We start from the raw sequence: 144179 nt of genomic DNA, 5'->3' as shown, positions 1-144179 counted from the left end.
AATACTTGGGTTAGGGCCTTCTGTGCTGTGAATCTGTGGTGGTGCTGCTGCCACGCTCGAGTCACAGCCAAGCATTTGTGGAAAACTGGGATTCAAAATGATTGCGTACAGTACATGTGCATATATAAATCTTTAAATAAATATATAAGCTTGTTAGTCTGATCTTTCTATATGTTTCTTTGGCTGATGAAAGGCTGACTTCACACCAACAGTGACCATTCACTTGGAAGCGAACCGAATGCCTGTGGCTGTAAAGACCTGCCCAGGGTTCAGGTTCTTAAAGCGGAAATAATTGCAGAGGTGCACGCTCCATTAAAAGCAACTATTTAATACAATAATCATTCAATTAAAAATCCCTTGTAGCAGCTGCCATAGTTGATTTGGATCAAAGGAACATGTTATTTGTGGTATGAGGCAAATTGTTTAACCAAGGGCCACATTGCGGTCTTTAATGCACCACCCTACCTGCAGACTGCATCATTTTAAAAATATGCTCATAGTGAGTGTTTTCTTTTACCCTTAGTTAGGATTTTTTTTGCCACATGAACTATGTATGTCACTGCTGATTTTCGGTGAGTCTCATCACTGTACTCCTAGACATATGCCAATATCTGCATCTGGGAGAAAGACACTGTGGAACGGAGTTTCAGGTGAAAAATATCTTGGAGGCAGAGCTGTTCCAGAGGCAGAGAGTCTCTCAATTGTTGAGATAACTGTGTTTTCATTAACATGTCCGTCTCCTGTATGTATTAGTTACGTCCCGGTTGCACACATTTATTTTCGGTTTATTTTGACATAAAACCCTTGAAATAGATTTCCATCCAGAATCAGTTTACCACTGTAAAAGCTGAGCTAAAGTAAAGAGGAGGCATAAAAAGACACCTGAGGCTGACAAAATACAACTGATTTGTTTCAGTAACAAGGTGACTTTTCTTTCTCTACCGTCCTCAGGCTGAACTTTTCAGTTTTGTGCCCAACAGCTGCAGGTGGTTACATACTAAATAGTTAGCAACCAATGAAATTAAGTGTTGTCTTTTTCCCAATTAAAATAATGATGTTTCAGCCCATTCTGACCACACGGCCCAGTTGCAAGAATAACATTTTGGCAGTTGATGTTGCTGCAAACCACTGATACATTCACATTTGTGCTTGTCATGGGCCTACGTACCATTTTGACATTCCTACAAAATGTGTCATATCATGTCACATTAAAGGCAAGGAGGCTTCCAGATCAGTGACCACAGTTTGAGACTGCATTTACAATTTATAGCTGTGTTTTTGGTGACATGGAATGGATATTGTTGATGGGAAGTCGGGACCTCTCCAGCCATGTTTGTTGTGCCAAAAGCAGGTATTTTAACCCTAACCCAATGGTTTCTGTGCCTAAACCTAACCAGATAGATAGAAAAAGATGAAGATAAAATTGAAAATTGAACCTGAAGAAATGTAACATTTAAACATAGGAACTGTCCGCATTTACTCTGGTGAAGATCGGACTGCAAACCATCTGTGCAGCTTTGGAAATGACCAGACAATGAAAGCAGAGGACTCACAAACTTCAGCTTTACATTATATCCACAGGCAGCGTTGCTTGCCAAATGCGCCCACAGAGTCCGACCTGTGCAACATTGCTTTACTGTATGTGGACACATTTCATTCTGGCAGCAAAAGTTTTTATGTAGGTTGGAAAAGAGCATTCTCAATCTGCTAAACTCTCTAACCAAATGTCCCTTTTGTTGAAGCTCTTTACTCATTTTAAAGAAAGTAGGCGTTTAAAAAGGTGTTTTTACAGCTTCACGTGAGTTGTTAATGTGGCCATAGAATTTAATTTCTGTGTGAATTTATTTTCAGACCACTTTAAAATGATACAGAAAGCTAATTTAACTCTCTCACCTATCATTAACAGAGACTTTAAATTAATGTATATTATGTACAAATACTTTAAAGTCGAATGTGTGGGATTTAGGGTAAATAGAGTAAGTGTTATAAATTGGATATAAAATTCAGAATTGCTGTGTTTTCATTAGTGTATAATGACCTGTAACTAAGAATCATTGTCTCTAGAAATGGGCTTGCATGTTTTTAGCGGCGACCAGAGGGGTGGATGCAACCCAATCAACCCTTTAATAATTTCATGCTGTGACAGCACTGCGCATATTATCTGCTTTGGTTTAGGCACAAAAAACACTTGGTTAGGGTTAGGAAAAGATCATGTTTTGGCTTAAAATTCATGATTTTGTCACCAAAATCTCAGATGGAGATGTCCCAATGGCTTGTCAAAAATAGAGATTTTGTCGCCACAAACACAGCTGGAAATTGTCTCAAGGTCTCCTTAAAAACATCCAGTGGTGTCACGCTTGAACAAACGTTGAAACGAGCCTCTGACTGCAGTCCTTGACGTGGCAGTCTTCATTCCAAGCTGTAATATATGACACATTTTATCATATCCGTGGTTTGCAGAAACGCCAACATTTTATTCTCGTGACTGGGTTGGAAGGTGAAATGAGTTGTATCTTGGATCTTTAATTTGAAAGTTGATTTGGTAGTTTTAAACTTCTGTATCAAGAGGAAAATTCTATCATACACATAATATAGCATGTGGCCACCATAGTCAAGTGCATCAAGGGCAGGGGTTGTAGATTCTGGCGACTGCTGCTGCAGGTTATCAGAGGACAAGCATCTTGTGAGGAACTACCAACTCCTCACCCCGCCTCCGATTTCCAGTTTAATTGTCAGATGTGTCCAGTAGCGTCTAGATGTCTGGCATTCTTCCAAACATGTCCATATAAATTACAGCAAAATGGACAAACAAAGAGCAAAACTATATAGTACGGTAACATATTTATGTGATGTATGTGTGGGTATTTTCTGAATAAAAGCAGTACTTTAACCCGGTTTACAGGGTAAACTGTGGCAAAGGATATGAATTATTTCAAACAGGGAGATAAATACAAACTGGATTTTACAGAAACAAAAGAACGTCACACCCATTTTAAAGTCACCAACCAAATGGCCTTTCAAACAGGAGACGTCAGATGCTATGCTGCTGGTTTGCATGCAGGCCCATTCTTCATTACAGAGAGACGGCTTTGTGTTTTTATCTTGTTGGGTGCCTTTTGAGCAAAGGAGCACATTACATCGAGTCTTTGTTTTATTGTGTTCAGCAAATTAATAAATGGGAAGCACAGTGGGAAAAATAGATATGAAAATGTGTACTTTGCATTATTGAGAAGCCCATCCACTAAAGGTTACCAGCAGCTATTGTGGTACAATCTGTGAAATGTAATTAGAGTGTGTGTGAGAGAGCAGCACAGATAAAGCTGCCTCTGCCATTATGGACTCCCTCATAACATTTTGCTTCCCTCTGAAACTTATTCTCTCTGAACTAATTTTGCATGACATATGCATTTCTGCTTCAGCTATCATGAGGCTACCTGTGAATTAAACCGGCTTTGCAATGCAGCAAATTTCCAGATTACATTTTGGGCATGTGGATATCGCATATTTGTTATGATTTATTAATTCATGTCAGACAAAACTCACAACATTACTTGCGGCTGTTATTGCTGGTGCCCTGTGCATGTTGATCTGTAAGATATGAGATGGAGAGGTGGAAACAATGGAAACAAATATGATTTCTCAAAAACATAAAATATTTTAACTTCATTTGCAATGAAGTAAATACAAACTCTAGACGGTTACTAAAAATACCACTGGATCAGGCAAACATCAGGGAACATGACAAGTATACAGAATGTTTGTTTCACTTTATAATAACCATCATCAACAAATGGTGAATTTATAGTTAATCAAATGTTAGTTAATAGTTATTTCACTGTTAACAAACAATGAAATGCTTTATAGCCCAATTATCAAGCTACTGTCTGTTGCCACTGTTGTTTATACTAGTGTTGTAAATGATTAATAGATACCGTGCCATTCATTAATTGGATGGCCATTATATTGTTAGATTGTTGTAATTGTTTTTTTAAAATGTTTAAATTGAACTTATATGTCTTTATTTGCATTTTTTGTTGTAAATGTGCTCAGATCAGTATTTTTGTTTCTAAATTTCATTAAAAATGATCATTGGACTACCGTATTGGGGATTTAGAGACGTCCATGTTTTTTGTTTTTTTTTCCTTTTTAGTGATGTAAGAGTCATTAACACACATAAAGAGATAATTACAAGAAAACATATGCTTGTGGCCAATATGTGATCATATTTACATGCATGTTATGGGAGGTCATGTGAAATCTTGATTGCATAATGAGCCAGTGAACGTATCTGCAGACACATATGGTTTCTTTGAGGCTTTGTTCGTTTCCTCATGTTTGTTTGAAACATCAAAGTATTGATTTTTTTTTTCTGTTTACATTTGTAGTATTTGAGCTTTTTTAATGTGTGAGATGAAATTATATCTCAGTATTTATATGTTTATGTTGTCCGGGGACTGTGTTTTATGGTTAGCAACTGTTCATTTTAAAGGTAAAAGCCCATGTAATTGTTTTTGATTCCTTATTTCCTCAAAAATGATCCCCAGACTCGGTTTGAAAGCTCAAACGTCAATGTATTGATATTTTGTTAAGCTACAATTTGAAGCAGCGTTCATGAAATGTTATGTCTTTTTTTTGTCTATTTGGTTCAGAGACCATATTTGTGGACAAAAACATTTTTATGGTTTGCAGATGTTTATTTTGAGAAAAATGCTTCAAATCATTATTTTTTATTCCAAATTCTCTTAAAAATGATCTTTGGGGAGATTAGTCTTGTTTTGTCATCCACACATATTGTTAAACGGTTAAACGTAAGACAACAATGCGTAATCACATTTGCATGTATGTAATGGGAGGTCATGTGAAATTTCCATCACATAATGAATGAATATCTATCCATGCTTCCTATTCTTAGATAGCCAGCTCTTCTTTTTAATGGCACCTCTCCATGAAGAGAGTGATAATAGAAGCCAACCAGGCCAAAAGTTGAGGAAAAAAGGAGAAATGATTAAGGAACCTTATTAAAAGCAACCTTGTAGATTCAGACGCGTGATGGAGAGCACATTATGAGGCCTGATCCTTTTCAAATGACACCACGGTTTCCCGAACACGCCGAAAAACCTGATTAGGGTGACAAGCACTGAGTGATACTGCAAACCTGTTAATAACATGAAAATTAGAAGGGGCTCATGCAAAAAAAGGAGATTAATTTAGCTGGAGTCCATCTTGCGCAAATTGCGAAGTTGTGAATATGTTTTCAGATAATGAGCCTTCCTGCTTGTCAGCTCACTTGTCATTTTCTGTAATTAATGTTAAGGAAGACTCCTTCCTGATGGTTCATATTACTCATGTACCAGGAAAATTTCTCCCCAGAAATAATTTACATTTATTATCATCAGTCTGTTTGTGTGGTTTATTTCACAGTGGAGTAATTTATTGCAGCACCATTTCGCTCGCCTTGATTAGTCACTCGTCAGACTGAGATGTAATTTTTTTTCTTCATATGTCTGCTCCATGGAAATTGAAAGTGTTTGTGGCTCAGCGTGGTACCTCCACAGCTCCACCTTTTACTTCTTTTCCTTTTTTATTTTCGTGAGAGTGTTTACCTTTTCAGTCTTTGGAAAGCTTGCTCTTGTTTTTAACAATATAAAAAGAATCTATGCTATTATTCTGTAAATCTGAAACAAAATATTAATACACCAGATGTAAACATTTATTGAACGCTAACAACTCAACGGATGGATTCTGAATACAGTTCTTCGTTTGAGACTGTACTTGGTGGAGAAGATATAGATGATAATGCCTCTCCAGAACTTAGTCAAATACCATGAATTTCTGCAGAATTACAGAAGTTATATCTATGATTACATCTGCAAATTATTTTTTAATTTATCTTACTGCGCTGAATGTTTATACAGCCTCAGTCATAATGAAATTACACATCTGATTTCTTTACACAGTGAAGTTTATTCCCCTGAGTCCCCACAGATAGCAAACAAACAGATTTACCCCACTGTGCTGTGGCCATAACTCAAAGAAATATTCATTTAAGACAGATATTTAAATCAGCCTTTCTTAGCTACTAAGCTTTGCTTTTCTTTGTGCCAGTAAATTTATAAGCCCACTTCTTAAATGTATTATTCATCCGAGCATGTAAATAATGCATGCCTGCTTCCACACTAAATTAACCCTTTACCTTACCAGGGATACAGGAGTCATTGTTTTGAAAGGCAATTATGTCATTTAATTAATGTTGTAATTAATACTGTAATTAGCTTAAACACCCTGCAACCGGGTGCCACTACTAAGCTGTCTTAATTAAATAGATTGAACGGTTTCATATCTTTTTGCACTGTCACGTTGCAGGGTGCAGAGAAATATCTAATCTGCACATTTCAGAACAACTTTTTTAAGACAAACAAGGAGCTCATTCACAGATAATGTGTGTAATAAAAAGGAGGGAAAGGTGATAAGCTTTCTTACTTTTGGACAATAATACCTAAACTACCATTGTAAATCCTCCTTGGTCACAATTTGGCACTCTATCACAGTGGGAGTCATTGTCTGCAAAAATTATGAAACAAAATAAATCCAATTCCCAATTCAGCTTTCAAGCTAAAGGTAAGGGAGCTGTGCAAGAAGCTTGTGTTTTATTGCTGCAGTACAGCGGCGAGAGCAGGCAGACAGCTAATCCGCTAGTAGAGAGTTTTTATCCTTGCCCAACCTGACAGTGATAGAAAGTGTTTTCCCCAAACTAGAAAAATAGTTGAGAGAGGATGAAATAGCAAAGAGGTCAGTGAATACTGAAGGATTTCCACTCCACTCGACTCCACTGGCTGCAGGTCCGGCTTTGTATTCATGGGCTGTGAGCATCCGTACAGCTCATCTATTGTGCATGTGTATGTCAGGATCATTTTTGAAGCCAGACGCCTCGGCACTACCGGGAAGCAATAAGGAGGAACTCCCTGCTTGTAAAATTAATTCCCCTTAGTGTGTCAGAGTGCGGCTGAAGATCCTGGGATGTATAAGCTGCTTTAATGCACAGGGTTTTTCTGCTTCGGTGGGGGTTGTGTTTGCATTATAGTTCCTCTCGAGCTGTAAATATTGCATAGAAAATTTGGAAAACATGAATAATTGTAAACAATTTAAGTGAATTTGCTCTGCGTATCATACGTGCATCAGTGGATTACGCTGGCTTTCTGTTTGGTTGCGAGTGATTTTATCAATGTCATTAGACCATTCATTGAACTAAGTGAGGAATCCATCAAAAGCTGACAGGAAGCTGGAGACTAATGGCTGTTAGGCTGTAATATTCTTTAATATGATTTTTATTTGCCTTAATTTCATCTTCTTTTTCACAGGTCCCAAATCGGGGGAGAACACCTGAGCATGTTTCTACAGCTCCCAGAGATGCTTTCTACAGAGAGAGAGCTTCAGCAGAGGCGTCATGCCCATTCAAGCTGGTGGGGCAGGTGCACCACCAGCTTTTTGATATCTTGATACCTTCAATATTTTATTTTATATTTTATTTTATTTTATTTTATTACCATCATTTATATATATAGTTATGATACATTTATATTAGGACTCAATTAAAAGCTAAGGTGTGTTGCTGAAGTGGTTCGAGGAGCATGTATCCCTTTTGTAAAACCTATGAAAATGAAATGTAATCAGTTTTACACATTTATGTATCTGAGAAATAAAGACATAACTGATAGTTGGCTAGTACCAGCAAAAGTTAGTAGCCTTACCTAAATCCCTTTGTTTAGGATTCTGGCTCACTGGCTGGTCGTGACTTGTGATAACTGCTCAGTCCAGGCAGAAAGGAACCAGGAAGTGACCTTTTCCAGAGATAAGGGGTCTTTTGGGGTCTTGCAGACAGAAATTAAAGGAACAGTTCACCCAAAAATGAAAATTCAGTCATTGTCTTCTCAGCCTTATGCCAGTAAGACGAAGTTCTCCTAAACAACTGAAGTAGTTGGGGACGTGTTTTAAAATGTTAGAGCGACCAAAAAAAAGAACAGAAAAATCTACATATGGCATAATCCAAGTCTCTGAAGGCCCCAAACTGATTTGAGAGGACATTATTTACAATCTTAAGATCCAGTTGAGCTTGTGCACCCACTTCAGACTGGATGCGCGCTAACAGTATTAGCTTAGCAGCTACAAGCGAAGATTTCAGCTTTAAAAAGGGTAAAAATAAAGTCTTTTATCAAATCAATTTGGGATCTCGGGGCTTCCGGAGGTTGGGATAATGTCAGATGTTGTTATGCTGCAACAATGTTTCGCTGTGATGCTACAAAACTTTCAATCGGCATGAGGTCGAGTAGAAAATGACAGATTTTCCATTTTTGGGTGAACTTTTCCTTTAAGATAGGCATGGAAAATCTACACTTGGCTTTACTACTGACATGAACATCTTTAAATGAAGAGGGAGATTGTTGAGCTATAAAAACTGATTAAAGGGAAGTTCTAAAATCTTTCAATATATGTCAATTGCATTACGTTTTTTCTGAGGAGGGACCTCCAGCCCCCACCCAGCTTTAATTTTGCTCCCCCCAACCCAGACTTCTGGTTTGCATCTTGCCCCTGAGCTTGTGTCTCCATGTGGATTCATTCTGGCAGAAAAACCTGCAGCTCTCAGTAAACTGGAGTCAGAGGCACATTGTGTGACAATTGCGTTTCACTGTGGGGAAACAAAACAAATTAGAAGGAGTGTATATTATGTCTATGGTGGGACAATTTGTGCACATGTGGAGCCTGGCACCCTGTTTTTTATCTCTTCATACTCCTCTGCATTTGGAGCCACGTTCATCATACACTCCAACAATCTAAATTAAAAATAGCTCAGCGGGTTTCAATTTTGTGCTGACACAAACCTAATTTTACACCTCCTTTCAGTAGTTTCCCCTGTTCTTACACTTCATATCCTCTGAAACAATCAGGCGCGGCCCTGAAATTGCCTGAAACATAACAAAACAAATGAAATGGAAATTAATTTTTTGCAACAGGATTATCTACCCGTGTGACTATTATCTTTCCCTGCTGTTTATCTGGAGCAAAAGGAGGAGATAATTTTACAATTAATGGCAGAGGATTCAGAACCCTACTGTAATCATTAGATGACACATCTTGAAGAAATAGCCCTTCATATTGCCTTACCCTGGGCTTCAATAATCTTGACCCTGGGTATTAATGGATGAGTTAATGGCCTGCAGAAATCCTTTAATTTATGCCAGGGTGAATTAAGAATAAGTAATGGATTCTGCTTTTCAAAATGTCCAGACAAGGCATTTCCGTTCAGCCTATCTGAGAAATCAAATTATCATATTATCTCTTTGAATGGGGCTTCTGAACCCATATTTCATGATATCTGATGGAAATAGTTTTGACATTCATTACATGACTCTTGCTTTATTGTGGCTTGCTAGTACATGCTATGACAAAAGGGGATAATGATTTTTTCGTGCCAGCGATGAAGAGAATGGACGTGAAAAAAATGGATCAGAAATGACAAATCAACTTTCGCCGTCCTAGTGTAAATACAAATGTAATTATGGAAGTGTAAATTGGTTTGACTCCGTGGAGAGGGGCCGCTCCCCTTTTCACCTTTTTTCACAATAAATTCACATGTGACATTTAAAAGAAATTCTTATTAATAGGCGCAATTCTCATGACGTGTCTTGTTAGCCAATGTTTGCGTTTAAAGATGAACACGTAAATAAACACAACATAGCTACCGCTAGCAGCCTGGCTACTGTCACAACCGTAAGAATCCCAATTTGACTAGAAAGCCTGATCTCAGTGCTATGAAAAGAAAACAGCCAGTTGTATTAATAAATAGGCAGGTTTTGTTACAGACCAATCAGGTAGAAAGAATGCAGGTCTTGCAACTCTTTAAAGAAAGAGGGAACACATATCAGCGGGGTATCAGGCTTTGACACAACACTCGTGCTCTCCATCGAGTCTGTTCACTCTTGTTTCACCTCGGTTTCTATCACTCTCCCTCTTCACCTTCTTTGCCTCCTCCATCAGCGGGCTTCGTTTTTTCTTTTGCAGTGTAGTTTCTGCAATTATTCCAGTTGTTCCACCGTTACCTGGGGATCACGACCCGGGAAAACAATGCCTCTTCCTGTGTTGGTCGCACAATGGCAGATGGACTTTCTTTGTGCGGTAATTCGTACTTCATTTTCCAGGAAAATCCAGCCTGATGGCAGAAAGAATGGTGAAAGTGGAGTTTTTAGGGAACTAATCCATATGTGGATGGTGTCATTTTGTCTCAGTACAGTATGCAAACTGTATAAACAGCTGATATTGCAACTGTTAATGTAGAAAATAAACCAATGACTCTTTACTACATACTACTCTACACTGTAAAAAAAAAAATGTATTCTTTTCAGGGGTTCCAAGTATCATCTAAACAGTTGAGGAGTAAAAGAAAAAAAACATTTAATCAACACGTCACTGACACATAATCAACAAAAACTAAACAGCTTTAGCTCTACAAAGCTACGGTAGGATTTATTGCAGCGCTGTTATCTCAGACTGCATTAGCTTGTACAGGTGGTCCTAATAAACTGAAAGCTCAGTGTACATTAATATGCTTTAACTTTTACAGACGAAGAAGCACACCACTGCACATCTCCTCCATTACAGCCCTGCCTGCTGTGCCCTGTGGATTGAAGACACTCTTGGGGCCTCCGCATGCAGACTTTGCTTACGGCCAGGCCTGCACTTTTATTGGATGATGTCATGCATGTGTCACAGCGAAGAGAAGTTTGATGCGAGCCGTAACGCTGTCAGGGAGTCGTCCTGCGATGATGAAGTCATCCATACACTCGGGTGAGACACTTATTTTTCTTTAAGGTATCACTTGGCTCCTCAGGTTGTACAACATCCTGTAAGTGAACTTGAGCCTCCTCGACCCCCAACACACACGCACCGACTCACACACACACCAAACTCACACATACTCTCCTGTCAAGCAGCAACACAACACTGGCAGTTATTTGGGGTTTGTTTGTAATCTTTTCGGGCGCTTTGTCAGGCAGGCGCAGTGATATTAGTGTGAGTGCACAAAAGCCCCCGAGTGGTGTCACGCACAATTAATGTCCCCAGGTAGCAACTCCATTAGTCTTATGAACTCAAGTCGCAGTGGGGAATGCTAATGGTGGAGGTGCCGTAGGGCATTAGGAAGGAGTGCAGCCAAAGCTACCACTTTACCCTTCGATTTGACCAGTGTGCACCTCCATCTCACTTTAGAGCCCTACAACCAACACCCCCCAACCTCGACACTTTAGCGAGACACACTGTCAAGTAGCAAGCAGCCTCTGAAGAGTCCATTGGCAATGTGTGCCACTCACTCACACAGCTGTGCGCCATTCCTTTTTAATGATCATTTATATGTCCCAGGCATCTTACCCAAATGTCTCCAATTACATAACAGCGCCATGTATTGTGTCACTCCAGTGGACCCTTTGAAAGTCCATATTTTCTATGTGACAACGCCCCTACGTGGTTAATCATTGTCAGCTTTCATAAATGTTGACTTCCATCTCAGCCGCCTCAAATCCCACACGGTCACGTGACCTTCTCCACTTCAGATCCCCAGCCTGACCTTGCTGGTGTAGAAGCATGGAGCGGTTCATTTGATCTAACAGGCCTACAGCTGAGCAAAACCCAGCGGTGAGGCCTGCCTGTCTGCCTGCTCCCCTGCTCCATGCCCGCTCTAGCATGGATGTATTTAGGAAGCCTGGTAGCTACCTTTACATCACAGCTCAATAGCATCATGTTGCCTCCGAACCTACATGTCAATTCCGTGTCACACAGTCCGCGGAGCGAAAAAAGAGGTAGAGGTGGTCTGTGATAAAGAGTGAGCTGACAGAAAGCAGAGCGATAGAGAGAGAAACGCTGGTAATTTTGGTAGAATGAACCCACATCACCGAGCAACCTCCATCCAGGCATGAAAAACACAAGCCTGCCATGACAGTGACTGCAAACGGAGAGAAGTCACTCTGAGCCTATTCACAGCCTTTATTACATTATCAATTACAGATTATAAATGTACTCCACGCGGTCTGCTTCTCTATGCCTTACTCCATCATGTTGGGCCGTCATCACTCAAACTGAGGCCCCACACGGGAAGGCCGGCGGAGCTCTCAGGTTCCTAGGCGCCCTCTCACCGTTGCTATGGAATGCAGTGGCTGGTTTATTGCTTGTGGCAGTAATTGCACTTACATTTGACGGTCTTTTGTTGAGATAAACCCCACAGCTGGCTCTCTGTTAGCCCCTGCTACAAGCCAATAGAGTCACAATGCTCTTAAACATGTGATAACTTACCAACCTAAAGCCAAATGCACATCTTTTACCTGCTTTGTGTATGGAGCAAGGTTAATAGTTTGCCAGAGCGAGTATTTCTTAGAAGTAAATGGTTTTATTCAGCAACACAAGCCCTTAATCGCTGCATTAGGGCGTCTGCTGCAGTCATTTACTGGAAGGATCAGAAAGCGTCCACAGCTGTTTGAAGTCCACATCTTTGATTTTACGGCCTTCCTATGAATGAGCCGAGCAAGTGTTCTTATTGATTTGCACATTAAATATATTAGTAATAAAACAACATCCTGCTGCAAACCAATTGTAAAATCAATAGTAATTGGAACCAAAATATTATGAGTTCTTGGTCTGCAGTCTTATTGTCTCTGTAACTGACCAGTGAAATCCTGTATGTTTGTGTGATAAATGTGATAAATATTGATAACAATGTCAAATGAATGTATGGGTGTAATTCTGAGAGCCTAAATATAAATTGAATAAACTCTGGAAAGACGGTCTGTGATGGAAAAACAGGAGGTTAACAAACCAAACCAGAACTGAACATGATGAACTTGTACAGAAACTCTTATTGATCCGCAGAAAATGAGAAAACTTGAGAGCGACATACAGTTTGGAAATCATATGAGATCACACTCATGACTCCATGCAGCACACTGTACCTGAACCTGAACGTCGTATTGATTCCCCCGGCTCGGCTCTAACTTGAGTCAGTGGTTTCTGTCAATGAGCAGACAATATCTGAACACATGGGAGACATTTTCTAAATACATTAACTCGTCACCCTGGTGAGGACATTTTGTTAATAAACACCTGGCACAACTTATCTTTAAACCAACAATAGCATTTTTTTGTCCACTTGGGGCAGCAGAGACAAGTTGTGAACACAGCATTGACATGTCGTCAATTGTTAGGTTAATAAATCATGTCAGCTTTGAGGTTGCCAGATTGTCCCTTACAGTTATCATTCATCAAGTGTTTTCCAGGCCATCTGTGAATGCAAGTCAAATATTCACTTTTAGCTCTGTTTTTGGTCTCTACCAATTTCTGAGGGAAATACCTCTTTAGCTGCTAAATGCGCATCTTTGTTCACCAGCTAGTTGCTAAGTGTGTCTGTCTGCCTTTGAGCTGTAGTGCACAGTGGCTTTTTAGCTCTTTCACAGCAAACAGGTTCCTTCTGTGGCTGAAAAATAACATTTTCAGAGCGGTGTGAGTTAACCAAAACAATAAAGTTGCACCACAGCTTAACATAAGCTGAAACTCGCTTCGTCAAACTGAGGGGAGCTGCAGATTCAACAGCTTTAAAGACATTGTTTGAAAATGTACGCTTAATTTTCTTGCTGAATGTCAAAGAAAGTTAAAGGAAAGTTTCCCCCAAAAATGAAAATTCAGTCATTATCTCACCAACATGCTGACGGAAAGTTGGGTGAAGTTTCTGGAGCTCCACGGCAAAACAGTGTTGGGGCATTCTCCAAACAACTGAAGTAGCTGGGGACAACTGAAAAAAATGGCTCCCTTTAGCTGGTAATCCAAGTATCTGGAGGCTGCAAATTCCTACATGAAATTGAAAAAACTTTATTTACACCCTAATTGTATAGCCAAGCTCATGCACCCAACTTCAGTGCGCTAATATTTTTAGCTTAGGAGCTACAATGCTGATTTCGGCTTAGAAAAGGGTGAAAATAACATATTTTAAAATCAATTCAGGATCTCAGGGCTTCCAGAGGCTTGGATTATACTGGACTAGCTGTATTGCAGATGCTGCAATGCTGTTTTGCTGTGAAGCTCCAAAAATGTTTTGTGGACATGTCACCCATCTTTATATCTACATTGGGATGAGTAGATAATGACTGAACTTTCATTTTTGGGTGAACTGTTCCTTTAATACCACGTCACACCTCTCCAGAGAAATTTGCAGCCCTGTCTGCTGACTTAAGTTGACTTAGCCAGGCATTCAATGGAAAAAGAAATAGGCCTAGTTTTGCCCATAGCACACGGTAGCTCATAGCTCACTGATCAAATGAGATATAACATGTTAATTAGTGAGATTTAGAGGTGTGGATGGGTCGGTGTTGTTACTTCATGCTAGTCTTCATGCTCAACAAGCTAACTGGCTGCTAGCATAGGCTCATCTTTAACAGAAAACCGTCAGAATGTTATCTACCTTCTCATATCATCTTGAGTATTTTGCAAAATGTTGATGTATTCCTTTAATGCTAAGATATTACTGAGATTAGCTGTACGGTGCGAACTGCAGCCTGCACTATCTGGCTTTCTTGAATCTCTGTGATGAGTCTAAATTATGCACAAATTTATGAGACAAATTGCAGCCTGTCAGGACCAATCTAAACTTACAGAGAGCCGTCACCACGAATTATCTTTTATGTTCTAATACTTTTTAACATTCCTACAAAATTAACTGTTTTAAATACTTTTTCGCGCATCAGAAACGATGCATGAAAACAAAAACAAAAAGTTTCTTCACCTGAGAGAATGTGTTAGCAGAGGTATACTTTTAATAGAACGAACTGAGACACTGCTCCTTTTATACCCCGGCTCTCCTCTGGTGTGGGATCCCGTGGAGCAGGAAAACAAAGCATGAGGTGTGTCTTATTCTCTATAGAGTGCCCTGGGGCCAAGGAGTGAGCTTGCTGCCATCCTGGAGGCTTTGAGTGCTTTATAACAGTGTACACAAAGGACTGGCTTCCCACAGCCCAGTCATTAACAAGTGGGCAGCATTGAAGGCAAAGCCGGAGAGGGGCCTTCCACTGTCCTGCCACCGCACCTGCTTCCACATTCACAGAGCCAGGCTGGCCCGGCATGAAGGATGACTTGTAGTGCGCTGAACTCCAGGGAAAGCGAGCCACCTCTCCTGTCTTGTTTGTTTGATAATTCAAGAGTTTCTGACAACAGTCTGCAGCTCAGGACCACAGAAACAGTTGAAGTCTGCGGCTTTGTCATCATTAGTGCCATCAGGAAAGCAAACCCAGGACTTTAAACAAGAGGTTTTTATATAACAATACAATTGCAATTTATTTTTTTTACAGTTTAGTACTGTTGCTTAGATACTGTGTAATTTAGCATATTTGAATCTTGTTATATATATCAACCTGCAAAGTCTGTATGCAAATTATATTTAAATTTTTGAAAGGTGAATATAGTCTATATTTTTATTTTATTGAACTGATGACATGTAGTACAGCTCTGTGTTGTGTTTTTCTGAATGACATTATTGTGTACAGTATATGATGTCTCACATTTAACAACAACAACATCAAAATAAATAAACTGTATATTCCTCCCACACAGACCTTCCTGTATGTAACAAGAATAAATTCACATTTTTCTTCAGAATGACAGATGAGAATATGAGAGGCAACATTTACGTTTGACCATTTTGGATCAAATACCAAACCTGCTATTTACTCAGCGAACAATGTCAGCGGACGCAGACACATCACAGACTGGACTGGACTAAATTTTGATGGATGTCAGTTGGGACTGCTAGACTTCAAGTGAAAGCCGATATGTGACATTTACTCACAGAGACTGCTTGCCGGCGAGTCACAGTGTTATGTAAATAGCACACCTGTCCGCTCGTTGACGTGCCTGGCTTGGAAAATCTGTCTTTTAGGGTTGAAATATTGTATAAGCATGGCATCTGTGAGAATATTCAGTCAGGGACTGTATGAAAATGACTGGGGCAGGGTGGGGGTGTTAAACCATATGTTTCACATTATTAAAAAGATGTTCTTCCCCAGCATTAATGATATTTGGATTATTAGAGAAAAACTACACCCTCTCCACAATATCTTTATTAATTAGAGATATAAAATGCAAAATTTTTCATTAATATGCCTTAAAATGAAGAGACCTTTGTTGTACTTACATTTTCCCAAATGTTTCCAAGAGTGTTCAAACTCAAAGACATCTTATTTTATGCAACGGTGAGTTTCAACTAATGGCTTCTCGGACTTCCAGGAGAGAGCCACAGAGTGAGGACGGATGTGAATGTGACTTAACGCATTGTTAATAACGTGACATTGTCCACGATTCATTGTCCATTTGTGCCTGGGTCACACCAGATACTATAGTTTTTCATCGGCAGTGGTGATATTATAACAATGAGGAGAACAACTCCCATGATCCCACACTACTTAAGTCTTTTGTTTTGTTTTGACTGATAGATCCCTAGTGGCAGAAATTACATCCTGCGTGTTTAATTTCACAATTAATAATTTAAATAATACTTGTAAGATGGTAATAGAATAATGCATTTCATTATATCCACTGATGAACACATTTGTCACACATTTTTCCAAATGAAAAACTTCAAAATAAAGGTATTACTGCAATCTGAATGGAAGAACATGCACGGTGGCTGCTGGTGGACCTGACCACCGTATTTTTTCCCTATACAAACATCCAAAGAATAAAAAAAACTAAACTAAACTAAAAAAAAAGAAGGAAGCGTCACAAACTGGTGTGGTTCATGCACGGCCCAGGACAGTAGGGTTCTGCAGCGGGTGAGGAAAACCACCCTGAACATCATTTGTCTACCGAGCATCAATGACAGTGCTGAGGTGAGGCGTCTGCACAGAACCCAAAGGATACTAAAAGACACATATCCCAGCCACAGTCTGTTCTTGCTGCTGCCATCTGCCAAAAGACACAGGAGTATCTGCTGCCGCACCACCAGACTTCAGAGGACTACCCACTAAAATCCACAATTAATAGTTTATTTTCCTTACTCGATTATAATTTATTAGCTCATTACACATTTACAACAAACATTTAATTACACAATCTTGTATTGTATAATGACAATTAAATTAATCTTGAATCTCGAAAAACAAACCCTCTCCTGCTCTCCCATAAACCAAAAGGAAATACATAAGCAAAAACTTACATCATCCTCCATCATGTCTGCCTCTCTCTTCTTCCCTAATAATTTTCCTACAGTCCCTAAGTAATGTGAATATAAAGGCGTTTGCATAAATTTGTTTTTCCACCGCTAACTGTTAATTTATATCTTGAATCATTACCTCACAGACTCTCCATCAGTTAGTCAGCCCTTATAGAACTCATGATAGCACTCGTGATTGACATATAATGACCTACAACCTCGGTAGGGTCGGTTTCATACCTGCTCTGTATTGCTGTAATAATGTCTATTAGCATTCCACCGCGGCATTAACAAAGACAAATGCTGTCATTCTTCATCAACGTCAAGTTTTGATTCCGAGGTACAATCACTCTCACTTCCTCCTGCAGGTTCGTCCTCTCTTTGAGGAATAATGAAAAATGAAAACAGCTGACAAGATGGTGATGGATCACAAGACCATCAGTTTCATGATGAGTTCCCTCACAAGCCGACCAGTCAGAGAAATTTACATTGTTAATATTGTGTAATAACCTACAGTACAGGCATGGGATGGCAGATAAAACAAGAATGGACTTTTCTAACCAGTAAAGCTGTATTGGCTTCACTCCATAAACAATGAGTTCTAGTTGCAGTAATGGCTCTTAGGTGCCCCACTTGTGTCTCTCTAATTACTTTGGTTTCATCAGGTCCTACAGAAATCTGTTGAAGAGGAAAATCCATACTCGATAACAATGAAAAATTCATATTGTTGTTTTTTTTCTCCCATCCCTCTCTGTCTCTCGTTCCCTCTCTCCTCCTCTCACTCACTCACTCCCACCCCGCTCTCTCTTATTCTGTGATATATTTAAATGTTAATAACCATTCATTCCTGACACCCTATCTACCAAGCCCCAAGTTTAACAGGAAATCTATTTAATCTGAAGAATCTCATTACACGATCATGGCAGCAGCTAAAGCCCTGACTATTGTCGATAGATGGGAGGTAGGAGGGGGGAGAGAGAAAGAAAAAGGGAGGGCTTGCGGAGAAAAGGAAGATGATGCACAGAAAAAAAATGAATTCAGGAATGGATATTTAATTTAATCATTGTGCATGAAGCAACATAAAGGAGGCATAAAGAGTCTTGCTTCTTCCTTCATTTGAGAAGATAATGATTAAATGTTTTCTATTGTGCCGTACAGCTGAAAGGTTTAATCATTCCCAGAGCCATGGAGAGGAGGCAGAGAAAGAAAAACATCACACCCTTTAGTGCATTTGACAGTATTCTAAATATGAACTTCTTTTAAGGCCATTAAAAGATTATCACTGATTTAACAAAATGCCTGTTCAGAGCATTAGCCACAGACGGCTCCCCAAACCCCTCAGAACACCATTCTCTGAGCTTCTATTATCTCATCCACCCAGCACTATTTAATTTCATTTCCATGAATATGCAATGAATTTAATTTTGAACACTATTTTCATCTGCTCCTGTAATCACAAAAAATGCCAGTGTAATTAGTTTCTAATTACTTGGTGTAATTGTTGTAGTAATCATTTTAATTACCCAAATGCAGAGACATTAGATGCTAAAAGGAAAATAATCTGCTTGTACCTCCTACTGTGTCTCTCATTCTCCAGAGTTTGATATCTAGATTTTTTGACATGGGCTGCTTCACAGTCAAAGACAGAAGCAATAGAGGACTGCTGTGTGTGGATGTTTTATAGCACATGATAGGGAAGGCATGTACTGTATAGGAGGGAACGTGAGGGAGAGAGGGAGGGAGAGACAGAGGCAGACAGACGGGACCAGACTTACATTGTAGCATCTCTGCAATCTGCTCAGTGGAAATTTGCATGCCCCGAAAAGCCATTAAGTTAAAATATACAGTTATTGTACCTTTCTGGGACCGGCGCCATACAAATGCTTATTGCATGTGCTTATAGCTCAGTCTACCAGATGGTAAATCATGAAATTTTATGAAATTATTGCACCAGTGAGGTGTTTTGAAAAGGAGCAGCTGTGAGGGAGATGGGACATTATAAACACTCACAGGTGTTCTGTCTTTCCCCACCGCCAGCCACAACATAAAAAATTAAATTATAAACAAACCAGCAAATGTTGTAATCTCCTTCAGAGATACACTACTTACAGGAGAAATTGCTTAAACTAAAGCAAAGAATTTAATTTTAATTTGCATAAAATATTTATTGTGGCTAAGAAATTTCATAGCAGGGCCCACTCATCTGCCAAGTTTGGAAATTGCCGAAATGTACATTCCACTAGCATCTCAGTGCCATGGATGAAGATCCATTAGGGAAGGCTCTAATGGGCACTTCACCCAAGCACATATGGGCAAGTACACCTAATAAGAGGGAGCTGGTCAGTGCCAAACACCACAACAAGCTTGTGTTTCTCATTAAGATTTTATTCCTTCCTTAGTATTTAATTAGCCAGTCTAGCACAGGGACCAAGGAAGATAGCTTCACATCCACTATGTTGCCACCTTCCAAGTCTCCAAGATGTAAACTGGAGGTCTCCTGCTCCCCGGCTTACAAGTAGTGCATTATATGAGGACTTGTTGCTTGGAATGGAGTCTGGTTCTTTGCAGGGACCCTGCGGCTCTGAGGCACAATGTGCAGACTTCTCTAAAATCAGCTCGTTGTTAACATGCAGATGCATCTTTTCCTTGTGTTCAAGTGGGATTTGAGGTAATGGCAGTGCTGACATACTTATCGCCGTATGACCTCAATAACCGAGAAATGATCACACCACAAAATGCACAATGTAGACAAAAAAAATAGGGATGATCTCTGAGAGTTTTTTCATCTACTAAATGATCTTATGAAGCAATCTTTATATAGTTAAAGATATGATGTGTGAAACTTCTGTATTAAAATGTCTAGAGAGGGCGAGACCTTTGTTAATGTTTTTGGTTATGTACGTAATATGTAGGTACGTTTGTAACTGAATTTGCATTAGTAACATAGTTATTTTAAGCCAAACCGGAAAACCGAAACCTAACCAAGTAGATTTCTTGCCTAAATCTGACCAAACTGTGAGTATACAACAGAGCGTGTTTACCAGCCTGTTGCTGGTAAACTGCAAAGGTCATGTTGTTTTGGGAATGGTGATATATGTCAATTTGGGAGTCACTGGCAATGAACCCATTCAGTCCTTTAAGTAAGAGGATTCGCTGAAAAATCAAACATAATAATGAATAAATGTTGCCTCGTCGATAAAAATGTCTGCCGAGTCGCCAATGGTTGCCGTTTAAAGACACAACCCCAATGATACAATGTTACTTATGTCTTTTGTTTTGTTTTGATTGAGAGACCCCTAGTGGCAGAAATTAGGATTCATACTCTGCGTTTAATGGCATCAAATTGATGACAATTTATTTAAAGGAACAAGCAAGTTTAATGCTACTGCAAGCTGCAAAGAGTGGACACGGGGAAATAGCTCTCCTGGCTTTGTCCGAAGGTGACAAAATCAGCCTGCCAACACCTCATTTTATTAATGAACACATTGTATCTTGTTTTTCACTGTAAAATAACATGTTGCTGGTTTACAGAGGATTGCGTTTCTAAACTAAGCAAAGCCAACCCGATGCTTTTGTTAGCTACATACCTAGCATAAAAATATAAGAGCAGTATCATCTTTTAGCAAAAAAGTGAACAAACTTTTATTTCTCAAAATTCCTGTTGTCAAGATTATTCTTTAAACAGAAGAGGTTAAACCTTTTCATGTAGCGGATCCAAATAATTAAATTTTTAGGTTTTTGAAAACTCTGAAAATGTCCACTTATAGTGAATGGCAATTCAAGTCTATACTCAAAAAACTCAGTGTTGCTCTTGTTTTGTGGTACTTCACCATCATTTACCCAATAATATTTTTCATGGACATGTATTTATCGTGTATGACAGGCCTGTTACATATTCAAATGTGATGCATGTGTATTCTTTCTCTGAAAAGGCTGGTGCCTGGACACAGAGCTGTGCTGCAAGGGTAGCTGGGATAGTCATGCATATTCAAATCCACTGCTGGACATGGCTGCCCTAAATAGGCGAAGAGCGTGCAGCACTCAAGGGGGGGTTGTTTTCCATGTGTTTTTTTCTTCTTCTTCTTCTTTCAAACACCTCCAGCACATACTGATCAAGGCCCTTCAAGGCATTTATTTCACATTAGCTGTAGGCCCTGCACGCCCCCGGTACCCATCAACATCACAGCTGAACAGAGCAGAGCATGAAAATCAAAGAAGCCAAGTGATTAAGGAACCCCGGCCTTGAATGGAAATGCTGCTCATCTATCTATCTATCTATCTATCTATCTATCTATCTATCTATCTATCTATCTATCTATCTATTCAAAATGTAAACGAATACTAACACAGGGTCATAAGACATCAGGCTCTCCAATGTCCGGGATAAATGCCAATAAATAGAATTGGCTCATAATCCTCAAATTAAGACTTTTTGTCAGTATCAAAAGTAAACCTGGTGATTGTTGTCTGCACAGTGCAAACAGACACTGTAAGTAGCCAAATCAGAGTTAATTTCCATATTCCAGATTATGCCAAAATATGCTACAGGCTAAAAACATGGAGGTAAAGGTAGTTTTAAGATCAATTTCAATGTTATTTCATTAGTTTTCCCTCAAAATGTTGTGTATGCAGTATGATGTTGCAATGATGTTACGTTTTCCTCATGATCTAATACTGAGACCTGGCACCTAGTGTGCTGTGACAGGAAAATAACAAAAGTGCATGCAAAGGAGCCAAGAAAGTCTTTCAGAACTTTGTTAATCACTTTCTCATTTTCTCCACAGTCACTTAAAAAAACATAATTTTCTTCTGGACCTCCTCCCATTTCACCCAGTGTTACACCAAACCTTGAAGTTAGGTCTGTTACATGCTTTGGTTTGAGACTGGGCTGTTCCATTATATACACAACCTACAGCCTTTAAAGGAAAATCAAACATCAGTCAATATGGCTTAGTGCTGTTCCAACTTACACTTTCCTAATGTGAGACTCATGTCCTATTATCGTCATTAATTCCTGGTTGTGCTGTTAACAGTTATTCAACTTTTTAAGGGTGTTTAGATACAACTTAGGCTTTATAATTGTTATTTAGTTGCTCGGTTTAAATATTATGTCATGTATTTTGTGTTTATTGTGGGCAGTTTACGTCTGGGGTATAGGCCCTGCCCATTTATGGACACATCCAAATGCATATATTTAGATAGATATTTCTGTAAAATCAGTAGATCTCCATCCATCCATCCATCCATCCATCCATCCATGTTGTTGTTTGTTTTCAGCAACATTTCCCACATCGACTTTTGTCCCATTTCATGTCTGATTAAATTGGGGAATGAAAAACAAAATAAAACAGTTTGAGACCATCATCTTGAGGAAAAAAACAGCATTTTTACGAGGTCTAACATGATGAACACTCCATACAAATCCAAACCAACTTTAGACTTACAGTTAATTTAATTGCTGCCGCATTATTTTACTCCTGAGAGGATAAACAAGCGCACAATTATTCTCTGAATAAACAAGTTGTAATGATGTATAGAATAAAAGAGTGTGCAGCTGATCCTTTAGGAAGAGAAAGGCACATTGTGGCATTTTGTTTATGAGGTTTTAAAACGGTGCAGCTTCTCACACCACCAAACAAAGCCTCTCTCCTGGAGAATCTCATTATGACTCGTAATGACAAATTCACCCTTTGCAATTATTTGCTGCCATTTCAGAGCTCTATCTTGTGGGGAGAGGATTCAGCTTGTGCATGGCTGGCTATAAACCTGGTGAGGTAGTGCACCAGGCAGGACAGTGATATACTCTCTAACAGCTGACAAATGAAATGGTGTACCTGGGACATCCGTGCTGTCCTTGTCTTGGCTGTAGAAACCACTTTCTAACTTGCACTGCAGACATTTTGAAGTGGTACACAGAGGTTCTTCAGCTCATTAAAAATATTTAGCTAGATGATTAAAAACAAAATTCTCACTAAAAATCTAAAAGGCACCCGTGGAACATAATAATAGCAAATGCAGAATATGGTAATCAAATGTGCTTGCAAATGACCTCAAACTCATCAACAAGAGCTTTTAATGAAATAACATCCTTAAATGAACACTGGGAGAGAGTGAGAAGTGAGCAATGGCTTTTCAGGGTAGTTTGAATTTTTAATTGCCTGTCGGGAGAATATTAGATAAAGCTTGATTAGAAATAAATTGAAAAGCTCTGCTGAATGCATCTACTGATAGACACACTAAAGGAGACAGGCAAGGAAGGCAGGACATCCATAGGTTGATTGATTTACTATCTATTAGTGTTTTTTTCTTTATATCTTAATAACCAGCTTTCAAATATACATACCACAATTGCAGTATATATATTTTTGTATATACATAATAATTTAGGTGATGGTCTCCTATCTACAGTACTTGTTCATGCACTCAGAGTCCAGGTCTAGTGCTGCTGTAAGCTGATGGTTTTGCTGGACATTGATGGCAGTTTCACTGCTCTGCTGCTCTCCTCCTGTACATATGTCTCTCTCATGCAGGTTCCTGACCTGTGACTTCTCTTTCTGATTTATCCTGCATGTCTGTAGTCATCATCGCTTCCTGGGCACTGGTAATACCCAATTAAACCAAAAGGTCTACAGGATGAATCAGACTGGGGGGAAAATATTTGAACTCCAGTTATGTCATTTCCACCTCTTCCTCACATGAATTCAAGGCATTTATTTAATGGCCCATATGAATACTTCAATAACGTGAAGTTTTACTTGACCTTTGATAGAAGCAGTGAGTCAAACCACTCTCACATAGTTAACGTAATCTGTATCTCATTATTATTTGGTCAAAGCATTTGATTTTGCTTCTTAATGTGTCTTTTTTACCCAAAACATATAAACAACCCATTTAATAGATAATACAATTAAAAGTTTAGTTTGTGGCAAATATTAATTTTGGAAGCTTATGAGGAAAATATTACCTCATTCAAAACACATTGAAATAACTGTTCATGATCTCTTCCCAACCCTAACCACTTGTTTACTTAGTTTTTGTACCTAATCCTAACCAGACCATGAGCACAGTGATGTCACAATATAAAGCTGAAAAATGACCTCAAAGAATCATAAAGCTGCAGATTAAAGAAATGTTAAGTTTCAACATATCCATGGTTTGCAGAAACATACATTTATATGCATTCAAGGGAATTGGGTTGAGCAACAATACGTTTGGGAGTCCAGAAATGTTTGTTCTTTAATGGGAATAAATACAAATATAATTAATTTTTCCCATGTAATATTTTAATGTCAGTCTTTTACAGCTGGATTAAAATCACTCTTGCACACTCAAATGGTAAATGAAACACCTTGAGAAAACACATTGCCATCCAGGTGATTAGGGTTAGGAAACACCTACATTATAAATCACTGCACTATCAAAAGACGGGGAAAAAATATCAAAAAAATGACACTATATGAGCAAAAGTGCCCATGTTCATGGTAACAATTTAAATCTTACCATATTATCATACATAGAGCACCTCAGCCATAGTCATATAACAAAGGTACCTAAAGGTCAAAGAATTGTGAGAAAAATCAGTTATGTAACAGTAATTTACTTGATTTATTAATTTAAAGGTGTAATTTGTTAGAAAAAAAAAAAAAAAAGACAAAGACAAAAATCCAGAATTTGAAGGTAGCTCCAAACCTGTAGGGGGCAGCATTACTGCTCACTGCTGCTCACTATACACTTTGCTGTAGCTATATGACTGTTTTGAGTTTTATTTAAATTTGTTGAGTTTGAATGAAGTGTGTTTTACGATGAGTTAGCAAGGCAAGGCAACTGTGCACCACAGTTTGGATAAAGACGTATGGTAGTATTTTTCTGTTTAGTAAGGAATAACGGGTAAAATATGTACTTTCTTGACATTTTGTGAATTTCTTGTATTTACTTATTAGACCAAGCAAACTCTCTGCTCGCATACATCTCCCAGCCGAGACTACAGGGGCTATCAGACTGTTAGTGGTAAGTTAGTGGTATTATCACAAGGACAAGCCTAGCTGGTTAGCATACTAGCTTCAGTAGAGATCAACACAGTGCATGGAGGTCTTTGACAAAATGTCAACACTGTTGTTTCTTCACACTGTTCCCACATTTTACAAATTGCTCCTTTAAAACTGTGGGAAAATGTGAATCAGAATTCCTATCAAACATAGATGAATGTCATTGGACATCTGGATCTGGAATTTCCATCTGCAGTTATAGTTAACGGTTAATGGATTAATAAGGATGTTTGGACAATAAAAATCCTCCACATTAAGTCAAATATTACTTTAAAGTCCATTTCTCCAGCTCCTCCTGGGATAATCGTTTTAATGATTATTTTCAATAAAACCGCAGCAGTGAGGGAGACCATCTATATGAAATAACTACTTCCAGATAACAGAGGCCGTCACAGTGACAGGCGGGTCAAGAGGTCGGCAGACTGCAGAGCATGTGCAGTGGGCTGTGTGAAATAAAGGACACAGGGGACAGTGAGCTCGGCTCATCTGACCAGCCTGAGAATATAGGCTGTTCTTTACTCACAGCACAGAAAACAGCATAAACAAACCTTTGAAGAAAATATCTACACATTGTTTTTTACTGAGTACAACATGGCACAGACACTGCTCTTGGTCAGGGCTTTGAAGCTTTAAGGATATGCAATACTTATTGTTCTATTACACTCGAGTTTCGTTTCAAAAATACTTGAAGCTGTGCAGCAGAAGGCAGCGGTTTCAGAGCCACCAGTCGACTGAAAGAAAGCAAGTGTTTTCATTTATTTGGATCACTCTCGGTACACTCTTTATTGCTTGTTTTCCATCTATATTGAATTCTGCCTGAATCCAGACAGCTAAAGAAAAAGCTACAAAAAATGTAAACTGCTTATTTAATCCTGAACATCACAGCAGCTGCATTACCAGAAATCACACCGAATGTGGTATGTGTGGAGAGAGAGAGAGAGAAAAAAGATCTATTGTTGAAATGTGTCTGTGTTGTTTCATATATCATTGATTAGACAAAATAAAAAAGCCATAACATTGGGTCAGGAGAACACAGGGCATGGGTGCTGACATTCTATCACAGCAGACACATATTGACTGGTGCTCTGAAAGTAGTCACTCACTCATCAGTGTGAGGCAGGCTGATTGAGTTGCCAGCAGCCACTAAATGAGGCCTCCATCCACTGTGGGTCGAAATGAACTGCAATCTTTTCAGACCTTGTTGCAGCCAAGAGACCAAGTGAGTGCGTGAGAGGGAGAGAGACAGAGAGAGAGAGAGGGAGAGGCTTAAAACCCTGGAGGATTTCAAATAAGTTTACTGAAAAAAAGAGAGAAGGAGGGAGGGAAGCCATGAAAACAAAGCAAGCTTCTGAGTCGAGATGCTGTTCTCTCCAGCATATTGTGCTCTCTTTATTTTCTCTTGAACTGCGTCATTCCCTCATCAAACCGTACAAAGACTGAAGAACAATCGGTCAGTATGAATGGGGGAATCTCAGTTTTGCATCTCTCCTCCGCATCCTTACCCTCGGTCTCAACTTGAACTCTCTTGGTAGTGCACAGACAGAAAGCATGCAGTTAATTATGGCTAATGAAAGCTTGTTTGAGCAGAAGAGGAGGGGCGTACATTAGGGGAGAGAGAGTCAAGCGGCTTGAACCAGAGGGTTCCACGCACAATTTGTTTGAACCTGGGTCCTCCTCACTCTCTGCATGCTAATTTACCTTGGGGCTGCACCGCCTGTTTTTAAATATCGTTAATTGACTTAAGAGCTCATCAACGTGCTTCGTCTTCATTAGGTTAATGAAAAGGCCCAGTGTTTATTTTTCGTAACAGATTGTGGCAATGACATAATCTAATCGGTTACTTCCACTTCCTGAAGGATTGAGTCCTTCTGATGTGAGCTGTTGGAGCCGTTCAGATGTTCGATGTTTGTGGGTGTCTGTCTCTGACAAAGCAGAGACGGGGGAGGAATTAGAATAAACACATTTAGCCCTTGGCATGAATCTATGTTGCCCTTCTCTAATCGACAGTGTGAACTAACAAGAACGTAATGGTAGTTTTGATGTGTGGGTTGTCTGAGAAGGCTGGGTGAAAAAGAGGGGACAGCCTCTGAAAATGGGAGGATTGCAGATTTGTCTCTGTAATCCTAATGGGTTGAAATAAATCAGCCATGGTGGAATGTCCATGACCCATGTCATGAACCTAAGGGGCCTTGTAAGATTCTGAGCAGAGAGAGGAAAATATTTCCTGTGCTTTTAGGGGCACGCATACACTCCAGGACTGTAGGCTGTGATTAAATGAGAATGCAACTTATGTAAATATTCATTTTGATATTGTAGACAACATATTTCAGGCTGTACTGTTTTCTCTCAAGCTTGTGCTGAATACATTTCAATGTTATTACCAAACCAGAACACTGGGACAATTCTGCAAAGGTTAATTTCCAGAATATCTGTGCATGATGTGCATGCATATACGTAACGATGTTAAAGGTCCGGTATGTAGGAGTTAATTAATTTAGGGGCAGAAATGGAATAAGATATTCATAGTTATGTTCTATTAGTGTCTAATCACTTGAAACTAACAATTTTCATCACCTTCGAATGAGCTTTTCATATCTACAGAGGGAGTGGATCCTCTTCCATGGAGACCGCCATGCCCTCACTCCAGAGAGGGCCTTTTGTGTTTTCCCCGCCCCCCGTAAAAGAGGGTGAGACGAGGGGTGTTCAGTTGGTTGCAAAACGTAACCTCACTACTAGATGCTGCTCAATCCTGCACACGAAATCAAACCCCATTCTAAATACTATTTATGGTCAACATTTTTTCAGCAATAATTATTCAACTAATTCAAAGGAAATGTTCGTATCAGCTTCACTGTTTACTGTTAAAGCTCCTAGAGCTGATTCAGTGCTGTATCCAGTAATTCGTCATGAAGAGCAAACATTTCCTGCTGCCACTACTTTGCAATAAGAACATTTATCTTCGAAACATGAGGTAGCTGTTATTGTGAAGCAGTCAGAGCAAAATGCAATGTATTTGTCACTATGACCGTAACTGTTAATCAAAAACAAACAAAGGAATACTTCATGCCAATTTTTAAGGGTCGGTTTTAAATAGTGCAGGGAGTATTGGGACAGTGACAGCTGGACAACTCCAACTCCTCAGCAAGGAAACCATCTTACTGTGACCTGCTGTACAACCTGAAAACAGATTGCCTTTGCCATTATATCTGACTGACTTTTTCACTGAAACACCACGCCCTTTGTTTGAATCATCATTCACTTTTACTTTTGCTTACTAGGACTGACATGTTAAAGCTAAACATCATTAGAGTCAGGGAAAAATTTGGTTATTGGAAACATACAACATACAACATACAACAATTTAAACACCAAGGTATGTAACTTCTGCTGCTTCGTTCCCTCAATCAGAACAATTAAAACAAAAGACATTTGATGACGTCTGTGATGGAATGTGAACTCTGATATACCACTTTAAAGTCAGACATGCTTCAGTCCTTTCTATGTTAGCCCTGAACGTTAGCATTGGTCATAAGTCATGAGTTGCAGAATCGTCCAATGTCTATATAAAAAAAAGTCTAGTTTTCAGCATACATCATCCCTGTAAATGTAATGACAAAATATTTCAAGATTTAAATGCAATGCTGTAATTCAACCTTTGACTTCCTTTCAGACTCACATTGTGTCAGCTGCCCTGAAATGTTGAACTCTGGCTGATGCAAACACACAAAGCCAGCAGCAGCACATATGAGGTGAGTAAGTCTGTCTGAGCTGCTGTAACACTTAGGCAAAGCGTGCTGATCTTCCTCCAGAGGACGGTAACATTTGAGGCCATCTCTAGTGGTGTGGCCCATAAAGAGTGACATGGTGGTAAAATAAATCACTCCCTCGACCCCGGACCCCCCGACTCCGTTCCCCCTCACTCCCACCTCCTCCTCTCCTCACTGTCTGGGCCATGTGGCCATCAGAGGGCTGCAAAAGCTCATCAGTGAGAACTCGAGAATCCTCCTAGGAGCTGTTCCGGGGTCAGCTCGGCCTCTACACGCCATAAACAGCTTTCAGTCAGGTTCATCACTAACTGTTTCCCCCCGCACTTTTGCTCACTGTCCATCCTTGCACTCCCTTTCCGTAGCACCCAACAGCAGACGTTTCCAATAAATCATTTGACCCCTCCTCTTGCCTCTTGTCTGGGAGCCCCTGTCTGTCCCCGACTTGGCCCGAGATGATGCGTTCTGCTGAAGTCACTTAAATAAAAAGATCGCAGTGGGAGACATAATGTGTTAAAGTAATAAGATGGTCTCGGGCAGGTCACGGCCCCTTTCCCTGCTCCAGTGCTCCTGTGGAGGCTCTTTGAGTTAATGGGCTGTGGTCAGTGCACTGGTGAGCCATAAAGGCTGCCCTCCGAAACTACAGCCCTATTCAGAACAGGGGATCCTCCAAAAGCCACTAACTGGCCCATCTAGATAACAGCACACCCAGCACTATTTCCACAGTGCATCTGACACTCCCAAGACCTGTAAATCTCCTGTATTTATCATCTCCTCTTGTACCTCTCCCCCCTGACTGCCATCCTTACACAACTGTCCTTCAGCGTCAGCTGTTAGCAGGATTTCACTGTTTGTCTGCTGAAATACGGGGACATGAGTTTCTTTCCCAGCGCTTGCCCAACTCGTCTAAATGCGCTTGTTCTGATTTGACCTGGATCCAAGCCATGCATAATACCCCTCTCCATTTAAATCTTACAAGAATGAATAAAGTAACAGTGTGTACTAATTAATTAAAATGGAAGTATTAAGATTGGAAAGCTATAACAAATTATCCCATTGCATTTCAGCAGCAGGTTATTTTTGTGATGGCCAGTGTGACTTCACTCGGGTGTGCAGGCTCGCCGAGTGGAGGGAGTGACCGTTAATGAATGTAGCTTAGGGGATTAATGAGAAGAAGCAGGGGACGTGTCATGGAGAAGTGTCCTGGCATCACGGCGACGACACCGCAGCCCCCATCCTCGTCTCCACTTACAGTGATTACATGTGAGCCCCTGTCATGTGCTATAAGTGGTTTTATGAAATCGTATTAAATGTCATTGTTTATGCCTCACTTTTCACTTCCTCATTGGTCTTCCACTGTTTTTTTGTTGCCTGCCCTTAGCACGCTTCATTTAAGTCTCACTTCAGGTTTCATCATCAAGGCGTTAGCGTGTTAAGTCAAATTAACCAATTTTTCCTCGTGCCAGATTTGTGGAACCTCGCATTTCTTTTGCCCACTGAATCCTTTTCCTTGTGAGTGATTAATTTGTGTGGTTCTCTATCAGTAACAACAGCAGAGGATAACTGGCTTAAGTGACTCATTTACTGAGCCAGGTGGATTTACCACAGCAAAAACTTGTACTAATAAACTTTCTGTTCATTAAAGTCTGCAGAACAATTCAGTTGTTGGCTCACTTGTGAAATCTTTAGAGCAGAGAGAAAATGAAGACTCATATTTTTAATGTGTGTTCTCAGACAGCCACGGTGGTGGGCTGATAAAGTCAAGTCAAATGCCTCAAGGACCTAAATCAAACAAACATTTATAGCTTCACTCCATTACAGATCTGACCCATGACTGTTTAATTTTACATCAGAAAGTACTTGATCAAAATACCCATTTTATATTAAATGTCTAAATACAATTTATGAAAGAAACAAAAACCCTAGTTAAGGTGCTTTAAAAAGTAACCATTTTTACGGAAGCCAGGAACCGCCACCCTTGCAATTATTTTTTTTAATGCCATTATCACAAGATCATAAGCTTTGTAAATACTTAACATTTTGAAACGTTTTCAAGATAGAAGTAGAATGTAGGAAAGCCAAGAATGGCCGTGATCGCAATAATTTTTTCAATGCCATAATCTCGAGATCACAATTTATTTCAATACAACAAGAAACCTTTGTAATCTCAAAATAACAGGAAAAAAAACTCCTGCACACTGTCCACTTCACTAGCAATTAAGTTAAATGACAACAACGTTTCGGTACTTAGACGTTCATCACGTTATCTCATAATAACAACATTTCGAACTCATGATGATCCCGAGATAATGGCATTACAAAAATAACTGAAAGCACAACCTTTTTCAGCTTCCATACAGTTTGCATCTATCTTATTAAAATGAAAAAGTCTTACATTATTTAGTATTCACCTGATGATAAAAAACATCTAATGAATGTAATCTGTCAATCCAACAAAAAATGGCTGAAAAGGGGATCAACATTAAAGCAGCTTCAATCAATATTTTATATCAACAATGGATCACATTGTCACAATAGCAAAATGGTGAGGACCCAAATGCAGATACAGAGGCAGGCAAATTGAAAACAAAAGCGAGCTTTAATGAAGCTGAAAGTCCAAATATAAAAATACGAAATCCAAAATTAACAAATGGCAAGCAACAAAGGCAGGCAGTCAAAAGCTAAACGAGTGTGAAGCTAGTAGGAACATGGGAAGCAACACAGGTAGACACGAATAGAACACAGGACCACGGGACAGGTGAGACACGAAGAGTGAAGAGAAAACACGGGCTTAAATACAAAGGCAGTGACCAACTAATGGGACACAGGTGAGGAGCAAAAAAGGGCGGGAAAACAGACAAAAGGAGGAAATAGAAAGTGAAACATGACACATGAGGATAAAAAAAAAAAACAGGAAATCAATAAATCAAAAACCCAAACTAAGACACACATGACTACTTGTGTGTAAAGTCAAGTCGGGTGATGAACCAAAAGCGAAGCATCACTGGACTGGACTGTTTCCCTCAGCTCTACGGAGCGCTGAAGTGTCTTTTAGCTAATTGGGTTTTCAGCTTAGCTTTTTTTGTTCCCTCTCACAATTCTCATAGCATCATTTTCAGCCTCAGAAGTGTTTTTCTTTTTTCAGCCAAAAGCTGTAAAGCCCGAATGTAACCCTAACCCTAACCCAACCAGAAGCAAACAACAGATAGCTAAACTAGCATTTAGCAGGTGCTAATGGAGCATTTAACAGTTAAAAAGTCAGATATTTCATCCTGGACTTGGTGAAAAGCAAAACAGAGGTAACAGGAGAGTAAATATTGAACTTAAACTTGCAAGGTGGCAACTATAAATAAATGTAGCTGCACGTTATTATTTGTTAAGTTCACTATAGGTGATAATATATCAGTTTATATACCGTTTTTTTTTTTCTGCCCCCAAGTGTCAAAAAAACAGATATTGCCGCTCTAGGGAATGCAAAATAATTTTGATGCTTTTAAAGTCAGTTGTTTTGTTGCACTTAATAGCCACACATCTGATTGATTGTGTGCAACAGCAAAAAATATATCATATCATATCATATCATATCATATCATATCATATCATATCATATGTGTTGAACTCAATCAGTTTGTATCAACAGAAGGTTAGCAGAGCCACTGAACCACACAAACCTTTTCTATATTTAGTTGTGTTTACATGTGCATCTTAAGCATTTTTTCTTGTACTATCTTCCCCCCTTTGTGTAACATATAGACACAGAGAGAAAGAGAGAGCGAGCAGCACACTAGACAGACAGACTGCCTCCCCCCACCATGGCTGTAATAACCTCCTGGTGTTGGAGCAGACTCTCTGAGAGATATCCTTGAGCCTCACCTCCATCTCTCTAACAGGTCACGCCGAGATCCAGGAGATAGTGAGCTATAGTTAAGGTCCAGATCTGCTATCTAGACTTGAGTGATGGAGGAAACCATGTGGCGACATGTTTATTGTCACCCAGATGGTCCACAATGCAGTGGCTTGGCGAGCCACATCCGTCCCTAATATAATTCATGGGGTGGCACCATTGTGGGGTGACTGATAAGGCCTTCACTTAGCCCTGCACTGGTCACTTGTCTCAAGGAGACTCCAAAGAAACTTCACTCTGTACAAATGGTGGCCAAAATATCTAATCCCTCCAAGGGTTGCACTTTAGTGCTAAAACTTGTAGCGAGGTTACAGGGCTGAGAAAGGCCATTTATAATAGGAGAATTCTCTCTTTACCATTTGGCTCCTTGGAAGAATTCTTATTTAGAGAGAAAAAGGGATTCCTTGTGAGAAAACAGATCAGGAAATGTAGAGTAGATGAGAGAGACTAGAATAACTCAGTGCAAGCCCACCCAGAGTGGGACTCAGTAGGTCGGCGGTCGTGGCTGTCCAAACAAAATTAGGCCTCTAGAGTCTTTGCCTTGGCATGTCAAAACATTTTGGCACCTTTAACTTAAAGAATTTCACTCTCCAGTAGAAAAGCTGAGAAAATGTTATTCTTACAAATTATCAAATTGCAGTGTGTTCGGTGACGTTTTGAAGCCGAAGGACACCATCAAACGCACAATTCAGCGGGGAAGGTTAAATGGAACCAAATGCAGAGAAGAGAGCGATGTGGTCACTGATGAGTAAGATCAGAGGAGATCAGCTTGGTGCTGTGGTGACTCCTCAAATCTGTTTCCCATCAAACCATTGTGGCTCAGATTCTCCAGAGAAATTTTCCCTGACAAGGTAAATGTGTATAACTGCATAAAGATATTTAGGAATCTGTTCACCATTATCACAGGGTTTCATCATTCTGTGAGAAATGTGCTATATTCACAGACCTACGCACTAAAAGTTTAACACAATTATAAACACCTTGCAATGTGGGATTTCATTCTTCTGCACTTTGAAGATGATAAAAATACAATTTAGATTGTCTTTAATTAGAAAACATTAACTGCTAATTACAGCGTGTTGCAGCTTAACACAATTCAAAACAAGAAAATTGACTCTGTGGAACTTTTAAGGCTTTTTTAAATGCATTTTTTCCACACAACTTACATCACAACGTAATTATTTAGTTATCTTGCAATCACAGGTAGTGTTAGCAGGTGGTATGTTCAAGTTCAACAATATATTTCCTCAGGCATACTGTAGATTCAAGGATTTAGGTAGAGGTATGTCTTAGGTGTACAGGAAATCTGCCTGAAGAAATGATTGTTGGCAACACATATATATTTATGTCTGTATCCATGGAGTCCTTCACAGCCGTCTCACACATTTCACCTGATGAATATTAATATTCTCCTTGTCTGTCTCTATCACCTTTTCACCCTTTCAGCATCACCTTTTGATTGTTTTTCTAACTATTGCTGCGTTAACAAAACACACAATTTCGACAACAAAACACTCTGAGCAAAAAAAACAGAAACACCTATTATGATGCAATGCAGTGCAATGCACAAGTCCTGCAATGAATACTTCCCTGCTCTAACTGTCTGTGTATTGACTCATGGTACAATCTGAGGCTTTAGTTTTACATGTTTTATTCAACCACTTCTAGTTGAAAGTGGTTCTAATCCTTTTTCTAGCTCATTTACACATACGGAGGAGGCGCTAAATTATTTATACAGAACATGACAAATATGTATCTGATATTACCATGTTGCTGTTGTTCTTAAAACATAATGGTGCTTCAAGACCACCATGATAAGCTGACCAAAATGTGACAAAGTCTGCATCGAGAGGGTTTTTTGTTGTTTCATTTTCAGTTTTTTTTGCTGTTTGGTTAGGTTCAGGCAATAATCTACTTGGCTGGGCTTAGGAAAAGATGGTTTGTGTTTAAAAAAGACCCTTCCACAGCTTTAACCACATTAGAAAGGTTAACTTCTCACATGTGTGTATTTTTCTGATCTTTTCCCCATGTCGCAAAACTTTGACTGGTCAGTTGCAATGATTGTCCTGGAGCAACATTAATTATGATGTTGTAGGAGCAACACCAACATGGAAATATCAGATCATGCATATGACTAACTTTAGCAATGTTAAACTTCACAACTCCATTCTGACTCATTGAGTTTGATTTGAAACATAAATGGTGGTGTTATTAAGATTTTACACTTCCTTGTTCTTGTTTTGCTCTAAACCCAGTCCAGTCACCGGCATGAAATGTCAGCAGTTAATATTTCTAAAGACCATTGATACATGTACGTTCCCATTTGTATGTGTCACAGGTACCAAATTGATATTTTTGTAACATGTATCATGTCACGTTCACATGTTTATTACCTGACTTTTATATTAGGAGGTGAGGCAGAGGGTTGTGGAGTTAGAGGCAAGAAGGCTCCCAAGCCATTGAAAACAGAGCACGTTTGACCAAGTGGTTTGTGCCTAAACCTAACCAGATCATAAGCACAACGTTGTTACAAGAGAAAATAGAAAATTGAGCCTATAGAAATGTAAAGGTTGCAACACAGAGAAATGTTAAAGTTTGACATGTTTGTGTTTTGCAGAAACATACGTTCATGATTTATTCTTGCTTAAGCTTTGTCTTCCTGTTCATGCCTCTGCAATGTTGTCTTTTGTTTAGATGAGGAGTGCTCATCTTTGGCTTTCCGTTTCAATTTTTGTAGTAATTGTGATTGTGCTAAATAAACAACATTGTGTAGTGATTGCAAAAGGTGTGGCTCAGAAATTGAAATGTTTATATGTTTAATTACATTTTTGGATTGTATCAGTATGTAAACAAACTAATAGGCAAAAACATTCTACAACAGGAACTGCTAGATTCAGCTGCCCGTGTAAATACAAAGGGCCAGAAGACAATAGAAATGCATTGACACAAACAAAAACTGTGTTCACGCACTAAAAATTCAAAAGGCATTCATAAGTGGACTTCCAATCCACATCAGCAGCCAGGGCCTATTTTTCAGCAAGACCAATAGTTGGAGTTCTGCCTATCGAAGCAGCATCTTTATTCGGATGGAAAATGAATCCTCAAGGAACATGGCCAGGCGCTTTATTGTGTATGCAGTGTGTGGCCAGGTTCAAATTGGCAATCAATTATCCAATTAAGACTGACAGAAATGCACATCAGGAATTCCAGCCCATCAGTCCAAGCTTCTGATTGGAACACGATTAGAGGGACTTAATTAAACCCTAGGTGCTGGGTGTTTAAACATCATTTGTGCGGCGTCGGAGGGCTTGGAAAATATAAATCTGGACTCTGGATTCTCCACACTTATCCCAGTTACAGACCGGAAAAGACAAGAAAACCTGTAAAAATGTCGCTTTGATTCCATCCTGCATGTGACCATGTTGTTTATTCGAAGAGGTGCACAGAGCATGGAATTGTAAAATTAAAATACATGCCCTTGGGAAGATCAGAAGAAAGAGATAAATATTTGTGAAAATTGCAGAGCACAATGCAATAACAATAGCGACCATGATATTGTGCCACATTAGTCTTAAAACCATTCCCACGGTTTAGCGGGTTCTGAATAATTCAAGGACATACCATACCATGGAGAGCCGTATAAGTGTGATGTGGAGAATGAAATGCAGCTTGCTTCTGAGGTTCTTAGGGGTATTTTCTTACTTGGCCAACCTCTCCTTCTCCTGTGTGGTTGTTTAGTGCCTGTATTGATTTCTGAGCTGTTTCTTCCTCCCATGTCAGACAGTGTGAAATGGAAGGCACTGCATTTTAATATTGGGTTGTGAATTAATCATTTTTCCTGATAGCAAAGCTCAGCTCTGTCCCTGTAGGAGAACACCTTATCACAGCAAATAGGATTCAAAGGGAGAGGAGCAGTATAATCCACAGCTAATTGGATGAAATGGCTGTGCTCTCTCCCTCCTTCCAGGGGCTAGCGTCCATGCAGCCCCCTCCACAGGGATCTCAGAGCCACCGAAGAGGTTATTACAGTTTGTCCTAAGGGAGCATTAATACCTTAGCCCTTGTTCAGACATGCAAATAATCTAATTCAAGGTCTAGCTAATTAACAACTTAGCTACAGTAAAGATAAAGAGGCTCAATAATAAGCCTGAGCTTTTTGTAGGAGGGCAATGTACCACCTACCTCAGATACACCAATGTCACAAATACAGCAGGCGGACTTAAAAATGAGCAAACAACCTTGTATTGTAATGAAAAAGAGGGCTTTAAGCGAAATGGATAACAATTAATACAACAGGCTGATGTGAAAGTGGCCACTTAAGGGACTGGATGTAAATTATTCAGGGGTATAGTCTACATTTTTGGGTGAGTGGAGGAGGGTCTTCAGTGATTGAACGCTTTCTCCCCAGAGAGCACGTCATTTGTCACCATCCTTTACCAGCATCTGCACCGTACAGCAAACGTGTGTAAATTTGTAAAATTGAGTTAAAAGCAGGACTGTAATTATAATGTATATATTGGAGGGTCCTCCCCAGTATTCACATCCCTCCCCACCAGTGTATTAATGTAGAATTGCCATGCTATGGTGGGCAACCATTACTACTTTCTAGCATTACAGTGTACTACAAATGTTAATTTTATGAATGGTTATGGTCTTGCAATGTTGTGCCAAATTCCTGTCAGAATGTAAGTTAGCCAGCATACATTCGGTGCATTAACGAACGAACGAAAAGCCCATATTTTCCACTTGCTAGCATAAAGTTAGGATCCGTTAATGCTATGTTAATGAACACTTAGAATTGTAACACCAAAAATAACACGTGCATAACAAAACAACAGCAAAAATGAACAAACAGATAAAACGTTAACGTCAGTATGCCATTTTGCACTTGGACAAAGCAAGGTATAAAATGGAAAAGTGTAATACAGTACACTACTGGACATTACTGTACAAAATAAAACATTAATTCCTGGTGTGGGTGAAAAGTTTGTGTAACAATGTTTCAGAATATGTATTTTCTACTGTGTTATTTGGTTGTTATATGTAAAATTATATACAGTATATTGCACTTTTAATTGGATTATATTATTTTATGCAATTCTTACACACTTAATTGTTAATGGCAAAGAGAATTTCCAATTAAAAGTGTTTGTAGATATTGTGTGAAGGATGTTTTTTAAGTGCCTAAAGGAAATATTAAAATTGTTGAGGAGTACATTGCTTTTTAAAAAGAGTTTAACATAATCTATAGCTGCTAAACCTGCTACTGTCCTACAGAAGTCAAACTGGAGGTGTACTTTCTTTAACAATGAGTGGTGCAATTTCATATGCACATATTATTCCTGTTGTTTATTGAATAAATGTTTAACTACACGTTATGTTTTCTGCCACTAGGGGTCTCGCAATCAAAACAATGAAAACAAAAGACGTAGATGCTACGAAGTGGTGTGGGATCATGGGAGTGTATTTATTCATCTTATATGAATCTGGCAGAAATGTTCATGGGCAAGGTAATATATGAAAGGTCTTATGTTACGTTTAGACTTGTTCGCCGACTTCCTCGTTCTCTAAATTTTCTCTCGATAAGCAACTAATTAAAATGCACCGATACCTTGAATTACGGATTGTTGTGGGTTTGACCATTGTTGAAACATTTAGGATAATGTAAGTACCCAACTCAACAAAATATATAACAAAGGTCTAGTTGTTTTCTTGATGTGCAAATGTTACATATTATATCTTTAAGTTGTGTATTCAGTTTGGCTGGTTTCACATGCTCACAATATGTAAAGTGATATGCAAGTGATGTTTTCAGTGAGTGATCTGATGGATATGTCAACATTTTTTTGACACTTAGCATGCTTAAGTCTAATAAGAGTTTCTCCTTGAGTGCTCATGCAGCATACTGTGGGCACTTATTTGAATAGCCTCAATGGGCTGTTGTCTCGTAATAAGCAGCAGAAAAATGGAACATGTTTTAAGGCATCTCTGGCTTTTCCGGGGTAAAATGTTAATCCCGCTTTAGCAAGGTTACATGGTCAAGGTTGCCAAATTACCAACAAGCACTAATCACCCCTGCCTCGGAGCAAGTCTGGCTCAGAAGCAAACACTGTGGAACATTGCTCCCAGCCCCCGTTGAAATGCCTCACCACACACACAACCACGCTCCGTGCCTTTGCTGTGTATAAAATTGTGATTTACAACATCAATTTACATCTGCCAATACCAAGTAACTTTTCCTTAAATACATGAAGTTTCTGCTCCGAAGGGTCCGTGTTCTCCCTCTGAGGTTGTTTAAGACACACTGTGAGCGTATAGCTGTGTGTCAGATTTAAACAAACATGAAGATCAGTGACCTTTAGAAATTACCATCAGGAGAGGATCAGCATCAATTAACAGTGAAACATTTCAGACTGGGAGATTTACACACATCTGTTACTTTGTTTGGATTCTTTTTCAATTGACCATGAAAAAATCCAGAAGAGTGACATTTGAAGAGACAAAAAAAAAATAATTGATGCTTCTTTCGTTTAAGAAAGAGTAACAACATACAGGATTACTGCATATGAGCGTGTGTGTGTCTGTGTGTGTCTCTTCTCCTCTGTGGGATAGCCATAAGGAACATATTATAATGACCACTTGCGTTCACCCTTTCGCAGTGTTTCTAACGACTGATGAGTTTTGTTCAATATGCTGTAAGTAACAAAAGCAAATCTAGACACACCTAACCTGCTCATTGTTACAGAACAAGCTCGTCTATATCTCTTTTCAGCAATGTCAACAATGAACTGATCTTATTAATGAGTATTGCCTGTCTAGTCTAATATCTAACAATGAAAGTAAAAATTTTTGACTTCTTTTTAAGGATTTATGTTTTCAGTGGAGACAAAAGAGCTTGTTGCTGCGTTGCTTAGTGCTACAGACAGGGGAGGGAAGTCAAAAAGTAATGATAGACGGACTAATGCATTGCTGATTTTAGTAGTTTTAGTATTTTATGGAAGATCATTTGAGAACCTGAATATCCTTCAGACACAAACAATGATCAAATGTTGTCATGAGATGATGTATTCACCGAACAGTAAACATAATCTGTGCATAATCTGCATACTATATAGTGCTTAGTGGTATGTCTCTTACTTCCTCTTATTAAAAAAGTGTTATTACAAAGGGTTAATGAAAGTATAGCATTAAATATGGTTTACCAAGTGTTAGAGTCCAATCACTCTTTTTAATAGCTTTGTAGCGGCCAGAAAATCAAGTATTCATGAAGATTGAGGAAGATGATCCAGTGAACTTCAATTTAATTGGTGCAAATTAAAACAATCCATCTTTTGCAGCTGTCTATCTATCTGCTATCACCACTTCATTGCTCGTCTTGCACCTTGATTACAATTATCTTTTAATAGCAAAACTTGTCAGCAATTTCTCTCCCTTCTGATTTACGCCCCAGCCCAACACAGCGTTGTTCCACTCATATAATTCATGTTTTAGTGTAATGCAGAGTGAGCCTCCACTGGGCAGACGCAAGATGTATTGACACCATCACCTCATATCTGCTGGGTGCTATGACATATGGCAGACTGTCTCTCTGCAGTATAGGCTGCAATCCTTCCCCCATTCATACAAAAAGAGCATGTTTGCATGCCTGGGGTTCGGTCCCCATAGACTGCGCTCAGAGTGAGGTACATCAATGGATTACAAAATAAATGCATATGCAGACACTATTTTTTGCGCCGTCCAATAATGGTTCCAGGCAATTAGAGCGAAAGATGACACTCTGACTTTTAATTTGGGACAAAGTGATCTCTCTCTCGCCTCCTTCATCCTCCCCTGCCTCTCACCTGATATGCTGAGCTCAGGCCTTTCCAAAGACACGTAGCTGTAGTCTTATTTTATCATAAAATGGGATCTTGCCATTTCCCTGCAATGACTGGAAGTTGAAATGCTCGTCTTAAGTGACTAAAGATTTCATGGATGACACGGGTGGTGGTACTTTGGGAATGGAAGGCATCAATAGCTGTTGAGCTAAGCAGAACATGTTATTTTTGCAAGATCGGAGCAAAAAAAACACTGAGAGCATTATGAAATATTGTGAGTAGGTGAGAACAAAGGCCATTTTGTATCTATATTATGCTGCTGAGTGTGTTCTTACTTTTGGAAATCAATCAAAGTATACAATTGCATTAGTTAGTAATGTCCAAGTGAGGCCTGAGCGAGTGTCAGAACAGCCTTCATTAGGAAAAAGTGATATTCTGTATAAATCTTCCTTCCAAAGTATCAACAGCAGACTCATTGTTGCAGCAATAAAATATATCCCAGTCAAGAGTTTCAGCTTTTGAAATTGCTGGACATTACAGCAAATGAGCCATGCATGGGCAATAATCATGGAGAGATGGAGAAAAAACAGAGCAAATATTCATATTTCATAACACTTCACATCAAGATATGTGATCAATGGGAGAAAAAGCGTTGCTCTCTAGTACTTTATTGTCAATAATTATTCATTTATGCCTCTACAATCCCTTATAAACTCGACAATTAAAGAAAAGGTGCTTCAGGAAGGTAACATTAAAAAGTGAGATTAAAAAATATGCCATTATTCACAATTGTCAATGCTTTTTGTTGGGAACTCTATTGTTGAATGTAAGTGTTCCCCTCTCTTAAGTAAAAAAATAAAAAAAATCTGTTGGTGCTTTAGGGAATTGTTCTGCCATTTCCACTATGCCCCAAATAAACTTGGATGTTCTCCATCCATCAGGTGACTACATGGAGAGCTGACCTGTCATAAATTCACTCTGTGGGGATGATGACAGGGCCGGAGCCAATCTTCATGAAAGAATAAAAAAAATGGCACTAGGTTCCCATCCCCCCACTCCATGAGCCCCCTTCCAACCCGAACTCACCCTTTACCCTCAGTGGTGGAGCACCCTCGCTCCCTATCTTCCTGCCTATCTCTCTCTCTCTCTCTCTCTCTCTGCACTTACCAGGCTCTCTCTCTCTCTGTCTCTCTCTCTCTCTCTCTCTCACCCCCTTTTCTCTCCATGGGTAAGCAGGTAATCATGAGCTGTCACAGAAAGGTGACCCATTAATGTGATGGATACGGTGTGAAAAACAAATGGTGTGAAACGTGTGGATTGCTGTCCTTACTGCACCTTGGCCTTTTGTTCTGTCATATCAATATCCACACAGGGCCTCATTACACCGCTGCACTACACAATGAGTGGAGCGCCAGGGTCAAGACTGCGCCACGCTCCCTTTGACTGGCTCCGACTGGGCTTTTCAGCTCAACCTCACCCCAAAGGACTCCCAGGTAAACAGGAAGAGGGCCGGCCTCTGGAGCCAGAGACAGCGCACATCATCCCAGACTAAATAAGCAACCCCCCAGCAGTCCTGTATCCATCAGGGGGTCTGCAGACAAAATTGACAGTGGTTACATGAAGAAATCATTGACTAGTTGATGCATGAGCTTGTCTTTTTTTCCTGTTTTTCAGTCTTGTTCTTGGAGAGTTGAGGTTTCTATTGTGTAGAAACGTTCACGTCTAAAAAGTTGCAGTATATTTTTACGTTATGTCTACAAGGTCAAAAATGCCTTTTTATTGAATACTTGCTGGTGCTGTCAATGATTTTCTTTGTTTTTTCTTCTGCAAACTTTCAGCTTCCCTGGCTATAGATCACATTTTTCCCAGACAATGGCAGGTCACATAGTGATAATTGAAACTCTACATTGCCAGACTGTGTGAGAACAGCGGCAAAAGAATCAATAAGTAGGATTTTTATGAATGTGTATGGACTTTTAAATTGCTTCAGGCATACTGTAAGATGGGCACTTAGATTTTCAAAGAGCCATACTGCCAGTCAAGGTCAGGAGGGGAAGCAGTGAGGAGCTACTGTATCACAGTCCAGGCCTAACCCTGCACTGTCCATTACACTTACCCACCGGCTGGTCAAGTGCTTATTAAAGACCGAGGCTAATTCCTCTGCCAGGACCTGTGATCCACAAAGTAACAGCTAATCACCAATTAAGAAATATTATGGATTACAATCAATTGATTTAATGTGCAAGATAAGGACTTAAGGGCCCGGGAGAATTGTGCCTGAAGGTTCTGCAAACCAAATCGACAGAATAAATGTTAGGAATGTGCGTTTCTGCAAAGAAAGGGTGTGATGAAACTTTACATAATTAGTACATATATGTATGTATGTATTTTTTTTCCGTTAAAAGGGTCATTTTTCCATCAACATGACAAGTTTTTCCTCACTCGAATCGAGGGTCTAAGGACGGAGGATGTCGTTCACTGTACAGACTGTAAAGCCCATTGAGGCAATGTGATTGTGATTTTGGGCTATATAAATAAAATTTGATTTGATTTGATTTGATTTGATTTGATTTGATGTATGTATACTGTGTGTTGCAACTGTTGAGGTTTAGGCATAAAAATACTTGGTTAGGGTTAGGAAAAGATTGTGTTATGGCTTAAAATACCTGGTTTTGTTGCCACAAAGACGGCTGGAATATGTCCCAAGGTTTTTGTTAAAACACCCGGTTTTTCGACACAACCATGTCTGGAAATGTCCTGAGATATCGTCAAAGATACCTGTTTTATGTTGCAAGAAACATGGCTGGAAATTGTCCCAACTTCTTGGCAGCCCAGCTGTAAAGCCACCACCATGTCTGATAGACATTGAATGTGAAGGTAATATGACATGTATTTTAGAAATGTAAATATTGTGACTCTCAAATGTTGCTTTAAATGCCAAGATTTTATTCTGCCGACAGAGCTGAGCTTCAGAGTTTCTCTGTGGGCTTAGAAATATATTTCATGCAGGTCATGTTTGACAAATTATGATCCATGCAAATACTCATATTAAAGAAAAGAAAAAAAAACATTTTTTTTAATGGCAGAAGCTGCATGCGTATGTCTTCACTTATAGAAGTAAAATACACTACAGCAGTCTGTGAGCCAGTACAAGAGATGTCGATACACTCCCTGTGTTCCCCCTGAGGTCTACAGTGGTGGTCTAGTGGACACCTCAGATGAAACGCTGGAGACTCTATTAAGGACAGTGGTTACGGGCCACAGACTAATCTAGTATGACAAACTGGAGGTGTCCTGTTATTTCCAGACCCGGTGATGAATCGAGGGCTGTAGTCCCCCATGCTGTCATGTCAGAGTGGAGCTGAAACAGATTGAGAGGGAGCTGACAGCAGATTGATGTTCCGGGCTTCTTCCCTCTCCTCTAAAACCCACAGAATCAGTCCATTAGCCCTCCTCCCATTTGCCTATCATTTTACACAGGCAGCTGCCCCCACATTCAAATCTGAGGCTCACCTAGGGGCTGAACCAAAGACATATAGCAGACCGGTTCAGCCTGTAGCTGTTTTAGTTCAGTAAATATTACTCTAATTTACATTTCTTTAAAAATAATTACAACATTCTGATATAAAATCAATTAAGCTCATCTTAGGCCTGGACTACACGTATATGGATATTTTTTTAAGTGGATATTTTTGTCCTCGTTTTAAAAAAAAACTCTGTCCACACCACAGAAATATCTCTGTCCATACGAAGAGGCAAAACTGAAAACGATCGCCTCTGAAGCCTGCAATGCCATGCCAGGCCGATAGGTGGCGATTAGCAAAATGTAAAATACCACAGAAGAAGAGTGTTATGAGCATGTGCAGTCAAACGGTCCAGAAGAAGCAGTCAAACGGCGGCAGTTAGGGTAAGAAGCTATGGCGAAGAAAACGAAAATAGAGTCTTATGTGTGGACCGACGATGAAGTGGAGTTGTTGCAACAATGTTACGTTCATGTGTAGCGCTGAGATGAGACCTAAAAGTGCACACATAGATACCCCGGTACATGTCGGCCATTGTTGTTGACAACTGTTTTGCTTCAATGCGCATGTGCGAACGGCTTGTCGCTAGGCGCTTGACGTCATCGCGTCAACACCAGCTTAGTTTAACATCGCTACATGGATCCACTCAATCGGATATTTTTTTTATTTCTCCACTCTTTTATCTGTTTAAAAATATCTCTGTTTATGTGGGTGAAATCGCCGTGTTCGTGTGGTTGAGAGGCCCAATTGGACAGAAAAATGTGCGTTTAGGAATATATTGTATATGTGTAGTCCAGGCCTTAGTTAAGAGAGAAACTTGAATTCTGAAGCTTAACAGCTGTGTTTTTCTGTAGGAAAATAGGTGTAAACATATTTTCTTCCTTGACATTATATGAGTTTTTTTTCTGTTTTATATATTAGACTAAGTAGCAAACTCATCCGTCATGTAGCCTACATCTTCCAGCTGAACCACAAGGGGACGGCTCTGACTGTCGCCTCTTGCGGTCCCATATGGCATTGTAAGACAGAGCGGGCTGAAGATAGCTGGTTAGCATGCTAACCTCAGTCGACATCTCTGGAAGCCTTCGGCCAGATTGTCAACACTGGTACATCTTCACATTCTGCTGATAATGTTAGTTCATTTTTTGACACTTTTTAAACTAGAATCCCCTTTAACAATGCCATAACATTGAAAAGCATTCCATTTAAGTTGAGTATGCAACATTTTATACACGGTTTCAGGTAACTGTATGTCCTATAGTGCCTGAGTTTGAAAACGTTAGGAGGCCATAATTCTGAATTATTTACACTGCTTATCTTCAGCCATGGGTTAACTATGGCTATCGTTAATGGAGGAATGAAGACAATGACAGTGCTCCATAGTGGGTCCTGGTGTGCCTCCTCCCCCCTCCTCACCCCCCTCTCCGTGCGATGACCGCATCCCCACCGTAATGTACCTGTGTGTGTGAAGGACATCCCGACCGGCAGGGCTATCACAGACACAATCTCACAGCACTTTAATAACTTTGAGAGCGGTCAGCACCCTGCGCTTTAATAACACTCCCTGTCAGCTCACCCCACACTGCGCAAAATTGTCTCGTTGGAATTCTTTATGGTGGAGGCCAAAGAACTCCGGTGATGGGGATGGAATATAGCCACGATCAAGCCGCTTCTACCTCTAAATGGCTTTCCAAGAGTATGTTTTTATCTTTGGCTCAAAACAAACAGGGGAGAAGACAGGCACTTGCTTTATGACGCAGCAATAAGCTTTCAAAATCAGCACTGTTGTGTTTGAAAAAAAATAAAAATTGTAGGCGTTTTTCGTGCAGCTCACCTGGAGTTCACTCACAAATGTCAGCGCTGGCATGGCACACATTGAAGAATTTTCCTGCTATCAATAGCTCTAATTGATACAGCGGGTGGGCAATTCATCGAAATTATAATTGGGATTTTACTCTGTTGATCTACATTATTTGTCCCCTAAAAATTCCTGCTGTGGTTCAGTATATACTATCCGCCTGCATAAATTGAGAAATATAAATTTATGAGGGAAATATAGACTTTTTCCAAGTGTTAGTGACCCTCCAATGATCTTGTTGTTGTTGAGTCTTTGGTATAAATTGGTATCAAGCGTGGCTGGCAATATAAGCTGTGAGTGTTTGAGTTGCAGTCACATTACATGATTTCTAGATACAGAAGTTTAACATTTTCAGTTTCCCCTCGCTGCCATTTGGAGCTGCCGACATGCAGAGTTGCCTGGCGTAGCTTCGGTGTCCTTATCATTATGCAAATATTTGATTATCTGTTAAGGAAGATCACAGCGAGAAGCTTCACAAATGCAGCATGTTTATCTCCAGTATACATATTAAAGGAAAATTCAAGCTGAGCATGTGAAGTGTAAATCACTCTGTGCTGCACACAGTATGCAGCGGCTGTGTTTCAGAGCTAATGATGGGCTCGGGCTGTGTTTTTGTGATGCGTCTGAGATTATAGCTCTCTCCTGCAGCAGTGATGCTGCGTTCCTGGTCATCACTGCCTAGTACTACTGATTAACATAATCAGCCAACATTAGTTATTCATGTGATGTGCAGAAGCGCTCGGGGGTCAAATCTTTGCCCTGTCTAATAACCTATGTTAAATATTAAAGAAGTACATGGGCTGCCTGATTTACATGCCTCTCATCCTGCCTTTAGATGCAGAAAAAAATCACTCTAGCCCTGTGGTCCATTAGTTGGACCAAGAATAAATATATGGTGTGCTGAAAATGCATTGCTTTGAAGATCGGAGGATGTGTTGTTGTTATCTCACTAAGTACAACAACTGTATCCAATACCAGATTGTGCAAGAGCTTATGTTCATGTCAGCTGAATATGTGATCATCTTGAATACAAAGCAGCCATCATTTCCAAACAAAAATCCTCTGTACGCGAGGGTGTACAGTACAGGAGGCTTTTTCCACTTGGCTTCATCTGACTGTCTGACAAAAAGGAGCCCATTGGGCATGCATGAACTGACTTGCTGCATCTTTATGCCTCACATTTCTTGATTAAGAACAATGAGCAGAGAGGCTAGCCAAGCGTTGAGCTGCCCATGCCGGGCGAGCCGTGCGCAGGGCGGAGGGGGAGACCCTGTGGGCTGCAGAGAAGGAGGCCGGCTATGGACCCCGAGGAAGTCATTAGGAGACCAGTGACCTCACTGGTGCAGAGCACAAAAAGGCTGCCCACTGGCATGATGTCATACTTCACATGTCAGCCTTCATCACAGCAACACAGTGAAGAGTCCAAAACTGTAAAAACTACATTGTTTACCTGACAGCTTTACCTCTATTTGATATACAGCAGCGGCTTCACCTGAATCACGCTGAGCGTATCTAGGCTAACATGCAGCTATCAGGCTGAAATAATCCAATTTATTCTCATCCAGGTAATTTGTTTCTTTGAAAGCAGTTTGAGGAATGATTTTGGGTGCATGATTGGCAGTTCCCAATCAATTTGCAAGAGACTTTAAAGTGACAATCATAAAGCTGCTATGAAATCAGCCAAGTCACCAGAGTAAAGTCGCATTTTTCTGCAAACCACCGATACGTTCAAATTTATACGTCATGCATACCAATCAACATTTCTACAATAAGTTCACATTACATGTATATGAGATGACTCTCGGGAAGTGTTGGGGTTGGTGGTGAAGTTGCAACAAGGTGATATAGCTGGCAAGCCAGCGATCACGTGTCATGGTTTTGGTTTTCAGTTTAGTTGTTTCCTGTTTTATTTTGAAGGTTTTATCCTCACGTTTCACTTCCTGTCTTCGTCTTCTTCCTCATATGTTTTGCCTGTTCACCTGTGTTTCATATGTTGATTTGTCCTTGTGTATTTAAGTCAGTGTTTTCCGCACCCTTTGTTGGTTTGTCTCCGTATCTATATCAGTTAGGGCGCATCATCTCTGTTTTGGTTTTTCCTTAGTTTTTGTATTTCTCTTTTGTTATTCCTTGGATTCTTATTGGACTGCTTTTGTCACCTACCCTTGCAACCAGGCAAGCCAAAAATGAGGATTTCTAAGTGGGTTTTTTTTGTGCCTAAACGTAAGTGGACCATAAGCATATAAAGGAATACAAACATAAGGAAATGGACAGAAATCTACATTAAAAATGTAAAAACATGACAAATACACATTTTAAAATGTGACACATTCACAATTGAATGTAGTTTTAAGTGTCATATGTCCGCTTCATTAGTCTTTAAACACTTTAGTTAAGTTTCTTTTAGTATCTTAAACTACAGTTGGTTAGGTTTCATTTTATTAACAAACCCTGAATCGTCTTGGTAATGATCCAGCTAACTGTCTCTAAGCTGCACTTCTGCAGGTTTGGATTTAAGGACTTCAAAAGAACCAAAAGAAGCTTGGTAAATTGTCTACAGTCCGATCTGGATAACTCAGTTATCCACATACAAAGAACTGGGCTATACTTTTTACTATCTATAAACAGCATTACTGAAAGAAAACCCAGGTCCATTTTGTGTTTATAAACTTTAAAAAATCTATATCATTCTAGCTTCAAAATACATTTAAAGGCTATAACATACCTAGTAGTCTTTATTTCAAGAACTCAGTCATTCTCTGTGGGAGTTATAAAAGTCTCCAGCCCAACAAAATAAATACAAACACAGCTACAGCAGCAGGTGGCTCTCAGAGGTGGCACTATATTCCAATTCCAGATTGGGCCTTTAATGACAACTTACACAGTGGAAGTGAATGGATGCACAATTTATCACCCATATTCCCTCACCCTGTAGGACCAGGAGGACCAAGCGTGTAGACTAATGAACTGCAAACTCTCCTCCAGGCTTCCCTTTGTAATGATAGAACTACTCAAGGTTTTACTTTTTTCTTTCTTTCTTTTCTTTCTTCTTTTTTAATTTGGTCCTTAAGAAAATAGCAATCCTCCTTGGCCCTGCTCATTACTGCTTGGCTGTGGTGACCATTAGGAAATGAAAATAACTTTGCTCATTTTGTGGAAAGCAAAGGCCTGTAGGCTGAGGGGTCTGAGTAAAGAATTGAATTTCTAAATATAACTTCAGTGTTCACAGGCTGCTATGCTCTCACGCAAAGACATGGTGTGACGGGCTAGTTTACAAGGCCACTAAATTGCAAATAGAATCATTGTTTGGAGCACAGCGATAAATAAGAGATTTAAATCGAAACATTAAAAAAATTCATTGTGCATTTCCTCATTACCCATAGGCAGAACACAATTTACTGTGCGTGACTATGCAAGAGAGATGATGCGTTGGAAACAGGTGATACCTCAAAATGGTTTCAGTTGTCTGTGGATCTTGTGGCCACCAACAATAGGGACTGTATACACTGTAATGCATATCAATCATCAGTTCCACAGTCATTTCTGACATAACAAAAAAGGTCTGGATTCCCTGAATTAACTTGTGTTATTGTAATAATTCATGCTGTGCTCATTTAAAATGTGCCTGTTTGAAACAGACCAAGCTTCTGGGACTGCTGCTTGTAACTTACTACTACTGATTGTTGCTACGACGTACAACTACAACTTAAAGTTGACTCTACAGTAACATTACCATAGCCCCCACCTTCGTGAACAGTGCTTTTCCATCCTTAATGAAGTTACCTCACTTTCACAATTAGCTTTGTACATACTGTTAATTGTACCTTCATCCTTGTATCTAGGTCTATTGGTTTGATCATTTGTATAATTACCTGAATTTCTTAAATAACCAATAACCGCTCTCCATGTTTGCTTGTCACCCAGTGAAGCACCAACCTCGTTGTTCATTAAATTGAAAATGCTTGTTTTCATTTTATTTGTCACTCTACACTGTGCAGATCGAGACTTCCTTGGGTCCTCAGCAATACAACTACAAAGTGTGAAGTAGATTGGATGGATCAATATGTCAGACAGACAGACAGACGGACAGTCAGACATTCTTTGCTTTATAGTTAGATTAACAGCTCACATGAACCTTAATGCCCCACAATCTATCTGAAATCACTGAATAGTGGAACTCATTTTGCCAGGACTGTAGAAATAAATTGACATATTGTGAAATTTAATGTATTGTAGCATTCAGTACAAGAGTACAAATTGTAAAGAAAACCACTGACTGTATTTTTGGGACATAGCTTCTTTTTCTTTTGTTATATTTAAAGAACCCAGAGGAATTGTTCAGACAGGGCTTCTTTTATTCTAAACCTTAAAATAGTACACCTTTGGATGTTGTAGAAAACTGAAAATGGAAATATGAAACACTCTTGGGCACTTAACTATTACTTTGAAGCGGGAGGTCAATGTGAGAAATTAGCAATCTGGAGCACAGTGGGAGGAAGGGTTGAAAATAGGGAGACTCTCACTAAAATCGAGTGTGTTGGCAGGTATGGGCGACTACTTATCTGCATATGAATGCAAATACATTTAAAATGGTAAAAAAAAAAAGCTCAATTGGCATCAGACAAAAGCTGATGGGTTCCAAGATTGCATTTTGGCCAAAGTGCTCCAAATGGACTGTTTACCTGCATGCAACCAAAGCCTACTCGTGTGAGATTCATTAATACTGCTCAATAATACTAGACCAGAAAACTTCCGATACCGAATCTTGTCCTGGGCGGCAGATTTTGCATTCATATGCAGATATCTTGTAGATTACTTATGACAGTGTAGCCATGGAAGAGATCAGCAAATTGACTCTGTGATGTCAGTTACACAGCAGTGTCTATCTAAAGACAGCACACATTAGCTCTACTGGACATACCGGACAAAGTAAGGCTATGGCAATGAAACTCCTGACTGTATTCAGAGGTGCGTAGGTGTATTTCATTGCTTGTGAATTCAACTTGTAATAAAGAGAAAAGTTTTTGTCATTTCTTCTTTAAAAATGGTACACTTGCCACTGTATTAGGGAGCCAGTTAGCAGGTAGAAAGAACAAAATATACAAATTGTCCCAAAGGGAGACCTAGAGGAAGGGCATGTTCAAATAAACTTTAATTTATTGAACTGAACATTGTGACACTGCACTGAATCTGCTCTTGTCAATATATGTGTTAAAATGTGTTAAGTGCAGTGTTCAGGGAACATGGCCCACAAGCATGCAGTCTCACGGCGCTCGTACACCATCGATTCTCTCACTCCAAACACAAATGTGGTGCCAAGCCCGACGTATTTGGCAGAGACCAATGTCCAGTGGTTACTGGATGAATGGGCCACAATATTGCACTGAGTGAGCGCACTCCCACATCGAGGCTGGACTGCTGTTTAAATCAAGCGGGCGGTCACACTCGATGTGTACATCACCACTGAGGCATGGTGAGCAATGAGACGCCTGTACAAGGCCCCTGCTGGCCTATTGCAGGGCTGGACTGCTCAGGCCCCTGGGCTGCCTAATCAAATCTGAAACCATCACATTCGCTAGGCTCTCAGGCAAGGATGCATGCAAAAGGAAAAAAAAAGAATACAACCAATCATTCCCCTCCCCCACTGCTCTTAAACACCACCATTAGGAAGTCATTACAAAGGAATATGTAAGTAATGGAAGTATAGCATTACATTTCTTTGCTGGTTTCCCATCAGAAAGCAGCTCTGTGGTTAAACAGAGGTTAGACGAATTGCAGAGCACAAGCCGATCCATCCTGCGCAAAAAAGCTTGTGATGTACAGTACAGTATCAGTATCATCAACCATATGCAGCTGATAACAACAATCTCTAACTTTCCAGACCTATGAAATTGATGTGTTTATTTAGCGTGTCCATGCCGAGGCAGAGCAGTAATAGCCTTGTCTGGGGGGTGAAGATGGAATCCCGTCGCTTTACCATCGATGTAGGATAATGGTTTCCTTTGATGGAGATTTGGGCCATCTAAACATAATTAGGCAAGCGTGAACAATGATCTCCATAAAGTGCAGAGTACTAATTAAAACAGTTCAGCTTTACAGCATTTCAAACATGACAATAAAAATAACAAGAGGACCCAAATGGATTGCACACTGTGCCAATAGTTCCAAGAAAAACACTGTATCAGATATTAAAAGGGCATTGAATTCACTCTAATGAAAATGTAGCTGAGCAGAAAAAAATATAATTATAGAAGAAAAAATATATATATATATATAAATTAAATTAATGACTTCTCAGTATGTTCCTTTTATCCTTCTGTGACTCTCTAATGGCATCTGTAAAATGAAAACAAATTGTTAGATTCAATCACAAACATCAGCTCTGAGCAACAACGAGAAAAGTTCTTACATTAGTCACTGGAAACACAGAGGTTGTGGCTCAATGTATCAAGTGATATGAGTCTGTTTTTATATAATAAACTGAAACTCTTATGTTCGGATAGTTATTACTTATAAAGTATGAATGCTAATTATGTATAATATGTTATAGCATTGTGTTTTGTTCTCTGTTTTGACCTAATTTTCTCTAATAATTAACATGTTTCATAGGTGTTCAGTTAAGCACTATTACATGATAGCCTTATGATTACTAAGTGACTGCAGTGCATTAATGCGTGCTGTCTAAAAGCATTTAAAGCCCAGAAGATCAGAATAATAACAAAAAGGTTTCCAGTTGTGTGTGTGTGTGTGTGTGTGTGTGTGTGTGTGTGTGTGTGTGTGTGTGTGTGTGTGCGATTCAAGTAGCCAGTCTCTTGAGAGGTGCATTGATTCCTAAATGAATGCAAGGCTAGAGAAAAATGGATTTCTTCCTTAAGATGTGACTTTATATCTCTTCTTTAAATCCCTGCAGCGCCGTGTGCATTTGATTACACACTGAGAAGGAGGAAATCTTTGCATCTTTATAAAATATTCATTGGAGTGGATGGGTGAGGCAAGGCTCTGTATATGGTTGCTTGGTGATGGAGGAAGTTCAAGTGGATACAAAAGGAATTTGGCTTCTGTGTGTAAATCACACAAGTACGTTGGACAGTTTAACGCTAAAACTGCTAAAAAATCCGTCGTTGTTTTGAGCTCCTATTAAAGCTATGGTCCAAAGTATTTAATGAAGGGCTCTTTTTTTAGTCCTTTAATAAATGGCATGCATCTAGTAAATGAGCTGATCAAGTGATTTACTGTTGTGAGATGGCTTTTGTTACAGCATCTTTCATCCATTTTACACTGACAAAAGATTGATTTAAGATATGATCGTCATTAAATTACAGCTGGATCCTTTATTACCCACTTGGCAGTCTATGGTCTGGTTTGCCAATGTTAGCTGGGACCTTCTTTATATTCCTCAATTTTGCATATGATGATATTCCTGTAATGATCACAAACGCCCAGTTAAAACACTCTGAGCTAGTGTTCAACCTGCAAAAATAAACAAACAAATGCATTACCAAATTGGCCTCAATACAGACTGTTGATCTGATAATTGGCCGGCAAAATGAATGGTGAGTAATGAGGTTTTACAACACAAACGCTAAGGCAATTAGCTAGTGTCCTCTCAGGAGTGCATGCTGCTGGCATGGATATGCAGGCACAGTATATCTCTGATAGAATGAAGCTAAAGTAAGCACAACAGTGCTGTGCATTATGGGCTGAAGCAACGTCTTGTTATGACACCCCAACTTATCAATGAAGGAAGAATTAAGAGCTTATTTAAGATTTGTATATATATATATATATATATATATATATATATATATATATATATATATAAAATGAAGAAAGGTGTTGATATGTTGATAGCTTGTTTATACTGTACAGTATAACTACTGTCACTCCTATCACCTCCTATCACCTAGTAACACATACTGTCTGTATTTACCCTGCCTTTATGTAGTGTTGTAGAAAATCACAATAGTCATACTTGAGTAAAAGTAAAGATATCGTGTTAACATAATACATCATTAGTAACTGGTACATTTTAAAGTAATTAAACTTTAGTTTATAGTTCACTGTTTACAAGCAATGAAATTCTTCATAAACCATTTATTCAGCAATTGTTAAGGTTTATAAACAACAATTGCAACTATATAATGTTTAAACACATATTTTTATTATGCATTTACTAAGTATTGTAAACATAATTTTCAACTTTGCAATAAACAATTGTTTAATAAATGGTTTATGAAGTATTAACTCAAGTTTGATCAATTGTAACTTCATTTCATTTTTATTATGATGGTTCATAAGTGTGTTTCATCTATAGACATTATTTGGCTGGCCATTACAAAGTTGCAACAGATGTTTATAAAACTTTATAATTGCTTAAAGGTATAGTTGGTAATCCTGTTCTGAAACACTATTTGTTATACTGGGTGAAATGGTCTTTCCACCCTGAGAGTAGTCCATACATAATGTGTTTAGAAAAAGGACTGAAATAAATCAGACCTCTGTGGCAGCTGCAGGCCTGTAAAAACTCTGACCAATCCCTCCCTCTCGGTCCGAGTTGAAAGAACCAATCAGATGCCTTCATGTCTCGTCCTGCCTGCGCCCCCCTCTGTCCCCCCCTCCTCCCTGCGCGCACTCATCACGTGTCACCGTTGCCGGATATATTCAGCACACTGCATATGGAGTTAGCAGGAGATCCACACTCCAGGTCAGAAGGTGGCGGTAATGCACACCTAACATAAAACAACAGAAGAAGAAGAGTTAGCACAGTTAGCAAGAGACAACATGCAGCCAAAAGTAGCACTTCCAGAAGTGATGCAGAGGTTGCTGTCTTTCTGTTGGACAGGTAATTATTTGTTTTGCTTCGGGGGGATTTGTTTTTTTCATGAAATATGTAACGTTAGCCAACTTAGCTACTTTTGTAGCTTGTATTAGCCCAATGCTAACGGCTCTCCTCTACCCTGCTGACGGACTGTCTGATGCACGTTCAAGTTTGTGGGGGCGGGGCTTTGAACGGAGCACTGACGGGAGGGGGGGAAAGGGGCGGAGCTTAGACGAGGTGCCACTTTCAAATCTTGCTAGCTCTCCAACATTACCAACTATACCTTTAATGAGTGGTTTATATAGATTATATTGTTTGTTGACAGTAAAATAACTATTAACTAAAGTTTAATTAATTATAAATTTACCATTTATATATGTTGGTTAATATAAAGTGTTACTAATGTATATATAAAAAAGTACATTTTACATATATTTGCATGTATGTTCATACTGATTATCAGGTCTAAAATTCAGAATCATTGTTTTGTTTATTTTTTTGTTGCTACTTTGGCTGTGATGCTGCCTGCAATCTGCAAAGAAATTAGTAAATAAAGTCAGCAAATAAATGAAGTGGAGTAAAAAGCACAATGTTTACCTCCAAGATGTGTATGAAGTGATAGATAATGAAAACACTCAAGTGCAAGTACCTCAAAATTGTACTTAAGTACAGTACTTAGTGACATTTCATTAGTGCCTTTACATACCTTAACTAGCTAATAATGCTGATACTGTTTAATTCAGATTATAACACAGTTTTCAGTAGTTTTCAGCAATGGGGGTTTCCTTAGTTGAAACAACAGCTGGTTGCAATGTCTCCCTCAGAAGATGCAGGTACAGAGCTACTAATTATTGTGTTTTAGTCCTAATGCTTACTCTGCTTATGTGACTATAATCTCATAGTAAAATAGGCAGTGAGAGGAATTTTAAATCCAGTCATACATGGCCTTTTCAGAATGCCAGAAGATGTCACTGTTCATGCAACACTTCCACAGTTAGTCCTGGAAAGTTGAAAGCACCGTCCTGATACAGTTTGTAAAGACTGTGCATGAATAGCATCTGAATGCTGAAAAAGGTTTTTTTAGTTGATTAGTTTATTATAATATGGAACCTAATATATGTATATAGATTAATCAATTGTCTGCTTTATTGTATTTTAATAGCTTAAAGCGTTCCAGCTTAAAGGTTAAAATTCTAAATATATATGTTATGTATCAATATAAGACATTCAATACGTACTTTTATGGGTGTATTGTTGCAAGTAAACTACTATAACAATATATTAACAATATGATATAAGTGTTAGGATAATTACAGAAATCAGTTGTAATTTGATGGATAAACAAACAGCTGATGTGAAAAAACAGCTCTGAAAGTAAAGAGTAGACAGAACAGAAAAGACAGACCCAGCACACACAGATTGAGTGTAAAGGCCTGTCAAAGGACTAATACCCCTTGCTTGGTATCTTCAAAACTGACTGGATGACAAACATGTCTGTCAGCGCTGTGCCAATATAGTTTAGGGCCTCTCGTGATGGGGCACACACCCAATGACAGAAGCAGGTCATTTCCGCTCCCTGGCATCATAAATCCACCGTCTGGCCCCTGTCCGGCTGCTGATGCTGCAGAACACCACACACGGTGGACCTGTCGGAGCACCGTGAGCTACTGCGCTGTCCCCATGGCACGCGGAAATACACACACAAACACACACACTGCAAACACTCTTTGCGTGGCAGCACTTGTGGCAAGCAGACTGTCCCATCTGCTGTTCTATGGTTTCTCAGATGAGTGAAAATCTATCTATCTATCTATCTATCTATCTATCTATCTATCAAGATTGTTTCCCTTGTGAAGGAAGAAAGCAAAGCTGTCATGCTGTGGTTCACCTGTCCTTTGTGCAGAGCCTGACACCTCATATTCCTGTCTGCAGTAAAAACTGCACTTAATATACAGTAGCAGAGCAAGAATACAGTGCGAGCACGTCAGCCAGAGGATGAGGGCTACTGTGTGTAATATATTCATGTTTGCTTAAATCAGGCTCAAGGTTAAAACAACACCTATTTCTCTTGGCGTCACATCTCTTTGGCAGAACACAGAGTTTCGATGTGCCAAACATGACACCTCCACTCACTAATACAAGAGAAATAAAGGATGAATGATAAATAAGTCTGCATTTTCACAACCTTCTGCTGTGCACCTCACCCTCCTGTTCTTCTCCTCTCCCAGACAGAAATGCAAATAGGTCATTGAGCTTCATCCCCCTTATGCCCTAACATGCAATGACAGTCTTTAAATTCCTGTTTGAAGACGCCTCCCGAAGAAAGAAAAATATAGGAAACTCTCCCATTTAGCATGAAAAGGTATTAATGTTTCCCTACGTAAGGCTGGGGGATCAAAATTTGTGCTTAAGGGAAGCCATGACCGCTTTCAAGAAGCCATGACCGGGGTTGAGCGGAATGCTAAATGCCATACATCCTCAAGGTTATCTCTGAAGACAGAGCCCTTTTGGAATCTGCCTCTGCTTTATTTTCTTGAATGCATGCATCAAGTCAGCTGAACGGAAAAGATGAAGGTGACTCCTAGATCGAGTAAAATGCTCTCTCTCTCTCTCTCGCTCTCTCTCGCCGTGCACGCTGCCTGGTGGTTGTAAGGGTGTACACCTTGCTGTGTCTGCAATGAATGGTTGTAATTTGGTGGGTCCAGACCAGCCAGTTTGCTCTCTCCGTGCAGTGTGTGGTTCATGTCTGTGGACTGGGATTAGGCAGAGGTACAGTAAGCCAGGGGCTAATACAAAGCACTTAAATGTGAAAAGTGTCATTTCCATCCCCAAGTCCCTGAATATTGAAATTAGGTCATCAGTGCAGCAGAGGCCAATTTTCACCCTCATATATCATAGCTGCCCCTGCACCCAAGGTCTCATTACACCATACATGGTCAATAAGCCATTAACATGCAGCAGACAATATAATGTTCACACAAAGACAATGTATCTACTGTACAGTAGCAGTAGTGAGTCAGTGTTTGTGCCATACAATGATCCAGGGTGAAAATATACATTTAACAATCTGGAGAAAGAGAACCGAGCACCCAGGAGTTTAAGTATTTTGGATCTTTGTGATGCTAGCAGCCGTTTGGAAAGGAAGGGAGAGGCTTTTGTATGCAGAGTCCTTTTTTCCAACATCAGTTTGCCAGTGTGATATTCATTTGTTGGAAGCTGTGCTGCATAAACAAACAACGCCCAAGGCTACCACTGGCTGGTTAAACAACCACAGGCTGTTTTCTCTTTTCTCCACCATAGCACATTGCAAATTCCTTGTTGGACCACAACATGCTCTGCTACGTTTATTTAACAAATAGCCTACACGTACTGACAATTTCACCTTATAATATTTACACCTCAGAGAAGCATTATAAATGTTTTATTTACAGGGCTTTAATTAATTTAAATTAAAGGGGGAAGCGTAAAAATATGTCGATTATAATCCGAATGTTGTTTTAGTAACGACTGAACTCTTCACACTACACTTCCTCTCTAAGTTGTAATGATATAAACGTTCCTTTGTTTGTCAGCATCCTACATCTCCTCTCGCCATTACCCCGCAATAAACTGAAGGCATCAACATTCCTCTAACAAACCAAAGGCAGATTGAGGCCCCTGCCACCGCCGTAACAAATGGGGCAAATCATTGTCACAACCCATGTTTCTTTCTCCTTTAACGTGGTTACACGACTGTGCCGGGACATTTATGGACTGCCTGATCCAGTGCTGGCAGATTAAAGCAAAATCAAGCCAAACCGGTTTAAACCTATTGTGTGGCGAGTATCACAGCATATTGTACACCAAAAAACAAACATTTTATTAACAATAAAACATTGCTTTATTTTATTTTCTCGCTCTGATTCAATCTATTTTCCTCAACATTTTTTTCCAGAGTACCTTCTTCCTGCTTGTGAAAATGGGGTTTGTATTGATGAGCTGGGCCTAATATTGATTTCCCATCATTCCTGGTGTGGACATTTTCTGGTCTATTATACTACAGTCGCAGCATATTCCCCTAGCAGCCGTAAAGTGGATATATGGACAACCTGACCTTGGCAATATGGAGATAATGAAATATCCTTAATGACCCTTCCTGAAAGATTTTACAGGCTGGACTATAGACTGCCAACCCATGTACAATAATAGTTAGCGGAGGAGGATTTTAGAGGCCCAACTAAATCTAAAGCTCACTACATGTATTGGGAGGACTGTTAACTTGTCTATTTTACTAGGTTAATGTAACCATTAAGGGCACACAGTTATATGATAGCAGCTAATATCACAGACTGGTTTATATTTAAGGGCAGTGTCAGCCATTGCTCTCTGACTCCCACCATTACAAGAGAGGAGAGGAAAACACGGTCCCTCCTGCTAAATGCATGAGCTCAGTATGTGAATGTAACATGATTTGACATTAATAGCAAATATTATTAAAGTGTTGGATGCTCAACCATAATAGATGTTTAAATAATAATAATAATTTAGAAAAAGACACCTATCACACTTAATTTGAACCTCTCCTATTTATTACACTTAAACACTATGAACACTAAATTATCGATAACTCATTATATGTAGGTATAAAAAAAAAGAAATTTCACTATATTAACCTAACATAACTTGATAACAGTGCAACATATACAGTATGTAATCATAGAGTATATAATGGCGAATGTACTTTGTTAATAAGAACTACATAAACAAGTAATACTGTACACGGTTAATAACACACTACAATGAAGCTGTAAACTGATAAGGACTTTTTTATGGGTTCCTTTTGTTAATAACTCCTCAAGTATTCATAACTGGTACTGTATATAAACAGTAAATGTATAACTGATAACACAGTAGCCCATATTATACTTGTTTACAGTTCTGTTCAGTGTTGTTTTTGTTAGAAGGTTGCTTTTTAACTGGTTATACTATGTCATTTTTATACTTTAGATATTGTGCATTTGTGAAACGTCATTATTACCATTAATTTAAACATCATAGTATAATTTGACGTCCCCTTTCTGAGCCAGTAAATTGTTTACAAGTATGTTTATACCACATATATCTATACATAATATTGTTAATTGTTAATTGTGCTAAGATGATAAATGGACTTGGTTCAGTAAATGTTTCCATACATTTCTGTAAAAGATGCACCTGCTAATAACAGTCACTACTAGTTAGACAACTGGCGGCTGATCTGCGTCGCAGAGATATGTGAAATTGGCAAACTCATTCATTTCTGTTCTCATTTTCAGTCATATCTGTAACATTTAAAGATATTTCATACGGTGGTCGGCCCTATCTGACGTTTCTGCTGTACTTATTTCATGTGTGCTGCTTTGCTGGCATCTTTGAAGAACCACTTCACTGTGACATCTCCGGCTAACTGCTTGTTTTGGGTAGCTCAACCTGTCATTTTAGTCTGTGGTCCAACTGAAAAAAATTTGCTCACTTTCACTAACCTAACATTAGTAAAAGTTTTGTTATTAATGAGATATGACTGCATCAAACATACCTTTTAGATGAATTGGATTTATACACTTTGAAATCACATCATGAAAAAATACAGTTAAACTGTATATAAGCTACTTCATCTATAGGTTACTGTAAACAAACATGATGATTGGTTCTATAAAAATAGATATAAAGATATATATAAGTAGATCGATGGATATATTTATATATACTTATACTAACTATTGGCAATTTTACAATTTGTAATAAAGCATTTACTAACTGTGCACATACTGCAGGATTAAAACTGTTTCCATATGTGTTTAAGGATAAATAAATGATTACATACGATAACAATGATGTTACACATGTTATGGTGCATTAATTGAACGTTTAATCATCAGTCATAAATGCTTCCGGAGTTATAATTATAGTTAATAGTTAATGATAATAAAAAAAAAACACTCAAAATTGTCTTGATAGCTGCTCTCACTTGCATTCTAATGCCTCAAAGTGTGTCATAAAACAATTCCTTAATTGTCTATGTCGTGCTCATAAGTGCAAAGTAGAAGAGTGGGTGTTGCCGTAATTTGAATAATTTTCAAGAATTGTCTAAAACTGCAACCAAAGACAGAAGGAAGAATTGAATGTCTGAACTCTGGTAGTACTGTAGGTATTTAGGTGTCAGAGTCGGTTAGGCGTCAGCAGGTGAAAAAGGGAGATCATTATTCACATGTCATGCTGACAGTTGTTTCAGAGATTCGCAGCCGATAGCAGCTGATAATCATCCCCAGAGCGAAGCAACAATGAACTTGCCCTACCACTCCACTGTCTTCAGAACACTTCAAACATGCTCCACTTCAAACACAAAAGCAGCCATCTCCTTTGATGTCATTGTCAAAAAATGAGTTTTGTTCCATCGCATTTAAACTCCACCCCCTCCGCTGAAACCTAGACGGAGACGTGCGAGAAACAGATTTTGAACATGAAAAGAGCAGCTGTGTTGTCTGATACAGCCCTTTATCCTCAGGCTGCCATACTTCTCCCCTCGCCTCACCAGAATAGGAAATACAGTCGGAGCTCTGCATCGCCACAGTACATAACCTTTATACAGTTTTATACATGGAGCCACTCATGTTAATGTGGAGAATGTTTACAGAATATATGGCACAGAATACATATTTATGAGTAATTCACTCCCATGTCCCGCCTTGACTACTAGAATGTGTGTGTAGCTCAGAATGTCCAGTATTATATATCCAGCCGGCAGCTCTTTGTACAGCTCCTTTACTAAACGGGACCTGGTTGCAGAGGCAGCTGGCTGAGCATGTCTGCTCCTGATGAAATCTCACTACAGACACGGCTGCTTCATAATGACTATAATCACAGCAGATAAGCAACTAGTGCATGGGAAGGAGGGTGGAGATCAGAGGGTGAAAGAAATAGAAGGAGAGAAAAAGTAATTGAATCTTTTGGAGGCACATTCAGATGAAAGCCATTGGCTGTGTGGGAGATGCTTTTCAGGGAATGACATTTAGATTACAGAGGTGCCCTGTTCACCATCACGGTCAATACCTCCTTCTTCACAATAGCACTCCGAAGTCTGTGCAGCGCTGCTCTCAGAATAAAGAGGGTATTTCAGCAGTGATGTGGATTTTGGAGTTTATTGTGTGGATATTCTCAGGATTTAGGAGGGAAACACTGGCGCTGCATTAAAAAACAAGAGCTCTCGATATCATTTGTACATTAAGGTTATGTGTTTTGATTGCAGTGGCTGATCATCACCATCACTATTATCACGATGCACCAGCAGCACCAGAACTGTTACATTCAGATGTAAGGATACTCCTGCTGTGCATGGTCATTTGAAATATTCATTGAACCGCCTTATCAAAATGTAACCCACGGCAACTTTCTCCCCAGCACCCCCGCCCGCTTTTATCCCTTCTATCTCCCGTATTGACACAGACCAGCATATTCCAAATATTAGAGGGATCACATATTGCCCCGGTGACACACTTCAAATGCATCTCAGATTAATGATATATCACGGCGAGGGATCTACAAAAACCATTAGTAAGCCTGACACTTTGACATCAGATTTTAAAAAATTTCCAAGTAATCTTTTTGATTTATGAAAGTGTGTCCAGGTTCATCGGGAGTGATTCCAGATTTATCACATCCTGGTTAGAATTATTAATGATTTTCAATTTGTAAATCTGATGCTGCCATGTTCGGAGGAGCTCCGTGGAATCACCAAAGGCTGATATCGGAGTCCGAGCTTCGCTCCTGAAGCATGATTACTTTATCAAAATATTGCTACCTATGACTTACATTTCACTTATTTTCCACTCTTGCAGAGCCTTCCCCGTCGCCTTCATTTCTCTCTCCTCACGTACGAGTGCCACACACATTTTTCAAAGACGGCTTCTAAACACCACGGCAGCCACAGCTTATGTCATTGCTTGGCTAATCTTCTGAAGTTAGACATTGCACTATTAGTTCCAAGTTCCTGACACATGCACTTTTAAGGGCCTACTGTGTCAACATGTCAAATGGATGTAGGGCGCAGACAGCTGTACATTGCAATCTTTCTCAGTGTTGATGAGCAGCACAGCAAAGATCATCATCACTTTCCAAAGATAGCCAGCTATGTGTTGATGTCGACGTTTGCTTTGATGTCATGTCAATGCATCAGAACAACTACTTTACTTCTACTTACCGAGCGCGCTCACAGTGACTTGAATCCAGTCTGTGTGAGGGGTCCTTTGTGTGGCATATGCCCACGCAGACGTGAATTAGACTGGCACTTTGCAAGTAAGCACTATGACCACATAACAAGATGTATGGGTGTGACACCTTTTGCTGAAATGTGCTTTTCCATTTAAGCCATTCAGAACAAACCAGTTGACGTGGACAATAAAAGTATAAAGACCTACAGCCGGGCCTGTTATATGGGTACACACAGCATAATCGCTTTAAACACTCGATTCCATAAATAATTACAAGATGACCCTTCTGCAAACATCGCTAGTTGCTCTTTCTCTGTCTTCGTGGCTCGTCTCACTTCAGAGGGAATCAGTGGATGTGTGAAAGTGTTGATAGCCTCTTCAGTCCTCGTCCTGTTCTCAGATAGATACAGCCCTTCATCACATCCATGATTCATTGCTGATAGTGCCAACATGAATGTGTTAGTAATAGTGTCTCTTTGCTTATCCAGAAACCTCAGCTGCATTGTTTCCTCTACTGAATACCACAGACAGTCTTCAGTAATTTCAACACTTGTTCAAACTTCAAACTATGTTCAATGACGTAATAGCTAAAAGCTTAACAATTGTTCAGTGTTGTAAAATGTTATCACGTCCATAACACAAACACCAGAATAATTGTTTTTATAATTGTTTTGTACATTTCTGCAAACCACGTATATATTTAAACTTAACAATTCTTTAGGTTCAATTTTTAATTAGGTTAAACCCTGGTTGGGTTTAGGCACAAAAAACACTTGGTTATGGTTTGAAAAACATCATTTGTTGCGTTAAAATACCTTCTTTGGGCACCACAAACACTGTCGACATCTCCTAACTTCCTGTCAAAATATTATTTTTTTGTCGAACACAGCTGGAAATTGTCTTGAGGTCTCCTTAAAAACATCCAGTGGTTTCACACTTCAATATTATGAAACTTAGTCTTGAACGGTGGTGACTGGCTTGGCAGCCTTCCCGCCTCTATACTTACCACCATCCCCTCCATCGCGTGATATGGCAGGTCATAAACATGTGATGGTGATTATAATATACAATACATTAAAAAACGTTTCAGTATGGTATGTATGACAAACGTACAAATGTGAACGTATCAGTGATTTGCAGAAACATTACTGTTCACATTTTATTTTGGTGTCTGGGCCGCCACTAAACATAAGGCTACAGCCAGTTTAGCTTAGCTTAATTTAGCGAAATAAAATCTGGTTGCAGGTGAAAAACTGCTAGCCTGACTCTGTACAAAGGTAAGAACATTTGCCTATAACATTTATCAGGATATCAGAAAAGTCATCACCATGAAGTTTGCAGGGGAAACTGCAAAAACTCCAGAGAATCACTGTTCCCATGCCAAGAGTTACTGCTATAGTCAAATCCTCCTAAAACCACAGAATGTGTTACATTTTTTTTGGTAAAATAATAAATAAGTACGACGTGTTAGCTTTATTAGTATTAGCGAGCTCTGGAGGTGCAAGATGTTTTTGTCACGTTGTAACAAAGTTAGGCGAGCTGTTTTGCTGTTGGCCTGTGTTTGAAGCTAATATAACTAGCTGCTAGCTCCAGTTGAATATTTCCCACACAGATATGAGAGTGTATCAATCTTTCTATCACACAACTCTCATTGAAAAAGCATACAGGCATATTTCCCAAATTTTGAACTACTCCTTTAATGGTGTCGCCTAGCAGCTTTTCGAAGTAATGTAGCAGGAGATTATGGCCCTTTTGACCCTATTTTGACCATCCTCCACAAACCACACACAATCATCATGCTTTTAGAAGGTGATTAAACTGTAATGACTGCAAATGTGAGGAACACAAGACTGCTAACTAGGAAGCAGACAACTTGGCTTTCATTCCTCTGCTACAGTGCTACCACAGCAAACCCAGCCAGATCACGGCGGGTTGCACGTTGAAGTTGGACCAAATTCACTCCAGACCAAAAGTAACACAATATTCTCTGTATTAGTCCCAACACTGCCTGCTGGGCTGCCGGTTGTGTTTGGAAATGATAGAAAACAATGAAGAAAATCAGCCATTTAGCTGCTGCTACATTCCAGCTCTTTGTGCTCTCATTTCTGCTTTTCTGCTCGATCTAATTGGTGAAATTAAGCATGCAGGTATGCATGTGAATTTGTTGTAGAAATAAGCAAATGATTATCTATTTCCAAATAATGTAAAATAATAATTCACAAAGTGAAGTCAGATACGTGCAACACTGAATTTGTTTTATTGCTCTGGAAATCATTTTCCCTGTAATGTAATAAATGCTCTGTGAGATTTTGCACATTCAATAGACTCAGAGTGCCAACATGTGTAATGCTCTGTAAAAAATGAATCTTTTTTTTTTTTTTTTCCTTCTATTGCTTCTGTATTAAATTACCAGAATCCAAGACAAAACAGCAACCGTGAAATGTGAAGAAATTGAATAATCTAAAACTAGAAGTTCGGGAATCTCCATATAAAAAACATAATATTGTTGATAATTGTCCTCTACAGACTTTAGATTTGGTTATATGCCTAATGAGTAAGTTTCCCACTGCCGACATGTTGCTGAATGAGAACACAGTCATTGTAGGGGAAGAAACAGCCTTTATACGGAGAATAAACTGCTGAATCAAAAGAGTTCTTCTGTATGTGAAAGTTACAATGTCATCTCATAATGGATACAAAATGCAAATGGTATTCTCATCATAATGTGACTGTTTTTGGCTAGGAGTTAGATGAAAAGATTGGTACCACTCTCATGTTCCTATGTATTATGTTTTTGTTAATATAAGATACAATGTGCAGCCCGTTAGCCTAGCTTAGTACAAACAGTAGAAACAGTAGGAAACAGCTAACCTAGCTGGCTCTATCCAAAGGTAACAACCTCATTTTTTTGCACCTCTATGGCTCATTTATTAACATGTTCACATCTTGTTTATGTAAAATCTTTATAAAAACTGATGTGGTGAAGCAACAACAAGGTGTGGATTTTAAGGGGAGGTAATGTGTGAGATTGTTTCTTGGCCAAGCACATCATCCGCTGGTTGGTTCTCACTTTTCCTTAATAATAATAATAATAATAATAATAATAATAATAATGATGATGATGTAAAAAATGTTTGTCAGGTCCAAAATGATTGTTTTGTTTATGAATTCTGACAGTTGGTTATATATATATATATATATATATATATATATATATAAGCAGTATGTACGCGACATATTGTGCTGCCCTAATGTTAGCTTGCTAGCATTAGCAATAATAAGCAACACAAGATAGTGCCACAACCAGGCAACCACTTGAGGGGGCAGATGATTCAACAACATCAGTGTTGTGACATAAATGCAATGGAAAGGGGCGATGGAATGTCATATGTAGTAGTTTATGTTGTCAATAACACCTTTAATGAATGAGTTTTAGAGGTATTGGCAGGTGGACTTTGTAACCTTCGTACAGAGCCAGGCTAGTTGGTTTTAGTCTTTATGCTAAGCTAGGGTAAATTCCTTCTGGTGGGTGCCTCATATTTTTTATAATTATAACCAGCTATCAAAGCTATTATCAGAAGTAGATACCACATTTGTAAATAAAAAAGAAGTAAATCATTTATATTGTGCCTTGTGGGAAGAAACACTTTTATTTTTCTTTACTTTAACATTATCACACTGTTTTGTCAATATTTTGCACATTCCATCCTCTTCATTATAACAACTTCACAGCTCTTCATTTTAGAAAGTATAATTTTACAAATAAACTGTAAATTTCTATTTTCTATATTTGACTCTACGTTTTCTTTTGAGCGTTATGTAACACAACACCACGTACATCTGTACATCTGTACTGACTTGGCCATAAACCGTTTCTGATGCCAATCAGGACAAATCGTTTTTCTGTTTAATTGGATACTTTTGTTCTCTTTTCATCTCCAGTTGTTTGACAATTGGTGAGTCAGTGTGATACAGTGTTTATTGCTTTTTGGTAAAGAGCCCAGGGGAATATGTGTATTGCTGGGGACGTAATTAACAGACATGCAGGGGTGGAATTTCAAGTGAAATGATGGGCGACTCCCCACAATCAGACATTTACAAACATTTTTTTAATCTCTGCTACTATTTTTGGTTCCTATTCATGTTGCCCTATGTTGAGTTTTTCAGGACTCTTCTGTTGATATTCTCATATGTAAAGCATTGACTGTGTCAGTCCTGTGGTCAGAATGCACAAGGGGGATGATTTCTCAACCCTCTCATCCCATTTCCATTATGCGTGCTTCACTGGGGACATAAGGCTGTTAACCCTCAAGAGCTGCCCACAAGAAAGGCCATAATATGTGTTACTCTGTTTCACTGCGTTAAAGCTTAAGATCATCTAGACACGCTTAAGAGAATTTATATCTGCTCATTATTACTCCGGCAGAAGGAAAAGACAGAGTCTGACTCATTCGTCACACCTAAATCTGTGTATTTTCTGCCACTAAAACATTAGCCCCTGTAGTATCATTTAGCATTTTTCACCCCTTATTCAATTTGACTTGGTAAGCATCAAAATTGCATTGCATTTGAACAGGGATGTGTGGTACAAGCCAGATGCTCGGAGAAGAAACAGAGACAGGTTGATTCCTCCTGGGGGTGAAAGATGGAGACAGGAAATATGTTCTCAGCATCAGTAAAACCCTGATTTGAAATAAGACAAAACAGCATCATCTTACAGTTTGGACTGTGTAGGATTCATCTATATAGTCTTCCCCCTATGACTTCACACTTCCTGAAAAATGTATATGAATGGGGACAGTACAACAAGCACCTTCAAGGACTGCATTTCATATTTTGGCTCAGAGGCAAACAAGAGTTTTATAGGCATTCTAGGTGGGATCAGAGTGTGAAAATCTCGTCGCTCTCTCCCTGCCAGTCTGTGCAGCCCTGACAGGCTTTGACAAAGGGAGCTGCAAGCTAACAGACTTGACAACAAGTGCCTGCGACAACCATACAAATTAAGGATGACTTATGATGAAGTATTGTGGTCTGAGAGGCAAGACAGAAAGTACCAGGACTTAATTTGTGTCAGACTAGCAATGATGGTAATGAATTCCTGCGGTTGGGTTGCACTCTGTGCCAAGGTCTTGAAATTCATGCAGTGAAGATCCTGCATGTAGATTCCAGATACACAAGCCAAGCATTTATTGCATTAGATGTTTACTTTTATGTGGATCATTTCTTCGATTTTACGTCCCTGTCGATATTGTAAATAACAGACTATTTTTGGTCATCGCTCTGACCACAAGTTCATTTTTATGCTGCAAGGTTCTCAGGCAATGGAGGCTGATCATTTTATCCATACAGTAAATGACCTTTTATTGAGAATGTCAATAGGAGGATCTGGTTACCTATGTTGAGCGAGAGGGAGGAACTTAATTGCTCCCAGTGAGCACAGTCTGAGGACTTGATTAGACCTTGAACCACTTCTCATGTTTTTCATTTGTGTGGTGACGACCTTCCTCCTGACTGAAATCAGCCCGAGCTCATTCCGTGTCCACCGCTCTCTGGAGATTCATGCCCCAGTGACTCCAACTGACTGCTGACTTCATTCTGGTAACTCTGAAAAAAAAAAAATCTGTTAACTCTTTATAAAGGCATAGAGTTCATTAAATCCATTGTGAGAGAAAGTATTTTATTATTTAAAAGCAGCAGTTGGTTCCATAGAGTATAGATACAATCAAGTGCCACTCAAGGGCTTAAATCGCCTAAAATGCAAACCTAATTTGGTACAATTCACCTTTCTTTTAAATGTGTTATTTCACTTTTGAATAAAAGTTTTGACAATTCTCTGATTCTTAGCTTTGAACAGAAAACAGTTGAATTTGCATATCTTCCTAATGATATGTTAAAACAAGAGATTAAACCTTGTGATGGCAGGTAGAGCTGTCTTCTTTTTAAAGCTGCTTCTGCTATTTTCAATAGATCAAGGAACTACAGCCACAAAGAGAGAGAGAGAAAAAAAACGGAAATCACAATTATAGCGCTCAACTGACCCACCTGCCATTAGCAAGATGAATTAGCTTGGTCCATGCTAGTGACAACAGCTACAGAGGGAAAATGATCCTGGTGCCTCATAGACCTGGGCTCCCAGACACCACCAGGAAGCAGACAGGGGCCACACGGACCCCAGAGACCCAGAGAGAGCGAAGGAGAGAGAGGGGGGAAATAAACAAGATAAACACATTTACTAAGGCTGCGATTGTGTAGAAGAGTGATAGGGGTTTACTTCTTGTGCAATAAAATAAATTATGCAGCACAGTGGTGCAGACTGTAGCAGAGATCAACATAGTGGATGCACCGCCTTCCGAGGCGATTCTTAAAACACACTGAAGCTTAATGCAGAGACATGTGGAAAGTCTCAGGGGATTTGCATGAATCACAGTGCTGTGTGAATGCCACTAACTGATTTACCAATAACCTCACAGTTATTCTTTCCTGTGGTTTAATCATGATAAGCCAATGCCAGTTAGTCAAACATCTGCTGTATTGTTTTGTACCGCGGTTAACAACATGCAGCTACAGTCTGTGGCTGTAGATGAAGGTGATGACCCCTGATATATATGACTTATATTTATGTTTCAACTGTTAATAAGAATATATTTATCGTTCCAAACATTTAGTGACATGTTATATCCAAGAAGAAATCCTCTGGCAGTTTATATGTGGTTAAATATCATTTTTTTTATCATCATCATCAAGTTCAGCCCAAAATCAAAAACACTATTTTTCCTGTTACTGTAGCGCTGTTTATCCATCTAGATTGTTTTGCTGTTAGTTGCTGAGTTTTGGAGATATCATCCGCTCTGGCACTGGGCTTGTGGTGCTCAAAGCACCAATAAATAAGAAAAATAGATAAATATTACATTTGAAAAACTTATAAGTCTCTTTACGGAAATCGCAACCAGGTAACTCAAGATGATCCACAGACATAAGTAGTTTCATGTTGGCCACAGGTTAGCTAACTAAGATAACTGAGCTAGCTAAATTTACAGCTCGGCCGAGGAGAACGTCATTAATCCCGCACTGTCACGAGCATGAGCCCCGCGGCATACACTGGACTTTCACCGCAGAGACTATGGTTCGCGTTGATTTGTGATTAACAGTCAAGAGTGAATCCTTTTTTTACTAATGTTACGTACATTGACTAAATGATTTAACTGATGTTAGGAAAGTGACATACTTACGTCACTTACGTTACTTGAATTGCATTGGTTACGAGACTGACCGTAGTTATTTTAACCCTGAGTGTGAAGTTTTCCTAAACCTTACCAAGTAGTTTTGGAGCCTAAATCTAACCAAACGTCATTATATGTCATAATATGTGAATTGTTTGTTCGCAAGCTTTATTTTGAAAGTCTGACTGGACATTGTATATTATGCATTATTATCATTATAAGCTTGAAGTCACTGACCAAGCTGCTGTATTTGATGAGTTGGGAGTGACAATGTGTTGCCTGTCAGGGTTAGATACACACTCTGACCTTTAAAGTAACCTTTGACCATGTTTGAACCTTGTGCTCAACAACACAGTTAAAAACAGCTTTGAATGAACACGGCAAATTATGACTGCAATTTCATGTCTAAAATGACATGCCCCATATCTTCACCCATATTGCGTGAGGTTGCTATGAGGGCCACATGTGCACTAAAGAGTGTGTTAGAGGATTTTGCCCCAGGGTTGATTTTTGCACATCACTGGATTAAAGTGTCAAGAAGCCCCAAAAGTCCTGATCAGAAAATCTGTTGTGATGAAAACAAAAAAATGTCCTCATAAAACTGAGCTCACATTAACACGCTTCCTCTTCATGATCTCAAGTGGTCAATACTGTATCTGTATGCTCGTCAGGTTTGATGGCCGGGGGTGGTGGAATGACTGATGGCATGTAAAATATGACATCATGCCAGTGGGCAGCTTTTTTGAGCGCGCTGCACCAGTGAGGTCACTGGTCTCCTAATGACTTCCTCGGGGTTTGGAGCCGGCCTCCTTCTCTGCAGCTCTGAGTCTCCCCATCCACCCTGTACGTGGCCATCAACACTTAGCTATAACCTCTCTGCTTATTGTTCTTAACCTGCAGTTAATAAAAGGACCTATTCATTTATGGAGCAACTGAAAATAACATTTCATTTTTAGTTCACATTACATTGATTGAATTTTAGAAATGTGATATCCATGCTTTTATTATGTTAACTATGTAATGACATGCAGTGTGTTGTACAAGATTTAAAGTCCCGTTCAAGTCCCTGTGAGAGAGAACAGCTTGATGGTGTTTGCTAGCCAAAACTCTGGATGCTGGACAAATATGTCCTCGGTATAACCGCCTCACATCTGTATTTGTTCTGCTCTGAATCATAGGTGGCCCAAAGCTGTCTTGATAAATAGCTACTCCAGGCAAGTATGGTGTATGCTCTCTGACACTATAGGTCACATAACCTTGTTGTCGGGACTAAGACTAATGCAATGTGAAGTGTCAAGTTATTATACTGAAACTAGACTGTGGAGCGGAACCTGAGCCACTGTGGTGATAGCAAGTAGGTGAAACAAGGCAAGGTGAATGTAAAAAGGTCATAAAAGGAGGAGATACTGAGCAAATGAGAGGGTACGGGAGGGAAAATATTCGACACTAAGTGGGTCTTGTTGGTAGTGAAAAGGGGCACTGAGGTTCTCGGTAGTCGACGTAAATCATAATTGGCTGCTCCGAGCTGGAGCGATGCAACACAACACAATGCTGACTTGGTAGTCGCACATGATGCCGGGAAGGGAATGTGTTTGTTTATTTCAGGAGAACTAAATAATGCAGTAATAATCCTCCTCACCATGTCTCCCGAGCAAATGCCTCAGCACCTGTCAAGAATTTGCAGCATGTTGTCTATTGAGAGAGTTGCAAGAAGAAAACATGTTATTATTACAAAGCCAAGTAAACTAAAGTAATTGTCTGCAGATGGCAAAAACAAGCCACAGCTGTTAATACAGTGTGAAACATAAGATATGAAATATAAATGTAGCAGCGAGGGACTGAGAACAAACTGCATCAGACCAAAAGCTAATGACTTCCCATTACACGATGTAGCCTATAGCCACACTGCACTATATAGTGCATGGAGGAGGGAAAATGTGTTGCAAAAATGTGTTGTTTTTTCACTTAATTACCAGAATCAAAGCAGCTGGTTGGTGGGTTTCAGATTTGAGATATTTCAGGAAAATTAACATTTTTTACCGTTATGAAATGCAGCTGTGTGAAGAAGTTTATTGTGTGTTTCAAACAATGTGGTGAGCTCTGACTCATTCTAATGGAAAACAAAACAAGTCTCAGTGAAGATAACAGTAAACGCAATAGTCCAATATTTTTGCAAACAACAAGCTCAATTCCACTGTAATACCTGTTATTGTAAAACTATAGCAAGCACACTACAAAAACCCATAAACTTACCAAGTATATTGGTCTAATTTATTCTTTGTTAGTTGACTTAATTAGACTTAATTAAGACACAATCACAGAGAAAGTAGCATTTTAGTGAGATAAATGGAGCTTGTTTTCAATTTTTGATTCAGCTTGTATTCCTTTTTTTTGGTAATTTCTGAAGTGGCATTTCTTCTATTTCATTCATAATGCTGAAAAAATAGCCCTTGTGATTGCTACATTATTTTATAGAATGTGGTTTGATCATTACTGATGCATTCATATGTAAGCAGCATTTTAAAGTTGCACTGTAGTTATTCAAGATGGAGCAGTTTTAGTTTATCTTAACTTAGCTTATCTTAGCTTAGCTTAGCTTAGCTTAGCTTAGCTTAGCTTAGTTTAGTTTATCTTATCTTATCTTAGCTTAGCTTAGCTTAGCTTAGTTTATCTTATCTTAGCTTATTTTAGCTTAGTTTAGCTACTGGAAAAAGGGGGCACACTGCAAAATTTTCTGTGCAGATTTAAAATCTTAAATTAGAAATTTGGGCTGTCAGCTAGCTAGCTAGAATCTGCGTCTTCTTAAAATTTTCATTTAATGGCGGTTGGTTAACCAGTGTTTAAGTCTTAGTGGACAAATACTACATTTGAACATTCATATGTCTCATATCAACATTTTTACAGTATGTATCAAATTTAACTTAAATTAGGCCTACATGTTAATCCCTAGAAACTAGCTGATGGCATGGTTTTAGCTGGTGGGAACTAATACATTTTCTATTAGTATATTTCTTCAGCTGACCACTGTTTGAGACAACTTTCAAATCACAAAACTGGGTATTTTAATCAAAAATAATGTTTTCTTTGCCTCACCAAGTGTTTCTTGTGCCTTAACTGAACTGGACCTTCATCACAGCCTTGTCATGAAGTTGTATATTGATATATAAAGTTTCAGCATATCCAATTGTTAAGTTGTATTGAAACGACTTCTGTGCTGCAGCGTCAAACAGTGATGAGGGTAAACAATAAGGTCCATCTTGGTTATAAACCTCAAATAGATTTCTGACTGCAGAGTTCCTTCAGTAGCTCAAAACTGCTCTGAGTACTTTAAGAAAGCTTTTGATAATCTTTCCCAGCATGTTGTCATCTCACTTTGAATCACCCCACCTCCAGCATGAGAAAATGTAGCAAAGGATATTTAACAAGCCATTTCTTGTCTTAGAAAAAATAACAAACATCAGAGGCATCTCGCCTCAAACATGTTGTCACTTTAGGTGGACCTGTCACTTTATACCTTCTTTAAAGCTTGTAAATGAATTTAGTCTGTTGTCTGGTATTCTCATTCAATGACCCACTTGCCTAATCTGGGATAACAAATAGGTTCAGCTGCTTTATCTTTTTTCCAGAAGTTGACAACGGGATCATTTGTTTTTGGATGTCAGGATATTTATCCAAGAGAAAGACAGGGAGACAGAGATGAGACACATTGGGAGAGAGGAAGAAGACGAGACAAAATCCTGAGTGGTGTTTGAACGCAGGACATTGAATTTACATGTTATATTTTAGATCTTTAAGACACTCGACGAGCAACATTTCATCACAAAATGCCACCAAAGTTACTGTTTTAAATAATGAATTGATCAATCAATGGAATCAATATTTGTCCTGATATATCTGCATGCATTTTAAAGGTTCGACAATTTTCATGGTAAGAAGGTGGTAATTACAAGCAAGAAATTTGAAATGTCTTTGAAATTACCCCTTAATTACCATGATAATTACCTCAGAATTGATTGAAAATCACCGCAGTATTATTTGACATTCTGCCATTTTCCAACAGGCAGTTAACATATCTGACCATTTCTTTAATACATAAACGGGAAACTTTCAACTGGTTTCTGCTTAACCTCTGCTGATCATGCCATTTTAGTTTCGATACCCAACGTTTGCAGGTTAGTTAAATGAAGTACATTATTTAACCATTTACATTTTCACCTATTTCATCACCAGGTCATTCCAACTTTGGAAAAAGTTAAACTTCCCAAACTTGAACCTTGATTATCAAGTTTTTTCAGTTGGTGATTAGCAATTCATGGTGGCGAACTTTAAAAGAACTGACATTTAGGAGAATTGTTCCAAAGTTGATACCAAAATGTCTCCAGGAAACAAAACAGTAGAAGCCAAATTCCCCTTCGACCCACAGAGATTTGTGTGTCCCATTCTTGTGACATCACAGAATCATTTTTCATGAGCACAGGTTAAGATTGTACCCTCGACTCAGCACTAATTTTACTGTCCCCTGCCAATAAAAAATCTCCTGCCAACTCATACTCTTACATGCCAGCTGTGTCTCCTAGAAATTATGTTTATATGAAACACAGTCCCGAGCGAATGACATTAATATAATGAAGAAGTGTTGTTAATTAACGTACCTGGCAAGTCACAAAAAAATGTTCAGTGACAACATATTTCATTTGTTTACCGCCCAAATCTGCAATCTTGCAAAACACTATCCACACATGGCCTCTCAGCGTGGCTACAAGTCAAGAGGTTCACATAATAATCTTTAGTGTCATTTACAGGTCATTAGCACTCTGAAATTACCTGCTGAATGAAGTCAACCATAAATAACACAATATTTCAAAAGCTGACAAAGAAATATCTTGCCAAATAATAGGATAAGCACCTAAATACACCAACATGTGCTTCATTATTTTGATGATCAAAATTTCTTGGATTTGTTTGTTTGTTCCAAGTTTATTTCATCCATATATATGTTAAGTATTTTTGTTTAGTTGTGTTTTGTTTTTTCCCTGTTAACTTGGATCCTATGCATTATTGTACCGCTTTGTACTCTACTATGACCGAATCCTCAATTTGTCTTGTTTGTGGACCAGCAGCTTCTGTGTTCTCCACGTTAAAACTACAGTTTTTATCAAAATTGGGGCCCAGGTTTAAAAACACGGGAAGTGCCCTTTAAGCTTCCCAGTGTTTCCAGTCACAGCGTGATTGAAACATTAGCACGAGTCTGACAGGCATGTGAAGCTTCTCCTAAAAACACATCTTTTATTAATTTATTTGCAGAAATGACACATTAGCTAACATTTCCTTAAAAACAGTCAGGATTATGTATGAATGAGGTCACAAAGGACACATTTTAATCAAAAGCAGATGCAGCACCTCTATAGATCAAATGCATTAAATAGCTGTCACTATAATCAGTTTTATATTACAGTACTTGAACCTTTGGTGGCTTTATATGAAACTGTGCTCCGTACTGTAGGCTACATCTATCATCTGACTTGGTGACTTGCACCTGCTTAAGTTGTGCAATTCAGTGAATGGTGACACACTTTGCTCAGTAATGAAGACAATACTGATAGTTACACAATATAAATTTTGGATTTTTTATCGTGCAACTCACTTATATGAGTGTATGAGGGAGAGAGAGAGAGTAACACACAAAGAAACAGAGGAAGACAGATACAGGTCCTGTTTACTGCTGTTTCTATTTTTTTGACTTGGTGTCAGTATATTTGAGTAGCACAAAGGCAGCCCTTGCTTCCTGACACGCGTCTGCTAAGAGGTAAGGCAAACATCTGTCTCCTGTCACAAGCCTTCACATGCCTGCTTTTGCCCAACAAGCTATGATAAGCCACCATCAGTTCAGAGATGAGGCTACATGTGATCGTGCAGCAATCTACCAGCACCAAAACGGCTGAATGGGTTGAAATGAAATCGAAAATGAAGCTCTGAAGATGTAAGGAGAGGTAGGATCAAATGTTAATTAACTCCCACTGTTTTAAGCTCAAAGGCCACTCAGGACTCATCTCTTAATAGAAGTCGGTGCTGCTGAAGAGATCAGTGCAGGAAGTCTCTGGTCCATTATACTCCTGCTCAGTAAATCAAACTACTGTACAGTATTCTCAGGATCATGTGTGCAGCTTTATGGGCACCTTATTAGGCGAGCTCTAACAAAGCAAAATCACGGTGTCATGAAATAGTAAATTAACCAGACGAAAACTGAAATTGAGGGAGATCATAGATTTTTTTTCAGTCTGAAATATATATGTCACAGAAAAAAACATATATAAGGAATCTAAGCATATGGTGTTAGATGAGCATCACGTTATGATGATAGAATTCTCAATATCTAGCTGTTGTTCAGGTGCACTATGGGCTGACTATATATAAGATATGAAACAGGTAGATTCAACATTTTACTGAAAATATATTACACTTAATGACCATCATTATTAAATGGCACATTATAGTTAATTAAACTTTTCTTAATAGTTATTTCACTTTAACAAACAATGAAATGCTTTATAAACTATGTATTTAGCAATTGTTGTTGTGAGGTTACTGCTGCTGTTTATAATGGTTAATAAACATTGTGTAATTCATCTATAAACACTGACTGGATGGCCGATATAAAGTTACGACAGTGTTTATAAACCTTCACAATTGATTAAACTAAGGTTTTATTAATGTCACCATCATTTATAAGCAGTATATAAACACACATTAAATGGTTTAACAAACTGTATAGTTATGACTAGATTACATGTTTATTAATACATTTATCAAAAGGTATAAGTCCTCCTCCTGTTGGCACCCATACAGTAATGGAGGCTTATGTATAAACAGATAACGCATTAAAATATAGTAAAATACAGTTGTATTAACAAACAATATGTCTCAGGAGAAGATAAAATAATAAACATCCTTCTTAGCTTATTAATTAGTTTTTGTGCCTAGACTTTACCAGACCATAAGCACAGCATTAACACAATGTAAAATTAAAAATTAAAAACAATTAAAAAGCATATAGAAGTTTACTAAAGTTTATTAAGATAAGTGTAAAGTAGCTCTATATTCCAACCGTAATCACTGTTATTGAGTGTTTGGTCAGTAACTCTCCTCCCCCACACATGCAGTAAAAGATAAAAAGACATTTTCTGATATCCCTACCCAATTTATCCAATGAGGACAGAGCGCTCCATGAAGAGGCGGTCCTGTCTGCTGGTGAACACAGAGCAGGATCATCCTGTATGGGTGACAGCTAACACTACCAAATACAGCAAGCTAAGACAAATGCTTGAAAGAAAAGAAAGTGGCAAACAGAGCGGCATTGAGTGGAAGAAAGGAGTCGTGCAAGTGTGGTGATGTACAGAGGAGGGTGGGGATTACTACCTGCAAAATGTACAGGAAGTTAGCTAAAACGACGACAATGCTTAGAGGAGCTTAAAGGTTACTGCAACATGAGGTGTTTCTAAATGTTATTTAACAAATACATTGAAGGATAATAACATTATTCTGTCTTGTTGCAATGAAAAAAAAAGAAATTGGCTTTGAGTTGGCATCTGGCTCCCATCACATTAAGAGGAGCTGTCCCGCTCAACAAACATCACTATACTGCATGTGCTGCTTTGTGGGTCTGAACATGCATCTGTCTCTTAAAATCTGTCTTCTTCCCTGGCAGTTGGTGCGACTCTTGCTTGACATCTCAGATACAGTATGTGTCTTCAAGTCAGGTGCATTATGTGTTTTAATTGTGGTTTGTGGCCTGATCAGGAGCTGTTTGGTCTGGGAAACTACCTGAAATGTATCCGCTGCTGTTGATTAACTGATATCAGCTCTCATGATCACCTGCTTCATATTCACCAAACTACTATTAAGTTCAGTAGTATACTACTATTAGGTTTGCTCAGACTGTACATCTGTGCATATGCCAGTCTTTGATCAAGGATCAGAGCTACAACATATTGCATTATTGTCTTGGACTAACTTATTCTGATATCACATTCCTGAGGCTTATAGAAAGCAGCAATTATTCAAATCAAATCTAAACTAGAGAACAAAGTAGTTGCGGACACTAATGATGTTTTTAGGGCTTTGTGTGTACACTGCAGTGCATATGGAGTCACATCTAAGAATGAAAAATAGATATGTGCCAGCTTTTGAATTTCTGTTTGAACCTCCTACCAATTTAATTTAGCGGAAGTTTAATGCAATTACAGCTTTTTACATTTTAATATAAACAATCTCTCTGTTGAAATACAGTTTAACATGGGTCTGTGAACAAAGCACTATAGGCTATAAATCAAACCGTGAAAGAATTACATTTTACATTTAATCTAATATGAACTCTACCTTAATAATATAAATGATATCTTTCTCTAATTTAATTGGCACTAGCTATGTGCATATTGCTAATATAACTCTGGATTTCCATATTTAATGATGCATGCTTTTCATGGTGAATTTTACTTAGAAAATGTCGTCTTTAATGAACCTTAGAAAAATCTCTAATAGGCATAATCTCAGAAAATGTAACTTCTCTATTTAAAAGGTTCTGAGGCCAATTTTGCTGAGTGCAGTACTTAAAATCCAATAGTTGAAGTCTTGGGGAAGAAAATGTATCTATTTGTAAAGGTAGAATGAGCAAATAGATTGTAATCTAAATGGCAGCGTACAGCAGTGCTGGACTTCAAACTCTAAATGCTTTCATAATTCCTGAGAGGGAATATGTATGCATGTGCACGTTCCACTTTATTAGAAAAGAATGGCGGTATGCAGCATTATCTGGTATGTTGCACTAAATGTTAAATGTTTCAAAACCTCCCTGGAGCTGAATTCAATCATCATTAATAATCAGAACAAAAATAGTGGTATGCAAAGTAGTTTTCAGAATCCATAATATTTCTTTTTTTGATTTACCTCAAAGGCAACGCTATTTTTTTTTCATTCAAATTGGAAGGGATGCATTTGGAAGTGTGTGTGATGGGTGTGTGATATCAGGATAAAGATATGATTTCCAGAGAAAGGTGTTCAATGAAGTTCTACACTGGTTGAGTGGACAAATGTGCTCTCCCGGGAAACCGTCTGTGCTTTGCGCTTGAATTAAACTCGTGCTACGCTGTAACATCTCTTTTCTCCTTTTCCAGTCTATTGACACTCACACGTAGGAATCAAAACAGTAAGCGTGCACTTACACTTACACTTATCTGCACATCATGAGTGGAGGTATTCTTTATCAGCTGCAGTGTACAGACACACTGTGTTTGCACTGTCAAAAATCCAACAGGGTCCATGACTGAGAGACACAAACAGTGGACACAAGTGCAGGAGGAAAACAGGAATGAAGAACTCTGCTGAGAAAATGAGGATAAATGGATGTCAATCTCCATGTGGAATTGGTAACCAATGATCCATTAAGGCAGCCTTTCCACAACAGACAGACAAAATAGCCTGAATTAGAAGTGCCTGACATTTCAGTTAATTGCACTAACCATGTCAGCTCCACAGTAGCTGCAAACCAGGTTAAGTCTTCTATAACCCCCATATGAAACCAGAGCAAAGGTCTTGTACAGAGCTTATACATGCAGGGATCACTGTGTGTACATTTATTCATGTACATGGTGAAGAAACGCCGGAAATACAGTCAGAAACATACTAAAAACACCGATTTAGGCAACAAACATTATTGAAGCGATAACGCTTCAACATCATGTGTATCTTCATCAGAATCAAACAGTACATTACAATACACCTAACCTCCCCTCATAGGACCGAATACACTCACACAAACACAGGCTGGGTAAAAGGGGAGGGAGCAATCACAGAGCAAATGTAAAGATTGTGACTTTAGTTTCAGTCTGGCTCATTTAAAGCTTTTCCTGAATCAAATGATGTATCAGCGCTTGATGCTGATTCTAGTATAGGATAGGAAAACAAAATAAATTCAGGAGAGCAGGCGCCCCCACAAATTTTTCTAGGTCTTTTAGGTAAAAACCTCCCCTAATGAGGACAAAATCCAGCGCAGGCTGGAAAATAGGGCAGGTGTCAGTCACCTGCATGTAGACAGGTTTCACAATTAGAACAGTGCACTTGATAATAGTAAAATTCACAGAAAACGTAATTACTATGAGTAACAATAAAAACAACAAATATAAATAATTAACTGTTTACTATTTGAAATTGAGAACCCTGCTTACCTGCAGCTGATTGCCTCCTTTCTATTCTGTTGGATTATGTTCTTATTAGAGGAGGCTACTCAAAAGGATGTGAGATGTTCTGTTGTTGTAGAATTTGTAGTTCATTTTTGTTATTCATGGTAATTTATTCATTGTTGCATTTCTTGCAGCTGAGCACAGATACGACTGAAGTACTGGTTAGTGGTCCTGATTATATTTCTGACAGTGTCACCCCCCCACCGTGGACCACTAACAGCTAACACAAAGCAGTCACCTGGAAACCTGGGCAACTTAAATCAACACATTAACAGTCTTGCTCAAACCTGCTATTCAGAAATCAGAAATCTTGCCAAAGTCAAACCATTGCTACCCAAAAACATATGACAAACCTATCCACACCCTCATTTCCTCCCGCCTACACTATTGTAAGTCATTATTCATTTGCCTGAGCAATTCAGCAGTCGCCTGTCTGCAGTTGGTAGGCCGGCAGAAAACAGCCGCAGGATATCTCACAAACAGAGAACGCATCAGTTCGGTTCTGGCTGAATCACACTGGCTACCCATTCATCACAGAATTCATTTTTCAGTGTACAAGATTTTACCGATTACTTTTAAACCCCTAAACACTGTAAAACATTTCATACTGGTTTGACTTGAAAATGCGAGTTAACTCAACTTGACATTTATCTTTGTTTCAACTCAAAATTAAATTTAATAAAGTTGATTTAAATGTTAAAGTTGTCTCAACATTGTTTATCACGTTATGAAGTTGACTGAACTTTTAATCACTTGCTGTTTCAACTTGATACTGTGAGTAAAAATAAAGAATTAATGCCAGAAAACTTTCATTACCAAGTTGAGCGAGTCAATTTGGAGAACCATGTATACACTGTTTGACTCATTACATTGACATTATTCTGCTTCAAGACCCCTCAGACCAGATTTATTATTTAAGAGATTATTTAAGAGGGATTTGGTTGGTGTCCATGCATTGTTTGACTCTGATGAAGATGGTGTTGAAACATTAGTCCATTGAAAAAAAAACTGTACTTACCAGTATACTTACAGTAGGACAATATTTCTTAAGTTCCTCCTGACACTAGAAATTCCTACTGAGATCACTGAGCAAGCTTTCAGCTTCCTGTGAAGCGGTTTAACTGCATTGAACTTCCTCCATAAATGACTTGAAATAGTAGTGTGGATTTATATTTGATCACCACAGATTAAAAAAAATGGTTAAATAAGCACGGTAAAATTAGTTTAGAAAATCAATAGCCGCGTTAAAAGCTTTGTTTTTATCATCGATGAGGGTGAAATAAAAGTTACAGGAGGTAGCGGACATGACAAGAGCCCAGCCTCTCCTACTGAGTCAACCCACAGGAAAAGAAAGCACAACGTGGTGTCATGAAAGCAAAAGGTTTATTCATGTTTGAAATCACACAACTACCACAAGGAAGACTCTTCAGTCCAGGGCGTAGTCTGGTTAGAAAGTAACACTAAACATCTTTAATACATTAGAATCACTGCCACAAATCATTTGTCATGACTTTTTCAGTTTCAGAATCACATACAATAGAAAAAAGAGAAAAGAAGTTTGGAACCCTGTTGAACAGAGCTGAGAATGTACAGTTCTGAATACTGAAACCTCTATGCATTACAGTTTTTATAGTGATTTTTTTCTTTTCTTTTTTTGCATGATTTAGTAACAAGATGAGCAACATTCAAAATGTTTTTTTTTCTTCTCAGTATTTACAACAGTTTCACTGTTTGGTGTTAATTTATCAACAATGTTCATCGCACCCCCCGTCGTAAAAGCCACAGACAGACATCATCTTCTTCTTCACCCCTCCCTTCCCCTCCCTCCCCCCCCTCCTCCCCCCCGTCCATTTTCATGGTATTAATATTGTTATCATTTTCATTTTTTTATCTTTGTCATTTTGAGTTGCGGTATGGCAACGGCATTTTATTAAAAGATTAAAATATACATTAGATTACATAGAGAATGGAGAGTTTACAGTGTTACAAGATGTAATCAAAATAACTACATAAAAACATTAAATAAGGGCAAAAGAAAAAAAAACTATGGTGGTGAAATTGTTTAGAGGTAGTAAGTGAGCACTCTAAGCTACAGAAAAGTTGGAAATTATTGGTTTGTATGAATTCCAATGAGGTAATAAAGCTGTGTATTGATTGGTGGGATGTATAATTACTCTTAAGCTATATTATGTACAACTTTTCCTGTGTTAACGGGGGCCCTCTCCTGTGTGCCATGAAGGAATGATCTACTGTGGGGGGAATTGTTGATAAGCAGTACAAAAAAAAAATGTTTACATATGTACATACTAAACATCAAATTATAAAATATGGAATGGTGTCATGTTGAAGTCAAGCAATCAATTACACTTCTTTATGTTGCAGAGTTTGAATTTCCTTCGACTAATGTATACGGCTGTAAGGCAAAAATAAATCTTGGAAGTAACCACAAAGCTGCCATTGAGCTGTCAACAGTAGCATTGTTGAGTTGCTGGACAAGATTGCGAGCACATTACAGTCAAAGAAACAGCTGCTTTAATCTATGTATTGTATGAACTGAAAGAGAACCCAATTATCAAAATGGAGAGTGGTAATTAAATCAAAAATCAAACAAATTAAAATGTCGTAAAAAAGTGTGTCCAGTATTTTAACTTCAGGTCTGGAGAGTTGAATCATTTGCGGGCTGTTTTCTGTTTGTACATGTGTGTGCTTACCCCTACGACAAACAAAGAAGAGCGTGGTGATTTATGAGGACAGAAAGAAAACACTGTACGATCAGGAAACACTCGGCGTCACTGATGGAGGTGTGTGTGTGAAATTTCGAAAGGTACAGGGGAAAGAATCTGTTGTGAAAAGTTTTTTTTGTATATCCTCTGCCAGTTAAAAGAGTCCATGCCCAGTTTGAGGCGAAGATGCATTAATAGCGGATCAATTCGAGGTATCGGAGTGCACGCTTCCTGGTCCTTCTGTCGGAGATATTACAGAAGACGGAGTCGTTGCATCTTGCCATCCCCCATTAGCCTGGAACGCAAATGGAAAAACAAAAGGTTGAGATTACAAACACGTTCACTGCAACATGAGCCTGGCACATTTTCATCCTCAAAAACTAAAATGGAAATGAGACTCATAGTGTCTGGTGGTGTCAGCTGATGTTAAAACGTCTGACTGGAAATGATGCTGTGTGATCAGTCCAGCGGTCTTTGCATTACAGTAGCATCAGCAAAGAGTCTCTTGGAGAACAAATTTGTCTCGTGTCCCGACCAATGGGAGCAGTCCCTGAAATCAGTGTCTAAGCAGATTTCTGCAGCGGCCGACAGCTTGTCGCTACATATTCTCCTGTCAGTCAGGAAGAGGGAGGGCTCGGGCCGGCTGAGGTGGGGAGAGCTGAGTGAAAGTGACAGGGCAGGGCCTCTCCAAGAGAGCCAGTCTTAGCCAGCCTGACTTTGCTTAGCTCCAGGCATGACCTAGCCTTTACTGGATCCTTCTACGTCACCACCAACAAAGCTAAAGGTTAGTCTATGCTAATATATCTATAAGGCACTTTCAGGGTTGCTGCTACAAAAATGAGCTCTAAGCCACAATTTGACTCATTCAAAATATTTTTGTACCGTGTTACTCTTTATTTCTGATTCTCTCTTTTCATGTGCTGAGGTTGTTCAGTGCTGCTGTTTGAGTGGGGATCACACTGAGCTCTGGTGAGCCAGTAGGCACAGGTCTACACTGCATGGAAGTGAGAAACCTTGTGAGAAAGTGAAAAAACACTTGATCCTGGTAGGAGTTGACGTGTCTAAAGAGCTTATAGCAATAAGGCTTCAGCAAAGCCGAAATGACACCAAAAGCACCGAACGCTGGCAACAGCCCCCGCCATTTGTTTACAGAAGATGTGTTAATTTTTTTTCCAAAGAAATATATTTTTTGAAATATCCAGTAACACTGCTGCAAATCTAATACCTTACTTTTTGACGCTTAAGCTTGAAATATTATTAGACTGTGAACATGCGTGCATTTTACCCAACAGGCATGACAATATAAAGAGCAAATACTGAGGTCCTGATACAGTGCAGAGAGAGAGAGAGAACTGTCTGATACTATTTCTCTCTCTCTCCCTCTCTCTTCATCGTCTCTCATCAACAAAATTAATCTTTACTCTGATAGCTTCAGATTATGCGCTGCTTTCCAAAAAGGCGCCATATCAAACCTCATCAAGGAAGATGGAATTCATGTCTGGAAAAGGGCTGCAGGCGATCACATGTTCATATTTTATCATGAAGATAAGGCTATGGAAAAATTCTGTGAAGCATTTCAAAACAGCTAAATGCAACAGATACCATGCAGTGAACACCCCCTCGTTTTATATATATTTTTATTTTTGAGTCAAACAATGTATTAAAAGATGTTTATTAAAGTAAAGTTGGAGGTTTTATTCCCCTGCTGTGTAATGTGTTTTATTAAATACAACTTGTCGGGTGACGAGTAAGAGAATTTGTCTTATGTTTTAAGGCACAAGCATGTGTGTCTGTATCTACAATGTCTGTGATGCAATTTAATGTATTGTACCATCATTAAATATAATCCAAATATAACTGTGATGATGAAATAAAAAATCATATTGTGATTATTTTTCAAGATATTGTGATATGAGTGACGATTTTAGTAGGAATGTTAATTTTGCATTTCATTTTCATTGAAAAAAAATAATATTATGATGTTGATGTGATTTCCATTACATCTAGAGAGTAATGATATGTAGGGCAGTGGGGTCTCTATAGCACCACAATGCTTCATTTAAACAGTTACAGGATGTTGTAACAAGCGATGAGTACACTTACTGAAGTATTGCACTTAAGTTAGATTTTAAGGTAGCCTGTTTGTACTTCCATTTTCTACTACTTTGTACTTCCAATCCACTACATTCTGGGTGCAAATATTGTTTTACTCCACTACATTCATGTGATAACTTTAGTAACTAGTTACTTTGCAGATTACATGCAAGTACACGTACAAGTAGTGCATTATACATTAAAAATTTAAATGCAATGCAATTAGATTTTTAGATTATACTAATTCTGATGCCAGCAATAAAAAATGCTGAATATCAGATCTAATAATCTGCCAGGTCGATAACAAGTCAACCTTTAATATACAGTATATACATATAATACAGTGTACTGTATGTAAACATACTGTATGTTTGATTTACTTTTACCCTCACTTCTAATACTTAAGTACATTTAATATCAGATATATTTAACCTGATATCTTTACGTTTATCTACGAATAGGGTACTTTTTACATCACTGGTTATTTTGCCTTTATGAAAACGTTGCAGCTCCTGCAATTTGGATACTGCACTCTGCCATATCATGATTTCAAAAATATTTCAATTAATTGTTCAGCCCTTTAAAATATTAACAAATTTCACACCGCCTTTGTCTCAACAATCTAGGAACAAGTGGAACCAATTAAAGCTCTACTCACATTCAAGCCGTGTGGACTATACATCGTGTTTCCCCCGAGAGCATCATTGTATCCTGCCGTCTGACTGATAACATGGCGCAGGGTATCCACCTGAGGGGACAGACAAGGTGGACAAGCTGGTCAACTCAGTGTCTCGACGCAGGCCAACACTAACTGTTAACATGCTCAGTGAAGCAACAGATACTGACTAGTGTGAAATCACAAAGGGAGTCCTGAGACAGCAGATTTGTAACATATCTAATAGATTTACTGATTGAAAAAAAAGAGACTACAGACAGTACTAGCATGCTTGTATCTATTGCATTTGCTATAGTGGCTATGGGATAACAAACAAGAACAAAAGTGACAAACTAACAAATAAATGGCTGTTTTTAACTTAGCTTTTATTTTGACCTTATCATGAATGAGCATAGATTTTTTTTGTGCATGGTAGCGATTGTGTTTCTGTTGTATAGTAGCGTTAAACTTACAAAATGGAAGACATCAACAACACACAATAACAAGATGAGACAGGAAGATATAGAATACAGAAAAAAGGGGGAGAACACAGTACCAAAAACCCAATACCAACCCAAGAGTTCAAGTCAAAGCCAAATGCATTCACAAAATCTTTAATTAAGTTGTTTGGAATAGTAATCAGTAAATTGTGGCATGATAGCAGTGGGGTGGGATTATATTTTGGCTGCCAAAATATTCCATCCAAAGCGAAATAGTCAGTCAACACGATAGTCAATCACTCGCTGAGAAAAATTTGAACTGCCCTCGCACGGGCAGCGTGTTTCTCTTATTTTTTTTCTATTTTTGGTTGTGCTTCAGACTGCACTGTGGATGGCTCAGTACACAGGCAAGACAAGGACAGCTCTCTGCACTGGTAGTCAGGAACTGTCCCCGTTTGTTGATCCTACCTGTGACTGTACATTGGCTCCGACTTGTGCCCCTTGGTAAGAATCCCCATTCAGACTCTGCATGCTCAAGAACATGTCCCCAGAGTTTGGGAGGTTAAAAGAACCTGAAGAACCTGGAAAGGGAGGATGTAAGTAGCTGAATACATGAGAAGGCTATAAAGGGAAAGCACAGAGGCACACACCCACGCACAAAGAACGCAGACACACACGCCACGCACGTGTCTGCACACACAGACCCAACTCAAGCAGAAAAATACACTGAAGAGAGACTACCATAAAGCAGGCAACTACAAGGGGTGAAGGAAGGAAGGCAAAGAAACAAACAGAAGAGGACGATATGCAGGAGGACTCAGGAGGATCTTTTCACGAATGCGGTGGACACAAATGAAATGAAAATCACATGACACAAGGGGGCCGGCTCTATATGCGGTTGGTCGCTTAAGCTCCCAATTGTTCCACATCACCTACTTCCAATCTAACGTTGGCAGGGAGGTATCACATGGTAAATGACAAGGACAATAAGAAGCTTATGAAAAGACCAGTACCAGTAAACATGTTGGTTAAAAGAGTGTTTTTGCTCTCTGCAGAATCCAGCTGAAACTCTTCATCTTTCATCTGGAAGCCTGGGTGCAAGAAAAAGGGACCACTTCATAAGCTTACCACATCCCGACGCAGGTCAACCTAGCCCAAACTCAGCATTACATTACTCATTAAACCGGACTAAACATGCCCTTTAAGGCTTCCTGTCTTTATATGACTCTTATTCAATATGAACTGCATATGATGCCATTTTGATACAATACTATTACTGTATGTAAAATGCTCCCAGCAATTATGTTTCACTTTATATAGCAAAAAAAAGCATTACCATTCAGTGGGACTACATACCATTACATTACAAATGACAGGAAGTTGACAGAAAAGTCAAGGGAAAACAAATCCCATGGCATCCTTCTGAATTTTTTTTTATTTTGCCAAAAATACATGTGTTCTCGGTTCACAAGTCAGGAACGCTCTCTTTATGCATGAGTTTGCTTGGCATCAACTGTCTTATAGACAGGAGACACTGTGATCCCCAAGCTGGGAGCAGAGCCTGTCACTCTCGCCTGTGTGAATCGTGCATGAGAGAGTGAGGCAGGTAGGCAGCAGGTTAAAGGCTGAGGTAGAGGGCAGATATTTTTTTGTTGTCTATATGCAGGAGTGCCTACCGGAGTTAGGTGTGGTAGGGGAGTTGGCCTGGCTGTTCTGCACTGCAGCGGCTGCAGCGTGTGCCGCATTTACAGCAGTCTTGGCGGCATACAGGTTGGCTTCTTCCTGAAACTTGCCGATATTTTTCTTGTACCGGATCCTTTTGTTGCCAAACCAGTTGGATACCTGTGTGCGAGAGCAGAAGGAGGAGGAGCAGAGGAGTCAGACGTCAAGCAGCCACAGCACCGTGCACTGAGCAGTGTGATTGTTTCAAGATGTCATGTTTGGGTCCATCAAGTACCCAATTCCCAGCCCCTGCAGTAATGTCCGCCGGGTACACAAGCTAATTAAGCCATAATCAGGAGCCACTTGTGTCTTCTCATGGATGGGAGCATGACACGCTCTCAGATCTGTCTCCTGACAAAACTAAAACACAAGGGGCTCCGACTGCACAGACACTGAAGTCAATGTATTATATATATTTCTCATATCAGGGCTGATTATTAAAGATACAAATCCCTCAGTGAAATATATGATTGTTCATATGTTACCCTCTAAAGAATACTCACTGATTCCAGATCAGTGACTCTAGGTGATCGACACCCTGTGTAAATACATGAATATTAAATGATTAAATACTACAGGGCAGAGGAGCAAATACAACCAAAAGTCTGGTGACACTTTCTAGGAAGGCTGTGTTTATAATAGGGCATCCTGAACATACTTAAGATATGTTATAATGCACCTATATCATAGTTTTGAGCACTATTTTGACAATATCAATATAAATTCAAAATACATTTTGCAGCGTTTTATGTGCTGTTCTTGTATTGACTCTTACTGTATTTATTTACTTATTTTTTTCATTTTACTTATGAAAGGTAAACATGACTGCTCATAATGACTTATGACCAGCTTGTAATGTATTACATCTGCCTTTAACACAGGGAGCTCATTGCTTTACTTTAAGCACCCAATTGCCACCTACGGTAACTTAAAATCACATTATAACACGTTACAATATTGATTCTAATGTGTTTAAAACTATTATGTCTGATAAATATGAACATTTTAATACATTGTGATCCTTGCAAAAAGTGGTAAGTGACCAGCAAGTAAGAAGTATTGATACTTGACCTTATAAATCATTATAAAATTCAATATAATGTGTAATGATTATTGTTATAAAGCATTCTGAATAGTAGTAATTGCTTATAACTGCAGGGACACTATAGCACATTAAAGTATGTTACAGACATTAGTGTCATAATGAGTTAAGATTGTTGTTAGAAATCATTAGAATATTCACAAGTGCTTATACCTTTGATTAAACAGGGCTACAGGTGCATTATAAAACATTATAAATATGTTCATAATGCATTATAAAGCCTTATGTCATGGACAGAAAAATGGAAACATTGTAAATCCGTGTTAAATGTTCATATTGGACTCAAATTCTTATCTTATACTGTAATATACAGTGAGAATTAATTAATGTCTGGCCTGGGTAGCTGTAGTTAAGTGCTTTAATTTCTGAAAATAACAACATTAATACAGCAATGAAACATTTGTGTGTGTGTGTGCGAGTGGTGTGAGTGTGTGTGCATGCTCAGTAATTCAGGAAGCAACTTTTGTTTGTAATTATCAGAAACAAGAGTTCGAGGGTAAAGACCTGCAGACATGTGAGGCAGTAAACACAGATTATCGGAGCACAGAGCAGTCTGTGTTAATTGTTGCGTTTAAAAAACATACATTTAACCGAAGTAAAATGGAACTGGAGGAAGCACTGAGATCGAATGAATGTCTGAATCTGGGCATGTTCAGATTTCGAGCGGTTAAATGCTAATTTTATTGAATTGAAATGATGACATCCAACATCAGTCAGAAAAGTTGCATGAGGGGTGAACCTTATGTGTGAATGCTGGCTCTGCAATAACTGTGGAATAATAATGAGGTGATGCTTGTTTTTAATGGTTCTATAAATTAGAGTGTCTTGTCGCGGTGCTGCTGCCCCCCTCTCAGGCCCTGCAGCCCACGGCTGGACCAGCCAAAGAGCAGCTGCCCCTAATGACGCTTTATTTAATTTCCACCCATGTGCTTAAATTTTAATATCCCCAGCAGCCCGCCAATGCTGTGGCGTAAAAACTGACTGGATTTGCAGGACATCAGATCATTTCTATCCTGCACGTCTCTGTGCTCTAAATCTTTAATATCTAGGCAATTAAAATTAATGACCATTCAGCCGAGGCCCACTGTTGGCAGGGTTTCCTTGACATCAATTGTTTGATGGGTTTACCTAGAGGTTAAACTAACAAGCAAGGTTTAATTGGAAGCAATGAAAGCCCTGGCCATCATCCTTTTTACTTAACCTGCTTATGGTGGATTGTAGAGCCAAAGACGATGCAATATTCTCGCTCTTTTAGACAGCTCGCAAAGTGCCCACAAACCCCAGGAAATCATGGAAAATGTTCTCTAAAGCTCATCAGTTTGCTTAATTGAAGAAAATGTCCGTGCGAACAGTGGATTACACAGAACTACATCTATTAAAATGTCAGTTGTGGTGTTTGTACATGAAGACGTATTTGTATCATAAAGTCTGGAAGTTGACAGTGGTTGATATACACTAGTTTACTTGTTTTACATACACCAATATGGCAATAACGCTTATTATACAGTTTCTTTATCAAATGTAATTATTTCATAAGTTAGTGACGGTTACAACATAAACTTTATTACAATCATGTCCTTATTTTATGACTGTATTCTGCTGCTATATGGTGTTACAAGCCTGGACAGGCATCGAATCCTCTGGACGTTACAACACCCTTCTCCGTTCTACACATTCCTCTCCTGCCCACTGAACTCTGGCTTTAGTGATTCTCGGGTTCAGCTAAATATTGAACAAATGCACTGCACTGTAAGGTGTGGAGCACAACCCAATCTACAGAACTAATTCCCTTTTATCTTGTGGCAGGCCATGCATTCAATTGACTCCTATGTGTGGTGAGAACTAGGTTGTGAGATTGAATTACCTGACATCAGCAGCCTCAAAGGCAGCGATTGTATAATGACCATGCAGACTCCTTGCAAGAACACGATACCGTAGCCTTCGATGCTGCCCACTAGAGAGGCCGCGGAGCTGTAGTTAATAATTCAAACTATTTCACCCTATTTCAGGTCAATACTGCTTGCTAGTCAATGTAAGGCAATGCATGATCTGTCTATGATTTCAATATATGTGAGGTTACAGTGCCCTAAGCCTTAAATACATACACAAAGGTGGTCTCGGTAGCTGTGATACCATCAATTATACAGGCAGCATTAATAATGAATAAGAACTCTTGGCTTCTCTAAATTCACTATGATCTGAAATATTGAAAAGTGTCACTCAGAAGAAAAATGTAAGCAATGTAAGAGCAGTCTTTGCACTGCCTTAAAGGATAAGTTCACCCCGGAATGAAAATTTTATCAGTATCTAGTCAGCCCACTGCTGATGGAAAGTGAGGTGAAGTTTCATAGTCCTCAAAACATTTCTGGAGCTTCACAGCAAAACTATAATGCAATGTTCTCCTAAGAAACTGAAGTGGCTGGGGATTTGTTTTAAAATGGAAAAAGTACCAAATTGATTTAAAAAAGACATTATTTACATCTACGAAGCACAATCAAGCTTGTGTACCCATTATAGACAAGGTGCGTGCTAACCCTCTTTAGCTTAGCGGCTACAATGAAGATTTCGGCTTAAAAAAGGGTGTAAATTTTGTCTTTTCAAATCAAATCTTGCGGCTTCCACAGACTTGGATTATGCCGGAAGAGCTATTTGTTTGTTTTTCTTTCATTTTAAAACTAATCCCCATCTACTTCACTTATTTAGGAGAATGCTGCAGTGCTGTTGTACTGTGACGCTCCAGAAATGCTTTGCGGACCACAAAACCTCATCCGTTTTTACACCGGCATTAGGGTGAGTAGATAATGACATCAATACATGTTAATAAAACACTAACATTTTAGTGTTTGTGCGAACTTATCCTTTAAATGTCGAGCCATTGACACAGATCATATCAAATCGCCTTGATAAACCCTGACACAAAGCACAGCCATCCAATCCCATGACTTCATTCAGGAGTCCAGCACAGCACATGCAAGTGAGAGAGCGAATAAGACAGCATCCTGCATGTAGAGGCACTGGCAATCGTAACAATGTCAGTAGCTCATGTGCTTGAGCTGTTTTCTATGAACAAGCAGGATTCAGTATTAATCAAATCAGACACACTGACATAGCCAGATAATGTATACATTCAATATGTTTTTCTCCTTCGAGGTTATCACTGCAGCTTTAGATATAAATAAAACACTGGATTTGAACTGCAGGGATCTCCTGAGGTAAAGAGACTTTGCATCACTTGCATTTTAAATGATCTCTGCTAAAATGATGCAGGGTGTTTCGTCAGCGATGATGTATTGTGCAAGGCCGCGGACCGTTATTGGCATACCATTCACGACGGATGGTTTTTACTTAATGAACTGCTTATGCAATCAACAAAGCCTGCAAAAAGTATTTCGGGGGTGTCTGAAAGATTACTTAGCCGAGCCCTCGGCGTGGCCACAGCAAGCGGTTTGTGACTCTAAGAGGCAGGGAGAACGGTGACTGATAACACACTTACGGTGCACCCGGCATCACGTCCAGCCTCCGACTTTGTTACTCACTTAAAATGAGCCAAAGCACTAAGAATAAGTCAATAAGAATGTCTGCCGTGGCCTCCGCTCGTCGAGGAGTCCGCCACTAATGGGGCCTGAGATGAGTTCAAGTGAATTTTTAAAAGCCCTCTAATTTCTGCACAGACTGATTTGTTCTCATGGGAACGCGTACAGTGGCCTGCTCTTGTGAGTGGAGCTCCATTTGTGAGGGTCGGTGGCCATTTCTTTAACTGCCACAAAGCACACAGTAATCACGTGGTGGGTAGATAAAGAGTGCAGTTTCAAAAGACCACACAATTAGTCGACGCTCTACAACAAAACAAAATAAAAATAATGTGGTGAACAATAGCCAAAAAAGTAAAATTTCATGTGACACATTTGTACACACATAATATGGTGATAACATGGGTGTAGTTCAAAAATATGGATCAAAAATAGTCTGTGTTCTTGTGGGACTTAAGGTGGGATGTAAATGCTTAAAATCCACTCTTTTTTCAAAATGTAAATTCAAAACGTCAAATGCTGCATTTCATGATAGCATTAGCATTGATCCAAAAGTGTGAGGGAGGGAGGTTCTGTGCAGTGTGAGGCTATTACATACAGAAACAAAGGAGGTACAAAAAAATGAAAACAGTGGATCAGGAGAAGTTATGACATACCTGTGATACTGTGATGGTGCTTCCCACCCCCTGAAGGCAAAAAAGAATGGGCTTTTACAGTATCTGACTCTTCACGACTACACTCAATATACCCCTCAACACCCCCTCCCCACACAGAAAAAAACACTGCAGATTATTGTATAGATTCATGTTTCTCTGATATCGTGTCTCATGAGGACAACCATAGAACAATAGACCATCAAAAAATCTAGTCACAGTCATAGCAGAGAAAGAGAACACAGGGTGATAATACTTTGGATGTGGGGGTAAGGTGTGAGAGATATTGCCTTCAGGTTTACCCAACAAGGAGGCTGTGCTATATATATATAGATATATATAGAGATATAATTTAAAGTGGGAAAGTTGCATCTTTAACTCTTAAATAGAACTGAGAATTAGCAGAGTCCTGCAAGATCACTTGAACAGCAAACATACAGATAAATACCAGTATCATCCGGTGTTTTGAAGCACCAGACTTTAGTTCTTAAGGTAATGGCTGATGCCATTTTTCTTCCCAGCTTATGACCTGAGCGACTGACCAGGCAACAGAGGGAGCACACATGGTGGATGGGAATGAGAGGGGCAAATGGCAGGGGACCCAGCGTTGGGGCGACTAAGGAAGGACAGCATAGTGCTTTGATTGAGGCCAAGATGATATAGGCCTCCCCTCCCTGTGGCCCTGCTCTGACTGGCTGGGACCAGCCTTGACTGAAGCATCATTAGGCAGCCACAATGTCAAGGTTAGCTAAGGACATTGTGTCTTGGTGGTGTGACCTACGGTAACTATCCCTCTAGGCTTTAGCCTTTCCCACCCTGATTACCCACCAGCTACTGTTAGAGGAACACTACCCACCTGGGAAACTGTGATGCTGCACTTCTTGGCCAGCTCCTCTTTAGCCTCCTCGCTGGGATACGGGTTGCTGAGGTGCGAGTAGAAATATTCGTTCAAAATTTCCGTCGCCTGCTTGCTGAAGTTTCTCCTTTTCCGCCTGAGTGGGGAGCAAAACGAGAGAAAGGCCGAGTGAGCCTATTAGCGGGACCAGCATTAACTCATCCATTTGGATCGCACAAATTGCACAATCAATCTCACACATAAATGGTGAAAATAATGAGGAATGGGCTCTAAGGGCCCTCAGGAGCAGAATATCGTGTCCTGCTCCAAGAGTCTCGTCAACACACAGAAGACCAGACTCCAACCAATAAACTGACACGCACACACACACACACACACACACACACACATACAAACAAACACAGTCACAAAACACATACAATGTTTAATTTGGTCTGTTGGTCTCCAATCTCCAGTCCAAGCGTGTAATGTGTAGAGTTTAGTGCAGCGGATGGGTGGGCTTTGTGATGGAGCGCAAAGCCCAGTCGGAGTGCATCTCGGTACATTATAGAAATCACGGCATGCACAGTTGAGCATTGTTCCTGAAGTGCCACAGCCCCAGGGATCTCCAGTAGAAACAAGCAAACTCTAACTAGATCTGGGTCCCCTTCCCTCCCAAGGGCACTACTTATCATGTTGTTGAGCATTTGCTTATTTTGCCTTGTTTACCGCGCTTCACACAGGCAGTGGGCAGCAAATGTGCTTCCACTTGGCTTGTTTGGCCCCAACTTGTGCCGCTCTCTGCCGAGCTCCACACTGCACCACACTGTTAGTGATTAGTGTAATCCACAACACCTGCCGATGACCTCCCCTCCATCCATTACACATGACTCGCCCCCCATTTCATTTGGTCTTAACTGCTCTCAGGTGTGGGGGCATGATTGTCTTCAAAATGGATAATGCATGGAACATGGACACTATTAAGATCATGCATCTTTAGCAGAGCTCATACTGTGTGCTGTGCCAGAAAAGTGGGAGAGGTAACAAACTTCGGGTCTGCACGCAGTCTAAAAATGACCTCGCCCACTGGATTTGCGTATATGGGTCATACGGAAGCAATAAAAGTTTCTCGATACCAAACACACACTTACACATAAACATAAATATGCTACACACACGATCCACTGACCTGGCATCGAGGAATCTGGAGCGCAGGATCATGACAGCCTCACAGGTGCTCTGTTTCAGTTGCATCTGGATGGAGCTGAACTTACGGTGGATGATTCCCACCATGCGCTCGATCTCTTTGGGGGAGATGGGCCGCGTGCGAGACTGTTCCCTCAGCAGGTTCATCACATGGGTAGTGAATTCGTTACATGCCTGCCAAGTGATAGAGACAAAAACAGCCAAAGTGAGTTTAGTAAATTTCCCAAACCACAGCGGTGAGCTTTTTACGACTGACGAAAGCTCCGTGACTGATATTCTAAAGTTGTAACATTTTTCATATATGAAATGTTCATTACACGTAAGCTCTCTGTGCACTTTTTATATATTACAGTGATGACATAATAGGTGAAGTCATCTTTGAATATAAATGCAGATTTGCAATTTGGCTCGGCCCTAATGCAGAGCGAATTTAAACAGCTTTTCGTTAAACCAGTAGTTCATACATGATTAATTAGAATAACTCATTTACGTAGTGCACACTTTAGCTCATTACTCTGAGTAAAATTCGTTAAGTATTTACATTTAGATAATTAAAACCTGGAAACACCCTTAAGAAAGATGCATTTACTCCAGGCGAAGTGTTGTGTGCCCCCGCATACCCACCTCCTCTCTCAGAGTGCACCGAGTAAATTAGTCTAATTTACCTCACCGGCTTGCTGAGGCATCACTGTTACACCTTCTATTTTCACCCATAATGCCTCTGTGTTTAATGGCAGGCTCAAAGTGCTAGGTGAAGAAGCTGATCATACTTTCATTTAACACAGATGAATAAGGTGCTGCTTAGGATCTCTATAATCTGCCACGATACAGTGAATGATATTGCAATTTCTTTCCCAGCATATTCTCTGCAATTTTCTGGCTAATGCAGGGAATGAGCTGCTATGGCTGTTCAGAGCTGATGTTAAGTATAAGGTACAACTCAAAAAGGTGCATTTGAACACATTTGAACATTTCAAATAGGTAGCTATTTAAACCTTTTAATGTTGACAAAATGAACTGAATGTAATCTATTCTCCTTTTCTTGGATGTAGAGCAAAGTTGTGTGATATTTCAAGCAAGAGACCGTTCTCCTCCTCACCTGTTCGTATTTCTCCAGCTCTGTGTGGTAGATCTGTCTGATCTGGGTGAGTTTGGCTCTGTAGTCGGAATGTTCGATGGAGTTGTCGCCCGCCGCGCCCGAGGCGGCGGCTGCAGCTGCGGCGGCAGCAGATCCGCCCCCTTTCTCTGGTCCCGCCACGCCCTCTGCCAGCAGCATGTTGTCTAAACGCATGAGCTGAGGGTCTGGGGGGTCCTCCTCCTGGGCACCACGGATGCTGAGACCTGCAGCGACACACAAACAGGGAGAGAGGGTCAGCTAATGCCATCAAAGGGAAAAAAAATCATCCTAATAATGGAAACTAAAACAGATGTAATGGGTCCAGTCTGAATTGTTAAGTGCAATTAGAAGCATTACGCCTGCGTAGTCTGTTATAGTGTGATGTTTCCCCTGCAGGTATGAACTGGGTGCCTCCTGTGTATGTGTTGTGTTCCTGTCGCCCATGTCTATGGCTGTTCTCTTTTATTTACACACTGCGCTGCACACTGTGTGTACGGGAAGGCTGACATGACAGCAACATCCATAAACTGACAAATGCTCAATGGTGAAGTGGCACTTCTACTCTGTGAAAGGATGCTAAACAGAAAACTATACCTCGAGTAAGTCTCTGTCTTCGACACAGTGGCTGCTGGGGACTCCGACGAGTAACTGCTGTTTCCCTCATTTCTATTTGCTCATAAGGTTTGAGTCTTGTATTATTTTACAATCCGGATTTTGCAGTGTTCTAAGAAGTAATAAAAATGTGCTGCTGAAATAAGACTCTAAACAAGGCAAAATGAGTGCAGAGTCAATTTTATGTAAAGTGCTCATGAATTTGTTTTTTGGGTTTTTTTTTCTTCTCTGAATGTTGTTGCTCTGAGACCCTGCTGTTTATTTCCTTCGGTTTTTCTGTCTCACCAGTCTGTCAGCGAGTCGTAATCACCCGGCAGATAGCACGCACGCACACCTTGATGCATTGGCAATGCAGCCACAATGCCAGGCTTTACAAAGAATAAACAACAAAAAAAAAAAACACTGCGGGTCAGAATTACAACAAAAACAAGCTCCAGCAATCCACTCTAATAAGTGGATAGAAATGTGGCTCAATGGGCAGTAAATACTGAGTGGCTACTCGAACGTTATGATTACCAGAGTTGTTTCAATTCAATAATCCCTCCCGCAATTCAGGGATTTTCAACAGCTCATTACAGCTTCATTAAGATATGGCCAGCCTCTGGATTCTAAATAAGAAGATTAGTGCCTCTATTGTGTCAGCCAGTAGGCATGCAATCAGAGGAGCCCTTTTACCACGCTTTGACCGACTGACCCTGCACACCATCAACGGGAGTAAATACTAGAAAGAAAACACTCTTTTATTCTTTCTCCTTCTCTCACAAACGCATTCTTGAATAACAAAAAAATAGGAAACACATCATATTGTAGCCTCTGATGTTTTCACCTCTGTTGGTGTTTTGTTCGACTGCAGTGCCACTGAAAAACAAATTTGCCTCTATTTATGGATCGGCTGGCTTTGAGTCTTTTAGGTGTAATGGTGTGAGAGGAGTGGATGAATGTGGCTATTTGTGTTGGAGACATTGAGATGCTGGACAAGGCTCCATCAGGCTTGCAGAGCCAAGCCATCCATGTGGACAATATGCCGCTGCTCCACTAACCCTCGTCCACATCACACTGCATCTGCACAACTCCACCCAAAGCTCTCGTTCTGGACGGGCTCGGCTGTTTCTCTTCCAGTTTGTGCAGCTTGAAACAAAAACGGCACGTGATTCAAGTGTTGACTGACCAGATGCCCGGCTACATATCTCAACATGCTCTAATAGCTGGTGGTTTGTCTGCCACTACAGCTCATATTTTCCTAATTCAGTATTTACTCCCACTCTCTGATTCAACACAAGCTCAGCAGGCTGCACTTTCCTTTGTGCTGCGGGTGGTGGTAAGTAGGTAGGCATGTTTTTCATGTCAGGTATATTAAATATAACTCTGGGACGCAGCGTACATTTCCACACCAAACCCAGTTGTCACTTTCACTCCACTCACTCTATATCCAGGGGAAATGCAGCTGGGGGAATTTACAGGGCTTTTCAGCTAAATGGGCATAAATCACTGGTTTCATTCAAACTAAATAATCACAAGCCATAAACGGCTACTAGTCTCTTACCATATATTACCACAAAGTTCCTGTGTGCAATAATGTGGCCATTCATGGCAAAGGAAAACAGAGCGAGACATTGGAAAGTGACATGTAATCCTGTTAGTCCGCTGACATGTGGAGTGGCCGTGACATTTTTATCATACGTGTCCATTTCTATTTGGGAAATCAGCAGGATAAAAATGATTACTGCGCTGCCCTGAGAAGCACACGGCCCTGCAGGAGTCCACCAGGGTGTATTTGTGCCACGGCGGCTACGGCTGGCCATTCATAACACACGAGCTGGGAGAGATGACGCGTCTGTCTCAGGCACATAAATACTAAAAGTTTAAAAAAATAAGACAACATAGCCTACGGAAAAATAATTTTTAAAAAAACCCAGGTGTATCTCGCTGTCTCTTCCCGTGCACCTTTTGTTGGAGGAGCTAAAGATTTGCGGATTCACTGTCTAAGCTCGGCATCATCACACAACTTCCACAAAATAGGCTCCGGCGAGATAATATCTTTAATTTGCTGTGTGGTTGACAAATCTGTATAGTAACTTGCAAAGCCACAGTCACATTCTAGCACTGCAATGCTGCTCAAATCCTTATCCTGTTTTTGTCTGATGATATGGGTATTAAAACAAGTTTGGGCACCCGAGTTGAGCTCTAATCCACCTCCACAGTCAAAGTGGGATTAATCTCAGTGCAAAGGGAAAGTGTGGGAGTCGTGTCACCTTGGTAAAGCCTGCGAGCAAAAGGAACTTAAGAATGAAAAATCCATACATGGTCGAGTTATTTCACATAACTCCGATGATGCCGGCTCACTTAATTACCAGAACGAATTTAATGATGTAAAAGAAGAAAAAAAACTTGAAATTCTTATAATAATGTAACATGTCCTTAATCTGCCTCATTTGTCATTTAACAATACAGGTGGAGGAGCTGGGGAGAAAGCACTTGCCTATATGATTGCTCCTCATTTCTCCTGTGTGACGGAGACAAAAGGAGACACTGTGATTAATCCATCCCTATCAGTCAGGGGTGGTTCTCCTTTTCATTTTTTACAGGTTTCACCGTCGGTATCAGATCCGAGGAAGTAACAAATTTGACAGATAAAGACAATGCAGCCCTTTTCTCTCATATACTCTCCCCTGTTCTCTGTTTATAATCATTTCCGGTCCTGGGCTGTTGTCTCGTACATCATTCCCTGCTTGAAGCCCTGACAGTGATCTGAGCACTGCCTCGGGCCGCTCTCCTTTCCTCCCACCTCTTTTCCCCCTGTGCCCTCTTTTATTCTGTGGGCTTAGCTGACCTTTGGCCCGCTGCTTGTTTACTCTCATCACTGAAGTGTGAGCAGGAGAGCCATAAAGGCAGAGCCCTGCTGGGTTAATGTGGCCTGCTGAAGAGGGAAGGGGTGGCTCTGGGCTTCTCCACCTCATTCTGCTGCACTGGCTGCACTGCCAGACGTCAGACAATGCACTGGAAGAGCGGCGCTTCTTACGGATAAAGTGAGAGATTTTTTTTCTTTTCGCGCCCTTTTTTTGGGAATGACTCTTTTCTAAGATGTTAAATGCTGATTGCAGAATGTGCCTGGGTGTTTAACCGTGTTTGACGACACACACTTCCACCGCCGTTTCCAAAACATCCTGTTCATTACGAGTAACCCTGACCTCCTGCAGCTCCTCTCCTCGCCAGTGCCTCCAGTGAACGGCTCCGGCCACATATCGACACTCTGTTCATCTAATTGCATTGATCGGCAAAGGTCTCCCAAAGCTAACTAATCGAAACAGAATTTATTTTCTGTCAATATTTGCAAAGGTCATCTCTCTTAAAGCCATGGTGTGAGTGGAGAGGAGGAGGCTCAGAGGAGGAGGAGGAGGACCGTGGCATCTAGCCTGTTACTGAGGCTCGTCCAAGGTGAGCTTTAACTCTGGCTTGGCACTCAGGATCCAAGGCTTCTAATCCACCGTGTTATTAAAACCCGCTGCCAAAGCTACACACTAGAGACTACAGAGGGCTTAGAGTATCCATTTCACAAAGAGGCCAGTGTCACTACAGCCGCGTTCCACGTCTCCTTTGACTTCATATCATCTCCTTTGTCGTGGCGCCTGGATCAGTGACTTTCAGCTGCAGGAGCAGGGAGCTGGATCAAATTACCATTGAAAATCTTTTGTTCTGACAAATGAAACATAAGGATCCTCTTTCATCGATGTTCTTAAAGCCTTTTTTAAGCTTGGCCTACATCCACATGGCACAAAGAATCTGAGAGAATGCCTGCGGGCTCTCTCTAGCATGTACAGTAATTAACATGCCATTAACACATTAATACACATTAACTATTCCCAATGTTAATGGCAGAGTAATTACCATACCTGATGCCACACTGTGGGGAAGCCGAAGCACATTTGCCACTTTCACTTTCTTTGTTGAAGTGAGCTGAAAGGAAGAATTTGGGAAGATGGCTCATTCTGTTTTCCTCACAAAACATATCAGCGTGTGTCTGCATATTAAAACCTTAAAGGGTAAGCTCATCGAAGAATACAATTTCAGTCGTTATCGTCTCACCCCCATGACGATGGAAAGTTGGGTGAAGTTTTGTAGTCTGCAAAAAATTTCTGGAGTTTCACAGTAAAACAGCGGTGCAGCGTTCTCCTTAATGACTGAAGTAGCTGGAGACTTGTTTTAGAACCTAAATAAACAAACTAAAAAATGGCTCTGTGCAGCTAGTCCGGTGTAACCCAAGTCTCCGGAAGCCCAGAGATCCAAAATTGATTTGAAAAAAACGTTTTTACACCATCAATACACGGCCAAGATCATGCACCCACTGTAGATGGGGGTGGGGGCTCAAGCTTTCTCCTTAAAAAAGGGTGAAAATAATAATAACTTTTCTCAAATCAGTTTGGGATCTTGGAGCTTCCGCAGACTTGGATGAAACCGGACGAGCTGTGTGAAGCCATTTTGTGTTTTTATTTAGTTGCTTTTTTTCCCCTAAAACAAGTCCCCATCTACTTCTGTTCACTCCTATCCATCTGCATGGGGGTGAGTAGATAATGACTACATTTTCATTTTTGGGTGAACGTATCCTTTAACACACTGATGCAGCTGTTCTGATTTTACAAAAAAAAAAAAACACATGAAAGGAAGAAAGTTGTCATTGTAAAGCTCTGAGGACTGGCTTTAGAGGTGAGGCTGAAATACTGGAGGGGACAGAGAGTTTGGTGATTAAATGTGGAGTTAAAGGAAGCAGGGAACGGGCCCTAAACTGGGGAATCCCTGTCTAGAATGATGATGTATTTCCTCCCAGTGTGGTGACTGATAAGCTAATCAGCCGCGCTGACAGTGAAGTGTTACAGCCCCTCAGTGCTGGGTCAAGACTTCTCCCATCATACACCACCAGCACACACTAAACAGACAGCGCATGGAGGTGGTGGTGGGGGGTGACAAAAAGTGGCTCTGGTCAGAAAAGAAGATCTCTGTCAGTTCAGGTAGCCTTTGTCCCTCGATGATGATGAGCCCCCCGCCCGCCCACATCCCAAAAGAGGGGGAGGAGGCTGTGACAGCGGGGGCGAGGGGCGTGAGGGGAGGGGGAGGGGGCGCTTGCCACTCTCGACCCACGACTCCAAGACACGCGGGGAGCGGGGGTGGGCAAGGGGGTGGGAAAAGACAACCCAAACAAACATCTTGAAGACATTTTGCCAAGCACACCAAAATTAATCACTGTCCCATGGTGGCACTGACATTTGTGGGAAGTGACACACAACATGACAGACTAGAGGGAGAGGATGAAAGGAGAGTGAGGGAGGGCGGGAGGGCCGGGTAAACAAGAGCCACTGTCACTCGCTGTGATCATGTGTGCATGTGTGTGTGATGTGTGTGTTTATATGTGGACGTGTGAGTGCCCGCTTTGTTTCCTGCCCTCTAAGACTCGATGTGGGCAAACGGCCAAGTGGTGCGGTGATGGCTGACCAGGCCTGGCTGTGGCGGCCGCACGCAGCGGTTGGGGAGACTGGCCAAATGAGTGGACAGGACCTCCGCTACAGATCAGCACACTGACTGACCCTACAGAACACATACAGCATGGGGCTCCAGCATCGGGCTCACATGGTTCACATGGTCTGCTGGTCACAGAATGAGCCGCGATCGCTGAGACACTCGCGTGTTATTAAGGCAGACAGCCCAAATCTGAGATGAACATAAAGGAAAACACACTCAATAGAAGAGTCTAATAATATTTTAATATCTGTTCTGTAGGTGGTCTGGGACAGTTATTGTGTCTTGTGTTCCAATATTTCATTTTATTGTGTTACCATGTTTTGCTTATTTCTTTTCTTCACTTTCATTTTATATTTCATGTATTGATGGTCTAGCTGCTAGCCTCAATTTGCTGCAAAGGTAGGCTGATTTGTTATTCAGACCCCAAGCAAATAATGCAAATGTGGCACTGAAAGCCACTTATGAAATACCCAAAGGCAACTAATCACTCCTCCTCTCGTTCCAGCCTTTCTGCAGCCTCCTAATTAGAAGATGGAGATTGCATGAAACCAGGTCACACAGCAGGTCTTGTACACACCGATAACCAGGCAAATACGCAGGCAAACTTCATCCAGACACCAAGCCAAGCATGCATTATTTTAAAGGCTAGAGGTGAAAAAAAATAATGCTATTCAGGTTATTAATCCCATATATTTCACTGTATGCTCCCAAAGAAAGGATTTAGGCTTGAAGCATTTTGTGTATGTGCTCTGTATTTGTGTGTGTATCTGTGCATGTGCATACGCTCGTGTCTGCATGTGCGCGCGTGAAGGCTACATGCTCGCATAAACAAAGAAACGGCATTGGTAGCATACAGCCAGCCATGATCCACTGCCAGAGAGATTATTCTTTGCAGTGGCATTTCTGCAAGAGAGTTGACAGTCCATCATTTAGATTTTGCAGTGTATCTACGAAAAGGCTGCATTGCCTGAAGCAGAAGGAGCTGCTCTTTCCTTCAGTGTCTTTTATAGAAGAAGAATTCAGCTCCAAATTGTGAAGCCAGAATCCTTTGCTAGCTGTGCTCGCGTGTAAGGACTCTGCTACGAGGCAACTGAGGTTACGACACTGGAATAAGACTGCGCTTGACGTGCTCATTCTCAGAGCATCTCCTCGGCGAGGACTGATAAAGCTCACAAAAAACACATCCACCTCCAGTGTCTTGGGTTGCACGCACCTGAAACAAGAGTGCTGTTCCTGCAAGCATCCTGAGCCTGATGTTGCAGGTTACTGCTAGGTCTGCAGAGTGCAGTGTGAGGAGTGGATGGGCGGATCAGGTCCGGGCCAAACAACAGCTTGTGACAGAAGCAGGCCAAAGAGGATGTTGAGACACGCAGAGACTTAACAGGCAGCCGGCCTGCCATCCACTCTTTTTCAGCTCTCCTTATACTCAACACATCACTTCGGATCCATCGCAAGTGTCTCTCAAAGAACACGGCGAGAATAGAGCTTCGCATTACCATGAGAAAGGAGCGAAATAGCTGTGGAGCTTTCAAAGCAAATGAGTGAATGACTGCAGGGAGGAAATCATCTCTCTCGTTTCGTTCGACCAGCTGAATCGTTTTATTGCACACCTACAGATGATACTCCACCTTTTTTTGTTGTGCGAACAAGGTAACAAAAAAAAGGTTATTTGGTGCTAATTATTCCCAGCATGTACTTTACACACCATTTAATGAGTTAGACTGGAGGCATGGCCATTGGCTGTGACTTGCTCGCCCAGTTATCCAAGATGAACCGTGCAATCTCCCCCACGTCACCCCTGTCATGTGTAAGTCCCCCTACGCATCCAATTCCCTGCTAGGGCTTCACTGAAGCAGAGACGAGGCGCCACTGAAGCAACACAACAGCTCCCGTAGCGTCTCTGCACACCGGCGAGGGAGGGGTTGGGGGGGTGGAGGTGGGGGGGAGCAGAGCTGGGAGCTCACTCTCATAATTACAATAATTAACAGTTGCAGATTTAATTGGAAGGGAAGGCATTAACAGGAGGAACATTGTGGCGGCGCGTGCAGAGGGAACCTTTGCTGCAAGAAGCTTTTGTCTTCTCTGTACCTAATGGTGCCTCGGCTGCGGTTGGCGAGTGCTGACACAACACAACACAACACCACCAAGCTGAGGGTTCAGACGGTGGGGCTTGTCAGGACTCAGACTGGAGGCAGATAATTAGGTGCCAGGTTAATGAGAGCACAGGCTCTTGATGGCATTTGGTTACTGTATGTGGGCAATTAATGACTTTGTTTTTGTGTTTTTATTGCCCACTTGAGTGGAAAACATAATACATTATTCACCTCAGGCCTGTGTGGCGTTTGATGGAGTAGCACGGACTCTGGCTGAAGAATCAGTTTCATTCATTGCGGTGGACTCAAAGCAGAGCAGCGTGCTATGTGGAGTACGCAAAATGGAATCTCAGTTCACTCACGGCTGCTGCGCTGCGTGACCTTTTCAGTGTGTATTGCCTCATGGTCGATGTCAAACCAACGTTGAAGCAGCAGGTCAGGCGCAGGACAGCGTAGCCGCAAAAACACACCAGAACAAAGGAACCAAACCCCGTGGGCCAGAAGTGTGCAGTTAATTCAGCGTATCAGGTTTCATAATGTATTTACGAAATTCCATACCCCCCTAGAAAAGCCCTGCTTTCATTCCAGAGGATTTATTGGCAATGAATCCACTGAGAGGTCTTTAGACATCCTCTTCTTTAGCCCAACCACTCGACGCCTCCTATTTTGGAGTTAGTTGTTCTCTTGCCTGTGGTGGCCAATTAGAGTGCTATAAGATAAATGGGCACCCACAACTTTGATGTCCATCTTTTTAATAAGCTTTGGTTAAGATGACATCTGTGTGAAAGAGTTCAATATCTTCACAGTGGGAGAGAAAAGAGGTTTATTCTAAAATGAAATATCATCTAAATACTGCTGGAGGTTTAGGCTGGGTGGGGGGGATCATAGTGTCGGCTGCGACTCTGGCGTTGCATTCATTATCTTCCGCTGCAGTTGTGCAGATTAGTCAGCGAAAGATGATTTTTAGAGCCTCGTGAAATCTGTGCTTTTATGCTTCTGAATCAGCTTCAGCGTAAAGGAAAAAAAAAAAAAAAAAAGCTTTTTTTTTTTTAATGCAGTCTTCAAATAGACAGAATTTATCAAGCCTGAAAAACAACATTCTTTATACACATTTAAAACACACACAAAAAAAGCCATTTAATTAGCCTCGATACAAACACAACCAAAACCATTCAATGTTGGGAACATGAAGCAGTAATAGAAGAAAAGTACAGTGTAACAATATCTAAAATGGTGGGGTAATAAAATGGTGCATGAGAGAGGTGGAGAGAGAGCATATATCTAACCTAGCCTGCGGACGTGCTCCTTTATACGTGTGTGTAACTCAGTCAGGAATAATGTAAATGTCTGGAGAGTCTTAAGACTGAGCAGGCCCGTATAAAAGCACCCTGTTTCAGGCTAGTAAAACAAGTCAATAAATACAGCGGAGAAGCCGGTGCTGTCTGCTGCACTCTCCTGAATGAAAACAGAGGTGAACTGCTTATTTTCAGTCTGGCACCAGAGGTTGACAGCAGCATAATGGGCGCTCATACATTCTGACTATCACTCGTCACAAGCTATATCTGTCAATATTACACTCAAGTGCATTTTAGATGTAAAACGAGCGTTCCCCGGGAAGACTATTTATGGCCTGATGTGGTCAGCTGCTAAACGAACTAAATCCTTCCCACAGCAGCCACTGGCCGCGTTATGATGTTTTTAAAACTCGATTCATCAGTTCGTCTTTTCTGTTGATTCTCGCAGGCAGAACAAACACTGAGCCTCGGTGGGTTGCCGTTTACGAGAAGGCAGATCCTTCCTGCCTCTGCTCCAAATGGGGAGCCGATGACACAGACTCGCACAAAATGGAAACACCATTAGGTAGGCAAACACTTCACTGCGATAACTGCTACCTGATTACAGCGGGCAAAGCGCCGGCATGGTTCTGCTTTTTTTCATACTGTGTCAACACTTTGGGAAAGCAAATATTTCAGTGACTACCCTCCTTGCGCTTTAATCCATATGGTGCATTCGGTTTGTCACCACAGATGTTACACTCCCAGGATGGGATTTTCAGAATAGGAAGAACTACTCCTCTACAAGCAGTGGCTCACCTGCTCCGCGCTACACAATGAATACACAGAGGTCACACACCATATCACAGCAGGGCCAGCGTCAATCCTTTATTAAATTACCTAGCTATCTTCTTTTCTGTCACCACACTGATATGAGGGTTATCTTTTTCATTTACGTAGCGGATTTCCAAGGGATTATGCATTAAAGATTAAGGGTGTGTATACCTAACACCTCAGCACAACAAAATGCAATACCTCAGACGGCGCATGGCTGATGTGTGTAAGGCAAAAGGAGGTGCTATAAAACAAATCTTCAGCAGCCAGAATCGGACAGGGTTTATTCTCCTCAGACAATACAAGCTGTGACTATACAGAATGTTTCAACCCCTAAAATACTGTGGTAAGCAATACAAATCCCTTGGACAAAATGAAATGTATTAAACATGTGGATTTCATAAATCTCCCTTTCCTCGGTCTGGGTCAGAGGTATATTCACTGTAGAGCTCAGCAGGCACTTTTCCCTCAGCATTGTTACTCCGAGTCGCAAGTGCTCCGAGTGGTTTTCAAAATGAATGTCAGCAAAAGCTGCACGTGTATGGCAAACAGCAGATCCTCACAGTGAAACAGCTCAAATCACTTACCCCTGCTACTTTGTAAGAGTATTACAGTGGTGTGGGGATTTAAAGGGCTGCTATAGAAATATTACAGCGGGAACAGCGAGCTAGGATCTACATTGTGGGCATAAAAAGGCTCCAAAGATGAACAGTCCTGTACAGTTTCCCGGGATCACTCTCCTCAGTGCAGATAGTGTCAGAAAATGGGAGGAAAAAAGCCATTCGGATCCGAGCACAACACTGTTAAACACCCAACTGGGATCCCTTTAACCTTGAGTAGCATACCAAAGGTAGAGGCAGCCTGGGGCTACAGAGGGACTGGCTACCACAACTCCCAGTGCCATGCTGTTCCACAGTGGGGGCCCAACATGGCCAGATTGCCAGAGAGGCCAGCAGAGGTGGTGCTCCAGAGTGAGCAGGAGCTGATCATTCATCTGCTGGAACATTCATTTAAGTCGCTCCATTATCTATTTGTTTTGTTTTTCCAAATCTTTTTCTGGTCACCTCGCCGAGGAGACAGCCGCGTTCACCTTGTGGGTGTCGGAGCATCTGTCGGTGGCCGGTTCACGAGACGTTCCCGCTAATTATTTAGCTAGCCTGTGATCATTAAAGATCAGAAGAGCTAAGAAAAGATTGGGAGTAATTATCATTGCTCTGCCGGTCCCACTAATAAGTGAAGGGCTTTGAAAGTAGCATGTATGCACAATTAAATGCCCTGTCCTATACACTCTTTTTTCCCCCATCTGCTTCAAACTAAGAGCTGGTAAACAAACATTTGAATGATGTATGAATGCTATATATGATTCTGCCTTGTGTGGGGGGCCTTGGAGGAAAGATGAATAAAGATGGAAGATAAATTAGCGTGTGAACGGATATTCTTTCCCTCAAGCTCACGTTACGGCTGAAGCAAAACAAATAATGAAGCCTACAACCTATGAGTCACTTCAATCCCATTGTATAATTCAATCATTTTTGTGACAGCTGACGATTACTTCATCATCGCATAAAGACAGATTAAAAAGTTGTCAAATTAAATATTAAAGAGGGACTGCAGGCAGCGGTGAATTTTTAAAGGAATAACACAGATTGGAGATGAAATGAGGCACCTATATGCATATTTTATGCCATAGGGAACGAATGCATATATTTTCCTCCAGGCCACCTACTTTGTAATAAAGAATAGTGAGTGTATAGATGTGGTAATGCAGCACAGCGGAAATGATATGAAAGAGAAATTGGTTTTACATAATGATGTCAAAAGGAATATGGCTCTGCATGGTCATGCGGAATAAAGATAAGATTCTCTTTCTCCGTGAGTGAATATTTCGCTAATGGTTTCTTCATTTCCTTAAAGAATAAAGAAGTCAGCTTTGAATGAACCTTGAATGAGCTTTCTATTGAATGAAGTTAACATTTATCTTTCAATAGCAGGAGGGATCTGTTGAAAATACCCATGTGTGGAGCAGAATACCGAATGTAAAAGCTTTGTCATCTGTTGAAATAAAGAGAAAGTGACAAGTGACAGTAATGCTATCACATTTTCAGCTGGAGGAAGGTTTGAAGAGGAGAACAAAGCGGCAGAATGCGACGCGAAGAGGGTTAAATCTCTATAAAGAACAGAGAGGAGGGCGCGTTTCACAGAGTCAGCATCGATTGGAGTAAACAATGACTGATCAATACGCACATAAAAGGATCCTTCTAACAAAGACTTACATGTAGATTTCATATATCTCACCAACAGATAATGTTTCCTCGAGCCTGTTGAATTAACAGCCCCCTCTTTATTAACACTGTTTGCTGCTTCTTCTTTATTTTCCTACTCGGCGCAGATACACTCCTGTGTCCATACACACTTACTCATGCAATAAGCATCATTGTCACAGAGGCTTCCTTTCCAAATGGTTCAGCCTCCACCATCTGCAGGCGTTCCCAGACACACCGCTTTGAGTCTGCCATAATGATGCATGACTAAGTACAGTTAAAGTGTTGCAGTCTGTTGGCAAAAAGCAGTCAAGCACTTTGCTATAGTGTCACTACGGATAAACCATACAGCTGAAGGTTGACGATGGATAAAAGGCAGTGACAGCCCTAGTGATGTGACTCTCTGTGTGTGAGTGTGTGTGTGTGTGTGTGTGTGTGTGTGTGTGTGTGTGCTAGCGTGGGTCCACATGTGTATGAGAGGTTAGAAACCATGGCACAGCAGATTTGTAAGTGTACTTAACTAGGATGTGAAATAGGGTTGGACACAGTGACATAAAATGCTGCGCAGGAGTCTGTTGAAACTGGGACACGCTTTAAAAGTTATTCCCTCTGCCAATAAGCAGGCATCTCCCTCTCCGGCTGTGGCTTTAAGGGAATCACAACCTCACGGATTTGCTAATATTGTTTGTCACACACATTTCTGGAAGAAAAGTTGTTAGCCGGCACAATATGAAGTCTTTAAATGCAATCCAAGAGAGCATTATTTAAACAACGCGTTTTCTTCTCTCGCTGCTTTCGGATCTTCTAAAAAGAACTTTATTTTTGGATTCTCGTGTGTTCTCTAAGTCCAGCCCTGGCAGTGCTCTGTTTATTTGGCTTGTACGGCCTTCTACGCCCGACTCTTTCGCTTGAACTCAGCAATAAGGGACTCAAGCCTCCCTCTCAGCTCTAACCCAGTCTCTCTCCTCATTTCACTGTCTCCTCCACTACTCTTCAGGGTAGATATTCAGCATACAGTGAATGCAGAGGAGACAAAGAACTCTCCGTTATACTGTACTCTGTTTGCCAAAGTCTTTAGTGTCAAAACGCTCCACAGACTTTGTTGCCGCTTTGTCGAGTTCACCGCTGCAGCCGCTTTCATGTAAATGATCTTGAATGTTATTTTCTAAAGAATGCATTTTAAAGAGAAATTCTCATTTCTGCCTCTGCGTCTTGTCACAAACCCTTTTCTCTCCTATCTCCTCCCCGCTCTCCAGCTCCCTCCTGCCGCAGCCGCAGACTGCATAATTGATGCAAATACTGTCACATGTGTCAGGAGTGGAGGCTCTTCTAGTTTACTTCTGTGCAACACTTTATCGGAGAACATTAAGTGGAGAAAGCAGCCTCATGCCAGGGGTGGAAAATCAGCTTGTCAGTGGTCTCATTCACGCAGCCATTGCTTCGGGATTGTTTCATCAAGGTGATTGAGAACAAAAAGTGCGGCGGCAAATTCCAGCTTATGTTTGGGAGCGCTGCCACATACATTATTTATATTTGTTGCCCACCCCAGTCTCTCCAGTCATCTGAATACATCATTGCCTAATTCTCAAATATTTCTTCAGATTTCCTCCTATTTGCGCTATATCCTTTCCACATCAACCACGCCAAACCATTAGGGCTTGTACGGGCACGCTTTTTGTGTGTGACACAGACCTGAAATTATAGATAGCTGCTTTCAAGGAGTCTGATGGGAAAGCTGTAATGGCTGTTGAGTGACTGGAGTGCAGTGAGAGACAGAAACAGGATTTCATTTACAACAACGATACAGGAGGAATTATGTAAAATGGTAACATTCCATGCCATTTAATGAGCCATATTCACTAATGTCGTACTCTATGGTCTAGCGGTAATAAAACGCACCGCCTGCCAGAGCTCCCTGCTACACTGTTTCTGTCTATTTGGAGCTCTGTATGAAACAATGGTGCATAACAGAACAGGCAGACATTTGCAGTTCTTTACCCAGCGCGCTGAATGCTCTGCCCTCAGACAGAGTGAGGCGCTTGTCTGCTACCCTCCCCCCCCTCCTCCTTCCTCTCCCATGCTCTCCCTGTCCTCTTTTTTCTGGCCCTAGTCTGTGCTACAGATTAAGTGACTTGATCCTGCAAACATCTGAAGAATTCAGCTCCACAAAGGGGTCAGACAAAGGCCAGGGGATAGCCTTACAGGTCCTCCTCCATTAGCAGATCCACAGAGGTGTCATCAGGAGGGCTCTGCAGGCAACAAAGACGCCACAAAAAGAGCAGATTGCCAATTGATGTTTATCTCTGGTCTCATTATTAAAACCCTCACAGCCCCGCGTCTACTCGGACATATGATCTCTGAAATTAATGGGAAAAATTGATTAGCCTTGTGCTGTGGACATGTCATGTGTGATGAGTTGTATTCAGAAAAAAAATATTCTTGGACTGGTAAATGCAATCCTACATCTTTGCTCGGTGTCAAATCTTCACAGTTTTTCGCAAAACAATTTTTTTTTGCACAAACAAGTTCTCGCTTGTGAACTGCAATACTCGCGCCAAGTAAGCTGCAAATGCTGACTGTCTCTTTGTTCACATGTCTCTTGATATAGACAAACAAAAATACCCCATATTTTCCAGCATTCACAAAGAATATCTGGGGCTCCTAGAAAAACATTTCAACTGTAATAAGCTTTCTCCATGAGAGTATGAAACATTTCAGAGAGCTTCTTTGAAGCTCTCACTATGTTGACTCTTCATATATAGACAGTGCTTGGAAAGCCTGAGCGCCATATCGCTGTAACCTCTCAGTGCTTCTGCATTAATAATTAATTGCCAATGTGAGTAAACACCACTGTAGATACAAGAATGCCCCTAACAACACCAACTGCTGCTCCCACTTAAAGCTGTACACTCGACAAATTTGGATGAGTTTCCAGATACACGCAAATGTTGCATATAGACTGTATTCACTCTCACTTTATCATGGAAGTAGGTTATGAGTATATATTCAACTTTTAAATTAATCAACCAACTTTTTTGACAGTCAAATAAATTGTTTGATTAATTTTTTAAGATAAAAAAGTTAAAGTTATCTGATTAAAGGTGGATCTTTTCTGGTTTCTTTCCTCCTCTTCTACAGTCAACTGAATATCTTTGGGTGTTGAGTTGAGGACGTCATTTTGGGCTCTGAGGGACACTGATTGGCATTTAATCACACTCTTTAAGACCAAACAACTCATTGATTAAGAGAGAAATAATCAGAGCAATCGTTGGCAAAAATGTCCTCGGTTCGCTCATTTTTCTGTAAAAACCTCCACTTTGGAGCAGGTGGCTCCATCTTTCACTCTGTATATTCAGAGCTGCTCAGGAGGAGATTTGGAGGCGTTGCTCCTGTGCAGTTACCCTTTAGCTTACAGGCAACATGCTGTGAGTTTACAGCTAACACAACCTCATTTATATTACTTATAGTGAGGAATGTATGTGCGAGGCCTGTAGAACATGCTGACCTTGTCACTGTTAGCAGCATCTCCCCGTGCTAGTGAGGAGCCTTGCTGGTGCTCAGGTACTGTTACCCAACCGCTGCTCGTGTTACACATAAAGGAGGAACTAAGGGCTTCTGAGTGTCACAACAGAACAGTTGCGACATAAAAGCTCTGATTAAAAGATTGTCTTACATGTGTGCATATCATAGCAAAAGGCGATGTCTGGGTTTGAACATATCTGGTGCATTATTCTGAGGAGTGAGAGGCACTGCAATATAAAGTATAATGCGAGTACTAATCATTTTACTATGCTTGTATGCATGAGTCTTATTTAGCTCTTAGATGGTGGAATATGAGCGACTATTCAGGATTGAGGAGCAAGGAGAGCCTCTTTTATCTTACTATAAATCCTCATTATTTCTAATAGCACTTGTGAAGGCTAAAGAGTAGAGCGGAGCATGTTCTCTTTATTCTGCAGTCACTGACAGACATGGCCAAGCACTATGGGTTAATGTAATATCACAGTTGGATGCCTCCTCAACTCACTTACATTCCCTGTTAGCTTAAAGTCCTTATGTGGAAAAAAAAGAAGTGTGCGATGCATGAGAGGAGGTGACGATTGTTGGAGTCCATTACAGCAGAAGCCCCGCAAGAAGTTGAAATGATTGACTCCAAAAATAATATTAAAGAATATGAGTAAGTCTGACGGATTAAAAACAAATTATATTTAAATGTTTTCAATCAAACAGTACATTATTATAATGTAAAAATTCTGTCTGAAGAAAACAAAAGACTAAAGAATTCACATCTGTGATATCCACACTCCCATTTTGTCATGGGGAAACGTTAGTCTAAGAATAGAAAAATGGACTGTAAAAAGTCCATGGTTCATCTACTGAGACTGGCATATCAATTAGGATTGTGAATAAGAGTGTAATTGAAAGCAACAGGAGCAGAAAGAAGCGGAAATTCATCAAGGCAAGCATGGAAAAGCACAAATGAGTTCCGAGCGAGACACAGGGAGCCTCATCCCTATTCTTCTGCTCCCTCTTTGCCCAGAACAGATTCCACCTAATCTCTCCGACCATTACCAAACAATGAAATCAGCAACCAAACAACTCTGCCTGCTGTAGTTTCCTTTAATAATTCTAAGAGGGCTAATTGTTTTATTAGAAGTACAAATAAATATTTCTTGGACCGTCTCTCCTTCCAGCCACAGCAGATTCATAAACTTGGTGTTAACAGCACATTGGGTGCTAAAGTCTGCCGCCTCGGGGCCCCAATAAGTGGTAAATCTAGTTGTATAAAAGTGAGAAAAAAGGAGCTCCATGTGTAGCATTTAAACCAATTACTGTTAGCTCATCAGTCACAACCTGTTGAAGTGGTTTGCCACCTCTTAGCATGTAATTTTGAGCAAACTGAGGAAGTGTAAGTGGTTTTGGGGTCAGAGGTCACCTTGCTGGGACTTTTATAGGTGGTTTTATTGGGTGTGTTGGTGCTCTGTGCCTGTGATTACTTTCCAGGCCTGGCTCACCATTCAAAGGCTCACTGGCCAGCAGCATCTGTGTCTCCCTGCACTCTTATCTCTGCTGGCAAGCGAGGCCTGCCACACAATCACTGTAGCACGGCTCCACTGTCACTAAATGGCACGTTCTCTCAGCCCCAGTCCTCCCTTTCCTAGGCACGGGCTTCTCCAGCTGCAGCCTAATTTCCTGTGACTTGCCTAATTACTGTAATTAAGGATTAATTGCCATTAATTATTCACACATAAGCTCATCGCAAATCATGGGGTAAATGTCTTATGAAAGCTGCCATACAAGCCATGTATAAACACACTAGGATGCTCCAGGCTGCTGAATCGATCACTCAGCCCTCCAGCAAATCTCCACGCCACACTTAGGAAAACAGCGATAACTCTCCCCAAAATCAACAGCCTATCCAGGTGATGGAGGAATCAATTCACATGCTTTATTCGTCTCAGATACGTTCGATGGCTTCCAGGATCTCCGGGACACGAAGCAGACGGAGAGAAATGTCTACGGAATGTGCCGAAAGTTTTGATTCAGAAGGTTCCGAAACACAAGATAATGGAGCAGATAAGGACGAGTAAAGGCTAATTCTACTTTAGCTTCTCCTGTCATCTTATCTTTGCTCTTAGCAGCGTAAGAATCCATTTGATCTGCAGCAAAGTGGCGAGGAGCATGAAACTCTAGAGGAATTTGTCCCCGGAAAAAACTAGTAGGAAATCTGGTCATATCTTTCATTGTTTCTCTAAATTCTGGGAAGTCCACTTAAACCTGAGAGATTGATTTTGGGTCAAGGAGAAGCATGTCATTAACCCCCTCCCCCGGGAGAGGCTTTTATCTCTTTGAAAAAAAAAAACATGAGCCGTGATGTCTGTGTCTGGGACCTTCCTGCTTTTGGTGGGAAAGAGAATCTGACATGAAGTTGGCAAATATTTACACTCGCCAATACGATTCCCAAGCATTTTTGGGGAAACAGTCTTTAAGGCCTGAGCATCATAAAATCATAATAATGGCTGTAATGTAAATCTGCTGAGTATGAAATGTCTTCCAGGGGCCGCATGCAAACAGTATTTAAAATGAGACATTTTTACAAGGCTTTAAATCAGCGGTGGAGCCATGTGTTGATAGAGAGAGAAAAAAGAAGAAGTAAACTGTCTGGTGCTTCAAGTCAGGCCTGCAACACCTCACAGCAACATCACAAACTCCTTCATAACACACAAGACTGACAATTATTCTCTGAGTCCTCTGGAAGCTGCTGCCTCAGCAGTGACATATCTGCTAATCAGTGTCTTTGTTTCTCTAAACATTGGTCACTGAGCGGGTGGTGGATGGAAACGAGAGGGGACTAATTGTTGGACCAAAGGCAGCTGTGGCAGATTAATGCAGGAAACATCTTCATTTTGGGTGCATAAGTTTGTGTGTCTGATTTAAACATTTATGTTAATGGACCTTCTGGCAGCTCTTTAATGCTCTACACTCTCTTGTAAACAGCCTCTTTGCAAATCCATCATTGGGCCATCCTGCAAGAAAAAAAAAAAAAAAAAACTCTGCACAAGGAGAGGGGAACAGATAACACCATTCCACATGAAGACAAGGGGATAACAAGACTTGAGACATACAGAGGCGGCTTGAGCCAATGCTGGCAGAATTTCCCCTGATCAGCATTATTGCAGCGAGAGTTTAATTTATAGAGCCGAGTCGGTCCCGTTTTATGTGTTTGTTAGATTAATGTGCAGAGTCGTACTTTTTTACTGCTATAGTCTTTGATCAAGTTCAATTTATCGGGATTAACCTGAGGTTCAGGCGTGGTCTGTGATCCATTTTCGGTCATTATGAGGAGCTTCTATTTCCTCCAGCTGTGATTGAGTTTCTAGACTTTATAATTAAACACAAGTTTAAACTGTCAAGTCTGTCCAATTATGGCGGTTCTTTAAGGACCCTTTTTCTAAAATCCCTTCTTATTTTGAACTAACTTTTATACCTTTTGACTTTGCAGCATGCCCCTAGAATTAGTGTGTCTTAATTGTTACCTCATTACCGGCGCAGCGCTGTGATAAATACTACTTTTCACCGAGACACAAGAGAAGTGCCTGATTGTGCCGTGGTGTTAATATGGAAGCGTGTTGTACAGTCGACGTGTCACCGCGCTGTGTGTCAGCTTGTGAGTTACAAGACCCCACAGCCTGTGCAACTTTCCGTGGACCCCGCTGCCCCCGCACATTTCACACTCCCACCTCCCTCTGTGTGACACCTCCCAGCACGCACATGCATCATCGTGTCATTGATGCCTAATTGATACTTTTCTATTTATTGTCACCTTCCCTCTCTGTCAGCTGACTTGGTTCTCCGTGTCGCTTTGCATTTATGGACTCCCGGCTGCCTTGATCTCGGTAATTAGAGTTTATGTGCTAATTGGTGTAAATACAAAGATGGGAGTTGCAGGCGAACACTTCACACCGCAGCTATAAATTGTGGCTCTGATAAGTGTGGGTTGTAGTGCTGAGGGGATTGCAGAAGTGTCTCTAGGAAACTGATATTTCTGTCACCAGCACTCGTCCTTCTTTACACATTCAGAGCGCCGTGCAGCCTGAAAAATATTTGGACAGCTTAAGACATCTTTGCATGGTCTGCCTTTGAAAGTCTCATTTACCGTTGGATGTCAAATGTCACGGTTACTTTTTCAAGACCAAGTTGTCAGCGACATGAGTGTTTCCATTCTGGATTAAATGAGGATGTATGGTTCTGTATTTCCATCAGATCTGCAGCTACTTCAGTCAAACAGGGTAATATTAAATCAAACACAAAATATATATTTAAAAATTCATAGTGTGCAATTACTGGTAGAAGTCTGCATGCTCTGAAATAACGGTTAACAGTTACTTAGTGAGACTCCAGCCTCAGGAATCCTCATTCTCTTGGATTAGAGCTGCAACGATTAGTAGATTAATCAATTAGTGCATTGAAAGCATATCAATTGCCAATGATTTGGGTTCATTGTTTCAGTCACTTTTCAAGCAAAAATATCAAACATTTGCTTGTTCCAGCGTATTAAATGTGTTTTTCTTTGTCATTATATAGTATGTGAAGGCTCTTTGGGTTTTAGACTGTTGGTTTGGCATTTTATAGAGGAAACAATTAATCATGAAAATAATTTTCCTTATCGATTAAACTGCAGACTATCAGTTAGTCACAGCCCTAATTTGGACACCATGAAACATACATTCATTGTAGCACCGTTGAGCGGAAAAAACTAAAAAAAAAAAAAGTCAAGATATGGGTGATGCTTTTGCGTTGAAGATATCTTAAGGTTATGATATGATCAAGAGTAACAGGGAGCTAAAGATGACTGTAACCTAAAAATAAAATTAATAATAATAATAATAATAATAATAATAATAATAATAATGTTTAATTAATTCATTTAAAAGAATGACAGCCTTGGTAACAATATACAGTAGCTATGGGTGGAGTACAGCAGCTGCTTGGAAGAAGAAAATACTGGTGAGATTTCAATCTGTCTAAATCAAAGCTACCGGTTCTTAATGTTTAGTGATTAGCTCTGTTGACAGGTAAAATAACATGAGTTCAAAGCCAAAACATCAAACCCAGTGTGTGTGAGTCTTCCCATTACTATATAATATGTTTCTTAAGCCATCTGCTTCAGAATGCTCCATTTCACTGAAATGGAAGACACATTTATGCAGATATCAAATAGCAAACTTCTGCACTGATTAAAATCGCACTTCACCCATGTGCTTTTCACATGCAAACACACAGATGCATGTTTTTTTCCCCCCCTTTTCATTTTCAACTTGCTTCTTTTTAAACTCTGTGTTGTCAGCAGATGTCCTTCTAACGGAGACAAAGAAAATGAGAGGGGGCTGGATATCATCAGCATAGAAATGAGCCTCCTCTCGATGCCCCTTCCAAGGCACAGCCACAGCGCCGCTCCAGCCACTGCACTACCTTTTCAACTTGCAAATGACAGTGTCACCAAATGCTATCCTTCCATCAATCAAGTCGAGGGGGTCATGAATATACAAAAGGCAAAGCGGAGACTGGCTGCCTCCCGCAGCTCTACTTGGCCCAATTATACAGGCTCAGCTTTCTCCTGTGAGCTTCCACTTTTTGTTTCAGTCTAAAGGGTACAGTCCTGGGAAGCCCCGGGCTTAATCAAGGTAGGTCACGCATACTGGACCTCTCAAGTGGACTGCAAATGCAAGTTAAATGTGGACACCAAATGTCATCTTTCTTTTACATCATTAGTGCTGGGGGGCAAAGACAGCAGGGGTCAGCTCCGCACCCCTTTCTCTGTGCACAGTCCGCCACATCCCATGTACAGAAGTCCTCCTCTTTACCCAAACACAAGACCAGAGCAGTAGGCCGTTGCAGCCCCCTCCTCTCCTCTCTCTGCAGCAGCCTGCTTGCCCCTTTCTTTACCCCAGCTGTCAGATCATAGTAGTGAATTAGCATTCTAACGGATACGCCTCAACCCAGGGATGAATTAGCACACAGGAGTAACTAATGACCTCCCTGCTGAAAGTGGACCTTATAATCCATGGCACAGCTGATCAATACCACCGCTTCAGCTCAGCTTACCCTCTCTTTTCGCTTTTTAGTTTCACTGAAATCCTTAGAAAAGATATCAAAGACAGTTTTATACAAAATTAAACCAGATTATCACAGGAGTCATATGTGTTAATGTTCAAATTTAAAAAAACAAGCCTGAAACTCATCAATACACATGAACGGTGCCCGCCGAACACAAAGCACATTGGTCAATAGCGTCTCATTGTTACGTATTCATTATGATGGAGAATGTAAACAAGACAAATCCATGTGTTAATGTAAGTAATGTTACCTGATAGCATCAATCACTGAATACAGCGATTGTGCTCCTGCTCTGTGTTGACAAAGTGTTTGCGAGAGCTGACTAATCAATCATCTCATTAAAAATGATGATTCTAATTGTTTTTGATGAGTGTGGCACTGATGCAAAGGTTAGGACCATTTTGTTACTTTGAAAGCCGGCTGGTTGAATGAATGCGTTGTGAATTTGTTACGCAAAAGTGTGACACTGATGGAGCAGGACTGGACTCTCTCACCGCCACACTTAAGAATGACTTATTTCTGAATATACTAGCTGCATAGTCTCCATTCACACTGTTAAAACATGAAAAGGACTGGCTGTCAATTTTGTTAGTCGGAATTTAACACCTTCTGTAAACAAATTCACAGATAAAATATGTTCTGGAAATAGATGCGACGAGCCGCTCTGAACGAGCTTTGATCAGCTTTTTTGATGTGTTAATGTGTCAGCGGAGGCGCAGCAATCAAGCCACAATAAGTCTCAGAGGAGTGCGAGAAAGCAGAGGGTTAATGTGGGCCTACGGCTGAGAAAATAAATTACTCTAAATATGTAAGTGGACGTTGGAATGGGCCCTGTAAGAGCAGAGCGGGTTTGGGTAAACCAACAGTCTGTCTGCAGTAATTTATAGACAGCTATGATAAATACTATTTGTCCATGACAGTCACATGAAATAATAAACCATGGATGGCGATAAACATTACTAAATCCTGACACTATTGATTTATAATGTCTAACAGTGACATCAAACCAAACAACTGACAGAAACAATGCCAGGGCTTTAGGAGCAGTTTGTCAACTATTAATTCTGTCAAAGGGGGTTTCGCTCTGAGCCGAGAGAGCTTGTCTTGCAGTTGTCAATCCCCTCGCTGGAAACGACTGCAGCACGTCCGCAGGCATGGGCCCTAGGCACTGCTCCGTTAGCCCTAATTACCCCCATCCCTGCTTTGGCAACGACAAGACCAGCCTCTATTTAAAATGCATGTTAATTATGCAAATTATTAATTGGGCTGGTGCTTGAGGATTTGTGTTTATGCCCGGATTAGAGTTAATAACTGTATCAAGCTACGTTTTAAGCCTGACCTATGACAAGTAATGCTGAGGTGCTGAAAGGGATATTTTCCAATACATTACCCTCTCTTCTCTTCCAAGTCCATTCCCCATTACAGGAGGCTGAATAAATGACACACAGATTCTGCTACCTCGCAACAACAACCAGACAGTTTGGTTCTACACCGTGTGCTGTTGAACATCACACAGCACTGCTGCACCACAGCGCTCTGTATAAGGATCTCGTGGATGTACAGCAGTTTATATTGGCTGGTAACTAGTATGTAGCAGACCCCTAAAACAGACACACACACAGTCACAGTCACATAAACAGTTGAAGGCCTTATTCCAAGGCAATCTAAGACTAGCTGTCAGGCTAATTGCACACACCTGTGATGGGGACCACACATGTTCTGTCACCACCTGCCCTGGAGAACAACAACAGTCTGCACTCTGGTCATCCAGTTAGCATCGAGTTCAAGTAGATATCATAGGAGAGCCAGATGTCTTAATCGACTCCAGTCATTAAATCCTTTAAACAACATGCACTTTGGTGATAGTTGTTTGTCGAGAGTTCACAAGCTAATAGCGCAAGTGCACGCAGCAATTACTCTCGACTTAAAGCAGCTACAGGAAACACATTTTTTTGTTGATTCTGGCACCTCCTGTGACGAAAAAGTATTTCTTTATATTCTTTTTTAAAAAGCACAACTATTTGTAGGATGCATAACAATACGGTATTTATTTGGGACTATGTAAAATAAATAATATAGTGTCGTTAATATACTTCGGTTAGCCAACATGTAGCCTACATTTTCTAGTTATTAAGTTATTAATATTTCCTTGCAATTTTATGATTTTGCAGAGAATCCGACCTGTTGGCAGGCATTGCGGCTAACAATTTAGAAAATATTCAATCTTCATGCTGATGGTCTCATTTGCTTACATCGGTCATATAGAGGGATCAGGATTAAATTGAGACTGTTTCATAGCCAATTAAAAACTCAGTTTAGTTGCTACGTTTAAGGAAAGGTTGCAACACATCATGCACCTCATTCCTCACACCTCTTTACTTATACATACCACCATGTCCTGTATGAATATGTCCCAATAAATTGTGACTATGTTCATTATGGATTCGCCCAAGCTCCACAGAGTCCTCGACATCCTGTCTGAGCTCGCCAAACCTTTGGGAGCTCTTGGTTAAGCTTGAGTTTGTGTGCCGACAGTCACGCATGAACGAGGCGCTGCTACACAATACCCAAGAGGTATGGAAGGAATATCAACTGCCAAAACCTTGGCATTAGAGGACCAGATAAACACTTCATTTATCATCATGTCCTCTCTTTTTTTAAGGTTGTTTCATATTTTTGAAGGTCACGACATTGAACATTGATTTCAAAACAGCGGATGGTTGCCGAGTAAAAGACTAGCTTTGTGCGTCACTGTTTTCATTTTTAACCTCAGTAGTATCCCTTCATATGATGAAAAGGGAAGTTTTGTAATGTTGTCATATCAGTATTAACACAAAATTAGCTTGTTGTGTTATGATGTACCCAAAGTCTGTGTTTACGACACTGTCTGTGTGTCAAAGTAAGCTAGCAAGCTAAAACAGCTAGCTTACTAAACAGAATAAATCCCTTCATCTCATTTCCATCCGCTCTGTTTTAACAAACACTTTATTAAACAAAAACAGACTGCAGAGGGTGGCGGCCCTGGTGTCAGCCAGTCAGCACTCTTTCCACTTCCTGCCACGACTGAAATGGTTAAGGGCGCATTAAGCTGTTTTGCTCAATGGCCCTTGACCAATATAAAGAAGTACTGAGATAGCATGTTCTGATTTATGCCCTGTGAAGACATTATGAATGCATGCAAGCACATGCATGAACACCAACACACTCAGTTGCTGGAAAATAAGTAAATGTAAAAAAGATAGATAGATAGATAGATAGATAGATAGATAGATAGATAGAAATGAAAAATACGATAAAAGATCATCTGTGAGGGGCTTAGATAATAAACCATATAAAGGACAAAATCCGTAAAATTGCAAATAGACTTTCCAGTTATTTTCAACAAAACCTTTTGTTTGTTGGATCTAAATTATAGCTTGATTAAAGCCTAACAGAGGGCTACAGTAAATCCTGTGTGAATGTTTGCTGCAGTTCCTCTAAAATGGGAAATATTGATCAGTATGATTTCCCTGGGTACTAGGGAGCTGTAGAGGAAGAGTGAGAGACATTATTTAAGGGACATGGAGCCTATGTTGAAAAAAAAAAGTGACATTATGGTCTGTGCCTTGAAACATGGTTAAGTCTGAGTGGCCTTTGATGGTAAGGCAAAAAGGTAGTTCATCATTGTCTGCATGGGAACCGGGGGGTGGTTGTCTTGTGTTGATTTTACATTATTAATTTGAGGCACACAAGGTCATTGGGGCCGCTATAGTCATGAGAACCAGTTGTTATCTTAACACAGCTGTCGGGCTGAATCTGCATTGACTGATTATGCCATTGATTGGTAACACAGAGAGAAGGGAGCCTTTGGGGTATTGCTCCGAATTCAGAGCCTTTTCAGTGCCATGATTTCATTTTAGGACCAAAGACTTCTCCTCAAAACGGGCCTGATTATTTGTATTTTACAGTGTCTGTTGTGTTAACCAGCACAGTGGCTCCTAGAGTATTGTATAACCATGTCTCAGACGCCTTCAATCTGCTGTAAGCAAATCAAATGTGAATGTCAAATTGTTGCAAACATATGCTAATGCAAGAAAAACCTCATGTGTGAGGGGAAAGGGGGGGCAGAAACTAAATGGAAAATAAACATTACAAAAACTGTGAAATCTTAAACAAAGGGGGTTGAATCCTGAGCAGCTGGCATGGAATGAACTCTTCTGGAGAGGGAATGCCAGTTTCAGAGCGCCCCGAGCATCGATTTGGAGCCAAGGCAGTAAACAGCTTTTATCAGCAATAATGATGGCATAATCCCAGCTAAAGAGGAAAGTAGCATATGGTGCAAAGCTTACAACTGCAATCCCAACAAAGTAGGGGGGATTTTCATCACTTTGTCCACTTGAAAGACACTCTGCCAATTCATTTTTTTTTCTCTACTTCCGAGGATCGTAATCTGTGCAGTAAAATTAACATTACTTGTGTAAAATAGACATTTTTTTTCTCATCTGTTGACTCTAGGCCAGCGTGATTTATGGGGCAATGCTATTACATATCTGCAAAATATTAAATTGTACTGCAAACAGTATAATGATATAGTACATAAAGGCTTTACAAGGTGACAACTATTGTCCTACAAGCTACCGGGGAGTCACCGTGATTCTGCATCACAGTCCTGCATACACAAATGAATCATGGTTATAGAAAGAGAGCGACAAATTAAAAATGAATTTCAAACAGTGCATTAAGCTGCCACCTACACTGAAGTCAAACAATCTCTGCTGCAATGTCTATATTTCATTTGTCAGTTTGGTCGTAGCCTCCTTCATTAAACCTATCAAGTTTTCCTTTTGATCAGACAGGCCAGAAGACAGCTCTTTTCCAGGAAGAGTGTAACGCTGCCAAGTAGCACTCGAGACTGGCTTCAACCTCTGTCATTGATTTTCCTCCAAGCTGTGACCATTCATTGTTTGTGACATTCTCCTGTCGGCTCTTTAACACCCTTCAACCAAATCAATTTCATATTTTTGTCAATGCCTTGCAACTGGATGAGCCAGATGGGAAGGGACGTCACATGATTTAGGATGTCGATTTTCTGGCAACAGTTTTATCTGCAGTTTTTACAAGACTTAGAAAGCTGGCACGATGGGTTTATTTAAAGACATATAATGGAGGGGAGGCAAAATAAGCTTGTGTGCATTATTGTAGAGCTGAAACAATAAGTCATTAATCAATTAGAATTTTTAAGCATAAATTAATTTTTAAGCTCAAAGGCGAAACATTACTGAGCCCCAGCTTGTAGACTTTGAGGATTTTCTGATTTTCTTTGCCTTGTCTCTTCGTGAAGTGAATATTTTTTGTAGTTTTGGCACAAAATTATGAGAATACAAACTTTAATAAATAGTTAATATCACACTTTAATGCAGGTGTCAACAATTAAAACTTCAAAGGTGGAAACAATTATTACAACTATATTATTAAACCATTCTTATTATTTTCAATTTCTTTTCAGATCTGTCGCTGTTTGGTTGAGTTTAGAAAATCGGCTTAAAATAGACCTTTTCACATCGTTTAACATGTATTTGAAAGGATAACTTCTCCCATGTGCAACTTTTATCCCAAGTTGCTAAGCTACAACATTACGACAAAGACCTGATTGGTCAGTTGCAATGTTGGTCATGGAGCAACATTAATTATGATGTTCCAGGAACAACACCAAACAGTGATATCAGTTAGGTAGTAGCACGCCAAGAAACTAATCGGCATTAATGCATAATATAAAAGATCCTTATTTGTAGCACTAAGTAAACTCTGTTTCTAGCAAAAAAAACAAAGAAAAAAGAAAAAAGAAAGCTCTGTTTATGCTTTTCATTTGTGTTTATGTGAGATAAAATGAGGTAAAAAACTTTATATATAAAGGATTCCTAATCTGTATATTTTTTTCATAATCTGAGCAGTGACAATTTGTGCAGGAAGTCAATTAAATAAACTTAGGATCCTACTACGTAAACCATGAGGGGCAAGTGAAACAAAAAACTTATCCTGGTAAAACATTTTTCTCAAAGGAGAGAAAACAATTTAGACCAGACTCAGAAAATGCATCAGCATATTGCCTCACTTGCCTCTCTGGGCTTCCGCATAGTTTACATCTTGCATCTTAACGATACAACACGATGCTTGTTATTGGCCCATGGTCCACCATTAAAGCAAGCAACAAAATGTAACTTCCTGTAGAAAAAAAGTTGGTTGTTGAATTTCATCCCCAAGTTGTCAAATACTAACACTTTGGTTTGGCGTCTCACCCAAAGCGTCAGGATTTGACAAACTGAGACTCAACTTAAGCCAAAACACATCCAAGTTCACAGGAACATTTATTGATCATCATAGTATAAATTGCCAATTCTTACACATTTATTTTTCAATATATGTATTTATTCATTCTTATTTTCCAACTCGAGCCAGCACACTGCAGTACCACAAACAGTTTGAGGGTGAAGCTCGACAACCTTATCAACTAGCCAACTTTAAGAAATGGTCGATGATGACGGTGATGTGGCCACTGATGCTAAATGTTTTTGTACTAAATTTTGTTGGTTTTCAAAATTACCTAAGCAGCAGTAATAGTCACGTACATGTCAAAACAGCAAACCGCTTCTTTCCTCAACTCTAACAAATGACTAAATTTATTCTTTTCCTCTTCATAAGCCTAGCAGACCATCTGGCTTTGCCCTCTATTATACTCTCAATATCACACACTAACAATGACAACAATAATAGCAGGAGTGACCTTGACTTCCCGTCTGGACTCTAAGAATAATATTTGATAGCAATATTAAGTGCAACAATAATGAGATGAATATTCCCCATTTAGTGTAGACAGCTTTAGGACAAATTCTGAAGGGAGAGCTGCCTGCTGCAGCTACATGCTGGTCACTCTTAGTTGTCAAGGCTGATTTATTGCCTCCTAGCTGTTCAATTTCACATTTTGTCCTCGTCATATCCCCGACTCATGATCATTCTGCACTGACCCTTGTAGGGCAGGCAGGGAATATTGATAAAACAATTATCTGCTTGCCGTTCATTTGATTTTCCATTTCAATTACGGATTGGAGGAGGCAAAAAGAAAAGATTGCGGCATTGATTTTTTTTTTTCCCTACCTTACAACAGGAAGGAGGCAGGCTTTGATGGGATGCTTTGGTGACATGGAATCGAGGACGGAGAAGTGTGCAGTAGCTCGAGGCGCTGTGCTTGTTTTTTGCTGTTGTTAACGGCTTTGCTTTATGGACCGTTTATGAATTAAGTATGATTTAGAATGGCCGACTAATAGTATTTTAAAATGTAAAAAGACATACGGACTCTGCAGCCCACGTTTCATCTTATTCCAGACACACGCATCCAATCTGACTGAAGGTTATCTGATTATTGATTCTGATGATTCAAACGTGATGAGCGCAATAGGCCGGGCTTTCCTCCGTGGGGGACTAGCATGTTCACGCTGCTGCTGACCTGAGGTAAACACTGTATGTGCCTTGCACTCTGGAGGCCAGAGGACCCAAAGGTCATAGCAATTTGTCAGCGACACCATTCCACTCTCTCCCCCTTTCTGATGGTCTGCCACTGTCTATTTGTCACTCTTAAATGACAACACAGTTGCATCACACTTGTTTTTCCTGCAGCACTGACACAATGCTCCAGCACCTCTACATTGTGCAATATTGTACTGTGATGGAAAGCATAACGCGAGGACATTTTGAAGGCATAGATGGGACAATCGGTGCTGTAACAGATAAAAAATAAATGGAAAATAGAGCAAGAGATTCAATTGGGGTAGAGTGAATGTTAAATGCTGAGTTTCTTCAGAGCAAGCCATGTCAAATGAATCCATTACCACATAAAGTAAATAGATTCTTCTGTAAATGATTTGGAACATTGGTAATGGGTAAAGACCTAATGGGAATCCTGGTAAAATAGCCTTTGGGGAGCCTGGGAAAATCTGCCTCAGTGAAGTGGCCGGCTCTTGGCCAAAAACCCTGTGTAGAGGGGAAGGGGAGGGGGGCGTAGACTTCACAGAGATGACAGAAAGCGAGAGAGGGAGAGGGGGAGAAAGACAGACAGAGAGGGGTAAGAGAGAGAGCAAACTCTCAAGGAATCTCCACCCATGGATGATGTTAAGTTCCACTGTTGAGCATAATCGCGAAAAAATGCTGAAGACTTGAAAGGGCTGATGATAATGCTATTGCTGTCCAGTGATCCAGCACGGTCACAGGCAGCAGCAGCAAGGCACAGTGCTGTACTACTTCCTATACTGCAGTCCGCTTCGGCGAACACGGCGGCTCCCAGGGGATTTCACATGGCTGACCTTAAATAAGTTTGGCTTTGATCAAAGTTTAGCACGATCGGTCTGCTTGCTACAGATCAGGGGATCAGGGAGATGAGACCTGTGCTAGGAGGTCCTGGCAAAGACTCCTTCCCAAAGCTCCACCGCACCCCTCCAACAACGGATTATGTTGGGCAATTAAGGTAATGAACTGGCTAACGTAACAACGCATAATGATCCTTTTTATCCTCGTTCTCTAAGGTGCCTCTTGTAGTTTCCCTGACACGTCTTTTGCTGTATCTCTTAAAAACAGCTCTGCTTCCTATTTGGTGTCCTGCTAGTTGATGTTCCCGATGCAGGAAGTGATATCGCAGGTAAATCAAGACAAAAGAAAACCACCGCTGGGCATGTCTGTGAGTGAAACAGACAGGGTTCAGCAGGATAAGTGGAACAGTGGAGCTCTTGTAAGGCCAGGTGAGTGTGCACGGGCTTGGTCAAAGGAGTAGAGAGGTGAAAGAGTGTGAAAGCACCTGTGTGAACATGCTCACGTGCATTTTCCTGCACCGGTGTACATACGAGTGAGCGACCGGGCCTCGCGTCCGTCTGTGTGGCAGTGGAAGCCTGCATTCCAGTTCCCCCAATCAACCTCCCACCCCATCAGAGCACAACTTGTCTGCCTGCTCCCTTTTCATTTGAACACATTTTCTAGCCAAAAATTTCACTTCAATCTCACCTCATCTCTCCATACTACATTAACCCCTGGCAATTGCCTTCCAAATGACCCCATTAAGCTGTAATTGCCTCAGCAGGCCTGCTCCCTCGCTTGTAATTCTGTGCAGCGAACCCACCAGACGTTCCCCCGGCATTGTTTCATGTTCTGGCTCCCATCAGCCAGTTCAGACACTGACCCCCCCCTCCCGCCTTTCCCCCTTTTTACTCCCCACCTCCTCTCTTCTGTCGTGGCCGGAGCTGTTGGTGCTCACCACTAGCAGTGCCACTGGCAGACTCTCCTCATCTCCTCAGTGAGCTCACACAGGAGGCGTCGTGCCCTCACTTCCTCCTCAGCAGCTACGCTCGCTGTCAATTACATAAGCACATACATTGACTAAACAAAATACCTCGCTTTTCGTTGCGTCACTCCCAGGCCCTCGCGCCATGACCGCAGCACATGCACAGTACAGTTATCTGTCTGCTTCTACCAGAAACAGAAAGAGATATGTGCTTTTGCCGCTCAGAATTTCTCTCCACGTGTCAATTACAGCATTAATTGTGGCAAAATATTTGTACGTTAAAGCATCATCTCCCACTTCATTTGTCATTAGGATGCTGTTGGGTACAGAGAGTACAGCCGGCGAAGACACCCGCCGTGGCACCTCCCAGCACAACTTCACCTTTTCTCTTCCCACTAGGGAGCGGATGTCAAGACTGCTCAACTTTTTGACGAAGGCCTCCGCGGATAACTAACGCACAAATGCGGATAGGTGGAGAAAGCGATCCTGACAGTGATGTATTGCAACTAGTTGCAGGTGTCAAAAAGAAGATGCTCTGCCAGCCATTGGCGCACATGCACTGAGATATATGCATGCATGCACACGTCTGTGCCCTGCATGTTTTCCTGAACGCGTGTCCCTCATGCACATCGTGTTTGTGTACATGGGTGTGTGTGCTCGTAGATGTTTGATGTGTGTGTGTGTGTGCACATGTTCATGATGCCTCTAAGCCTTTACATGTGACCTGCTATGGGGGGGACGTGGACTAATAATCCATTCAACACTCCCTCCATCTCAAGCAGCACATCCTCCCTGCCGCCCATAACAGATTGGTTAGCTCATAAAGGCTCTCCGCTGCCACAGACACACATGCTGCCTCAGTGTAGTCAAGCCACAGCGTAATAACAACATCTCCTAACATACATATCCTTTCTTTAAGAGAATCTCTTTAGAAAGTATGGAGCAACATATCGACAAAATACAGTAACATCGATTTCCCCCTCTAACACTGCAGCGATTTACTGTGATTTGAAATGTGGTGTTTTAAATTAATTCTAAGCTGGAGATACACAAGCTTTCTCTGAACACACAAACCCTCAGAAACGCTTTAGATCATTTCGTTCTCTCGTTGCCCGTTTATTTAAATTCATTCTTTTTCCTAAGCAAATGTTCCCAGGAATATCAAGGTGTTTTTGTTGCAAAGCTCTAACTGATCCAGGGGGATTTGCTTCCAACAGCCTGTCTCTCCCTCGCCTTTCAACACAAAACTCTGCGCTCCAATCAAAATGAACCACCAGGGACCCCCCTTCCCTCCCCCCTGAGCTACGCCTGCTCCGAGTGCTGTGATAGCAGCCTCTCTGCCATTGATCGCGGAGTTTAGCACAGCGCATGCATGCCACCGTTAGCAGAAAACAAAGACCTCTCTCCCTTTAATAGTGGCGCGCACCGTTAATGCAGCTAACGTCTTCTGTTTGCCTCTGCCCCGAAGAATGAATGAAAGAAAGCAGATAGCAATTAAAAAGGTTAACTAGGGTCCACGTCTCGTCACAACTCATCTTTTTCACACAAATCTTTTTACCTCATAAACAGATTGATATCTTTTGGGGGTGCACATTCACTTGCCACAAGTGATAAAAACAAGCATTCATGTCTTACTTCTAATTGTGTTCCACGTTGCAAATCTAATTGTAGACACTGAATTCAAAAAGGAAACACAGCTTTATTGATCCACCTAACACAGACCAGGAGGATCTCATGAATTAGGAATGAGATAAATCACCATTAACCCCGGAGAACCCAGCTTGTGGTCGACCACTGACATACCGCACTGATCTTCTTTTTTTTTTTTTTTTTTAATAATCGGGATAATTCGTCCTGGCAAAGTATAAATATAACTCTTCAATGAATACAGCATGTGTCTGTTTATTTAATCAAGGGCTGATTTACTTGTGACAGAGAATAAATTCTTCTATTTTCTGTGAGCCTCTATAAAATTGCCATCATTTTTAATTAATTCTTAATTAAAATATATTACACCACAGCTTCTACCCATCTCTCTTGATATTCTAACATAATCAATTCAGAACCATTTACATATCATTAATTAAAAGCTTTCCTCTCTCATCCTTAAAATCATAATGAGGGCCGATTCCTCATTAGTAACCTATAAGGGAGAAAATAACAATACAGTAGAGAATGGATGGCGCATTCCACTGTGAGTCCTTTGTCTCTGAGTTTCTGAAAAGCATTTTTTTTACGCTCCTCAATTGGATTTAAGAATTACTGAGTCAATTTTGTGGACTCAATGAAAATAAGTGAAGCAACACAGGCTCTCTTAGTGTTTATTTGTGCCTCCACGCTGCTTTAAGAAGGAAAACAGAGTCAATCTGTGTCATAAGCCCTATTGAATTTGGACTTAATTCTATTTTAAGAACAACAAAGTAGAATTTATCATAATGTGTTTTCGGCTTTTTTAATGATGCGACAAAATAATACAATTTCTTTTGGGTCATTTGAAAAAAAATACAAAAATCCAACACGCTTATTTTACATATGAATCTGATTGTGTCCTCTAAATAATACAACTGTGAACAACGACGCTGGACCAGAACAAATAAATGTCCTCACCTTGGTCTTTGTTTACAATCAGCCTGCAGACAAACAAACACGCTCCGAGTAATAAGCAATATCCTGCATGAATATAAAAGGCAGCTCAGTACCTGTTGATATGCCATCAGCCTGCATAATTCCACGTCACTGTAAATTTAAGTGCATCTATGCAAACAACGGCCTCAGATCATTTATTATCCTGACTTTAAACACGTGCATGCTATCTTTCCATCTTGAGCTCTCTCTTAAAGAAGAGTAATAATATCAAGTAATGATAGGTATTGTTATGCCGAGGATCAGGCATATCCTGATTTTTATCGCCCGTCTCTCACAGGTGCTCCGGCGCTACTTGTCAGGACTGCATGTCTGGGTCTTCCACATGTCAGATAAAAATCGCTGCACTTGGTGTTTCGGCAGCCTGACAGCAATTTATTTGAATGTTTTGTCACACTGGTGTTGGTGCATTTTGTGTGGGCTGCTCACCGGAATGGCAACAGCTCGTAGCTTCCTGACACTTGTGCTCGCACACACACACACACACACAAACACACACCTGAACTAGGCTAAAATCACAGATGCACACTGCATGTGTTGCACTGTGGATAATTAAAAACCTGCATATGTACGAAAATAAAAATAGGTACTGTAACTGATTGTGTTCATTAATATTTAACACCCTAAGAGCAGGTGACACTATCGTTAGCACCTGTTATCCTTTTAAAAATATACATTCTCATTTACACCTCCGTGACCACACACACTAGCCTATATGAACCCAATGAAGTGTTGTTGTTTTTTTTTTAATGTTTCTACTTTGAATAACGTCTAAATAAATAACACGCCCGATTCAAAGCATGTTAAGCACAAACCTCGTTGTAATCTTGTGATTCTCCGAGCTGACATGGAATATTGAGTAAGTTAATGAAATCCTCTCAAAGACAGGAACTCTATTTTTACACCATGATAATTAAAGTACGACACAGTTATAATTTACAGCCCTCGCTTAATTGCATAGGAAAAGTAAAATGGGAGAGGTCTATGAGAGGAGATTAAATGTGTGTGTGAGTGAGTGTGTGTGTGTGTGCGTGCGTGCGTGCGGAAAACAAGCGCGCGTGTGTGCGCCTCTTCACTCAAGAAGAGTGAACATAAAAGAGCCTCCTGTGCATCTAAACAACAGGATCGTATCTTTTAGCATCGTGGAACGTATCAAAGATTAGGTAATGAAATATGCGCCGTCCTATTTTTCTGCTACCAGGCCCTTTTGACAAATCGAGTACAATCCAAAATCTCCATAAATCACTATTAAAGACAAGTATATCATCACCAGCGCATATATCTTCCCCAGCCTGACCTGTAGACTAATGAGAAAAGGCCCAGACTATCTTGTCTGATTAATTAATTCAAAATGTCGGCTGTTATTCAAATGTGAGGCTGGTGTTATTTGAATAACACTTGACAGCGACGCCTGAAGAAATAATTTCTGGTTTGTGAGGCGGCTGCGGCATTACTGATGATGGCTCATGGAAATGTTAGAAGCCGAAGAGTATTTTTTCCCTCTTCGCCAGTCCTCTCGCTTTCCCTCCCTCACCTTCTCAGTCATGATAGCTCCAAGAAGTATTTCATTACTTCAACCGACCCCCCCCCCTCCTCCTTCACAATTATGGCTCTTACCGGTTTTTTCCACTGTCTGTCCTTTCTCTGTGTTTGTATTCCCTCCCACAGCCAGCCCAGATCTACAGGGCAGCGCTTTGGCTCTGCGAGAGACATGCTGGCAAAGAGGAAGGTCATGGTTTTTACAACTGCAGCTCCCCAATGCTGACAGCCCGTGCTGCCAAAGTGACACACTCTGTTTGGCTTTCCCACGTTCATAGAGCTCCACAGCACTTCGTCTTTATCACGGAGCACGCCACACACACACAAACACACACATTTAATCAGCCTCAGAGCTGCATTTCCTGTCAATGTGCAATAAAATGATCACACGTACGGACATACGCACAAAATATTGCAGCAGACAGAAGTGGAAATTATCCTATTTGGTGGGCATTTTTCCTTTTTCTTTCTTTTTTGCGTGCAAAACCCAGTGGACTGGGGGGTAGGGAATAAAGGCACTGGAGAAAGAAAACCGTGAATGTACGTGCTAGGGCCTAGGGGCAGTGCACACCCCTCTATCGCTTCCCTCATCAAGCATGGATTCTAATCAGGGCTGGGGAGATATAAGACGCTCAGTCATTAAATAAATTAACTCTGCCACTCCATGCTCTCCTTCAGCACCCGCGAGAGGCCCGCCGTGCTCTGCATACTTACAGAGGCTCCGAGCATCACGCACCTCACCTTCACGCCACAACCTAGCCGGCCTGCCAGCACACACACCCACCCACCCACACACACACACAGGTTAAGAACTAATCTTGAATATTTTAGAGAAGGAGAGGAACCACACCTCCTGTCTCTCCACAACGGATGTTCACATTCACGTGGAAGGCTTTTACATAATTGCATTAAAAGACCACAAACAACCCTTCGGGACATTTCCTGCGAAGAATGCGGGTGTGTCCCACACATTTTGCATTAAGAAATCTAAGTACATGAGTGATAAATAACCTCTGAAGACCACTGCTGATTCACAGGGCTGGTGAGACAGCGTAGACATGAGTTTTTCTGAGGATCTGTGCAGTGTGCTGCCATTCATCAAGAGGAAGCAAGTGCAGTGACGAACAGTAAGAGAGCTCAGTGTCGGCTCGGATCACTGACACAAACAATCAAAGCTGACACAGTCTCCGTATAGCACCTGCCACTCCGGCAACACAAATAGATCAATATGAGGGGAGCTCGTTCACTGTTTAAAACTCATATCCGCGCACCCACATCATCTTCCAGAGCACCGTGATGTAAAAAGTGCATGCTTAATACATATCAATCACTCTGACAGAGGAAATGCTTATTTGAGGAGCCAACGTGAGGCAAATGCGCCGTGTCAGCAGAATGCCCGTTGTCAAAACTTGCCATTTGAATTTTCAACCATATTGCGCCAAGACAAATGTCCTCAGAAATCCCTTACATTGCAATTTATATCATTTTAATGCACGCTTTAATTCTCCATTACTTAGAGAGGAAGTACCTGGGAGGGTGGAAACACATTAGAGAAAGTAAGAAATGAACAGAAGGGTCTGGGGATCTCTCGAGCAGACACAATTAAATATTCATGTGTCTCCTCCTAGGACACAACAGATACAGATCATTATCATGGCAACAGCACACCACCATTTTGTTCACACGTTTGGCCTCCGAATCGACGTGTGTGTGTAGAAACTCCACGAGAAAAGAGGAACACCTTCGGAACACGTTATCAAACCCATTATTAAAATTAAAAGTGATTCTTTTTTCTGCGCAAATTATCACTTCAAATGAGTTATTAAAAATATAATTAGCAGTTCAGGCTATTAATTACTGGAGTTAAAAATATGAGCAGGGTGGGAATGTCTTTGCAAAGGTACACAGGTACGCGTCTCATTGAGCCACATGCCATGGGACAATACACTGGCTCACAGTGTTAGTGAATCATTCCAAAATTCATTACGAGCGCTCACTCCTCTCCTGCCTCCCGCTTGAGGAAAAAGCAAGAGAAGAATAGCAGTAATGTACTCTGGATGACCTCCACTTTCTAAAGAGAGGAGAAACCAGCCTTTTTTTTTTTTTTTTGCTTTTCAATCCCCATCAAAGAGGAGCAAAAAGGAGGGACAGCATTCCCCTGCTCGCCGTCATTAATCATAGCTTTCTGGGAGCAAGCGCATATTAATTTCTGTCATCCCAAACATCATTTGGTATTGTTATGCCACGGCTTAGTCCTCATTCACCAGCAGACGCCGGCCGTTCCTCCTGGTTTGAGGGAAGACAGGGCCTGTGTGGCTGTGTTTCAGAGCAAGAGGCCTTTATCCCTGGGGCTCTGACACCAATTAAGCCATTTCACCGGGAGACGAAAACAGGGCCCGCCGTTTCGCTGTAACATGAGCCAGCACCTAGCTGCTGGCCCCTCGCCATCTTTCCATGACTTCAGGCACAAAAATGAACTTAAGAAAATAAAAAGATGGGAGCCAGTGGTCGTACTTTACTGACAAAATTACAAAAGGGGGTGTTTAAGGGTTTTGCACAGATCACCGGCAGTAGCAGTCCAGCTTCTCCGTCATTAGCTCCAGTAACACGATTATTTTAAATTATTTTAAATACATGTTTAAATTCAGACACAATATCAAAACATTATGATAATATAATGCCACACTTGATAAGGAAAATGCTCAGTGTGCAGTTCCCTTTATGTCTTTTTTTTCCCCCCATAGTTGCCTCTTGGCAGGCAGCAGAGTGGAGCTTGTCTTTGGGCTAAAGCAGAATAATGCAAGGTTTGTTATGAATTAAATATTAGAAATCTTAACACAGCAGCCAATAAGAATTATTTGCCTTATTAAAGCAGCAGAAGACGCTGATTAAAATTTCATTGCATTGCAGTCTTTTTCCCATTTCTGCCTTCAATATATCATTCTAATGTATGAAACATGTGGAACAATGGCATATGGAACAATGGGGAGAGGGGCTTCATTTCCAAGCTTGTAAATGAGGGAGAAAGTCGGCGCGGTTTCCTTTTTTTGCGTGTTTTTGGAAAACAATCCCGTGCAAAGAGAAGAGAGGTGACAACAACCATCTCTGTGTTTTTGTCAGGTAACACGCCGCACTGTCAAAATATTACAAATGAGATTTAAAATGTGTGCATTTACTGACGTCCGCCTGTAATTCCTTCATCACTTTATCTGCACAAATCCATCACCTGTAGGAGTAATGCTTCCACGCGCACGTACGACAAAACAGTCTCAAATACAGGCATTTAACTGCCTGCAAAAAATGTACTTACAGTTAGTCTATCAAAAAGACTGAGGTTACTTGAGCAAAAGCAGAAAAGAAGTGACAAATGCGGGATTGTTTTCAGTGCTCGTGCACTCACACATGATAGGTCATTTAGTTGTCCACATGTAATGTGTACAGAGTAAATGAACATCATGGTGTCTATTGTCCCATGAGGAAAACTCTTCCCTGAAACACTAGAGCTAATGAAATAGGGACCTATAAATAGCAGAGTCATTACTGAGAGAGGACTTGCTTTGCACCAGTCTTTCACTCTAACCCTTTTTACACTAATAACCAGCTCTATGGCATTACAGTACATAGACTCGGCCATCGAATAACGCGGTAATGAACATCATGACACAGGAGACTCAGGGAAAAGTTCATGTTTAAAAAAAAATCTCTAGCTGTAAATATCAGTATGAAGAGATATACACCCCACTGTAACACTGTAAAACAAAGACACATGAGAACACGTGTTTTTCAGAACATTAATAACCTTTAAACGTTCAATGTGCTTGTGATTATGTTTTATTAAAACAGTTTAATTTATTGTTTTATGTTTTTTCTGGTGACTGAAAATATTAAAGAAGCCCAAATGTGACTTTTTCGTGGAGTGAGAAATATTAAAAGTGTGTAAACTTTATTCAAAGCAGTAAAACTACATGTTGCAAAAGAATATTTTGCTTTAACTGCGTCTGGCACGTCTTTTGCTGTTTTGACAAGAGTTGCAGCCCTGTGACGCATAAGAAAAATTCTTGCTAACTCATGCTGACAAGACAACAAGTTGTGTAGTTCACGTCTATGTTTGCATAATTTCTCCAAATGGACACAAAGGTGCAGTGTGTTTCTACAGGGGGTCATAGCTGCTCCCTCTCTGCTTCAGGTTTCCATTTTTACTCTCACCACCAGACAAAAGTCTCAGAGAGCAGAAGAGAAATGCAACAGCCACGCTCCTACTGCTGTAAACTAGTTTCAATCAATCCTTCCTTTTTGCATCCCAAGCAGCCTCTGCTGGCTGCCACCGCCTGAAGATAACTATTTCACCACCTCTGTCATGCCTAATTAACAACTCAGATGTACAATTCAGAAATTTCGCAATTAACCTACTAAAATATTGTTGGAGGATGCTAATTGTTATGCCAGTTGCCATAAAGACTCATTTGCATAACGTATGTGCAAAAAACAATTATGAGCTGTTGATCGCGCAGGAGCCCGCAGAAAGCGCTCGGAGCGATGGAGGGGGAGCGAGGGAGACGTTTGCAAGATGGGTGCTCGTGTGTGCAGATGGAGGGACAGCACTGAATCATCGTGCAAAAAAAAAAAAAACAGATTTGAGGAGCCGTGTGTGCTGATACCAGGCAGCACCGGTGCAGAGGCATCTATCTCCACAGCACAAAAGCATTTTCCCTCCCAAATGAAACTGATATGTATACTCTTGTTTTTTTCCCCCTTTTCCCTCTTTGTCTGGCTCTCCTTCTTTTCATCTTTGCTGATGGGGAAATGGAGGGTATTTGGGAGCTACTTAGATAATAGCCACATCTTCCCCGGTCCCCCTCGTGCTTTAGAGGAGGAAGCACTAGTGGCCCTGCCATTGAGCCAGTCAGGAACCCAGCTGTGCGCGAGCTATTCGGCACAACACTATCTAGTCACTGCAGCCGCATCACTGGGGCTCTCTGAGACAAAAAGCAGCCAAAGTCAATTGTCTCTCCTGCTGAATAGCTTTCTGTTCTCTGCCATGCATTTACTGGAGCTTTTTCAGGAGGAAGAAAAACAAGGAAAAAAATAAAGTCAAATAAAATATATTTTTGTTCCATTTTAAAAAAGGATTCTTTTGTTTTAGCTGCAACTCCGACGACAATATAACGACAGTAATTATAATAATTAAAATAATAATTATGATTATTTATTGTAATGAATTTGTATTAATAATAATAACCCGATTGGAATGAGAGGGGTCATTAACTTTGTCAGGAAACATTGAAATTAATGTTCCCTGTAGATTTCAGAAATGCTTACCTCCTCAGTCCTAACTCTATTTACTCCAGGTAATGCTTTTAGTCAGCCTTGCATGTGGTTAATTACAGGCTCATCCTGAACTGTATTTAATTAACACAGTCTTTCCTAGCTGAACATTACATATATCTGGGACAAACCAATAAACACACACGAAAGCATGTTTAGCCGTTCTCAGAAGCCAAATCAAACATGTGCAACAAAACACCGACATTGGCTCGGACTGTGAGTGTAGTCCCTCCCTAATCCACTGCTATAAACACTGGGTCGGAGCATTTATCAGCCTGAATCTGCCACACTCCCTCTCTCTCCCTCTCCTACCTCTCCAGACCCCCTGTTTCTGAACCTGATGAGTCAAAGGTCAGGAAAACAACAAGTCAATACGCGGCCAAAAGAAGCGCCACGCAGCTGAGAGAGCTGTGGAGAAGGCTAAGCCTCTCTGTGGCACTCCGTGATTTAGCCTGTAATAGTTTTCTGTAATCTCTTTCTATTGATTAAACCTCACATCAAAGAGGAGTCCTGCTACAGAACCTCTCTTTTCCTGGTCAGAAATACCATATGGAGGTAATCTTTCACCTTTGTTATTCTTGCCGCTCCCGCTGCTGCTGCTGCTGTGAGCCTCTCTTCCAAAGCATGAGAGCAAGACAAGGGAGTAGCCAGCAGGATAAAACAAACCCAGCACAGAGGAATAACTGCAAAACTCATCTGAATCGCAGGCAATTTTCGCTCAATGCATTCATTGTCCTCTCATGCAGCCTACAGGGAAAAAGGTACAACATGAATGTATCCTTTGTCCTGAAACAGCTACAAACACCCGGGAATAAAGCATTTTAATTGCCATTTTTTTTTTCATGTATGTACCAAAAGAAAAACATCACACACTCAAGGACAAAGAACTCCACTTGCCAACCGAATCTCACATTTAGCTTATCTAAATGCAAAAACCAGGAAATTTGGGGGGAAAAATCCCTCCTGCTAAAAACACTCAATTTAGTGACAGGCAAATGACTTCATGCTGCCACTTAATCTCATTTCTTGCATAATGCTCTCTAATTAGCATATCAAAGTGAATTAATACTTCTAGGGCATTAGCAATGCAGAAATACGCTGTGGCTCTACAATAACAGTTAGAAGAGTGCCAGAAACTTCTAAACACCCTGCAAAAGTCTTCAGAATATCTCGCTTTTACTGGAAAATGCACCTCTTGACCTCTCCTCGACAAAAAAACAAGGGAAATCAAGATCGTTCTCACCGCTTTGATTTTGTCTCAGCACTTATCACAAAAAAATATGTTGAACATAAACACTTGTAAAGCTTTGAAGCTGAACCCGAGCTCACTTTTCATCTGCACACTAGACAATAAGTCTGGATAACATGATACATGCGCGCAGTAATTACAGCCATGATTCTTGGACCGCTTTCAAATTTATTATTAAAAGTCATTTTCAGCAAACGGTTGGATCCCATGGCTAAAAGACAGCGGCCCCTGTGCCATCTGAGCGGACATGAAAGGGGCCAAGGAAGCCCTGTGAACGATGCTACAGCAGCCAGTGAAAGGCTCACTGTGTGCTGCAGAAACAGGCCGGTCAACAAGGCCACCAGACCAGCTGAGCTCTGTCAATGGCTAAGAGGGGGAGGCTGTGACTCTAAACCACAGGTTAACCATGCACACCCACACACACACACACACACACACACACACACGCTTGTTCGCCCTCTCCTCCTCCGTCTCATCTCTTTCCCACACACACGCATCCCACACTTTCACGCACGTACATCAAAGTTTTGTCGTTTTCATTTACCTTCTCAGGCATCCTTGAGTGACTTATTCAAACTTGAGACGGCGGAAACACACAAGTGTCGACAAACAAACCGCCGAAACGTCTGATTAAAGTCGTCTGCGGGCTAGAACTGACACGGAGCGAGATTTTTTACATGACTTAACTTTCAAAGTAAAATCACTGATCTGGTCATTGTCTCACAGATGCGGCGGCACTCATGTACTGGAAACCACTCTCACATGGATTCAATGATCGCAGGGAAAATAAAAGTGTGCGCTGTGTAATCTGCATCCTTTATCTCTTTTGTTGTCTGAACTCAACAGGCACACACACACACAGCAGAGCACCTCGGCTACACTGTGCAGCCTCTGCCTGCCCCTGTGGACGCCACCTGTGTTGGGGAAGTTCATAAACTTTTATGATCCCTCCCAAGCCAATTTGCTCATAAACTGCACAAAGGTCACAAATCTGACAAGGCATCAGCTTTGGTAAATTACACCAAACCCACAGCTTTGTTTTCTTTGTATTCTTATTATTTTTCTTTGACAAAATATATGTAACTTGGGAAATAGATAGTGAGGCGTTTGAATATTTGAAACATCTGCTCAAGAACAAGCACATTAAAACAAGGAAAAATAAACATGGTCTGTAAAATGTGTTCGAGCTAAGACTCTATTATTTCTTCACTTAAGAATTTAAAGGGGTGCAGAATATTGTGTGTCCTATAAACACTGTGGGGGGAAGTCTAGAAACAGCACAATGTCTGTACAAGGGAGACTTTTTCAAAATGTATGACAGCAAAGTTTGAGCGATTAGAAAAGTTATAAAACATGAAAACATTAACTATAATTTCAGCCTTCTCTCTTATATGTGTGTATATGTGCACATATAATCTAAAACTTTTCAACCACGCTCATAGAAATCTGCAGACGTGATGCTTTTGAAGAGAAACTCCAAAATTTGCACCAAAAACATTTTTTGAATTTTCTACAATTTCCCACGAGCTGATTCTATAATTTGCATTTCACCTTTAACTGTCCACATTTGCAGGAAAAGATCTCCACGTGCAATTTTAAGACAATTACCAACTGAGAGCGTGGTCGCCTTCATATGTTAAAATCCTGGCAATTGTCAGGTTAAAGCATGAATTCATTGTGATCTCAGCTATGTTGAGCATATGCTACGGGATTTCCCCATCCTGCTCAGTGCCAGGGTGGCGAGGGTGAAAAGCTGGAGCGTACACTTTCTGTTTAAATCCAAGCAACCAGTGCTGGGAAAAGATGCTGCTGCAGAAAACAAGAGCATCTTCAGTGGAAAAAAAACAACATCTGCCTCTGTCTGTCTCTGTGTGTCACAATGACATATTTTTAAAATAAGGAGTGATTGATTCATTTGGGCAGAGGTCCCCTGTAACCTGGATACAGGCTGCCATCGGGTCACTGGGAGGTAAATAAAATGCCTGCGTGCTGCTGCTATTATTTTGTCTTTGAGTTGGTGTTGGAATAATTTATTTTACACAAAGATCTTACCTGTCTTTTCTTTGATTTCACAGAGAACGCTGAAGAGTGCTGGTTTCATTCTGTGACAGTTCAGTCCATGTTTCCTGTTTCAGTATAAGACAAGAAATAATACTGAAATAAATTCACTGATAAATCACATGCTAGATACTGACAGGGATAGAGCTTATAAGAGGTTATGTTTAGTTGTCACTATGTCCCAACACACACATGTCTCTCCCTCAGCAGTCATTTACAGGTTTTACAGCAGTCAAAGTAAAACTGAACAAAATAAAATATCTGTTAATATGTTTATACTGATATAATGTTTCATTATAGACATAATGCCCAGTGACAGCTAGTCCACATATTAATCCTACAGTGATGAATTTCATTTTTTAAAGGTTATTGCACATATATGAGCCTTTCCTACAGGACATGTGCACACAAACTTTTTGCTCATTCAGTTTCACCACAGGCACTTTAAATAAAACGCTGTTGTTCCCTCAGTGACAACTTTCTCATGTGTTACAGCTTTTTGCGAGGCAGTAAATACACCTTAGTGTAAGATTATCATTACAGCCACTCCAGCCTATTGTTACACATGGGGGAGTTAAGTTAAGCGGGCCACATCTCAATAATGATGCGTTCAGCGGGTTTGTTTTTTGGGGAGGGGGGGCGAAGTTAATAAAACATATAAATCAACCAACTTTGCTTGCGCCTCGTCCAGACTCTGATCAGTTATGGTCATTATTTGATGGAGAATGTCACCAATGTCTTGTTTTCTTCCGTCCCCGTCTGTCCCATCGTGTCCATGTGGAGGCGGCAGTGCCATGCCTCCTTGTACCGAGTGGCCGGCCAGACTGACACCGCCGATCGACTGCATGATCCGGGCTTGATCGTCCATGGTAGCCGCTAAAGAGTCTGTGCACTGAGCCACACAAATTGAAAAACTCATATACGAAATCGGCTACAGCATGTGCCGCAGACAACTGGGTGATGCACGGATGTGGGATTCTTCACCGACACGGAGCACACACGCGTTTCTATAAAAAAAAACAAAAATGCCTAGCAGTGATGTTTTAGCGTAAATCTTGTGTCCAAGTTCTCGCTGTCCTCACGCTTTTTTACGCGCGGTCCAAAGTGCCAAAACGCGTGACCGTGTTTGTAGAAAAACGCATCAATATGTTCTTCTTCTTAACACTTCTTTGTCAAAATTGACGGTCCATCGTAACCCGCACGAATCCTCATGCCAATCTGTCTTTTCTCTGGGATTTGACGGCTGGTAGAGACAGAAACGCTCCTTGGTGATCTCTCATTTATTAGCGCTCTTCATGGGATTCCCGGCGCGTTTCCTCTCCAAAAAAAAAAAACAAATGTCCAAATCCTCCTCGTGAAGCACCGGCAACAAAAATATCCAATGTGGAAACGTGTAAACAAATATATAAAAAGAAAAATCTTGCAGGTGTTGCCAACTATAAATGTGCAGAAATGACTCCCGCGACAACTGACAGCATTAAAAAATATACACAATCTGCGGCACAAGGTGTCCAAATGTGACTATAAAAAATATGAAATGTACAAAAAAAAAAAAGTTGGGAGATTTTTCTGTTTAGAAAAAAAAAAAAAAAAAAAAGCAAGCACGAGAAGAAATTAATGAGGACACAGCGCTGTGTAAAGGCGATGCGCAAAAAAATATCTTGCCCTGCTGAAATTTATGAGCTCCAGCCTCTGCCTGTGTGTGTTTTATGTTGTTTGATGGCAGCGGTAGTGAGCGATTGACAGTGTGCCAATGCCACTCACTCAGTGCAGACGTGTCAGAGCAGGGAACAGGGGTAGGAGAAAAAAAAATAAAAAATACAAAATACGAAATGAAAATGCACGCTCCGCCCTGCCAGAGGAGGGGTCTATATTCTTGTCACTTCTCGCCTGAACACCGAAAAACAAAATGTTAAGAGCTAGTACTTAGGATGGTGATTATAATGATGAAAGCACGGCAGAGTCCCCTCTCTCTTTCTTGCAGCGGCGGCAGCAGGGTATCCTCGTTTCCTCACGCGTGCACGTGCAGCTATGTGCATATTCTCTAGCAATAATAAAGATTTAGTCCTGCAACAACACAGGCAAATACATAATGAGAGTTTTTATACAGTTTGATGTAGAACTGCATAGTCCCTTGTAAGCCTTGAGCCAGGCAGGCAGTAGACATGTTTATATTATTGGAAAGTAAAGCTCCCTCGACCAATCCCAGGCCAGAGTGACGAAGACTGACGAGCCGCGTGTCCTATTACTGGCAGATGCATGATGCCGAGGGCCCACCCACTCCATCCCTCCATCTTCACACCGCTCGCACAAAAGGATGGGAACTTCTGATTGGTCGTTGCCACGAGTGACATCCATTGCACAAGCAGGCGGCGCTGCTCGGTGCTCCTCCGCAGTTGCTATGGCAGCAGACAAGTTGTTGAGCTGGATGCAAGGCAGCAGATATAGTGTGCACCTCTACGATAAGCATCCACAACACGGATTTATAAAGAAAAATAAAGGTGGACCTTTTGTTTTGGAGGGGGGCGTTTAGTGGGGACGCTGCAGGGATAGAGAGTTTGATTTTCCTGCGTTTTAGGAGGGAAAGTTTTACAGAAAGACATCCTTCAGTGGAGGACGACAGCACGAGGCCTCCATACTGAACTTTTGACTTTGTTTGATAAAGGTTTGATGATGATGGAATAAACTACAAAGTCAACAGAAACAGTGTTTAAGGACAACTCTGCTGCTTCATTGTTTGCTTGCGTAAAAATGATATTCTCCCGGAGCCAGAATTACAACCGTGGATGTCATTTCTCCCCGATCAGATAATCAGCATCAATAATTGTAAGTAGTTCAGAGTTACCCAAGAACAATGTGGTCTGTATTTCCCCTGGACAAATAAGGATTTTATATAGAAACAAGCAATACTTGGAGGAGTCTACCTTCTCGCCTGTGATTGATTATGGACATGTGTTGTATATGAATGCCTCTGCTCATTGTGGTTCTCTCATCATTCTCATCATTGTGGATTATACTCACAAGTGAATTGGTCTGCTTTAGGTGCACTGGTTTGTGTTTTCTTTTCTTTTTTTTTTTTGGAAAGCCATTCTTGGCAAACTTCCCATTCACTTACCTTTTCTTTTAAACTTGAAATATGGAAATCAC

At 40.4% G+C, this 144179-nt stretch overlaps 1 protein-coding gene across 8 annotated transcripts; it reads right to left on the bottom strand.

The window, feature by feature from the left end:
- Positions 1-82484: 82484 nt before the first annotated feature.
- pbx3b (pre-B-cell leukemia homeobox 3b) lies at positions 82485-143199 on the bottom strand. 8 transcript variants are annotated; one of them, XM_084359818.1, is made up of 11 exons: positions 141704-143199; positions 141027-141106; positions 96697-96938; positions 95581-95771; positions 94413-94548; positions 93560-93589; positions 88226-88391; positions 87563-87640; positions 87018-87130; positions 86113-86202; positions 82485-83655 (listed from the first exon to the last, which is right to left on the bottom strand). In XM_084359818.1, exons 1-11 carry the CDS (start codon positions 141949-141951, stop codon positions 83563-83565), a joined length of 1467 nt encoding a protein of 488 aa, XP_084215944.1. In that variant the 5' UTR covers positions 141952-143199; the 3' UTR covers positions 82485-83562. The 8 variants fall into 8 exon arrangements, with proteins under 8 accessions (XP_084215944.1, XP_084215945.1, XP_084215946.1 ...); XM_084359819.1 differs by having other exon boundaries at positions 141027-141100; positions 141704-143197; XM_084359820.1 differs by lacking the exon at positions 93560-93589 and having other exon boundaries at positions 141704-143198.
- Positions 143200-144179: the final 980 nt, after the last annotated feature.

This window comes from Pagrus pagrus, assembly GCF_965226575.1.
Source record: "Pagrus pagrus genome assembly, chromosome: 8".
Classification (NCBI taxonomy): Eukaryota; Metazoa; Chordata; class Actinopteri; order Spariformes; family Sparidae; genus Pagrus; species Pagrus pagrus.
Note: the sequence above shows the minus strand (reverse complement) of the source record. Positions and strands in the feature narration are given on the sequence as shown.

Bases quoted from the DNA above. Each gene is read 5' to 3' on its own strand.
- pbx3b (XM_084359818.1), bottom strand. From the start codon at position 141,951: ATGAGTTTTTCAATTTGTGTGGCTCAGTGCACAGACTCTTTAGCGGCT. The intron at 96,939-141,026 runs GTAAGATCTTTG...GTGTCGCTGCAG, and splicing joins TGAAATCAAAGAAAAGACAG to GTCTCAGCATCCGTGGTGCC. The intron at 95,772-96,696 runs GTGAGGAGGAGA...ATCACTTGGCAG, and splicing joins AGCTGGAGAAATACGAACAG to GCATGTAACGAATTCACTAC.